Genomic DNA, 144179 nt, shown 5'->3' on the forward strand with positions numbered 1-144179 from the left:
CAAGTCAGAGCAGAGGTACCTAGTGATCTAGTCTGGCTGTAAAATCTATATATCAACCCCAAATATGGTGTGAAATTAATCCTCAGGAATGACTGTTCCCCACCCAGACCCAGCAAAGGGCTTTCCAAGGAAGGGGGCTGTTGAGGAAGGAAAGAAGAAAGATGTCCTTCTCTTTCTGGAGGAACTGGGCTCTGCGCTTTGGACAGAAAGGAGGGGAAGGAAATGGCCACATGATGGCAGCGGAACTTAAGAAATGAAACACAACAGGATTCTGTGCACATTGATTCTGCACAGTGAACGAACCTGACTCCCGTACCATGAAAAGCCAAAAAGGCGTTTCTTTCTATGAACGGGAGTAAAGAGTTCCAATCATTCCTGCCCATTTACTTTTGAATTATTTTACATTATAAAGAAAATTGTAATAAAAGGAGCCAGAACTTGAGCTGCCTGCTATTAAAAGCTGGTTCCCCAATTCAGTTCCAATTGCCCTGCTAGAAACACCCGCAGGTCCCTGCTCACCCCAGGAAGAGGAAAAAGAGAAACCCCCACTGGGCACTGCCCTTGGCTCCAGGCTGCTGTCCCAGGGTGTGGGTGGGGACTGATTGTTTGCTGCTGAGGAGGGAGCCAGTAGAGGCCTCTGGTGCTCTGCTCCTAGCATCTGCCCAGCCCAGGCTGTCCTCTGCTTCAGCTGCTGCTCCCGGCCTCCTCTAGAGTCAAACATGCAGGGCCCTCAGGGGAACAGAGGCTGGGACAGGGCAGCAGCCTGGGCTGGGCTGGGAAGAAGCTGGGAGTTCTCATTCCCTGAGAACTGGCTTGGCTCCCTTCTCAACAGCAAGCAAATCAATTCCATGCCCCCTCCCCAGAAAAACCAGACTGGAGCCAAGGGCAGCAGGGGACGATTCCCTCCAGTTCCCACCGAGGCAGGAGAGAACCCAGGGTGTTTCTAGGAGAGCTTATGCAACTGACATGGGGAAATCAGCCTTTAATAACAAGCAGTTCCAGTTTAAGCCAAGTGTTTTTAACAATTTCTACAACATTAAATAACCCTTCAATTGTAGTGTCACCATCCATAAAATTTCTTCAGCCTTATAGGTTCCCAAGTGCACAACTAAACGTCTTTTCAAATACAAGGGAGTGGAGATCAGTCAGTGTTCAGAGTCATTCCACAGAAAAGAACCATGTTATGGTATATACTGGCTTCATTATGTGACCTTCACCTTTCCCGCCTCTCTGCTAAAAGTTTTAGTATTTTGCACAGAAACTTTCTTCCCTCAGGAGAGACCTGGGAACCAGGGCTGCCAGCCAGACAAACATCAGTAAGAGGAGGCGTAACCTGTCAAAAAGTGATCTCCCTCCTTCAGTTCAGTGACACCCTAAAATGTTACTTATCCCGGCAAAGCCAGAGGATTGAAAGCAGCTGCATCAAACCTCTGTGTAAATCACAGAAATGAACACAAACACTCCCTTGTATCTGAAGAGATGTTTAGTTTTACCCTTGGTAAACTACAAGACTAAAGGGAAAGTCGATGGTGCCAAACATATAGAGTGAAACATGAAGCAATCGTCATAGTTATGCCCATAGTGACTGCAAAATCTTTCTATATTCTTCTTATTATCATCAGTGTATTATTTTCTCTGGCATCCAGAAATTGACTAGACCTTGACCAAGAAATTTGGATCCTGATAAAATAATCAACTACCCGTCATTAAGGTAATGGACTTGACACCCACTCAGGTGCCTCCACACAGCTTCAGGTACTAACAACAGTGGCTGCCTTACAGCTATAGCTTTTAATCAGGGCAATACATTGATACACATTCCTGTTAAATCATTTCTCAGCCAGAGTCCATTGCCCACATTCCTTAAGGCACTGGGCCACCATGTGGACGTTTCATTTCCCACCTCAGTTTCAAACAGAGACACAATTTCCTTTGCACTAATCCATGAACAGCAGAACCTCCCTGTGTCTCTTGTCTGAGCCAGGGCATTCTATTGCAGTGAACCCTTCTCTCCTGCAATGGCAATGGTCAGACAGAGGGGACGTAGCACCTGCATCCCTGCCAGGGAGATATTGGTTCGGCTCTTTCTTTCTGCTGCTGTTGTCAGTCCATGAAACATCAGGGATGGAATGCAAGGCTGAGCTCACACACCAACCCCCTTAAACGTTTCAGTGCCCCAGAGAAATCCTGCCCCCGGCTATTGGAATGATATGGTGGAGATTCAAATAGGAAAGGGACTGTCTGAATTGTCAGAGTGGGGAATGAACAACAATCTATAGCAATGTCGTTAGCCACAAACACACTCTCATCGTGCTCCAGCTGGAAGGAAAATGGACAGGAACTCTTGCTGTTCACCATGGACTCACTTACACTAATGCACAGCCATGAGTGTGCTGGGGAAGCTGGTCTGAGCAATTTGAAGTGACAATTCTGTGAGAACAGAATCATTGTGTAGTACAGCAGCTGTACATCAAGTTGATGTGGCTGAGTGGTTAAGGTGATGGGCTGGAAATCTATTGGGGTCTCTCCAAGCAGGTTTGAATCCTGCCAACTACGGAGGCATTAGTGTGTTGTCATTGCTGTTGTCTTAGTGCTGGAGCCAGATCTGGTCTCACTGTGAGGCTGTCTACACTTAAAATGCTGCTGTGACACTGCTCTAGCACTGCAGACTAGATAGTTGCTACAGTGACTGGAGGGGGTTTCCATCCCTATAATAGCTACATTGACAGAACAATCTTTCTTTTCATTTAGCACTATCTAACCATGGCTTAGGTCATCTTAATTATTACTGATTCTGGGGTTTTTCACACCCTGAAAGACGTACTTGTTAGAGGGTTTATCCCATCACTCTCCAGTCCCTGGTCCTTCTTGCATGACCAGAGAGCAGCAATGTACGAAATTCAAAGGTGCAAACAATTCAATGCTTATTGGAGTAACCTTCCAGCAAGCAATGATTCCAATTTCGTTCCTCAGTGTCCCCCTTCCGAGCTCTGACACCACAGAGCCTTGCCTGTGTCCCTGTTCCCCTTCCCTGTTCCTATTTCCCTCTTTAGCAAAACATAATTCTAAATCCCCTACCCCCATTCCCATTCCCCCCCTTACTTTCTGACTGACTGCTGACTATATAGTAAAACTTGAGTTCTGCTTAGCTATACCCTAACCAATCATTTTACTGAAATTTAACTAACCAATCCTAACATACTGTAACATGATTATCTAACCAATTATACCCCACCACCTTAATTGGTTTACACCCAACACATTAATTATACAGCAGACAGAAACAGTCACAGAGCCAGACAGAGATTATATAGACAAGCAATAGGAAACTGCGGACTACAGTGATAGAACAACAAAGAAATGAGGATTTCACACCACAGCTGTTGGTGAGTTTTTCCCAGACAGGATGCTATCATGGTGTAGGTTGTGGGTGCTGGTTGCTTAACTGTCTGGCCCCCAGGGCAGGATTTTGAGGTTCACCATTACTGTCTCAGAATGCCAGCACCCATCTTTTGTTCACTTAAAATGCGAGCAGGGAGATTCCAACACCGCAGAACTCGTGGAACTTCAGAAAACTTGTAACTTTAGGTCCGGGTGAGTGTGTATAAAAATCAGCTGTGCTGTAGAAGATCTCTAGGAGTTGAAAGAGATGTGCCATCTCGACTGCCCTAAAGAGTTCACCAACTATTAATGAAAACTAGGGTTTATAAGTCATATTCTTTGTAGTATCAAGATGATGGACTGGTCTAAAGTGCTAGTTATAAGATTCTTTTTTTTTCCAATCCTTGGGTGTATTGGTCTCTGCATAGAGATGTGATTTCACATCCCACTCCTGATATTACCATTAATTCTATCTGGAGAAAATGGCCTCACTTGTTCCAACTCTTTGGAACAATAGAACCCCATTTGCTTAGCTTTTCTATTCCAGTAGTTGTGAGAGAAGCTCCAAACCAGGGGGAAACAGGGCCTGTTCTCTCAACCCATTAATTTTTGGCTTCCTTCATTCCAAGCCATTTTCTCAGATACATCCGTATTTCCCATACTTTTACGAAACTTTAGGGTCATCATTTAATTGCCAAAAAGAGTTTTGCTTTCTGACCTAGAATTGAACAGCGGGGGGGACAATGCTACTCCCTTTTCTTGACTCATCCAGAAAACAGAAGTTCGTGGTGCCCTTTGTTTCCCTGTTCTTCAAACACCTGTCAGGGTGGCCTAGGGATACTCGGCCCTGACTCTCGGGGTCTCTCCCTGCCCTACCTTTCTATATGATTCTACTGTGTGGGTTTGTCCTGTGTCATTGTTCCACACTGAGCTGTTTTGCACAGTGTCACTTTGCACTCTGACACATTGTTTCGTGTTGTATGGTTTTTGCACTGCCTTGTGTTGAGTCGGTTTGAACTGAGCTCTTTTGCAGTGCGTCATTTTGCCCTATGGGGCGTTCATTTTCATGGTGCTGAATTGTCGGGCTTTGCACTCTAACGTATTGTTACTTTGTGCTGTGGAATGTCAGTTCATGCTGAATTGTTAGATGTTAGATTGGGGTGTTTCCACTTTTGGTGTTGTTTATATTGTATTGCGATGGCATCGAATTATAGAACTGTACGGCTGCAAGGGCCCTGGAGAGGTCATGAAATCCAGCCCTCACTGCTGAAACAGAGCCAAGCAGAGATGATGCATTGGGGGCATATGGGATCAAGTGCCCACAGCAGTCGGCCCAGGCAGGGAGCAGAAGGAGGGAACCAGAGCCAGAGCAGGTTGTCTATGAGACTAAGTATATGCAGAGTATCCTTGACAGAGGTTTGTTCAACCTGTTCTTAAAAGCCTCCTAGTACAGAAACTCCACAGACACCCTTGGGAGCCTATTCAAGAGCTTAACTACCCTCAGAGTTAGAAAGAGTCGGCTGCTGAGAGGATTGCGATGGGGTAAATGAAGGCAGAGGAGGATTGTTCCTCCTGGTTTTTTTTTTGTGTTGCTCTGTGATCCTGCTGGAGGAAGCATCATTAAAGTTTGTTTCAGTGGCTTGTGTTGGGCTGAGGTTGTGATCCTGAGTACAGGGGTTCTTCCACTCTCTGTTCTTAACCCCTCAGGGAGTGGACAATGGAGTGGTCTCAGAAAGTGGATAGAAAGTAGCCTAAGAAAGTGTAGCATAAGTGAGAAAAAAAGCAGCAGCATCAGCTCCTTGGTGGTCTAGTGGTTAGGAAAAGCAGCAAGGAATCCTGTGGCACCTTATAGACTAACAGACGTTTTGGAGCATGAGCTTTCGTGGGTGAATACCCACTTCCTCAGATGCATGTAATGGAAATATCCAGGGGCAGGTATATATATGTGTGCTAGCAAGCAAGCTAGAGATAACGAGGTCAGTTCAATCAGGGAGGATGAGGCCCTGTTCTAGCAGTTGAGGTGTGAAAACCAAGAGAGGAGAAACTGGTTCTGTAATTGGCAAGCCATTCACAGTCTTTGTTCAATCCTGAGCTGATGGTGTCAAATTTGCAGATGAACTGAAGCTCAGCAGTTTCTCTTTGAAGTCTGGTCCTGAAGTTTTTTTGCTGCAGGATGGCCACCTTAAGGTCTGCTATAGTGTGGCCAGGGAGGTTGAAGTGCTTTCCTACAGGTTTTTGTATATTGCCATTCCTAATGTCTGATTTGTGTCCATTTATCCTTTTCCGTAGAGACTGTCCAGTTTGGCCGATGTACATAGCAGAGGGGCATTGCTGGCATATGATGGCGTATATTACATTGGTGGATGTGCAGGTGAATGAACCAGTGATGGTGTGGCTGATCTGGTTAGGTCCTGTGATGGTGTCGCTGGTGTAGATATGTGGGCAGAGTTGGCATCGAGGTTTGTTGCATGGATTGGTTCCTGAGCAAGAGTTACTAAGGTGTGGTGTGCAGTTACTGGTGAGAATATGTTTCAGGTTGGCAGGTTGTCTGTGGGCAAGGATTGGCCTGCCACCCAAGGCCTGTGAAAGTGTGGGATCATTGTCCAGGATGGGTTGTAGATCCTTGATGATGCGTTGGAGGGGTTTTAGCTGGGGGCTGTATGTGATGGCCAGTGGAGTCCTGTTGGTTTCTCTCTTGGGTTTGTCTTGCAGTAGGAGGCTTCTGGGTACACGTCTGGCTCTGTTGATCTGTTTCCTTATTTCCTCATGTGGTTATTGTAGTTTTGAGAAAGCTTGGTGGAGATTTTGTAGGGCCTCATCCTCCCTGATTGAACTGACCTCGTTATCTCTAGCTTGCTTGCTAGCACACATATATATACCTGCCCCTGGATATTTCCATTACATGCATCTGAGAAAGTGGGTATTCACCCATGAAAGCTCATGCTCCAAAACGTCTGTTAGTCTATAAGGTGCCACAGGATTCTTTGCTGCTTTTACAGATCCAGACTAACACGGCTACCCTCTGATACTTGACACCATGCAAGGCACTGCATTTAGCCGTATGGAATGGAAATCCATCAACCTCATGAAGAAACTTGCACAAATACAGACAGATATCATCTTCCTTTCCAAATGCAAACGGATGGACATCATACCAAATGGACTAAAGGTAAAAAATCCGCTGCTATCTACATACTACACAGACCACAGTGAGAGATTATGTCATACTCTATCAAAAAAACTGAGGAACCACCTGATCAGCATCCTATACAGCAAACAGGAAAACATCAAAAAAGAGCTCTCCAACCTGGAGACTCTCATTAATAACCAAACTTCTATACAAACGGACTTCACTAGAATAAGACAGGAGATCTACATTACTCACTTCACCGCTCTTCAAAGGAAAAAGGACTGTAAGCTGTCTAAACTCCTACCTGCCACATGGGGCCACAACAGTGGTACCCCTAACCCACCCAGCAATATCGTCAATCTATCCAACTACACACTCAGCCCAGAAGAAAAGTCTGTCCTATCTCGGGGACTCTCTTTCTGCCCTGCCACCCCCACCAACATGATACAGTTCTGTGGCGATCTGGAAGCCTACTTTCGCCGTCTCCGACTCAAAGAATACTTCCAGGACAACACTGAACAGTGCACTGATACACGGGTGCCCTCCCACCAACAGCACAAGAAAAAGAACTCCACATGGACTCCTCCTGAGGGTCGAAATGACAACCTGGACCTATACATTGAATGCTTCCGCCGGCGTGCACAGGCAGAAATCGTGGAACAACAACATCGCTTGCCTCACAACCTAAGTCGTGCAGAACGCAATGCCATCCACAGCCTCAGAAACCACCCTGACATTATCATCAAAGAGGCTGATAAAGGAGGTGCCGTTGTCATCATGAACAGGTCTGACTATCAAAAGGAGGCAGCCAGACAACTCTCCAATACCAAATTCTACAGGCCACTTCCCTCAGATCCCACTGAGGAATACACTAAGAAACTACAGCATCTACTCAGGACGCTCCCTACACTAACACCAGAAGAAATCAACATACCCCTAGAGCCCCGACCAGGGTTATTCTATCTACTACCCAAGATCCACAAACCCGGAAATCCTGGATGCCCCATCATCTCGGGCATTGGCACTCTCACTGAAGGACTATCTGGATATATGGACTCTCTACTCAGACCCTATGCCACCAGCACTCCCAGCTATCTCCGCGACACCACTGATTTCCTGAGGAAACTACAATGCATTGGTGACCTCCCAGAAAACACCATCCTAGCCACCATGGATGTAGAGGCTCTCTACACAAACATCCCACACACAGATGGAATACAAGCTGTCAGGAACACTATCCCTGATGATGCCACAGCACAACTGGCTGCTGAGCTCTGTGCCTTTATACTTGCACACAACTATTTCACATTTGATGACAATATATATCTCCAGATCAGTGGCACTGCTATGGGCACCCGCATGGCCCCACAATATGCCAATATCTTCATGGCCGACCTGGAACAACGCTTCCTCAGCTCTCGTCCACTCACACCCCTTCTCTATCTACGCTACATTGATGACATCTTCATCATCTGGACCCATGGGAAGGAGACTCTGGAAAAATTCCACCATGATTTCAACAGCTTCCACCCCACCATCAACCTCAGCCTGGACCAATCTACACGGGAGGTCCACTTTCTTGACACCACGGTGCAAATCAGTGATGGTCACATTAACACCACTCTATATCGAAAACCTACCGACCGCTATGCCTACCTTCATGCCTCCAGCTTCCATCCCGGGCACATCACACGATCCATTGTCTACAGCCAAGCATTGAGGTACAACCGCATCTGCTCTAACCCCTCAGACAGAGACCAACACCTACAAAATCTCCACCAAGCATTCTCAAAACTACAATACCCGCACGAGGAAATAAGGAAACAGATCAACAGAGCCAGACGTGTACCCAGAAGCCTCCTACTGCAAGACAAACCCAAGAGAGAAACCAACAGGACTCCACTGGCCATCACATACAGCCCCCAGCTAAAACCCCTCCAACGCATCATCAAGGATCTACAACCCATCCTGGACAATGATCCCACACTTTCACAGGCCTTGGGTGGCAGGCCAATCCTTGCCCACAGACAACCTGCCAACCTGAAACATATTCTCACCAGTAACTGCACACCACACCATAGTAACTCTTGCTCAGGAACCAATCCATGCAACAAACCTCGATGCCAACTCTGCCCACATATCTACACCAGCGACACCATCACAGGACCTAACCAGATCAGCCACACCATCACTGGTTCATTCACCTGCACATCCACCAATGTAATATACGCCATCATATGCCAGCAATGCCCCTCTGCTATGTACATCGGCCAAACTGGACAGTCTCTACGGAAAAGGATAAATGGACACAAATCAGACATTAGGAATGGCAATATACAAAAACCTGTAGGAGAGCACTTCAGCCTCCCTGGCCACACTATAGCAGACCTTAAGGTGGCCATCCTGCAGCAAAAAAACTTCAGGACCAGACTTCAAAGAGAAACTGCTGAGCTTCAGTTCATCTGCAAATTTGACACCATCAGCTCAGGATTGAACAAAGACTGTGAATGGCTTGCCAATTACAGAACCAGTTTCTCCTCTCTTGGTTTTCACACCTCAACTGCTAGAACAGGGCCTCATCCTCCCTGATTGAACTGACCTCGTTATCTCTAGCTTGCTTGCTAGCACACATATATATACCTGCCCCTGGATATTTCCATTACATGCATCTGAGGAAGTGGGTATTCACCCACAAAAGCTCATGCTCCAAAACGTCTGTTAGTCTATAAGGTGCCACAGGATTCTTTGCTGCTTTTACAGATCCAGACTAACACGGCTACCCTCTGATAGTGGTTAGGAGTTAGCATTTTCACTACTAAGGCCTTGGTTTAATTCCCAGTCAGGGAAAAGTAACTTGAAACCAGAAAAGCTCCAGTTAATCTTTGCTTGCAATGTAAACAAGCCTGTGTTTTTTTCCTGATTCCCTCATCTTCCCAGTGTCTCCATGGCAGGGCTGGCTCCAGGCACTAGCGCAGCAAGCAGGTTCCTGGGGCGGCCAATGGAATGGGGAGGCTTCTGTGGCAATTGGGCCCTCTCAGTCCCTCTCGGAGGGAAGGATTTGTCGCCAAAAGCAGCAGAGGTAGAGCTGCCGCTGATTGCAGCTTTTTTAATTTTTTTTTCCGCTTGGGGTGGCAAAAATGCTGGATCTGGCCCTGCTCCATGGAAGACAATTTGTTAAATCCCAGATGAGTGGAGTTAAATCAGTTCTCAGCCTGAGTCCTTAGGTCTTAATCCTGAGGATATTGTCCCATCATGGGGCCATTTCCCTCCTCTCTTTCATACAGAAGCACAATTTTCCTTGCACAGACACAGGAACAGCAAGATCTTTCTCCGTCCCTTGTGCAAAGCAGGGGGCCAAATTCCATGGAAACAATGGATGAGTTGGGACCCTGGGCACATCCAGCCCTGGCTGTGAGATGTTCCCTCCCCTCTTTCTTTATGCCCCTGTTGTTATTTCATGGATTGTCTGGAATGGGGGAAAAGCTGAGTTCACTCCAGGTGGAGGGTAAAAAGGACCCTCAAAGTCTCAGGACCCAACCCCTGCTACCAGAATCACTGAGGTGCTGGGGATTTGAGTAGGAAAGGGACTGTATGAATTGTCAAGGTGGGGAATGAATAACAATCTACAACTACATCCACCTCATTAACCACTGACACAGGCTAATCCTACTGCAGCTAGAAGGGAAACAGTGGGAGTGATTCTTTGCTGTGCAGCCATGGAAACAGTGACAGAATTGCACCGCAGTGAATGTGCTGGGGAAAGCTGGACTTCACAGGCAGGTGGAAACACCTAGAATTCCCCACCCCACTTCTGCCACCAGGTTAAGGTGTTGAGCTGCTCACAGCATACCCCACAATGACCTTGCATCAGGGGATTGCAGCACCCCCCCCCACCCAATGCAGGGGAGAAGGCTGAGTATATCTCTGCACCCTGAGTCCAGGCACAAACTCTCTCTGCCCCACACATAGAATCTGGCCCTGCCCCACACATAGAATCTGGCCCTGCTGCAAAGTGACCCCTATGAACAAGTAACCTCCAGGAGAGCAGACCTGGCCCTCAGAGAGGGGAATGGGCTTCTTGTGAAGCTTATAGGTCACTGGATGCAGTGAGAACAGGAGGGTTCCGAGTGTAACCCATAGCAAGCACAGCCTATCTAGGGATGTAGCTCAGTGGTAGAGTATATGCTTTGCATATATGAGACCCTGCATTCAATCCCCAGCATCTCCACATTCATTTTTTCACCCTGCTCTTTGCTCATGCCCAGAGGGGATGTGGCCCACCAGTCTCCCTGCACCAGTTTCAGTCCTGCTCAGTGAGGGGCAAGTGCCAGTTGCATGGAAGGTCTGGGGGAGTTTCTGCTCCTAAGTCACCTTGGTACATTTAAGGTTCCCACCTGCGGTGCTGCTCGGGACAGTGGTAAATGAGAAGGGCGAATCCTCCAGCAGTGGAGGGAATGGTCCCATCTGCACAGACTGAGAGGCAAGGAAATAGAGGGGCAGTCAGTGCTCAGAGAGGAGAGAGGTCAGTGATGTACACTCACCAGGAGACTCTGTCTTTTTGAGTATCACAGGGGTAGCTGTGTTAGTCTGGATCTGTAAAAAGAGACAGAGTCCTGTGGCACCTTATAGACAAACAGACGTACAGGAGCATAAGCTTTCGTGGGTGAACTCCCACTTCAGATGAACTACAGATGACTATAGTAAGAATTCTGTGATTGGCTAGCCAACAACAAAAGCAATTTCTCCTCCCTTGGCGTTCACACCTCAACTGCTAGAAGAGGGCTACATCCTCCCTGATTGAATTAACCTCCTTATCTCTAGACTGATTCTTACCTGCACATTTATACCTGCCCTGCAACTTTCCGCCACATGCATCCGACGAAGCGGGTATTCACCCACAAAAGCTTATGCTTCGATATGTCTGTTAGTCTATAAGGTGCCACAGGACTTTCTGTCTTTTTGAGGGGAGTGCAGTTTGCTTGGGATGGTGCTGACGATGGATAGAAAAAAGGCTAGAGTCAATGACAGATGAGACCAGAGAAGGGGAAGGGGAATGGCAGCCCCACAGAAGGTCCTGGGTGCTCAGATGCCCCAGTTATTGCACCCTGGCCTGTCGTAGAGAGAGAAAAGACACTGAGGGACCCAGCCTCCTACAGTGATCCCATGGACAAGAACCTGGTTGGGAGTGGGGTGAAGGTTCCCTCTGGGCAAAGTGGAGCTGAAATCCCTCAGTGTCCTGTAATTTAAGCAGTGGAAGCTTCAAACCATACATGGGTCTGGGCTGAGGTGCATCAGCAGAAGGTTGGACTGGACATGGGAGGCAGGTTTGTATAAGTTTTGGTGGTGCCTAGAATGGGACTAAGTCCTGCCCCACACCCCACACCCCCCACACACACCTGCCTAAGGCTCTTGGGGGGAGTTTGGGTGAGGGAGGGAGAGGGGCTGGGCTCTGGGAGAGAGTTTGGGTCCAGTGTTTGGGCTGAGTCAGGGGATTGAGGTGAAGGAGAGTGCGTGGGGGGCAGGGTCCTGGAGAAAGTTTGGGTGTGGGTGTGGGGTCAGGGTTAGGGCAGCGGGTTGGGGGTGCAGGAGAGGATGAGGGGTGCAGCATTTACCTCAGGCATCTCCCAAAAGCAACCCACACCGCACCCCCCTCTGGCAGCAGCCTCTAAGCGGGAGGGCCGGGGATGTCTAAGCTCACCGCTGCCCACAGACTGCAACCCCACAGCTCTCATTGCCACAGTTGGCAGAGTTGGCACTCAGGGAGGGAGCAGGGCGTAGAGACCCCCCTACCCCAGGGACCGCAGGGATGTGCCAGGCGTTTCCGGGAGTGGTGTGCCACATGCAGCGAGGGCAGGCAGAAAAGTGCCTTGGTCCCCTTGTGCTGCTGGTGGTGGTGGCAGGGGTCCCCAGGCCCTTTTAAATTGCCCAGGGGTGGCAGGCGGGACCAGGGGGACACTCCCAAGGGAGTGACGTTGCTTTGCACAATGATAAATCTTGGAACAGGATAGAAATGAAATGGCAGCAGAACCCAAGGAATTAAAAGCCTCCAGATTCTTGTGTGTGCACTGACTCCGAACGGAAACTGTAATTTGACTCGCTTTGTGTCTGCGGCCGGTAAAATATCAAGGGAAATCATTCCAGTGATCGTGGCCCTGGGTTTGAGGAGGCTTTGGTCTTATTAAAATGTAACTAGCATGTTACACTTATGTTTTTAAAGGCAGCTTCCCCAAGCAATCCCAAGTTGTTCTTCCCACAGCTGGCTGATAGGGGGCAGCAGGGGATCTCCCCAATCTGGGGAATCTCTCTGGGTCGCACTGTTAGTTCTCTATCCTTTCTTCCCCTAACCATGCCCACCCCACCCCACTATCAATGTTTTGGAGCGACCCTTCCCTCCCTTTATGGGATACCTACTCTCTGTGACAGAGACTGAGTGGGGCTCCTCTCTGCATGGCCCCAGTGGAGAAGGAAAGAGACTGGGGTGGTGGAGAAGACAGGCAGAAGGAGTCAAATAGGGCTAAATCAGAAAGGAGAAGATTTTCTTCCAGTTAAAATGTACTGGAGTCTCATGGCTGAAAAGCTGCATCATGAGTTAGGTTTGATGCATCAGCCTTTCAATTACCAGGCAAAGGTGTGACCCACAGAGACTGATAAGTGCCTGCTTCGCAGCTTTGTCTAAGAAACATCTGCAGTGGTGCAACTGGTTAGCACAGAAGGGGATAGTATTGGGGTTATGCGTTCAAGCCTTATCTGGAGCACAGGTTTCTATTACTTGTGTAGTTTCCCCAACTTGCTTTGCTTAATTTGCATGGAAAGTACCATACTAGGAAACGAAGAGTAAGTTCCAAAATGTGGAAATAGATGCATAGCTTGGAAATAATCCCCCTGTGCTGCCATTAGTTCCAGTAGATTGTTCACTGGCAGCATGAATTGATTTCTTTGCTGCTGTGAAAGGAAAAGTCTCTGGTCAGCAGAGCTCTCTGCTTTTTCCAGCATATCTCTGGCTCTTTCCCTGCCCCAGTCACTGCCATAGGAGGGTCCTATATACACTGAGCCTAAAGCTTTTCCAAGCCTTCTTAGTGCTGTTAGCAGCATGTCAGTCTCATAATCTGAAGGTCCTGAGTTCAAGTGTCAGACAAAGCAATGGGTTGTTCTCTGCTTCAGATTTTCTACAGGAAATCAGAGTAAAGAAACTAGAGGAAAGTGGTTTCTAGACACCTCCCTCCCCATCTAACACACCTACAGATTTTTCTAAGGCATTAACTTTTCTTTCTTTATGGAGCTTGTATTTTCCATAGAGTAAAATAAAACAAAAACATGCAAGTCCAAGCCTAATACAGTATGAAACTCAATACAGATCAAATCTCACCCTGAGAGATCTTCCAATAAGCTTCTTTCACAGACTAGACTTATATCTTGTCTGGGCCCAATCTTTTCACCACGTATAGTCTTTGTTCCAGTTCAGGTGATAGCTAGAGGATTTCTCATGACTGCACCCACCTTTCTTCTGTTCCACCCCCTTATACAGCTTTAGTACAAGGCCGGAATCTTTTGTCTGTCTCCTGGGGAAGAGCCCCAGGTTTAAGATGGGGCTCACAGGACATGATCACATGTCCTGTGAGACCCCAAGCCTTCATTCTTCCTGGCCTGACTCACAGATGGTGCAGGACAGAACCATCTCCAGTCAATTGTTCTGGTTAATGGGAGCCATCAAGAGTCCAAACCACTATTAATGGCCCACGCTTTGCATCATTACAACAGGACCTCAGAGTTATAGTTCATATTTCTAGTTTCAGATCCAAGAATGATCAGTTCATACAAATAGGATGAACACACTGAGTAGATTATAAGCTTTGTAATAATACCTTACAAGAGACCTTTTGCATGGAGCATATTCCAGTTACATTATATTCACACTCATTAGCATATTTTCATAAAATCCTATGGAGTGCAATGTCACAGCAGGGAAAGGGTTTTACTGCGGCACCTGGAGCAGTTGAGTTTCATATTCAGGCTGTGGTATGAGTTGCTCCAGGTTTCTCGTAAGCACACAGGGACCTTAGCGGGTGCTCTCGATACAGGAATGGCCCCGACATGATAAAGTGATGAGGATTGCATTTTCCTTTTTTATTTTTGTATTTCAAATGACATTTCTGTTTGTGATTTCTTTTTGCTTTGTATAACTGTGTTTTCTCCTGGATTTGATATTTAACTAAAAAAAGAATAAGGCCTCAGGGCACCGGATGGAGGAGCAGGCTGGGGCTAGGACTGCTAAGAGAGGAAGAGTAGCAGGTTTTCTGTATTGTTTTGTCTTCATTTTCATGACTAGTTTGTCTTGTGCACTAAATTTGTTTCTTTCACATGTGAGCCTGGCTAGTTCAGTTGGTAATACATCAAACTTTTAATCTGAGGGTCTAGGGTTCAAGTCCCTGGTCAGCTGAAGAGGGAACCATTCCCCTCAACATGAAAGTAGGCATCTCTCCAGGATGTTATTTGACATCACCTTTCTTCCCCAGGACTTGGCCTTTTGTAGGAAGGGCCATGTACTGCCTGGGACTGAAGGGGCAACTTCCTCACATGCCCACTGGCCTCTCAGTCTGGATTAAGAAAGGCCTCTGGGAGCTGCAGCAAACTGCTGCATGACAACTTGGTGAGTAAATGCAGGGCTGCCTGCACAGGGTCGTCCACACCAGAACTCAGCAGAGATCTGGGCGTTCCTACTGGTCCCATGGTGTAAGGACCAGCACTCAGGACTTTGAATCCTGCAATCTGAGTTGAAGTCTTGGTGGGATCTGAGGACAATTCCTGTGCCACAAACCCTGCTGGGTCTTCCAAGACTATATCTTGCTTTCTGAAAGGCCATGAAAGCCTATCTTTTCCCCACTAGCTATTGTGACTTGAGCGCAAGAGGGGACGTTTGATCCAGAAGCCTGGCCGTGCCTGGAGTCCTGTAGATAGTGGTGCGAGCTGCATTTCCTCTGAGTCCTGAAGCTGAGCTGCAGCTTGGCCTAGGAGGCAGCCCTATTGGTTGAAATACTGGCCCAAAGTCACTTGGGCTGTGTTGGTGTCCCTAGGAATGCTGAAGGGCCTAAGGAAGGGAGGCTCAATACTTCCCCCTATCAGTTAGGGCGGAAGAGGAGGGCTGCAAGAGTGGGCAGGTTGATGGCTGGACCTTCTAGCATTTGGTTGGGAATGTGGTGGGAAATGCGAACTGGGAGAAATGGTTGCAGGCCTGTGAGGAATGGTTTGGCCGGTGGCATAAGTGGATTGTGTCATTACCTACAACGTTGTGCATGCTCAAGACCCATCTGTGGGGAATTTCCTCAGCCATGTGTTTCCCCCTGCTCCACGAGTGCTGTTGAGACCAAACACGATGGCCTTCCACCTCTTGTGGAGCAATAGGATGTCCCTATCTAGTCAGGAGAAGTGTGGCTTTTCTGCCGTATTAGAAGGGGGGGTGGGTCTGGTGGGCTTGTACGGCTCTACTTTTTTGTTTTTTCAATTTTCAGTGGTGGCTGAGCTGGAGGGCAGTTCAGGCCCGAGATAAATTTTGGGGCAACAGCAAAGAACCCAGCTGACTCTTCCGATATGGCCGTATTTTTTTTGACCCCACTGGATGCAGCACCGGGTATGGGATGTCTGATAGTGGCAGAAGTGGGAGGAGTAGACTCATAGACTCATAGACTTTAAGGTCAGAAGGGACCATTATGATAATCTAGTCTGACCTCCTGCACGATGCAGGCCACAGAATCTCACCCATCCATGTCTATAACAAACCCCTAACCTGTGTCTGAGTTATTGAAGTCCTCAAATTGTTGTTTGAAAACCTCAAGCTGCAGAGAATCCTCCAGCAAGTGACTCATGCCCTATGCTGCAGAGGAAGACGAAAAACCTCCAGGGCCTCTGCCAAACTGCCCTGGAGGAAAATTCCTTCCTGACCCCAAATATGGCAATCAGCTAAACCCTGAGTAAGTGGGCAAGACTCACCAGCCAGCACCCAGGAAAGAATTCTCTATAGTAACTCAGATCCCAACCCATCTAACATCCCATCACAGACCACTGGGCATACTTACCTGCTGATTAAGAGGTTAGGAAGCTCCCCCTCCCAAGTGTTCTTCTATTCCCACCTTACACCCTACAGGATTTTCAGTGGGTGGCTAGGTGGAAGGTGCTTGCAGGATGGCTTCATCCGCAACAGTGGCTGCCCTCACAGCAGCGGCAGCCACAGCAGTGAGCCCCCCCCCCCTTTGGTTCAATCTGAACAGGGGTCAATGTACCACTGGGTGTGATAGGCCAATTTTAGGGAGCTTCCTCTGAAGGTGAGCAACTGTCCCCAGAACTTACTGACAGGCGCTTTAAAGTATTTGCATATGTGCACGACCAGCATGTGCAGAGCAAAGGCTGCCCATGGGCACTGTGTCAGGCTCTGGCATCGCTTGAGACAATGGACCATCTTCAGCCACCAGGTAACCCAGGATCTAAGGCAGGAATTGGGTGAGGGAGCAAGTGAAGCTGAGCAGGGCAGACAAAAGTTCATCTTGCCTTCGTGGGCGCTCGCAATGATGCCCTTTTTGTGTGCCAGGGCTGACAAAAACATCCCAGACAGAGAAGCAGCAGGCCCAAAAAGTGCCATTAGGGTGCTGACTTAGCTCAGTTGGGAGAGTGTTAGACTGACAATCTAGAGGTCCCTGGTTCACTCCTATGCTTTGGCATGCTCTCTGTGTGCAGCAGTGGGCTTTTCTCTGGAAGCACAGCAGTGCCTTTACCCACCACAAATCCCTCATTTCAGGCTCCCAAGCAGGAAAAGACAGCATGGACTTGTGCACCAAGTTAGCCCACCTGACCTTTCTTTCTTCTCTTGCTCTTTGTCAGCAAGGAGAAGAAAAAGAAGCTCTCCTTCAAGCCAGAGTCAGAAGGGCGACGTCAGGATGACTTCCTGAGTGCCGGCTCCAGTCCTTTGCTCTACCAGCTGACCTATCGAAGGGCTGCCACCTCTCTCTCCAGGTTTGCCCATCGGTGTGTTCAGAATGGAGAGGGGTAACTAGTGGTGTTCCCCAGTGGTCAGTCCTAGGACCAATCCTATTCAATTTATTCATAAACGATCTGGAGAAAGGGGTAAACAGTGAGGTGGCAAAATTTGCAGATGATTCTAAACTGCTCAAGATAGTTAAGACCAAAGCAGACAGTGAAGAACTTCAGAGAAGTATCACAAAACTGTGACTGGGCAACAAAATGGCAAATGAAATTTAATGTGGATAAATGTAAAGTAATGCACATTGGAAAAAATACCCCCAACTATACATACAATATGATGGGGGCTAATTTAGCTACACCTAATCAGGAAAGAGATCTTGGAGTCATCATGGATAGTTCACTGAAGACGACCACGCAGAGGTTCGGGGGCGTCTTCCCACAGTTGTCACTCACTCCGGCCGCTCGGCCATTACACAGTCACACAAGCACTTTCAAGACGTAACACTTTGGGTTTCGCCTGATCCTTGGGAGACAGGCCAGTCCTTGCTTAAGACAGCCCCCCAACCTGAAGCAAATACTTACCAGCAACCACACAACTGTTGGGGGAAAAGACCACCACCTTGTCAATTGATCAGACAGCCTGAGGCTTCTTTTATTGATATATTATTGATAAATGTGTGCACACACGGAGAGACAGCGTATTCCCTAGCAAGGTATTTTTTGGGGGTTTTGCACAGGTAAAATAGGAGAATTACATTTACTTACTGTTGGTACAATAATTTTTTGGTTGTATAAGGCAGAAATTACTGGACGAATTTTTTTTTTTTTTGCCTGCTGGGAGAGGGGATATTGTTGAATTTTGGGAAGAGGTTTTTTTTGGATTTAGCTGAATTTTAACAGGTTGAGCAGAGCTAATGCCCCCTACTTGATTGGCATGTTCGGCCCATAGCGTGGGGGAAACCTTAGCCAGCAGTTGCTGTTGCAACGAGGCAGGGCTGGGGTCGGTTTCCCTGTCTGGGGCTAGATCTGTTTGTAAGAGAGCTAACACTTCGTTGTGGGCTGGATCGGGCACTTCCAGGAATACCCCATCAGGGGAGCAAAGACAGTACAATTTAATTTGCATAACAGATCTTACCTAAGAGATTAATGGGGGGACAAGGGCTAAGAAGAAAAGCATGGTTGGCAGAGAGGGGACCAATGGATATCGATAAAGGGGAGAAAAAGGGTGGGGAATATGGGTGTTCCCCATGCCTATTAGCGGTGACTACATCAGAAGAGAGGGGCACAGCGGGGAACTCCTGTGCTCTAAGAATAGATCTAGAGACTCCCGTATCAATCAAACAGGGAGTAGGAACACCATTAATTAACAAGAAACTGTTGGACCAGTTTGGTCCAACTGAATAAGCGGGGCAAGGACGACGTTATCAGTCTCCTGGCATCCCTAATAGTTAGGGGGTTGTGGAGCGGGAAGATTGAGCGGCAAAGGTTGTCCCACGGTTCCCCCATTCTCGGGTTGGGTCTAGGGGGGCACGTGGGGTAATCCTTAATGAGGCGTCCTTTTTCTTGCAATATCTGCAATAGACATTTCCCAATTGTGGGCAATTTGCTCTTCAGTGCCCCTTTTGTCCACATAGGAAGCAGGCTGTTTGATTGGGAATGGTTGAAGGGTTACTGCCAGTTAGGGGCTGGACCCAGCTACTGGTGGCGGTTGCTTCCGCCTGGGTCCTTTTGCACTAGTGTCCTGCATAGTTTGTATTTGCAGGGCCATAAGCTTAGATTTTGTTTTGTTTTTTTTTCCTTTTTAATTGTTGATAAAAATGCTGGGCCGCCGCCAAGATTTCTTCTAAATTTTTACCCTCCCAATCCACTACATTGATCCTTAACTGTTTTCCCACCTTAGGTAAGAGTCCTTGCACAAAGGCAGCCACCACTGCTTGCCTAGCCGTTTGCTCTGCATCTTTAATCCCTGAATACCTTTTAAACACTTTTTAATGCGCTTCATATAATCAGCTGGATTTTTTTTTATTTTGCTTACAGGCATTTATTTTTGCCCAATTTGTTTTTCTGGGGCAGATGGTAAGGACCGCCCTGACCAGGTGAAGAAAGTTCAGTTGCCCAGTCAGCCTTTCTATCCCCCACCTTTTCTGCCATTCAACTATTAATTTTTTTGCTCTAGACGCCAATTCATAAACTCCTCTTTTCATTTGGGCGTTTAAAACGGGTTCAGGGGTAGGTTTAAGGGTTATCTGCGGAGGAGTCGAGGATGTCGACCACCAGAACTAGAACTCGGGAATGTGTTCAGAACCAGTGCCAGTGGATCCCTGATCCCGACCCAGCTCCTGATGAGGATTCCCCTTCTGCGGGATTATACGGTGGTGGACAGGTGACTGGCCAATGTCGGCTCCTATGAACAGATCAATCAAGTTCATCAGAGGAGGGAGCAGAGACTGGCTTTCCTGGCTTTGGGGCCGGGGCTGTTGGGCAGGTCTAGATGGGCAGAGGGAACTAAAGAGGGGCTCAACGAACTGTGAGCACTGGCCAATTTCTCCCGTGCTTCTTTAAGTTGGTTTTTAATTTTTCTTGGGTATTCTTAAGACCTCTGACTTGGGATTCCTGACGGCACTTTTCCATTTCATCGTGCCACTCAAAATAAGCATCAAATTGTCCCTGACCCACTTTGTTGGCCAGAAGGGCACCCAGAGGTGCACGATCCTGTCAGATCAAAACTACCTTCCAAGGGGAATTGCAATTCAGGTCGTCTCTGGTATACCAATTTCATTTCTGCAAATATTACACGTTGACGGGCCACGGTGCACATACATATAAGCAGCAGGAGTACCTTTTGGCGGGCTAGGAATCCCTTTGGATTGGCCTGCCCCCATTTTCACCCCTCGGCAAGACATACAACGAGAGGAACAGAGGGGGTCTACCACACTCGCACTCCCGCTGTAGTGCCCACTCACCAAGGCCTGCCAGCCGGGGGAAGCTTCTCAGTCCTTTCAAGCTCAATTGTGGGGCTGCTTTTGAGGCACTCCCGGTCACGAGCTTCGCTTCGCGAGAGGCTCGGGATGTCTTCCCACAGTTGTCACTCACTCCGGCTGCTCGGCCTTTACATAGTCACACAAGCACTTTCAAGACGTAACACTTTGGGTTTCAGCCCGATCCTTATGGATGGGCCTTCCCGGGGAGTCGGCTCTTGGGACGGGATGGGAGACTCTAGAGTAACACTTGGACTTGCAGTCTGGATCACGGGGTGAACCGGGACAGGACTCTTCGAACAAGGGTGTCAGAACCTGTCTGATAATCAAAAGTTCAGAGCCAGCTTGTGATTTACCCCAAACCAGAGCCCACGGGCCCAGTCCATCGCCAAACCCCCATAGAGATCTCTCAAAAGGTCTCTTACCTGCTGGGCCCGGGGTTGGGACGGGCTGCCTGCGGTCCTCTCGTCCAGGAAAGCCCCCTTGTGGCATCCGAGTCAGGGCACCAGTTGTTGGGGAAAAGATCACCACCTTGTCAATTGATCAGACAGCCTGAGGCTCCTTTTATTGATATATTATTGATACATGTGTGCACACATGGAGAGACAGCGTATTCCCTAGCAAGGATTAAGCCGCTCTCTCGAACTGATTTTCGCCAGTGCTTATAAAGGTTAAAAGTGCAAATTATCATATTTTGCTTACACATAAATCACAATCTTATTTGGCTATCATAGGGCATACATTGCAGAAGCACAATTAATATTATCCTTATATGGTATAATATATGTAAAATTGCAAGCCTTTATCTTTTTACTTCCTCATGGATGTTTACATGATTGTCAGAAGACCCTGACATCAGTTACCCTACTTGTGGTCAAGCTGACCAGCCTTGCAAGGCCCTTTGGGATTCAGTGTCTGGTGTTCAGTTCCCAATTCCGGCCAGCTGTTTCTATGCTGATACTTGGATTATTTATACTAACAGCAGGCTTATTAATATATTACTTTAGGGCAGTGATGAGCTGGTTATTAGGGGACTTTCTTTGAGTTTTCCCCTTGTGCTAGCAGCACGATCATGGTTTGTGTATAACGAAACTGCCTTCTGGGAGTGCAGTTCTGCAGTGGTTAATATAGCAACTTATTCCTTATGTGTTAGTAGTCTTAAGGCCTAGGGCCTATACTTATGATTTATTATAAGCGATGTATTTTAGATTTATTATAAGGGGGGGGGGGTTAATTTTCCCTATCACAACAAAAACACTAACCCAGGAACCTATCCTTGCAACAAAGCCCGTTGACAACTCTGTCCACATATCTATTCAGGGTACGCCATTATAGGACCAAATCACATCAGCCACACTATCAGAGGCTCATTCACCTGCATATCTACCAATGTGATATATGCTATTATGTGCCAGCAATGCTCCTCTGCCATGTACATTGGCCAAACCAGACAGTCTCTATGTAAAATAATAAATGGACACAAATCACATGTCAAGAATTATAACACTCAAAAACCAGTCGGAGAACACTTCAATCTCCCTGGTCACTCGATGATACACCTAAAAGTCGCAATATTACAACAAATAACCTTCAAAAACAGACTCCAACGAGAGACTACTGAATTGGAATTAATTTGCAAACTGGACACCATTAAACTAGGCTAGAGTAAAGACTGGGAGTGGATGGATCATTACACAAAGTAAAACTATTTCCCCATGTTTATTTGTCCCCCTATTGCTACTCACACCTTCTTGTTAACTGTTGGAAATGGGCCATCCTGATTATCACTACAAAAGGTTTTTTCTCCTGCTGATAATAGCTCACCTTAACTACTCACTCTCGTTATAGTGTGTATGGCAACAGCCATTTTTTCATGTTCTCTCTCTCTCTCTCTCTATATATATATCTTCCTGCTGTATTTTCCACTGCATGCATCCAATGAAGTGGGTTTTAGACCACGAAAGCTTATGCTCAAATTAATTTGTTAGTCTCTAAGGTGCCACAAATACTCCTCTTTCTTTTTGCAGATAAATTAATGGAGGTTAAGTCCATGAATGGTTATTAGCCAGGATGGGTAAGGAGTGGGATCCCTAGCCTCTGTTTGTCAGAGGGAGGAGATGGATGGCAGGAGAGAGATCACTTGATCATTACCTGTTAGGTTCAATCCCTCTGGGGCACCTGGCATTGGCCACTGTTGGCAGATATGATGTGGGGTTCGATGGACCTTTGGTCTGACCCAGTATGGCCATTCATATGTTCTTATGAAGGGAGGGGCAAAGCATTACAACAGAGTTTCTGTAGTGTAGTGGTTATCACATTTGTCTAACACCCAAAAGGTCCCTGGTTTGAAACCAGGCAGAAACATGAGGGCTTCATTTTCCCAGCTCCTGCTTTTGTAGGAGCAGTAGAGATTTCTATGCTCGAAAGGTCTGTTATACTTTCCCTGTTCCCACTTTTGTCTCCTCTCCCTCTCTGAATGTCTGTGAAGTGGCTTTCCCCACCCCCCCAGCTCCCTCCTGGAATGCTTGTGGGATGAATGTTCTGATTGAAGAGCAGACGAGCTCCCAGGTAGACAAGGTGTCTGAGACTCTAATTAGGCAGCACTCACACATCCAGAGCATGGACACTGCCCAAGGTGGAGTGTGACCAACCAGATGCAGCCAAGTCATCTCTAGTCGCAGGCCATGAGGTGTAGGCCCTGAAAAGGGGAAGGGACCATGTGCTCAGGAGAGCACTCACAAGCTTGTACCTCCAGTGAATGCCCTTTGCCCAGACCGCCTGGCCAGTGGTTCTCTACATTGTATTTCATTGTGCCTCAGGAAGACTTACCTTCATCACACCATCCATAGCTGCGCTGTGAGACACTTACCTTGCAGAATCCTGACATCTCCAGTGCTGTGCCTGTCCTTGAAGCGCGAGTATGCGAGTGCGAGTGTGACCCCTCCTCCCCCCCTTATTTTGAGCTTAGCTATCAATATAATAAATGTGCTGCTATCTGCCAGACTCTGGTGGGTCATTAGTCCTCCCTACACTTACTAGCTGGCCCAATTTTGGGTAACACCTGCGATAACCCTAACCCCTGCATGGCAGAGGGTGGGGAAATGAGCTGAGGAAAAAGCCTTGGCATCAACAGGGGAAAGCTAGATGATCTTGGAGAGTCACCTTTTGAAGCCTTGTGGCTTGCCTTCCTCTGCCCTTGGAGATTGGCCTACGGAGGCCGGCTCTTCCTGCTGGCCTCCTTTGTATGACTTGCCAAAGGAGGAAGTGAGGCAGGAATGGGGCAAAAGAGGAAAGTCGAGCTGAGGAAGGCAGGGCAGAAGCTAAGTGCCTTAGTGCAGCTAAGTGGGGTTAGTACAGTGCCACCATTTGTTCTGCAAAGCCTGTGGAGGTGCGGTTGGCTACTGGGAGGTAGAATTCTGTGCCTGCCTCTTGGCTTCCCAAGGATGGCTACTTGCATCCCAGAAGAAGAAGGATGGTTCTGGGTGAAAGGAAGGCAAGCAACGCTATGGGAGGAAATTTGAGTGCGGGGTGCTGGCTCTGCGCTGGGGGAGGGGGTTGGGATTCAGGAGGGGTGGCGCTTACCCCGGGCAGTGCAGCTCCCAAAGTGACCAGTACACACAACCCTGTGTCAGCAGCTCCTAGGTGAGCCATGCCAGGGGGTCTCCGTGTGCTGCTGCCTGCAGGCGCTGCCCCCAGAGCTCCCATTGGCTGCAGTTCCTGGCCAATGGAAGCTGCGGAGTTGGTACTCGGGGCAGGGGTAGTGAATGGAGACACTCCCCGCGCCCCAGTGGATGCTGGGACATGCCCGCCATTTCTGGGAGTGGCACGGAGGGATGGAGGCAGTATGGGCAGGGAGCCACCTTAGTGCTGCTGGCACATCTCTGCACACCCATTGGGGAGGGGAGCAGAGGGCCTCCATGTGCTGCCTGGGTTAGGGGCAGTGCACAGAGCTGCCTCCCCTCCCGGGTCTATTGCAGAAGAGGAGGGGGGTCTTTTGGCCTGTCAGGTGCAGCAGGTTGGACTAGATGATCACATTGCTCCCTTCTGACCTTAAAGGCTCCAAGTCTAAAAGGGAGAGGGAAGTAAAGGAAGTTTTTAAAAAAAAATAAACCAAACATTGTAATACCAGGATAACTCCAATAGCATATTGTATAGTCCCACCCCTTTCTTCCTCCATTGTGTTTTGAATGCCTTGCAGGACATTGATTCTCTCATTCCATTGATAAACTGATACAACGTGACTGAAATTAAACCAGTTCCCAGGGAGAAAACATCACATCATTATATTGGCTGGGAATTGAACCCAGGTCAACTGCTTGGAAGGCAGCTATGCTCACCACTATACCACCAATGCATCTCATGAAAGTGCTCCTTATGCTTGCCCAATGAGGCTAGAACAGCATTGAGGAGATTTTCAGCCTGTTAAAATGTACTGGATTCTCATCACTGAAAAAAAACGCCTCCATCTTCACTTGAGTTTGAACCATCAGCCTTTCAATTAGCCACCAAAGCTGTTAATCACAGGGTATGTCTACACTAGGGGTATCACAGCATTCCTTCTCAGATCTGAACCTTAGATTCAGAAAATGAGATACTAGCACCTGAATCCTCTAAGCTTAATTACCAGCTTAGATTTGATAGCGCTGCCACCACCCAAAAATATGGTGTTTTGGGGTACTCTGATCTCCCCAGTCTTCTCTGGGGACCCCAAGAACCCAGATCCCTTGGGTTCTTAAAACAAGGAGAAATAAACCATTCCCCCACCTTTCCCCCTCCCAGAACTTCCCTCCCTGGGCTATCCTGATCCAACCTCTTAAACCACCATACAGAGACACATCTCCCTTCCTTTCCACAAAGAGGCAAACAGATTCAAGGAAAACAAAGAGAGATTCTATCTCTTCCCCCCCCATCCTGGTGAGTTATCCCAATCCCCTGGAATAACACAAGGGAAACAAGGGGGAAAAAATCAATCAGGTTCTCTAAAAAAGGAAATCTTTTAATAAAAGAAAGGAAAAAGTAAAGAATTATCTCTGTAACTTCAAGATGTAAGTTTTACAGGGTCCTATAGCTTACAGACATCAGAAAGAGACTTTCCCCCCAGAACCAATACAAATCAAAATATTCCCAGCAACTACACATATAAAAGTTAACCAGTCAGATCCACAATTGCAAATAGAGTAAAACAATCACAAAGCCTAAACCGCCTGTTTTTACTTACTATTTGAAAAGAAACTTAGAGAGCCTGTAGTAATGTCTGGTCTCTCTCAGACCCTCCGAGAGAAGAACACACAACGGACAAAGAACACACACAAAAACTTCCCTCCACCCAAATTTAAAAGTATCTTGTCTTCTGATTGGTCTTCTGGTCAGGTGTCCAGTTCCCTGCTTGTAACCCTTTACAGGTACAAGAGACATTAACCCTTAACAATCTGTTTATGACAACGGGATTATTCCGATTTTACAGAAACCAGTTTTTGGAAACAGATTGTATAAAGTCGAGTGCACGCGGCCCCACTAAGCACATTAATTCGGCGGTGTGCATCCATGTACCAAGGCTAGCATCAATTTCCGGAGCGTTGCACTGTGGGTAGCTATCCTGTAGCTATCCCATAGTTCCTGCAGTCTCCCCTGCCCATTGGAATTCTGGGTTGAGATCCCAGTGCCTGATGAGGTAAAAACAGTGTCATGAGTGATTCTGGGTAAATGTCGTCAGTCACTCCTCCCTCGGTGAAAGCAACGGCAGACAATCATTTCGCTCCCTTTTCCCTGGATTGCCCGAGCAGACGCCATAGCATGGCAACCATGGAGCCCGTTCAGCCTTTTTTCACTGTCATCATATGTCTACTGGATGGTGCTGATAGACGTGGTACTGCATTGCTACACAGCAACATCCTCTTGCCTTTTGCAAGTTAGCAAAGATGGTTACCAGCCATACCGTCCCGTATGCTGCTTTGCAAGTTGACAATGACAGTTACCAGTTATACTGTACTGTCTGCTGCTGTCATTGGTGCTCCTGGCCGGCCTTGGTGAGGTCGGCCGGGGATGCATGGACACAAATGGGAATGACTCCCTGGGTCATTCCCTTCTTTAAGTTTTGTCTAAAGGGAGAATCAGTCCTGTCTAGACTATCAGGCAAGTCTACTAAAGAACCAAAAAGGCCAAAGGCCACTCCCAGTCAGAGCCCCAGACATCCCACAGAAATGATGAGCTGCATGCCATTCTAGTGGGTGCCCCTGCAACAACCCCACCCATTGCTTCCCTCCTCCTCCAACCCTCCTAGGCTACCATGGCAGTGTGCCCCCATTTGTGTGATGAAGTAATAAAGAATGCAGGAATTTGAAACAACACTGACTTTATTGCCTTTGCAAGCAGAGCTCAAAGTGGGGAGGGGAGGGCTGCCTACAGCTGCTATGATATTCCAGGCAAGTTTGAATCTCCATTAGACAAAGCTTAAAGAAGAGAATGACCTGGGCGTCATTCTCATTTTTGCCCAGGCACCCCCGGCTGACCTCACCGAGGCCGGCCAGGAACACTCACGGGAGGACGATGAAGGATACCAGTTCTACTGTACCTTCTGACGTAGGGAAAGGAAGGGAAGGGGATGCTGCTGTGTAGCGCTGCAGCACCACGTCTGCCAGCAGCATTCAATAGACATACAGTGACATTGAAAAAAGGCAAGAAACAATTTTTTTTCGTTTGCTTTCACGGGGGAAGGGGGGGAACAACATATACCCTGAACCACCTGCAACAATGTTTTTGACCCTTCAGGCTTTGGGAACTCAGCCAAGAATTCAAATGGTTTTTGGAGAGTGTGGGAACTGTGGGATAGCTACAGTCGTCAGTCGCCCCCCCTCTGTGAGAGTCCATTTCATTCTTTGGCTTTCTGGTATGCTTGTCTCAGCTCCTTAAGTTTCATCAGTGTTGAGTCCCTGCTGCGGCCTCTGTCTGCCATAACCTTGAAGATTTTTTCAAATGTTCTGGCATTTCATCTTTTGAAATGGAGTTCTGATAGAACAGATTCATCTCCCCATAGAGAGATCAGCTTCAGTATCTCCCATACGGTCCATGCTGGAGCTCTTTTTTGATTCTGGGACTGCATGGCCACCTGTGCTGATTGGCACTCCATGCTGGGCAAACAGGAAATTAAATTCAAAAGTTTGCAGGGCTTTTCCTGTCTATCTGGCCAGTGCATCCAAGTTCAGATTGCTGTCCAGAGCAGTCACAATGGTGCACTGTGGGATAGCACCCGGAGGCCAATACCATCGAATTGCGGCCACACTAACCCTACTCCAACATGGCAATATCGATTTCAGCGCTATTCCCCTCGTGGGGGAGGATTACAGATATTGGTAGTAAGAGCCCTTTATATCGATATAAAGCGTTTCGTTTTGTGGATGGGTGCAGGGTTAATGCAATTTAATGCTGCTAAATTCGATATGAACTCATAGTGTTGACCAGGACACACAGAGCACCAGGTTTCCCCTATTGTTTCCTGCTCTTGTTTTCTTCACTAGTTTCTCTTCTGCACCAACTTGCTGTTTGCCTTTATGAGCCTGGCTAGCTCTGTTGGCAGAGCATCAGACTTTTAATCTGAGGGTCCAGGGTTACAGTCCCTGGCCAGGTGATAAACTACTCATAAGGATCTTACACTGTCTTTCTGGAGTCCTCTTTCATGTTCCTTTTTCTCTTCAGGAGTTTCCCTTTCCTCAGAAAGGCCTTTTTGTGTGTGGCTTTGAAGGGGCAACTTCCTGACAGCCCCTCTGTCCTTGCAACCTGGAGGAATAAAGGCCTCTAGGCATATAGCATGGTCCTTCCCTGCCCACACACACACACACACACACACACAAACACACAGAATATCCCTAAGGAACTAGAATCACCTGCTGCCTTCCCCTTTCCTGCTGGATTCCCAAACGAGGATGCTCTACAGCCCAAACCCATGTCCCCTCTTTTCCCAGTGCCCCTCAATCCCAACCCTCTGTCCCTCCTATGCACACTGCTCCTCACTCCCAACCAGAGCCTACTCCTCTTCACTCTTCTCCTCTGTCCCAGTCCACAGCCCCCTCCTATTCCCAGTGTCCCTCAATTCCAACCCACCGCTCTCTCCTCCTTACACTGCTCCTCAATCCCAACCCACAGGCCCCTCCTCCTCACACTGCTCCTCAATCCCAACCCACGGCTTCCTCCTTCCCTCCAGCAGCAGGTGCCTCAGACTCCCTCAGGAAAATTTTCTTGCAAGGTTTCATGTATGAGTCTGCATGTGGATTTTACAGTATGTTGGAAATATGTTGAATTGCTTGCTGAAATGATCACTTTTGGCTGGTGTTGGATTCCCAGTCTCCTTTTATTGGGGCAGGAGCAATAAAGCGTTATTATCCTTGTTGTGTGAATTGAGGGCAGCCCAACTGTGCTTGGCAGACCCCAATTGAGGGACTCACTCTCAATTCAATAGCACTCGCTAGGCAGGGGACAGGGGTTCCAAAGCCAAGTGGGCTGGGCCCTGGGTCCTAATACTAAAATTTAGGGGTTAGTTCAATGTTAGGACAGAGTGGCAGTGAAGGGATGAGTGAGTCCCTAGGCAACATAGTGAGTATAGTGCCTTCTTATTTTCCCCCTTTTCCACCCAGGATGGCAGGTGAACTCTACAGAGGCACCTCTGGGCTTGCACTGACTAAGGACAACAGCTGTGAGTGGAGTGAAGAGCAGGGATGACTCATGTTAAAGGACTTTTCGTTGCTGGACTTACGAACTGTAGAGAGAAGGACACTGCCCAGCTTATTTGGGGGTGGGTCTTTTCCTTGTAGTTTAGGTTTATGAGTTGGGGCTGCTGACATGACTTCTGCTAACCATGGGCTTACATTGCAATGTAGACATATTCTGAGAGGGCATCTATACTGTGATAAAAGCCCTGTGGCCCGGCTGGCCTGGATCATCTGACTTGGACTCCTGGGGTTCAGGTTGTGAGGCTAAAAACTGCAGTGCAGACATTTGGGCTCAGACTGGAGCTCAGGCTCAGAGACCCTCACCCCTCATGGGGTCTTGGAGGCTGAGCTCAAGCCCAAGTGTCTATACAGTAATTTTATAACCCTGCAGCACAAGCCCCACAAGCCTGAATCAACTGACCCAGGGTTTGAGAATAGTGACTTGAGTATGTTTATGACAACGTAGACATAATGCTATGCTATGTCCAGACTGCAATGAATCACCAAAGACTGCCCCATGCCAGCTCAGGCTCCCAAGGCTTTGGCTGTGGGGTGGTAAATCTGCAGTGTAGATGTTTCAGCTCAGACTCAATACTGGGCTCTGGGCCCCCTCAAGGTTGGGAGGGAGTTTAGCAAGCAAAAAAGGTAAAACCGCAATGAAGTATTAACAGTGATTTCCCTGAACCCCACCCCCACAGTTTTGTGAGCTAGTTACATACCAATTCACTGACTCTTTCGAAATCTGAATTTAAACTGAAACATTAATACACACTTTAAATATGTGTGTCTGAAAAAGTATAATAGATTTGAAAAGTATGAATATAGACTAGCTTCCTTGCTTCCTTATATAGCTGTTTTTTATGATGCCAGTGCATTCATTTCGGTGGTGTTGGCCAACCTATTAATTTCAAATGATGATTTGTAAGCAAAGTCTAAATGAGCTCTCCCTGACAGCTAGTGATGAGCTGGGGCTGCAGGGAAAGGCTTCAGGGCTAGATTATATTTTCATTCACACCTAATCTACCTAGGTATCCAGCAAACAGAGCTGTGTTGTCCAAGTGATAGATTTTGGATGGGGTTGGGTTACAAACTACTTGAATGTGGGGGGAATAGGGGATGAAATGTTGTTCTTATTGTTTGAGTAAAGGGCAGTAGAACTGTAGCCTGTGATGATTTGAAGACATCAAGAGAGAGGGTGGGGACCTGTCCCTCTCCACTATTTAAAGACAGAGCTGATTAGGCTCCATAGATAGTCTTTTGTTCTGTTAACTGACCACTGCAGCTGAAATCACTGACAATCAGGTCTAAGTGCTTAGTCCTGTTGTGGGGACAGTGTTCCTGTGTGTACAGTGTTTTTGTGTAAGAGACAACCCAGACTGCACTATCAGCGAGCGAGGTTCCCGCACTGAGAGCTCAGCTGAAATCACTGAGAGCTGGTGGAACCTCAAAAGACCAACTTGCAGAGGTCACAGTGGCAGGTGGCAGCCAAAGGTGACTGTGCAGGGCCATTGGCAACAGAGTGGTGGAGTGAACGGTGGTACAACAAACAGATGTGGCCAGAGCGAACAGTGAGCAGCTGGAGGAACAAGCAAAGTGCCTTCTTGTCCCCCACCTGGCAGGTGTACTCACGTGCACTCTGAACTCTGAGCTCTGAGTCTCCACTGACCAAGGACAACACCGGTGAGTGGAGTGCGGTGGAGGGAAAAGTGAGGGGCATGTTAAATAAACATTTGTTTGTTGGACTATATTTTAGTCACTTTGCTCCTGAATGCTAGATTTGTGACTGGGAATGGAAACTTATATAAATATGTTTCCTAGTAGGCCAAGATTTTTAAAATGCATTATTTGCCCAGGTTGTTATCTCACATTGTTGCTATCTTGGGAGGTCATTATATTGGGGAGTTTCTGTACTAAACATTTTTATTATTATCATTAATTTTTACATAAGAATGGTCATACTGGATCAGACCAATGATCCATATAGCCCAGTACCCTGTCTTATAACAATGGCCAATGCCAGGTGCTTCAGAGGGAATGAACAGAACAAGTAATCATCAAGTGACCATCCCCTGTTGCCCATTCCCAGCTTCTGGCAAACAGGCTAGGGACACTCAGAGCATGGTATTGCATCCCTCCCCATCCTGGCTAATAGCCACAGATGGACCTGTTCTCCAGGAATTTATCTAGTTCTTTTTATAATCCTGTTATAGTTTTGGTCATCACAGCATCCCCTGGCAAAGAGTTCCCTGGGTTGACCTTATATTGTGTGAAGAAGTACTTCCTTTTGTTTTTTTTAAAACCTGCTGCCTATTAATTTTATTGGGTGACTGCTAGTTCTTCTGTTATGTGAAAGATTAAATAAAATTTCCTTATTCACTTTCTTCGCACCAGTCAGGATTTTGTAGACCTCTGCCATATCCCCATTAGTCACCTCTTTTCTAAGCTGAAAATTCCCAGTCATTTTATCTCTCCTCCTGTTTCATACGCCTGATCATTTTAGTTGCCCATATCTGTACCTTTTCCAATTCCAATATATATATTTTTAGGACGAGTGACCAGATCTGCACACAGTATGCAAGGTGTGGGCGTACCATGGATTTATATCGAGGCAATGTGATATTTTCTGTCTTATTATCTATCCCTTTCTTAATGATTCCCAACATTGTTTGCTTTTGTGACTGCTGCTGCACATTGAGTGGATGTTTCAGAGAACTATCCACAATGACTCCAAGATCCCTTTCATGAGTGTTAACAGCTAATTCAGATACCATCATTTTGTATGTGTAGTTGAAATTGCTTTCCCATGTGCATTACTTTGCATTTATCAACATTGAATTTAATTTGCCATTTGTTGCCCAGTCACCCAGTTTTGTGAGATCCTTTTGTAGCTCTTCGCAGTCTGCCTGGGACTTAACTATCTTGAATAGTTCTGCATTATCTGCAAATTTTGCCACCTCACTGTTTACCCATTTTTCCAGATGAATATGTTGAACAGTACTGGTCCTCGAACTGACCCCTCAAGGATACCACTATTTATCTCTCTCCATTCTGAAAACTGATAATTTATTCCTATCCTTTGTTTCCCATCTTTTAACCAGTTACTGATCCATGAGAGGACTGCCCTCTTATCCCATGATGGCTTACTTTTCAAAAGTCAGTTTAAATTAAATACATTTTTTTAATTATTTTTTTTTAGAAATCTAGATCTGTTATGTGTTTTGGTGTAAATTGCATTATCCTTATGTTAAATTTGCATAATCCTAACAAAACATTTACTTTATTCATATCTCTTTTATTTATCTCATTGGACCTGACACCCTTCCTGTAAATTCAAACACCCCCCCTAATTTCAATTCCTGGGGAAACCACTGAGTATTACCCTGGATTCAATGGCATTTCTCGGTTGGTCTGTCTGCTTTGGGGCAGGGACAATAACACGTCCTGCTGCATTCGTTATTTCAAAGGGCAGTTTAGGATTTTCATTCTCATACATGGTGCACAAAGCAGGACTTAACACTCAGTGTAACCTAAATGAGCCGCCCATAGATTCTGGCAGCCACAAAGAGCTCTTGGTGTGAGAGCCCAGACCTGCCCCTGTCCCTGCCCCAGGGGCGGGGGGTCATCCACGACCTACCAGCTGCTAACTTCTAAACTTTCAGTAACTCTATTATCAGTGCCTGGAGTGTAATTTAAACCATAAGAAAAACCACACTGGGCTAGACCAAAGGACCATCTAGCTCTGAATCTTGTCTTCTGACAGCAGCCAAGAGCAGGTGCCCCAAAAGCCACTCAACAAGACACCACTGAGAGTTATTATCCCTGCCCCAAAAGCAGACAGACCAATGGAGAACTGACATGAGTCCAGGGTAAGACTTCCCTGCGGTTTTACCATTTCCACTTGCTAAACTCCCTCCCAATCTTCTTGGCTCCTAGAGCAGGGTACTGAGCCTGAGCCGTGACACGTACACTGCACCTTTACAGCCCAAGCCACATTGCCCTGATTACTCCAACACAGGCCTGCCCTGGCTGTTTCATTGCACTGGAGATGTACCCTAACATTATGTCTACACTGTGATTAACACACCCAGGGCACCTATCTCAAAGCCCGGGTCAGCTGACTCAGGCTTATGGGGCTGGGACTGCAAGACTATAAAATGACAGTGCAGACATATGGACTTGAGCCCAACCCCTGAGACCCCACGAGGAGCGATGGTTTCTGAACCCAGGCTTCAGTGTGAACACAAATATCTGCACCCCAGTTTTTAGCCTCTCAGCCTTAGCATAATGAGCCCAAGTCAGATGACCCAGGCCAGCCATCCTGCCATCTTTATCCCAGGAGAGGTGGACTCTAAGGGTCCGTTCCCATTGCAATGGAAGCCCAGGAGTGGCAAGCTGTGCTCAAAGCAGCACCCTGCAAGCCCCATATTCACCACTCTCATATAGTGATGATACGTTTTGAACAAAGTCTGCCTGGTGAGGGATCATTTTAAAAATCTTGAACTGTTCATCTATTGAACATTAATGTCTTCTTGCATTCTATGGGCTCACATTGGTTTCAGAAGTTATGAAGTTTGCTCTGTGTACATTACAGACATATGTTATGAGGTTGGGAAATGCCCCCCACCAGCCTTTCAGGTGTGACAATGGAGGAGCCAGACTCGCTGCTGGCCCATAGAAGGTATGCACACTCCCAAGGACTATTCCAGGAACCGTGTACAATGCAGACTTCTCCGAGATAGCACAGAGACAATGGACAGTGCTTGACTCATGTCATAGCAAAGGTACTTCCTAGCAAGTTGGAAGAAACTATGAAAGGGAAGTAGAGACATTATGAATTGGCCTCTCTCCCCCACAACTCAACAGCTGGAAACACATCTGGAGGACAAAGACTGAAATGAGATAAATCAGAAGAGAATAACAATAATACATACAAATCAAAGTCCTCAAACAAACTAGTATTGGTTTTTCAGCAGAAAATTTTCAGTTTGGGGATTTTCTTTTCCCAGTCAGACCTTGCCAAGGGAAGCAGTGAGAAAATGTTTGAGTTGCCTTCCTCAGGACAGCTTGCCCTAGACATTCTAGCTGTGGGTCACTGTCGTGGCCTTGCTGAGAAATGGGGTATTTTTATAATTTGAGGAGGTCCCAGGGTGTTTGGGGGAGATTATGAGGATGTTACCTTTTGAGATAAAAACTAAGAAATACAGAACTAGAGAATTATTTTTTTAGAAATCTGAGATTTAGACATTTTATTTAAAGCCAGGGAGGGGGAGGAGAGAGGGTTGTCTGAGTTTCTGAGAAGGTTTTTGTTTGCAAGAAGCATTATTGTTTGATCTGTCATTGTACCAAAGGGGAGATGGTTGTCTATAAAGGAGGGGTGAAGACAAAAAGCATATGAGGAGGATGGGATTTGAACCCATGTGTGCAGAGCACACTAGATTAGCAGTCCATCACCTTAACCTCTTGGCTACCACATCTGACCTGTTGAAAAGAGACAGGAGGAGAAATCTAAGGCCGGCAGTGATAGGGACAATATGGAGCTTTTAAACACTAAGCAGAAGCAGGGGTTAAATGAGCTCCCCCTTCACAGCTAGTGAGCAGCTGGGGGAAAGACTTCAGGAACAGACCGCGTTTGCATAGACACACCTACTCTGCCTAGCTATGCAGCATGATGGGGCCGCTTCCCCAAAATGGCCAGTTGTGGCAGGTTACAAATCACTTTAGCACTGAGTGATATGAAATGTTACTATCCTTCCTGCATGAGTGAAGGGCAGCAGAACATACCTAGTCCCTCCTGATGGAGGGGTAGGTGGGTGAGGAATAGCTTTTATTGGACTGTATAGAAGTGATTGAGGACATCATCCTAAACCAGTGGTCACCAAACATTTCACACTGTGACCTCTTATCCATGTCTGTGGCCCCTCAGAAGCCACAGTCGAAAACCACGGCTGGGAGTGGGGCTGTTGCTTGCTGTGGAGAGGGGTGCAGACAACGTTGAAGGGGGTCAAGGCTCAGCTGCAAGCCAAAGGCCCAGGCTGAGGGTGGGGTTGAGGAAAAGCTGGGACAGAATGGGGCTCAGTGCTGCTCCCTCCATGGGGGCTGGCTTGGGCCCTGAGGTGCCCCCATGACTGTTCCTCTCTATCCCCCTAGGAGTCACACTCCAAATTTTGGGGAGCACTGAAGCCTACTCGCTAATCAGGGGTTAGTGATGCCAAAGCCCAGGGAAAGGGAGAACAAGTGCAGGGACCCCAGCACCGGAACCATGCCCCCCCTTCTGCCTGTGGATCTTCCCCCTTCTGCCCTTCCACTCATGGCCCCATCCACTAGGTCACCTCTGTTCCAGCCCTTCCCCCACTGGTCCCACCCCATCACTCCTTTACCCCTGCACCACTGTGGCCTCAAGACCAGAGAAGCTCTGTGCCCCTCTGCAGTTCCTGGACCATAGCAGGGAGTGGGAGCTCCTCTAGCCCTGGGGCTGACATGGGGGAGACTTTTCCAGGGGGGCCCAATTTGGCCAGGGCCCCTAGTCATGGGCCCCACTGCCCCCTTGGCGACGCAAGGTTTGGGGAGGCTGAGCTCCACCCCCCGAGCCTCCATTACGAGCCACCCAGGCTACTACTGCTCAGTGTGTGGCCCGTCTCCCTGTGTTCTCTGCTGTTCATGCTGGGGAGCCTGGCTGGCCTTAGGGATGGGGCTCCCCATCAGCCGTCCAGGGCTCCAGGTGGTCAAAGGGCACCATGTGCCAGTGCGAAGGTGCTCACTGCTCTCCCATGCCCCAATGTTCCTCCGTGGCCCCATAGAGGGTTGTGGGGAGTGAGAAGCAACACTATGTGCTCCATGCGTCCTGGTCACTTTCCCCACCTGGGCTGTGCTGTGAGGGGAGCATCAGAAGCTGCTGCTCTCTGCCCTCCCCTTATGCAGCCTGGCTGAGGAAAGTGACCTGGATGCAGGGAGCTCGGATGATGTCGCTTCTCACCCCCACAGCCCCTAGGGGTGCCCGGAGGAGCAGCGTTCCAGGGAGGAGCGGGCAGCAATGCCAGCTGCTCCATGCACACAGGTCAGTGTCCTCACATGGGTGCAGAAGGGGGTGCAGGGATTAGGGGTGAAGAGGGTGCAGGAGAGGGGCAAAGGCTGGTGGCACAGGAGGGGAGTGTGGGAGTTAAGGGCAAAGGGGACACAGCGTAGGGCTTAGGGCACAGGAGGGGGCAGGAGTTGGGGTGAAAGAGGCACAAGGGTTGGGAGTGCAGGAGCTAGCGGTAAAGGGGGAGGGGGATGGTCCAGGGGTGATGGGGAAGTGCCTAAGTACACATTTTGCCCAGGGCACCAGTTCCCCTAACGCTGGTCCTTGATAACATTTCTTGCTGGGAGGGAGAGTGTAGAAAAGGAAGGAGTCCTAGCAGCTCTTATGGGAGCGCAGGTGAAGAATGACTCCCCTTTCTCTAGATTCTCCCCGTGAGGCTCTGGGGTGAACAGAGCCACATAGCTTCTGCCGCTTTCTCCAGACTGTCTGTGCTGGGCTCCCGTGGAAGTTACGGAAGGCAACAATTACCTGACATTTCTCAGCCATTGTGGACAGAACCGTACACCTTCCTCTGCAAACTTTACAGGTTGAAATCAAGTCTCTGAAGTCCATCCACAGCTGGGATGGGTCATTCAGTCCTTTGTACAGAGCTTCAGTTTGTAGCAAGTCCCTCCAGGGGTATGAAGCAGGACTGGAGACAAGATGGAGATGAAGCATCAGCCTTTTATAGTCTCTTGCCACGTGATCTTTGCTTTCTTTGTCCCAAGGACACTCTATCCAGCACCTGGCATAGAAAAACCTTCGAGTTCTGTCCATAGGCAGGTCCCTGCATACCTTGCTAAGTCACAAGGGATATCTGCCTTCTCTCAATGGGTCAGTTGTACAGCTCATGTTCCTTAATGAGCCGTCAAGCAAGTTAGGCAGAACTGACACCAACTTGTCTGGCTGGGGTGTTCCCCAGAAGCATAGCACAAGTTTGAAAAATGGGCAGCATAGAGCCAATATTCATAACGTCAACTACAAAAATGATACACATATAGAGATAGCATCATTGTAATCAGCCAATCAGAATCTCTCCATAGACCCCTTACACGACAACCTTCCTACAATATTGACTGCAAACACAGAACAGTGGTCGCAACGGTGATCTATAGAGTTACAGATTATGTCAATAACATCACAGGAGGAGACATGACATCAGTGAGACTGATATTGGAATACTGCCTCCAGTTTTGGTGTCCTCATTTGAAAAACATGTAGTGAAATTGGAGCTGGGGCAGCAAAGAGCCACCAAATGTTCTGAGGGGTGGATAAAAATGCCTTCTAGTGAGCTACTGAAAGAGCTCAACCTGTTTAGCTTATCAAAAGAAGATTGAAAGGTGACTTCATTGAAGTGCCTTAATGGAGAGAAAATATTGGCTATTAAAGGGCTCTTGAATCTAGCAGAGAAAAGTATAACAAGACACAATGGCTGGAAGGTGAAAAGAGACAAATTCATATTACAAATAAGGCACAAAATTTCAACAGCGAGGATGATTCACCACAGGAACAAGCTACCAAGGAAAGTGGTGGATTCGCCATCTCCTGATGTCATTCAATGAAGACTAGATGCCTTTCTGGAATGTGTTTGCCCCAAAAGTAGCTATTGTGTCATACAGGAGGCCTGTGATATGCAGGGGTTCAGATTAGATGCTCTAATGGTCTCTTCAGGACATAAAGTCGACTAATTTCTGAAAAACTGAGTGTAGCATTGGGAGCAGCATCTGATGTTTTACTGTCTAGCTGGCTTGCTGCCTAGAATGAACACTCCTTGAGTGGGGTGATCCACAGGAGTAGCTCAAACCTCCAAAGTGCCTGGCCAGGGGCAGGACATTAGCACAGCAAGGGAGGGATGTGGCAGTGACATCACAAAGGCCTTTTGCAGGACCTCAGACTATTGGTCAAAGGTGGTGGGGAGGTGGTGACCTCACAGAGAGATGCTGACATCAGCCAGGCAGGACAGGAGTGAGGGGCCAGGGAAACCTCAGAGACCCCTGTGGCTTTGCTTCAGCAAGTCTCTTTCTCAAGGTCTCTCTTTGAGGACTGAGAAAATATTCGGGTTCACGTATGTGAGTGCCGGAAGGAACTTCTGTCGAGTTTTCTCCTTCCCTTTTCCTGATTTTACTAGAAAACAGCCATCCCTGTTTAGAAGGTAAGAGCCTCCTCGAGGGAAGGGGTGTCCTGGGCGTGTCACAGTTCGGATGCCAGTGGCCCCCCCACACTGTAAGGAAGCTCCCGCCACCCTGCTCTGTGTTCGCAGTGCGGGAGAGAGCAGCATTCCACGGCAGTGATTTGCTCCTGGCTGCCAGAGCAGAGCAGCAGGCTCAGCTGTCAGAACTTCCCAGAGCAATGAAAGGGGAGGGGCCCATGGCTCTGTAGCAGGAATGCAGGGCAGGCGAGTTCATGGCGGCCATTGTGGGATACTGGAGGAGGCCAGTTATGGTGATATAATGAACAGCAGCGTCTACTCTGTCACTTTAAGTTTGCTGCAAAAAGCTCTAGACCTCTCATCGAAGTTGTTTTATTTTGTCAGCAAAACAGGGCAGTTTTGTCGCCAGACATGCCATTGCAGTGTGTACACCAGCCACAAGCTGCTGACCGAGGTAGACTTGTGTGTTTTTTACAAACCTGAGCAATATAATTCTGCTGAAACAACTTTGTAGTGCAGACCTGGCCAAAGATTCACTCACACACAACTTGTAAGGACAACATCACCTGCTCCTCTGCTTTGCAGAATCCAAACACAAACAAAGCTTGTCAGGCCCTGGTGACGATGGCAGGGAGTCAGGTGTGGGCAGATTGTGGGTTTTAATCACCCACAGGAGCCATGGCTTAGCTGGCTAAAGCATCTGTTTCGTAAACAGGAGATCCTGGGTTCAACTCCCAGTGGTGCCTTGTTGACTGGTTGTTGGGGCACCTGTTTTTGGCTACTGTCAGAAGACAGGATTCAGAGCTAGATGGGCTTTGGTCTAGCCCAGTGTGGTTTTTCTTATGGTTTAAATAACACTCACAGGCACTGATAATAGAGTTACTGAAAGTTTGGGAATTAGGAGCGGGTAGGTCAGTGGTCCAGTCCCCACACAGATGACACTCTCCCTCTGGGACAGGGGCAGGTCTGAGCTCTCACCCAAATGCTCATTGTGGCTGCCAGAATCTGTGAGCAGCTTGTTTAGTTTACGCCAAAGGTTGAGTCCTGCTTTGTGCATCGTGTGTGAGAATGAAAATCCTAAATTGCCTTTTGAAATAACGAATGCAGCAGGACGTGTTATTGTCCCTGCCCTAAAGCAGACAGACCAATGGAGAAATGCCGTCGAGTCCAAGGTAATACTCCACTGCCATTTTACATTTTTTGCTTGTTAAACTCCTTCGATCTGCCCGGCCCAGGCTGTCCTCTGCCTCAGCTGCTGCTCCCAGCCTGCTTTAGAGTCAAACATGCAGGGGCCCCAGGGGAACAGGCTGGGACAGGGCAGCAGCCTGGGTTGGGCTGGGAAGATGCTGGGAGTTCTGGTTCCCTGAGAACTGGCCCGGCTCCCTTCTCAACAGCGAACAAATCAATTCCATGTCCCCTCCCCAGAAAAATCAGCCTAGAGCCAAGGGCAGCAGGGGACGATTCCCTCCAGTTCCCACCGAGGCAGGAGAGAACCCAGGGTGTTTCTGGCAGAGCTTATGGAACTGACGTGGGGAAACCAGCCTTTAATAACAGGCAGTTCCAGTTTAAGCTAAGTGTTTTTAACAATTTCTACAACATTAAAAAACCCTTCAATCGTAGTGTCACCATCCATAAAATTGCTTCAGCCTTATAGGTTCCTAAGTGCACAACTAAACATCTCTTCAAATCCAAGGGAGTGGAGATCAGTCAATGTTCAGAGTCATCCCACATAAAAGAACCATGTTGTGGTACATACTGGCCCCACCATGTGGCCATCGCCTTTCCCTCCTCTCTGTTAAAAGTTTTGGTGTTTTGCACAGAAACTTTCTTCCCTCAAGAGAGACCTGGGAACCAGGGCTGCCAGCCAGACAAACACCTTTAAGAGGAGGCATAACCTGTCAAAAAATGATCTCCCTCCTTCAGTTCAGTGACACCCTGAAATGTTACTTATCCCGGCAAAGCCGGAGGATTGAAAGCAGCTACATCAAACCCCTGTGTAGCTAACAGGACTGAACACAAACACTCCCTTGTATCTGAAGAGATGTTTAGTTTTACCCTTGGTAAACTACAAGACTAAAGGGAAAGGCGATGGTGGTGGTCAAATAGTAAAGAGTGAAACACAAAACAATCAGCATAGTTATGCCCATAGTGACTGCAAAAATCTTTCTATATTCTTCTTATTATCATCAGTGTACTATATTACTCTTGGCATCTAGACATTGACTAGATCTTGACCAAGAAATTTGGATCTTGATAAAGTATCGACTACCTCTGATTAAGGCAATGGACTTGACACCCGCTGCCAAAATCTTAACAACCGGTTCCCTATAAAAAGTTCTGATTTAAGGGGGGGGGAGTGGAGGAGGGGCTGGGGGAGGGGAGACATACCCGTGGGGCTGGGAGCCCCTGCAGGGCTTGGGGCAATTTACCCCACTTGCCCCCCGGCAACCCTAGATCTTGCAGCCCCCTCCTCCCTTACCTTGCCAGCAGCTCAAAGCAGCAGGACAACTCAGGAGCTCAGCTGAGCTGCCCAGCTGACTGGCCATGCTGCAGCTCTGCTGGGGGTGGGTGTCTGGGGGGAGACCATCCTCGTGGGGCCAGAGTGGCCCAGTGGCAAATTGCCCCACTTAGCCCACCCCCCCCTCAACAGCCCCAGAGCTTGCAGTCCCCTTACCTTGTCGGCAGCCCAGAGGTAAGCTGAGCTGCCCAGACCTGCGTGGCCATGCTGGGCAGCTCTTGGGGTGGGGGAAGCAGTTGGAGGGTCCCGGAAGAGACCATCCGCGTGGTGCCAGGGCCGCTGCATGGCCTGGTCATTGCCCACTGTGCCCCCTCCCTCCCCTCCCCTCTGCCCAGCCTGGAGCTTGCAGCGGGACCCCCACACACCTTGCCTGGGCCTCTCAAAAAGCGGCGCAGGACGACTCTCGAGCTCAGCTGAACTGCCGCAGCTGGTGCCGGCAGCTGGCCACGCTGGCAGCTGGAGGGAAGCAGAGGAGAGCCCAGGAAGCCTCAGCCTCCACAGCTGGGAATCCTGGGAGCAACAGGATGGTCTGGCTCACGGACTGGAGTTCTTTGTCCACCTCCATGGCCCTTTAACAACCAGTTCTCCACAGAGGTCTAATTTTAGTAACCGGTTTTTGGGAACCTGTGGGAACCGGCTCCAGCTCACCACTGCACTCGAGTGTCTCCATGCAGGTTCAAGTACTAACAACAGTGGCTGCCTTACAGCCATAGATTTTAATCAGGGCAATACATGATACAAATTCCTGTTAAATCATTTCTCAGCCAGAGTCCATCGCTCACATTCTTAGGGCATGGGGCCACCATGTGGGCGTTTCATTCCCGCCTCACTTCACAGAGACACAATTTCCTTTGCACAGATCCATGAACAGCAAAACCTCCCCCTGTCTCTTGTCTGAGCCAGGGCATTTGATGCCAGTGAACCCTTCTCTCCTGCAATGGCAATGGTCAGACAGAGGGGACGTGGCACCTGCATTCATTCCTGCCAGGGAGATATTGGCTCGGCTCTTTCTTTCTGCTGCTGCTGTTAGTCCATGAAACATCAAGGGTGGAATGCAAGGCTGAGCTCACACACCAACCCCTGAAACATTTCAGTGCCCCAGAGAAATCCTGCCCCCGGCTATTGGAATGATAAGTGGAGATTGAATAGGGAAAAGGGACTGTCTGAATTATCAGTGTGGGGGAATGAACAACAGTCTATAGCAATGTCATTAGCCACAAACACACTTCTAATCATGCTCCAGTTGGAAGGGAAATGGGCAGGAACTCTTGCTGTTCACCATGGACACATTTACACTAATGCACAGCTGTGAGTGTGCTGGGGAAGCTGGTCTGAGCAATTTGAAGTGACAAGTCTGTGAGAACAGAAACATTGTGTAGGGAAACATCCGTACCTCAAGTGGTTAAGATGATGGATTAGAATCCATTGGGGTTTCCTCATGCAGGTTCAAATCCTGCTAGCTATGGAAACATTAGTATATGTCATTGCTGTTGTCTTAGTGCCTGAGCCTCCATGGAGCCAGATCTGGGCTCTGAGGCTTTCTACACTTAAAATGCTGCTGTAGCACTGTGGAGTAGACCAGTTGCTACAGTGAGGGGAGGGGTTTTCCATCCTGTAATAGCTACTTGACAGAACAATCTGTTCCTTTCATTTAGCACTATCTAACCATGGCTTAGGTCAGCTTAATTATACTGGCTCTGGGGTTTTTTATACCCTGAAAAACGTACTAGTTAAAGGGTTAATTCCATCACCCTCCCATTACCTGGCCCTTCTTGCATGACCACAGAGCAGCAATACCTGAAGTTCAAAGGTGCAAATAATTCAATGTTTATTGGGGTACACGTCCAGCAAGCAATGATTCCAATTTCCTTCCTTTGTATCCCCCTTCCCAGCTCTGACACCACAGAGGCTTGTCTGTGTCCTTGTTCCTATTCCCCTCTTAGCAAAACATAATTCCAGTTCCCCTACTCTCATCCCATTCCCCCCTTTACTTTCTGATTGACTGCAATCTATATAGTAAAACTGGAGTTCTGCTTAGCTATACCTTAGCTAATCATTTTACTGAAATGTAACTAACCAACCTCCTACATACTGTAACATGATTATCTAACCAATTATAACCCATCCAGCCTTAATTGGTTTACACCCAACAAATTAATTATACAGCAGATAGAAACAACACAGACCAGACAGAGAATTATACAGACAGCAATAGGAAAGTGGGGCCTACAGTGACAGAACAACAAAGAAATGAGGATTCACACCTTAGCTATTGAGCAGTGAGTTGTTGCCAGATGGGATGCTATCATGGCTAGAGGTTGTGAGTGCTGGTTGCTTAACTATCTGGCCCCCAGGGCAGGATCTTGAGAGTTCACCATTACTGTCTCAGAATGCTAGCACCCATATTTTGTTCACTTAAAATGAGAGCAGGGAGATTATAACACCGCAGAACTCATGGAGCTCCAGTAAACTTGTAACTTTAGGTCCAGGTGAGTGTGTCTAAAATCAGCTGTGCTGTGGAAGGTCTCTAGAAGTTGAAAGAGATGTGCCATCTCGACCTTCCTAAAGCAATCATCAAATATTAATGAAACTAGGGTTGATAAGTCATGTTATTTTTAGCATTAGGCGGGTGGATTGGTCTAAAGTGCTAGTTTAAAGACTCTTTTTTCCTATCTCTTGGGTGTTCTAGTCTCTGTATAGAGACATGGTTTCAAATCCCACTCCTGACATTAAGATTTAATTCTATCAGGAGAAATGGGCCTCACTTCAATCTCCTTTGGAACAATAGAACCCTATTTTACTTAGCTTTTCTATTCCAGTAGTTGTGAGAGAAGCTCCAAACCAGGGGGAAAACAGTGCCTGTTCTCTCGACTGATCAGTTTTGTCTTTCTTCATTCTAAGCCATTTTCTCAGATACATCCATATTTCCCACACTATTGGTTTAGCGTTCTTTGCTTTTATGAAACTTTGCAGTCATCATTTAATTGCCACACAACTGTACTTCTGAAGTGAAGTGAAGTGAAACAATATTTTTGTATCAGAGGGGTAGCTGTGTTAGTCTGGATCTGTAAAAGCAGCAAAGAATCCTGTGGCACCTTATAGAATAACAGACGTTTGGAGCATGAGCTTTCGTGGGTGAATACCCACTTTGTCAGATGCACCAAATATTTTGGATATTCTTGCAGAAGAGTTTTGCTTTCTGACCTGGAAATGAACAGGGCCTACCTGAGGAGCACAATGCTACTCCCTTTTCTTGGCTCATCCAAAAAACATATGTTCGTGATGACCTTTGTTTCCCTGTTCTTCAAAGGGAAATCAGCTGGTGTAGCAGCTACTGAGAAAGCCTTAGAAAAGGGGTGCTGGTTTCTGTAGTGTAGTGGTTATCACATTGAAAGGTTCCTGGTTCAGAAACAGTGCTGCTTTTCTCCCTTGGTCTCTTATTGCTCCAAGTCCTTTCCCAAATACATCCATAGCTTTTATGGTTTCTTCCTCATTATTTTTTTTCCTTTCATGGAGCTTTAAATTCAAAAGGAGAGGTTTAGCCGGCATTTTCAGGGAAGGAACAGACCATCATCTGGGAGACCGCCAGCTCCATAACAAATCTGAACACAGAAGAATCCCAAACCCATATCCTGCATATTTAGCCCCAGCCAGCAGTTTTTCCCTTGCCATTTTTTTCTTTTTTTCTTTTTTTTTTTTTGAGCTAACTTTGAGTCCAAGGCGCACACACTCTCTCTGCCCCACACATCAAAATCTGGCCCTGCTGCAAGTGACCCCCTAAGAACCAGCAACCTGCACGAGAGAATAACTGGGGGGAAAGGGTTTCCAATGAAGCTTATAAGCCACTGGATGCATTGGAAAGAGGCAGCTCTGAGTGTGACAATCAGCAAGAAGGTCTGTTTGGGGGTGTGGCTCGGGTACAGTGCCTGGTTTGCATGTATCAGGCCCTGGGTTCACTCCCCACATTTGCCTTTCACCCCTGCTGCTTTGCTCATGCCCAGCCAGTCTCCCTGCCACAAGTTTCAGTCCTGAGCAGTGAGGGCAAAGTGCCAATTGCATGAAAGCTCTTGGGGGTTTCTGCTCTAAAACACCATGGTGACTCTAAGATTCCCATCCACTGAGCTGCTTGATGAGGAAGGACTGGAGAGAAGGGTCCCATCAGCACAGAGAGAGGTTACAAGGACATGGAGGAGCGGTCAGTGATGAGAGGGAAAGAGGTCAGTGATTTACACAAGACAGGGGACACTGGTCTTGGTGAGGGCATCTTGTTTACAATAATGCTGATGATGAATAGAAAAAAAGGCTGGAGTCAATGAAACATGAGAGCATAGAAGAAGGGCAGCTCCACAGAGGGCCCTGGTGCTCATACACCGTAGTTCATAAGAACACATGTAAGAATGGCCACACTGGGTCAGATCAAAGGTCCATCTAGCCTAGTATCCTCTCTCTTACAGTGGCCGATCCTAGGTGCCCCAAGGTCCCACAGGTTGACTGTGTGTTATGTGAAGAAATATTTCCTTTTGTTGGTTTAAACCTGCTGCCTCTTCATTTCAGTTTGGTGAGCTCTAGTTCTTGTGTCTAGAGGAGTAAATAACACTTCCTTATTTACTTTCCTCCAACCCAATCATTGTTTTTCAGACCTCTATCATCTCTTTTCCAAGCTGAAAAGTCTCAGCTTGTTAATCACTCTCATATGAAAAGCTGCTCCATACCCCTAATCATTCTGTTGCCCTTTTCTGAACCTTTTCCAATTACAATATATCTTTTATCAGGTGGAGTGACCACATCTGCATGCAGTATTCAAGATGTGGATGTGCCATGGATTTCTGTAGAGGCGCCCTGGCTTGTGCTAGATAGTGAGAATAGACAAACAGGGACCCAGCCCCCTACAGTGACCATGGACAAGAACCTGGTTGTTAGTGGGGTGAAGGTTTACTCTGGACAAGGGGAGCTGAAATCCCTCAGTGTCCTGGAACTTAAGCAATGAAAGCTTCAAACCCTTCATAGCTGTGCATTGAGGTGTATCAGCAGAAGGTTGGGCTGGAGCAGGGCTCGGCAACCTATGGCACGCATGCCAAAGAGGCACGAGAGCCAATTTTTGATGGTATGCTGGGGGCCTGCCAGGACTCAGTGGTGCCATTAAACAATCCTGCTGGTGCAGCAAACCCGCTGGCCCTTCCCCCGGAGCCCTGCCAGCTTGCACGCAGCACTTTGAGGGGCGGGGTGGAGCTGCGCGCGCTGCGGCAGAGCTCCGTATGAGCGGGAAGCCTCATGGTAAGGGATCCGGGGCTCGGGGGGAGGTTAGCGTAAGTGGGGGGCAATCAGGGACAGGGAGCAGGGTGGGTTGGATGGGGGTGGGATCCCGGTGGGGGTGGTTGGGGCGGGGTCTCTGGAGGGGGCAGTCAGGGAATGGGGGGGATGGATGGGCATGGGAAGTCCCAGGGTCTGTTAGGGGGTGGGGGGTGGATAGGAGACGAGCAGTCAGGGAACAGGGAGCAAGGAAGAGGCCTGGGGGCACAGTTAGGGGTCTCTGGGGGAGGGTCAGGGAACAAGGAGCAGGGGGGTTGGATGAGTCAGGAGTTCTGGGGGGCGCTGTCAGGAGGTAGGGGTGTGGAGAGTGGCTGTGGCAGGCAGAGAGTGGGGGGTGTATGGGTCCAGAGTTCTGGGGTCCTATCGGGGGCGTGGAGTGGTTAGATAGGCATGGGAGTCCAGGAGGGCCTGTCTGGGTGCAGGGATGCGGATAAGGGTTGGGGCAGTTAGGGGACAGGTAGGGGGTAGGGTCCTAGGGGGGCAGTCAGGGGACATGGAGCAGGGAGGCTTAGATAGGGAGTGAGGTCCCAGGAGCGGGTAGTTGGGACAAGGAGTGGGGGAGATGGGGGTTCGAGGGGCAGTCACCCAGCCCTCTGCCTGGAGCCCTGACCCCCCACACACCTCCCAGGCCCCTGCCCTGAGCCTTGCACCCTCACACCGCACCCAGGCCCCTGCCCTGAGCCCTGTACCACCCAGCCCTCTGATGACTCCTTCATCCCTCCACCCCCTCATAACCCCAGCCCTGACTCTGGCACCCCCACATACCCAACCCCCCTACTCTGACACCTGCACCCCCTCACATGCCCGAGGCTCTGACTCTTGCACCCACCACATCCCCAGCTTCCCCACATCCTATGCACCCCGCACATCCCCACCCCCACCCTGAGCATCAAACGGAGCTCCTGCACCCTCCGCACACATTCCCACCTGCACCCACTCATGCCAAATGGCAGCTCCCCAGGTAAGTGCCCCCACCCCAAAGCTCCTGCCCCAACCCTGAGCCCCCTCCCTCATTCTAGCTCCTGGCCAGACCTTTCACCACCAACATTGTGCTAGGTCCACTCCCACCCTCAGCTCAGTGCAGAGAGAGGAAGAGAATGGGCCAGAACCAGGAAGAATGTAGGTACCCACTGTATGTGGGCAGGGCTGGGACCCCAGACCGGCAGCAGGCTGAGCGGGTCCGGCAGCCAGGATCCCGGCTGCCAGGAGCCAGCGGATGGAACCCCTGAGCGGCAGTGGGCTGAGTCTGGGGTGCTGGCTGCCAGCCCCGCACAGCCCGCTGCCGGTCTGGGGTTCTGGCTGACAGACCCTTCCCAGCTGGGGTCCTGGCCGCAGGCCCCACTCAGCCCACTGCCAGCCTAGATGAACAGAACCCCAGACCAGCAGCAGGCTGAGCGGGCCGGCGGCGTAAGATCAACATTTTAATTTAATTTTAAATGAAGCTTCTTAAACATTTTGAAAACCTTGTTTATTTTACAATACACTAGTTTAGTTATATAATATAGACTTGTAGAGAGAGACCTTCCAAAAAACATTAAAATGTATTACTGGCACGCGAAACCTTACATTAGAGTGAATAAATGAAGACTTGGCACACCACTTCTGAAAGGTTGCCAACCCCTGGGCTGGAAGAACCTGGAGAGTACAATTCTATTTAATCTAATCTAAATTTCTATTTCTTTGGTTTTTGTAGGTTAATTAATGCAGCCTCTGCTCCACTCTCTCCCAAGGGTGTAATGTTGCTGTGCACAATGAGAAATCTTGGGAAAAGATTGAAATGAAATGGAAGCAGCATATGGTGGCAGAACCTAAGGAATTAAAAGCCCATTGGTTCTTATGTGTGTGCACTGACTCTGAACCAGAAGTGTAAGTTTTCTTGCTTTGTGGCTGCAGCCAGTATAATATTTAAATGTCTATCAGGGATGGTCTAGACAGTATTTGGTCCTGCCATGAGGGCAGGGGACTGGACTCGATGACCTCTCGAAGTTCCTTCCAGTCCTAGAGTCTATGAATCTATGAAACTCTGGCTTTTCCTAAATGCTGTAGACTGTGAGTTCCTGGGAACAGGCAGGGAGAGAAGGAGCAAGAGGAGAAAGACAGAGACATTGGAGAAGAATAATGGGGGGAGAAGAAAGAGACAGAGAACACAGAGAGACAATAAATGACTGAAGATGTCCCAACTCGATCTTGCTCATCACAGGTGTTCAGAAAGCTGAGGAGTTGTACGTTTCAAATATCAAGGGGATCTCCACATACCTGATCTCTCTCCCCCAGCTCCCATTTTAGTATTAATTTTATTTTGAAGTGTTTGGCTTATCCCCTGATCTTCTCTTTCCCTAACTGTATTGCAATTTGGGTGGATTTTTTTTGTTGTTGTTTTGCTTCCCTTTGTTCATATCAATATAATTGTAACAGCAAAGGAATCTGTAGGAGCAAAACTGACTCAAAACTTTATTTCCTCATCATGCAGGAACATGATACAAACATCGCACACAGGCTGGAATCATAACACGGAAGGCCAGGGGATGGGAGATACAGGTTTCCAAGTGTTCTGACTTCTCAGATGACACATTCCAGGCCCTTGTATTCCTCCCTCCTGTGTGACCTGCTGGGCTTTGACACATTTATTGTTTCATTCTATTGATAATGTGATTGTAACACAATGTGACTGAAATTAAACCACTTCCAGACAAGGAACCAACCAAAGAGAAAAGCCATTATTGCATTGGCTGGGAATTGAAGCCAGGTCAACTGTTTGGAAGGCAGCTATGCTCACCACTATAGCACCACCCCAGCTGGCAGGAGCAGCTTTCCTGCAGGCTAAGTGTGCTGGCAAAGGGGGGTTTTCATGACCATGGAGCAGCTAGTAAGCAGGGTGGATGAGCTGGAAGCTGCCTGACAGCTGGGAGCAGAGTTAGGGGACAAATGTGAAAACAGATCTCATTGGGAGCTGGTCCCACACCCAACCTGCCTCTAGGAGAGTGGAACTGAAGCTTAACTTCAATCATAGAAAAATCTTCCCTCAGAAGGAACGGGACAGCTTGTTTTAAAGAAAAGGTTTGTGGTTTTTGCTCACTACATACAGAGGGGCAGGATAGTGTTGCATCCAGACACGACTCTGGTAGGATAAGGAAGAAATTCAAGCTGCCAGTGAGCTGAAGGAGGGAGATGATATTTTAAGTGATGGACATCTCATCTTAAAGGCCTTTGTCTGCCTCCTTCTAGTGACTATTTGGCACAGGAATGCAGCCCCCACTCCAGGGTGTCTCCTGTGGAAATAATGTTTCTGTGCAAAACACAAAAGCTTTTAACAGAAAGGAGGGAAAGGAAATGGCCATGCAATGGGACAGGAATGTAAGGAATGAAACAGCAGATACTTCTCCCACGTGCACTGACTTTGAACCTTGTTGTTTGCCTTGTTGTTATATCCTGTTATTCCCTAGACATGTGAGGTGGGGCAGGGAGGTGGGGGTTCACATATCATCTTTCAAAGGACCAAGGAAGGGAGTGTTATTTACTCCTTCTCATAACACAAGAACTAGGAGGAGTCACCAAATGAAATGAATAGGCTACAGGTTTGAAATGAAGTATTTCTTCAAACAACGCACAATTAACCTGGGGAAATCTTTACCAGAAGATGTTGTGAAAGCCAGGACTAGAACAGAGTTCAAAAAAGAGCTAGAGAATTGCACAGAGGATAGGTTCATCAATGGCTATTAGCCATGTGAAAGCTGGCTGACCCCCCTTAATAGATTACAAGCGGCCAGTAGGTGGAGGGGGAGTAAGTACTGCTCATGGACACAGTAGCTGCATTTTTGCACTCTCTCTTTTCCTCTGCCTCAAGGCAGGAAGATCCTGCTCCTAACCAGTTAGTTCTACTTAGATAAGGGAAACATGAGACTTTACACTTACCAATCAAGTATTAACATGCAAGGGTCTTTGTCTGAATGTGTATAAAAGGTTTGTGAAATTTGTGTAAGACAGTCTTTTGTACCAAGGTATAGGATCTCCTTTTTCTGCAGAATAAAGCATTTTTCCTTATCTCTTGTCAGGCTGTTAATTGGCTCTCAGCTAGGCAGACCCGATATTTTAGTAACAGTTTCTGGCGACCCAGATAGGACTCTCCTAGCTCGGACATTGGACTCCAGACGGCTGCGGTGAACTAGGAGCGGTGCCACTGGGGTGCTTAACCCCTCTTCTTCACTTCTCCGCAGCCCCTAGGGTTCGTGATCCGATAAGGTGAGCCCTAATAGGATAAGGAAATACTATCTGGTTCTGGTTAGAGATGGACCTCTTATCTGGTTATCTGGTTCTGTTCTGTTTAACCGGTTACTGTTGTTTTTCTGCTCTGTATACATTTGGGCGTTAGGAGTGTGGGCGGAACTGAACCTCTCATTCGTAATTCCTTGGAGTGGAAGCCATGCGTGCGAGGAAGCTCTGAGGTTGTACTGAGATCCTTCTGTCCCATCCCCTGTAGCGGTCAGTGTAATAGAAGTAGAAAAACCTGGATTAGACTGTAATTCCCTCTGTTCTCTGTATAATTCTCTTTTCTGTTTGAGTGTCAGCAGACAGATTGGTGGGTCTCTGGGTAAACCCTCTAAAGCAGTTTGGATTATATGTTAAGTAAATGGCCTTTATCTGGTGTTCAGAAAGGAACGTCAAGGAGAAATTGAATAGTTAAACGCCAATGGACTATGCGCTTTTGTCCAGGTGGCAAGCCTCACGAGGGAGGACTTGGATAGTCTTGTGAGTAAGAATGTTTAAGAGAAGAGACCAGGAAGGGTGGGGGTTAGTTGAGAAGCCCATCCTCCTAGCTAAACTGGTAGTGGAACAAGTTGGTGCCCATGGAAGGGGCAGTTCAGCGAGAAAAGCAGGATCGGGCCCAGGTGGGCAGGCAACAGACAGAGAGATTGGAAAACAGGTAGGAAATTCTGAGGGTATAGTGGAAGGAAGGAGTAAGTAAGTGTAAGCATGAGGATTTCAATACCCAGGACAATATCTTGAAATGGTGATTGAGTTGATAAAAGTGGCTTTTGGGAGACAAGCAAGTGATTTAAGGAAGAGTGAGACGTTAACTCTGTAGTTGCTGGAGGGAACAGCAGTTGAACTTAAAATGCTAAAGAGGAAAGTTCTTGGTGTCTTTGAAAAGTTTGTAAATAAATTCAGGCAAATAAATTATTAGATTGCAATCATTTGGCTATGAACAATTTAGCTGAATTAGCTAAAGAAATATATACAGTGCTATGTAATTGAAATTTTATTAGGCTCTAAGGGGCACTATAAGTAGTGATGTTTTCTTTCAGTGTTTGAAAGCAGGAGTTATAAGTAAAAAGCAATCAAAATTCTGGTAAAGTTAATTGTGTCCTTTTTAAGGTAAGAATTTTTAAGCTGTGGATAGCTTTGGATCCAAAAGCAAGCCAGAAAGCATCTGTAATAATGCAAATTATCTAACTGATAAGGTAGAAGCCGCTGAAACCTGGGCTGCCCATGAAACTAATACAAGAAAATATGGGGTAATTCCTCTGTTTTGCCTGAAATCAACAAGGGTATTTGTATATTTAAGTAATGATTTACTGGCCCAGAAGGGGTAGACCTCCGTTTTTTGTCTTTCAGATAATCAGAGAAAACTGATGCCAGCTGAACAGCATTCAACATATCATGCATTTACTGGCACAATAGAAATTATGTTTTGTGTTCTATGTTCTGTCTTGTGGTGTTTGTCTCCTGGCCAGAATTGTTGTGTTTAGTGTTTTCATGGGATGGTCTGGTTTGGAATCAGGCAGAGGGGTTGGATTGGAATGCAGATACTTGTTTTATTCAACTTGGAATACAAAGTGTTTGGATAAATTAGGAAAATGTGATATATTAAAGTCTAACACATTTGCTTAAGTAAAAAAACAGAAACTTCATTGGCCAAATCTTTTAATTAAAAATTGTTATTAAAATTTGTATACCAACAGTTTTTGGGAGCAAGGACATGAAAGGTTAACCCACTCCCCATATTGTACATGGGATCCTTCTGGCTACCTCAGATTTCTAGCCAGAGGGCTGGGCATGGTGGGAAGCTATTGGACTAAAGGTTGTAGTGAATGAACTCCTCAAAGTGGGTGTGCTTGTCCTGGCTTGTTGCTGCAAACCTCTGTAATAAAGTTATAGTCTGGGCTTGCCAGGCCCGAAGGGGGGATTGTGAAAGCTGGCTGACCCCCCTTAATAGATTACAAGCGCGCAGTAGGTGGGGGGGGGGCAGTAAGTACTGCTCATGGACACAGTAGTGCAAAAAATGCAAGCTCTCTCTTTTCCTCTGCCTCAAGGCAGGAAGAGCCTGCTCCTAACCAGTTAGTTCTACTTAGATAAGGGAAACATGAGACTTTACACTTACCAATCAAGTATTAACACGCAAGGGTCTTTGTCTGAATGTGTATAAAAGGTTTGTGAAATTTGTGTAAGACAGAGTCTTTTGTACCAAGGTACAGGCTCTCCTTTTTCTGCAGAATAAAGCATTTTTCCTTATCCCTGTCAGGCTGTTAATTGGCTCTCAGCTAGGCAGACCCGATATTTCGGTAACAGCCAGGATGGGCAGGGATGGTGTCCCTAGCCATTGTTTCCAGAAGCTGGGAATGAGCAACAGGAGAACTATAGAGCAATGACAAAGCCAGGTAGTCATGGGTGAGTAGTTAAGGGGATGCACTAAAAATCCAGTAGAGTCATCCCCCTCCTCTCCATCCCCAAGCAGCTGTGAATCTTGACGACTCTGATGCTGAAATTCCACTGCCTCAGCATCCTCAACCCCCACTGGAAGCCAGTGTAGAGTCTTTAGATCTCTGTTCATATTTCATACTCCAGCTGATGCACCATTACTGCCCAACAACTCACTGTCTGCCCCAAGAGAACCAGCTGGTGGGCTGCACCCACAGGCAGACAGCTTATACCGCTCCCCTCAGAGCAGCAGCCGCAGCTGTTGGCAGCTAATCCCCACCTAAGGCTTTGGGGAAGGAGATGGGGATCACGTGTTATTTCTTCCGTACATCGAGTCTCACTGTTTGAACACATCTCTCTACAACACTGATTTAAATTTAGAGCCCCTCCTCCACTTTCTGCTTTGTAAGAGCCTCATTTCTGTCCACAAAACATAAGAACCGTACTGAGTCAGACCAACGGTCCAGCCTGCCAAGTGTCCTCTCTCTCAAGAGTGGTCAAAGCCAGATGCTTTAGAGGGAATTAACAGAACACGTAATCGTGAAGTGATCCATCCCGTCGCTCATTCCTAGCGTCTTTACAGATGTGAACACAAAGACACTTGCAGCTACTTAGAATCATAGATTAGGGTTGAAAGAAACCTCAAGAGGTATGTAGTCCAACCGCCTACTCAAAGTAGGACCAATCCCCAACTAAATCATCCCAGCCAGGGCTCTGTCAAGCTGGGCCTTACAAACCTCTAAGGATGGAGATTGTACCACTTCCCTAGGGAACCCATTCAGTGCTTCACCACCCTCCTAGTGAAAAAGTTTTTCCTAATATCCAACCTAGATCTCCCCCACTGCAACTTGAGACCATTGCTCCTTGTTCTGTCATCTGCCACCACTGAACAGCTGAGCTCCATTCTCTTTGGAAGCCCCCTTCAGGTAGTTGAAGGCTGCTATCAAATCCCTCCTCTCTTCTCTTCTGCAGTCTAAATAACTCCAGTTCCCTCACCCTCTCTTCATAAATTATATGTCTAGGTCTCCTAATAATTTTTGTTGCCCTCCGCTGAACACTCTCCAATTTGTCTACATCCTTTCTGTAGCAGGGGGCCCAAAACTGGATGCAGTACTCCAGATGTGGCCACATCAGTGCCAAATAGACGGGAATAATCACTTCCCTCGATCTGCTTGCAACATTCCTACTAATGCTGCCCAATATGCTGTTAACCTTCCTGGCAACAAGGGCACATTATTGATTCATATCCAGCTTCTCGTCCACTGTAATCCCCAAGTCCTTTTCTGCAGAAATGCCACTTAGCCAGTCTGTCCCCAGCTTGTAGCGGTGCATGGGACTCTTCCATCCTAAGTGTAGGAATCTGCACTTGTCCTTGTTGAACCTCATCAGATTTCTTTTGGCCCAATCCTCCAATTTGTCTAGGTCACTCTGAGGCCAAACTCTACCCTCCAGTGCTTGGATTCTTTATGTGCTTTCACAGAGCAAAGAGCACATGTTCCATGACTTCATAGGGCAGAGTTTTATGCTATAGGGAGCATTCCCTGTGTGGATCAACATAGATGCACATTGTGACCCTTCTCAGGGTGCTGAGGGCCATGAGTCTCCTTGTGGCCACCTGCCACGAGGAAGAGGGACTTTTGTATTTGGCAGCTGGATGTTAGTGACCAAACTCACCAGCCTGTCAGACAGTCAAGCACCCTCCTCTGAGCTACAGCAACCTTGACAGTTGACAACAAAGGCACCTTAACCCAAGTTCCTTCAATGTGCCCCCTCTGGGGTCCAGCTCCAATCACCAGATACTCGGGGTATGTCTATACTATCTGCCGAATTGGCGGGCAGCAATCGATCAGCGGGGGGTCGATATATTGCGTCTAGTGTAGGTGCAATAAATCGATCCTCAAGTACTCTTCTGTCGACCACTGTACTCCAGCTCGGTGAGGCGCAGGCAGAGTCTACTGGGGAGCTGCAGCAGTCGACTCACCGCAATGAAGACATCACGGTTAAGTCGATCTAACTACATCAACTTCAGCTACGTTATTCATGTAGCTGAAGTTGCTTAACTCAGGGTATGGCTACACTTGACATTTCAAAGCGCTGCCGCGGCTGCCGTGTGCATGTAAACCACATCCCTTACGGGTGTAGCTTGTAGCGCTGCGGCACTGATTACACTGAGGCTTTACAGCGCTGTATCTTGCAGCGCTCGGGGGGTGTTTTTTCACACCCCTAAGCGTGAAAGTTGCAGCGCTGTAAAGCGCCAGTGTAGCCATGGCCTTAGACTGATTCCCTCCCCAAGACTCAGAAAAATCCCAGATCCTCTCTGCCCGAAGCAATGGTACATCCTAGGTTACCAGTTTTACTGTAGCCCACTGCTACTGGATCACACATAGCACTTGAGCACAGTTATTGAACAAAGGGAAATTTCTTTAACAAGGGACAGATATTTAAACAAACAAATGTGAATGATGGAAATCAACTGTTACCAACAAAACAAAATCACAAAATGCAACCTACACTTTTTAATAGTTACCTTTCCTACCTAAGGAGGTTGAAGTCTGAGGTGACAGTCTATTGCAGTGATTGCTAGCCCCTAAGAGCCAGGACCCTGCCTTTCTTGAAGCACCACTGGTCATTAGTGATTTCCTTGGTGAATGGACCCAGAGTGTTTTGCTCTACCCTGTTATAAAATGAATCAGTCTTTTGTGTCTATTCACAGAAAGGACCATTTCCTCATTGTCATATTGTCGTTTACACTTCCACAGGGTTTCGATGTCTATAATTTGTCTGATAGTTTTCCATTGGCTTTTCTGGGCTGGTGCAAAGGTTAACAATGCAGCAACACATCGCATAACTGGCTAGCAATGGACAGGTGACAATTCCCTCTCCTTGAATGGGCCATTCTCAACAAGAACTTTGACTGGAGTGACTCACTTTCATGACAATACCATATGGGCATAATTTTCCATATACTTACATGACTCCTTCAATAGGACTCACACACACTTATTGCAGTGATCAGGAGTAACAATAATACACAAGCTTTCAGTAGAGATCTCACTGCCATGCTTCCTGGATAATCATCATACAAATCAGAGCATTAGGTGTGAGTTTGTCAGGTCTGAGGCAGGAGTTTCTTGTGAATTACTTTGACCTTTCTGTCAATTGGCACCAAAGAGCATTTATCACACATGCACTGAGCTATACAGTCACACTCTGATAGAACAGAAAGGCCAATACAAAACAGACAAAGGAACAATAAAATACTAAAATGACAATAGTTGGAACTCAACATTTCTCTCAGTCTTTGGACTGATGGGTACTAAGAGCTTTTCCCTAAGTTGAACCAGGTGATCGGACAGCTGGCTCAGCCCTCCATACTAGCAGCTCTCTCACATACAGGGAGATGGGTCAAAACTGGAATTGATGTCATGACTCACTTCTCAGGGGGAATCAGTCTGTCTAAGGCTATGTCTACCCTTCAAACACTGGAAATATTCTTCTGACAACATAACCCTGTCTACACTGGGGCTTAGGTCACATTAACTACTTCTCTCAGAGAAGTGGATTTTCACACCCCTGAGAGATGTGGCCATGTCAACATAGCTTTTCAGTGTAAACCAGCCTCTAGGTGGCTTTTAGATATGAAAGGCAATGGACTTCAGCCTTTTCCTTGCTACTGATGGTTGCCAACTGCAGCTTTCCTACCTGCTGGACACATCCTATGACAGATGTCAGGCCTTTCCTTTGCAAATTAGAGAAGTGGGGAAGTCAGTGACGCTTACAGTGTAAGTGGGTAAAAACTGATACAACTTGGCTCCTTGAGTAGTTTTCCTTTTAAAAGAAATTGACTTTGAAGCTAAGCAAAATATGCTCTATCTGAAATACAAAAAAATAAAATCTATACAGACCCAATATTCTCTTATACACTCTTTCTAACACCTATTCTCTCACCTCAATCTTTGGAGAGAGATTTTCTACCAGAACTACTTACACTGCAGGGGGTAAATTAAATCAAATTAACATTTGAAGATTAACCATCATTTCCTGAACTAAAAAAAAAACAAAAACAAAACAAGACAGCTTTCCAAAATAATTCAGATTATCAAACAATAATTAGTCTCTTACTCTTTAACCAACATCACCACCTCTCATTTCATTTTCACTAGTAATACTAATATATTCAAAGATCACAAATTCTGGTCACATATGTTAGGGCTTGTCTACATCACAAAGTTGCAGCGCTGGCGAGGGGGTTACAGCACTGCAACTTAGGAGGTGTACACATCTGCAGGGCATCACCAGCGCTGCTACTCCCTGTTTGCAGCGCTGGCCGTACTCCCGTTTTGTCTCGGGTGTAGAGGATCCAGCGCTGGTGATCCAGCGCTGGTAATCAAGTGTAGACACTTACCAGCGCTTTTCTTGACCTCCGTGGAATAAGCAGGTATCCCAGCATACCTGAGGAAGCGTCTGGTAATCAAGCAGGTCTCCTTCCCCGGTTTGCAGGGGGGTTCGGGGAACGCGAGAGCAAACCGCGGCGAAGCTGGTCTCCTTCCCCGGTTTGCTCTCGCGTTCCCCGAACCCCCCTTGAAGCCGCCCAACAGCGCTGCAGTATGGCCACATCTAACACCACTTGCAGCGCTGGTTGCTGTAAGTGTGGCCACTCTGCAGCGCTGGCCCTATACAGCTGTACTAATACAGCTGTAACAACCAGTGCTGCAAAATTGTAGATGTAGACATACCCTCAGTTTTCTTTTAATGCCCACTGCCAACAACTGAACCTTGGCTCAAGTTGTGCTTTGTCCCAACACTTCTGTGAGTTCATATACCTCTGGTTCTTCTGCCATGCGTGTTGGTGGAAGGGGTCTCCTATGTGGGAATGTTAGCATCATGAAGAAAAATACCTCGTCACACTTTAAATCTTTCAAAGTAGTAGAAAGTAAGGGAGAAGTGATACAAATGCAGAAAACACAAGAGAAAACTGGTCTACACTAAAGACATTTATCGGTATAATTATTGCTCAGGGGTGTGAAAAATCAACACAGCTGAGCAACGTAGTTACACATCTCTAATCCCCTGTGTAGATAGCGCTACATCAGCAGGAGGCCTTGGCCTGCCAACAAAGCCATCTGAGACAATAGTGATCTAAACAATTGAACTACACCATGGTCATATGCACTTCCTCCAGTTAGTTGGGGGTCTGCTGTTGTTCACCATCTCCAAGTGGAGATTTTAAATCACTGCTGTGTCTTTGTTAGCATGGCCAGTAAATTGGAGAGTTCTCTCCTATTGACAGAACTGCACTTGAACTTTCCCCATATCGTCATGGAATGATAGGGAAAAAGCAAAGCTGAAGTGAGAAATGATGACTTTAGCAAATGGTCATTTGTCTTAAATTCTCCAATAAATCTGAGCTGAATTAACATCTAATTGTGTGACCGCACAGCCATCAAGAAAGATAGAAACCCAGATCACAGAAAGGTAGAATACATGACAATGCAAGTGTAAATTGAAATTCTAGAGCAGGTTACATCTAATTATTTAGAATCAGGACAAGAGATTCTCCCATCACATTCTCCTCTGATCCATTCAAACAGATTTCATTGAGCACTGTCTCAATAGTTATGTTATTTACAACATGTTTAGTATCCTAGCATTCCCATAATGGGAGAAAAAGCAGCCACCTTGCCAGAATTGGCTTGACCAATAGATGGAACCTGAGATTTAAACTCAAAATGATCATATTGCATTTAGGATCCATTTGAATTCCTCTTCTCGGTCTTTGATACTTTCATCTCCAGTCATAGCAACTCTGCTATAGGATTAAATAAATCAAAGCATCATCCCCAAGCACAGACAACTGAGAACACTTCATCACATGACACTTTGAGAAGTGGAGGGGTAGAATGTGATGACGATACCTTTTGTCTGAGCCAGGCAGAGATTAACCGTTCTGCCATGATGGGGAAGGAGGAAATCTCTGAGTCACCCCATCTCCTTCCAAGTATCAGAGGGGTAGCTGTGTTAATCTGGATCTGTGAAACGTGACAAAGAGTCCTATGGCACCTTGTAGACTAACAGACATATTGGAGCATAAGCGTTCATGAGTGAATCCCCACTTCATCAGAGGCATGTAGTGGAAATTTCCAGAGGCGGGTATAAATATGTAAGCAAGAATCAGGCTAGAGAACAAGGTTAGTTAAATCAGGGAGGATGGGGCCTTCTTTGAGCAGTTGAGGTGTGAACACCAAGGGAGGAGAAACTGCTTCTGTAGTTGGCTAGCCATTCACAGTCTATTTAATCCTGAGCTTATGGTGTCAAATTTGCAAATGAACTGAAGCTCAGCAGTTTCTCTTTGAAGTCTGGCCCTGAGGTATTTTTGCTGCAGGATGGCTGTTTTTAAGTTTGCTATTGTGTGTCCAGGGACACTGAAGTTTTCTTCTACAGGTTTTTGTATATTGCTTATGCTCCAATATGTATTTTAGTCTATAAGGTGCCACAGGACTCTGTCACTTTTTACATCTCCTTCCAGTATCACAGAGGCTGAAACGACACTTTTTTCCTGCCCCTGCTCCTCTTCATTTAAATGTAATATGAAAAGTTCCCATTATAACTGCTCTTCAGCACAGCATGAGAACAATTGACAATGATACAATCTGTATCACTGGTGACTCTAACAATAACTTTGCAATAGGGGAATGGTATAAATGTGATGCTCCCTGGTTCCTGATAGGAAGGGCACACTCGAATTACTCATGGGAGAATGGAGTTGATAGAAAGGACAAAGGAGTCCACCTCAAAGAGGTCAAACTGCAAAATACAAAAATGGGTCACTCACTCATCTGGACAAGCTGGGGGATATTGGTGCTTCAAACAGCTTTTAAAAGTTACTATGTGGGAATCAGGAAAAGTATTAAAGTATTGATAGCCCTAGAGGGTTTTATGGTGTTGATCCCCCTTGCAGATTCTCTGATGGCTCACATGGGCTCAGTGGCAAGACAAGGTTTTCCCACACTCACTGCTTCCATTGGGTCTCACACCTGTGTGCATTCTCTGATGGCTAATAAGCTGCCGGCGGCGAATGAAGTTTTTCCCATAAATCACTGCATGTATAGGGCCTCTTCCTTGAGTGGATTCTAAGATGGGTAAGAAGGTTTGAGCTTTGATTGAAGGTTTTCCCACACTCACGGCATACATAGGGCCTCTCTCCTGTGTGGATTCTCTGATGGTTAATAAGCTGCTGCTGGTGAAGGAATTTTTTCCCACAATCACTGCATTTATAGGGCCTCTCCCCTGTGTGGATTCTGAGATGGGTAAGAAGGTGTGAGCTATGAGTGAAGCTTTTCCCACACTCACAACATTCATAGGGCCTCTCCCCTGTGTGGATTCTCTGATGTTTAGAAAGGTCTGACCTATAAGTGAAGGTTTTCCCACACTCACTGCATTCAAAGGGCCTCTCCCCTGTGTGCATTCTCTGATGAACAGAAACGGCTGAGCTGGTAATAAAGCTTTTCCCACACTCACGGCATTCATAGGGCCTCTCCCCTGTGTGGATTCTCTGATGATTAGAAAGGTCTGAGCTGGTAACAAAGCTTTTCCCACACTCACAGCATTCATAGGGCCTCTCCCCTGTGTGGATTTTCTGATGTTTAGAAAGGGCTGAGCTGCTAGTGAAGCTTTTCGCACACTCACGGCATTCATAGGGCCTCTCCCCTGTGTGGATTCTCTGATGAACAGAAAGGGCTGAGCTGCAAGTGAAGGTTTTTCCACACTCAGTGCATGTATTTTTCCTCTTTCCCATGCGGATTTCCTGCTGTGTTGTGGTTTCCTTGACGCTCTTCTGAGTTCCCCGACAGGAAATAAATTTACCCATTTTCTCCCCTGGCTGGTTTCCTTGCTCTCTTTCTGGTCTGTGCTGAATCTCACAGGATTTTCCCTGCTCATGACGTCTGGACACATTCCTTTTCGATCTTTGCAATAATTCTCTGTGTTTAGCCATTTGGTCAACATTTTCCTGCTGAGAATTCTGCTCCTCTTTCTCACATACCATTGCATCACCTGCTGTAACGAGAGACAGAAACCTCAGACAGGGATAGAGAGGGGAAGGCCAAACCAAAACAAGTGCTTGAGAGAGGTCAAATAAAAACAGGAACTGAACTCCTCCAAACTCTTCCCCTAAACAGGAGAGAGGAGGAGATCAATTCGGCCCTCACATCCCATCCAAATTCACAGGGGGAAGGGAGGAAGTCACTGCCTGGTGTCTGTTAGGGTCTACAGGAAGCCATGAGCTATACTTACCTTGAGGATACAACCCCTGCTAGGGACAATAATGAACTGAGAAACCTTCCAAGGGCATTGTAGGGCATCCCAAATGTTTCCTTCAGGCACTTACAGATTCTGATTTTGTTTAATCTTTCCTCACCTGTGCCGGGAACTCTCAGGATCTCTCTTTCCTCTGAACCCTGGAGGTCCGGGACCCATGGCACTTCCCCGTGTTCCAGCTGGGAGATTACATGAGGTTTGGAAACTGGAAACCCTGCTCAGATGAAAGAAAACAAAGGAGTTCAGTTGATTTCATATGACTGTGTCATAAGAAACACTATTAATTTAACTTCAGTGCTTAGTGTGACCCAGTGTGCCTGGGGCAGTCCACACTGAAAATGCCAAGATCAGGGCAGGCTGAAAAAGGGAGAGCAGATGCTCCCACAACTGAGGGTTAACACGGAAGTTAAATTCACCGATCAGTCACCAACTGTGCTTCTGATCTCCCATACTGGTTATTGAGAAACTGAAAATAAGACATCACACGGCCCCCTTTACTGCATTCCAGTTCTCTGACTCCCAATCAGCACCTAGGTCCGGCACAGTGACAGCTATTTAAAAACTCTGCTTACATAAAGAAAGTGTTCTTCTGACCCCAGAGTCAGCCACATTACCAGCTCTGTATAGGTTTGGATCTTACCCAGAATACTATGATGCCAGCCAATCCTTAGCATCTAAACTAAAGGTTTATAAGCAAGAAAGCATCTAAACTAAAGGTTTATTATAAAAGAAGGAAAGAAAAAGGAAGTTGTTAAAATGGGAAAACAGATATATAGATTTCTGAATGCATCTGGTTCTAAGAAGTATTGGTGAGTTTCTGGCTTGAAAGGCTCTCTGGTACACATCCACATCATTCAGTCCTTTGGTCCAGGGTTCGGTTTGTAGAGAAGTTGCTCGAGAGATAGGAAGAGGGATTGAAGAAAAAATGCAGATGATGCAGCTGCCCTTTATATTCCTTTTGCCAAGTGGCTTCTACTTTCTGTGTCCCAAACACAAGCTTCACAGCACATGGCATGGAAAAGCCTTGGAGGTCTCAGTACATAGGCATACACCTGCATGTCTCACTGACTCAATAGGTGTATCCCCTTGATCCTTTCAATGGGTTCATTGTACAGCTGATGACCCCGGACGGGACATTGAACAAGCTGGGCAGCGCTGATGCCAATATGTCTGAAGGTGTCACTCAGAAACACTACACAAGTCTGGAATATAGATATACCCTACATATCTATAACTCACAATACAAAGATAGAAACAAGATTATCAAACTTGGAAAATCATAACATTTTCATTGACACCTTACATGGCATATCTAGCACGATTCATTGCAATTTCATCATATTGGTATTTATAATAAAATAATATCAAGTGTCTCTCAATTCCATAGCATGTCACTTAACAAACCAGTGAATTCCCAGGACGGGTTCCCCAGGTGTTTGAAGATGCCGAACACCTTGCTTGTGAGGGACTGAAATACCCACAGATATGTTGCGAACACACAGATAGACACTGTGCAAGTCTGTGCCCCTATGTTCACTCTTCTAGAAAATTAGGATCAATTTTGTTCATAGTATGTGTCAGGGCTGAATCTCCACTCTGTCACTCTGAGTGCAGAAAATGGGGGCCCGCCAGGATTCTGAAAATTAATTTGTGCAACTCTAGGCTTGTATTAAACCCCCAAAGTTACAGCTTTTCTCTGACCTTGGCTTGGTAAATGCTGCCACCACCCAAATGCAAAAAACCCCCAAACCCTTGGACCCAGGAAGGAGCACTTGAGAATTCTTCCCTCTGGGGTACTCTCAAGCCCTTTCACCTCCCCTTTGGGAAAGAGCTGAGAAAGAAAACAAAGGAAATTAGCTGTGGCTACTAGATAATCAAACAACATGCACAAACCTCTTAGGACACCAAAAATCCAACCCTGTTCTTAAAAGAGGTAAATTTTATTAAAATTGAAAAGGAAAACAATACATCTGGAACTTGGGCTTTTGCTAGATCTTAAATGAAACAATTTTTGTAAGCACCCAAAATAGCTTTCTTGAGGGTTCAGCTTAAAGCTTAGACGCAAACAAAAGCATCTGGGATAGCACAGAGGAGCTCCAAAAGCCAAAATAAAAAATATAAACCTGATTGTGTCTGTCAAAACATTCTCTGTCCAAATCATTTCTTCTAGGTATGGAAGATGAATTTTCAAACCTGCTTCAAGCCATACACAGCATTGCTACTCCGTGTCACCTTCTCCGGAGAACAACAGACAAAGGGAAAGTTACTGTCCCATTTAAAAAAGTTCCAGCCTTTCCATTGGCTCTTTTGGTCAGGTGCCCACTCCTTTTCTTTTACCTGTGAGCTTGTTAACCCTTTACAGGTAAAGCAAGCAGAGAAATCACACCAACAAGGATTTTACAGCAATCTGGCTGGCTAGGTGTTTATAAAAGGGAGATCCCTCCCCTCCCCTTCATTTATCACTGTATGGCTTGTGAGGTAACATTTTAAGGAGGATATTCAGTAGATTATGTCTTTTCAAATGTGTAGCAACATTGTATGTAAAGTTATGAGATTTTATGGTATATCACTGAAAAAGTTGCAACCATAACCCTAAGTTCCTCAGAGACAGCAAGGCAAACAGCTGGTCAAATAGCCATTCTCCAGGAGGGGGAAGGTGTGAAGAAGACATTCACATTCCATCACAGGGACCACTTGAAGCTCATATCTACAACAGTCTGTCACCATGACTCAACTGAGAACTGAATTTCTTTCTAGTACAAAGGACTGAATTATAAAAAGAGGTGAGGAAAATGTATGAGACTCTCTCTCCCCTTTCCCTCTGCTCATGATAACTCTTCAAAAAGATCTGAAAGGGCCTGGGGGAATCCTATTCAACTTATTCATAAATGATCTGGAGAAAGGGATAAACAGTGAGGTGGCAAAGTTTGCAGATGATACTAAACTGCTCAAGATAGTTAAGACCAAGGCAGACTGTTTCAACTAATTTGCCTGGCACAGATGTTAGACTTACCGGTCTGTAATTGCCAGGATCACCTCTAGAGCCCTTTTGAAATATTGGCGTTACATTAGCAATCTTCCAGTCATTGGGTACAGAAGCCGATTTAAAGGACAGGTTACAACCATAGCTAATAGTCCCCAATTTCACATTTGAGTTCCTTCAGAACTCTTGGGTAAATACCATCTGGTTCCGGTGACTTCTTACACTTAAGTTTATCAATTAGTTAAAAAACCTCCTCTAGTGACACTTCAATCTGTGGCAATTCCTCAGATATGTCACCCACAAAAGATTTGGGAATCTCCCTAACATCCTCAGCCATGAAGACTGAAGCAAAGAATGCATTTAGTTTCTCCGCAATGATTTTATCGTCTTTAAGGGCTCCTTTTGTATCTCAAATGTCCAGGGGCCTCACTGGTTGTTTAGCAAGCTTCCTGCTTTTGATGTACTTAAAAAACATTTTGTTATTACCTTCTGAGTTTTTGGCCAGCTGTTCCTCAAACTCCTTTTTGGCTTTTCTTATTACATTTCGACACTTCATTTGGCAGTACTTATCCTCCCTTCTATATACACCTCACTAGGATTTGACTTCCAGTTTTTAAAAGATGCCTTTTATCTCTCACTGCTTCTTTTATCTGGTTAAGCTAAGCCACAGTGGCTCTTTTTAGTTCTTTTGCTGTGTTTTTTAATTTGGGGTATACATTTAAGTTGGGCCTCTAATATTGTGTCTTTGAAAAGCATCCATGCAGCCTGCAGGGATTTCACTCTAGTTACTGTACCTTTTAATTTCTGTTTAACTAACCCCCTCATTTTTGCATAGTTCTCCTTTCTGAAATTAAATGCTACAGTGTTGAGCTGTTCTTCCCACCATAGGAATGTTAAATTTTGTTATATTATGATCACTATTTCCAAGCGCTGTTATAGTTACCTCTTGGACAAGATCCTGCGCTCCACTCAGAACTAAATGGAGAGTTGCTTCTCCCCTTGCGGGTTCTTGTACCAGCTGCTCCAAGAAACAGTCATTTAAAGTATTGAGAAATGTTGTCTCTGCATTTTGTCCTGAGGTGACATGGACCCAGTCAACATGGAGGTAACTGAAATCTCCCACTATTATGGAGTTCTTTATTTTGATAACCTCCCTAATCTCCCTTCGCATTTCATCCTCACTATCAGTCTTTGACAGGTGGTCGATAATAGATCCCTATTGTTATATTCTTATTAGAGCATGGAATTACTATCCATAGAGATTCCATGGAACATGTGGTTTCATTTAAGATTTTTACTTCATTTGAGTCTACATTTTCTTTAGCATACAGTGTCACTCCCCCTCCCCACCCCCCGAGTATGACCTGCTCTGTCCTTCCGATATATTTTGTAGCCTGGAATGATTGTGTCCCATTGATTGTTATCACTCCACCAGGTTTCTGTGATGCCTATTATTTCAATATCCTTTTAACATGAGGCACTCTAATTCACCCATCTTATTAGTTAGACTTCTAGCATTTGTGTACAAGCACTTTAAAAACTTCTCACTGTTTATTTGTCTGCCCTTTTCTGATCTGTTAGATTCACACACAAGAATGCTTCTCATCTGATCTGGCCCCTACTTTATCCTCTTCCAGTCTCTCTTCCTGACTAAAATTAGAAAAATCTCTATCATTACACTCTCCTCTAAGAGAAGTCTCTGTCTGATCCATGTGCTTTTCTGCAGCCATTGGCTTTCCCCCATCTCTTAGTTTAAAAACTCCTCTGCAATCTTTTTTATGTTAAGCGCCAGCAGTCTGGTTCCACTTTGGTTTAGGTGGAGCCCATCCTTTCTGTATAGGCTCCCCCATCCCCAAAGTTTCCCCAGTTCCTAATAAATCTAAACTCCATCTCTCTACACCATCATCTCATCCACGCATTGAGACTCTGAAGCTCTGCCTGCCTAGCTGGACCTGCGTGTGGAACTGGGAGCATTTCTGAGAATGCCACCATAGAGGTCCTGGATTTCAGTCTCTTTCCTAGCAGACTAAATTTGGCCTCCAGGATGTCTCACCTACCCTTCCCTGTGTCATTGGTATCTACATGTACCCTGACCATTGGCTCCTTCCCAGCACTACATAGAAATCTATCTAGATGCCTTGAGAAATCCACAACCTACGCACCAGGTAGGCAAGTCACCATACAGTTCTCCCGGTCATCACAAACCCAGATATCCTTGTTTCTAATGATCGAATCTCCCGTTACTAACAGCTGCCTTTTCTTAATGACTGGAGTTCCCTCCTCCGCTGAGGTAACCTCAGTGAAAGAGGTTACCCCAACACTATCTGGAAGGAGGGTCCCAACTATGAGAAGCTTTCCCTCTGCTCCTGTTGACTGCTCTCATTTCCTGGGCCTTTCATCCTCCTCAACAGTGCGGGGGGCTGTCTGACCGGAGTTGGGACAATTTTATAGTGTCCCGGAAAGCCTCATCAACATACTTCTCTGCCTCCCTTAGCTCCCCCAGTTCCAACACCCTGGCCTCCAAAGCCTCCACATGGTCTCTGAGGGCCAGGAGCTCCTTGCACCAAATGCACACATACATACATAAAATAAGAACAGCCGTACTGGGTCAGATCCAAAGGTCCATCTAGCCCAGTATCCTCTCTACCGACAGTAGCCAATGCCTGATGCCTCAGAGGGAGTGAACCTAACAGGCAATGATCAAGTGATCTCTCTCCTGCCATCCAGCTCCATCCTCTGACAAACAGAGGCTAGGGACACCATTCCTTACCCATCCTGGCTAATAGCCATTGATGGACTTAACCACCATGAATTTATCCAGTGTTCTTTTAAACGCTGTTATAGTCCTAGCCTTCATAGCCTCCTCAGGTAAGGAGTTCCACAAGTTGACTGTGCGCCGTGTGAAGAACAACTTCCTTTTATTTTCTTTAAACCTGCTGCCTATTAATTTCATCTGGTGACCCCTAGGAAGCTTCTGTTGATTACGCTGCACTTAACCCTCAGTTTTACTTGAGCAAACAGGAGATATTTGACACTGTGCGATACGGTTCCTGTGCTCTGTTCCCAAAGTGTTCTGCAGCAGGGGAGGGTCTCTGGTAGTGTGTGTCACCGGCATATTGGGGTGATGCTGAAACTGGGTAGAGTAGAAGTGGCATTGTGGGGCTGGCATAAACCTTAACTCTCCATTTCCCCTTCCAAGAACCGAGGGGGACAGTAACACTTACCCAGTGAGGTCACATTCTCATAGTTCTCCTGCATGACATCCCAGTAGAGGGCTCTCTGAGTGGGATCCAGCAGAGCCCACTCTTCCCTGGTGAAATATACAGCCACCTCCTCGAAGGTTACTGGTCCCTGAAAGAGCAAGAGTCCAACACTCAATACCTGTTGCCCCATTCACAGCCCCACTATTTGTGGGGAGAGGAGCCCATCAAAGGGAGGCTCTAGGTGGATTGCAGTCAACAAAGTCCCACCCCCACCCTGCTCAGAGCATCCAGGAAACATCAGTGAAGGGACAAAGAGAGAGTCCCTTATCTCTCCCAGCAGATCCATCACATACCTACTAGCCACAGATTGATAGAGGAGAGGGAGGCCCTAGCAGGGACCAGGGAGAGATCCCTGGTAGGAAACCCAACAGCCTCCTCATTGTGAGGAGCTGGATATGAAGGGAGGGGAATCTCCCCTAACCCTCACTGCTGGGTATCCCCTTCATATCTCACAGCAGCCACTGGTTAGTCGGGTCAGGCTCCAGCACTATGAGTCTGGTCAGTTTTCCCAGCCCCATGTAGTTGGGTTATTTTCTGCTCCACAAACTTGAGCATTTCCACCTCCAAACCTTATAGGTCTGTTCCTTGAATCTAGGCCACTTATTAAACAACTCCCAGCAGGTTTGTCACCCCCTGCCCTCCCTTTCTCCACCCTGTGCATTTCCTGCCCCACGCCAACCTCCAAACCAGACTGTGCAAACCTTCCCATCTCGGGTGTATTTGCTGTCCCTCTCCCTCCTGTAGGAGCCCATCAACCCCCACTCAAAAAAATAATCCCTACCTGGGCTGGCTCCACTGCAGCCATTTCTCTTCCCTGTGTCATGGGAGGATGGGATGAGCTGGAGAAAAACATGGACATCATTCTGCAGCCCTGGCAGGGCGAGAAGGGCAGTTGTGGAGGTTTCAGAACAGGCTTTAGTTTATTTCACATCACAATTTCCCCAGGCCCTTTCCTTCCAGACAGATATCCTAGACTCTGCCGTGCTGGGAACATGCTTGATCTCTTTATTAGAGTGTAAACCTGGCCCCTCCTGCCAGGCTAAGCCCACAGACACATTTTTAACCTCCCTTCTCCCTCCCCTCACCCCCTAACAAAGTCTCTGAACACAAGGCTAGAAAAGAGCAGAACCAAAGGAGTCACTGTCGGGGATTCCCTCGGACACTGACCCCACGGCAGTCACACCCCAGCAGGGGGAATAAGGAGTCAGGAACCGGCTTTTCCTCTGTCTGAGCCTTTTCTTGTTCACTGGAAAGTGGTTCTGCCCAGGGATGCTGCCATACCTGTGTCTGGGTGGACTTGAGAGCTGGAAATCTCTCCCTCAACTCATTTCTCCCACTGCCCCTTTCAGTCTCTCCTTCCCTTGTCCTCTCTCCCTGCTCCTCTGGCTGGGACAGTCCTATTCCTGGAGGCTTTGCTCTCCCATGGCTGGATTTTCTCTTGGCAATTGCTAATGGGAGGAGAAATGATGAGGGGCTGTTTGTGCAGAGTCACTTTCTTGCCAGTCCCCAGCACTTTCCCTGATGTCTTTTAGTTACCTGGAGACTCTGGCTCAGAATTTGCATTAATGGGGCCCAGGGCTACCCCAAGGGGCTAGTATTAGCTGGAGAAAGTCATCCCCTGGGCCGGGCAGAGAAAAAGCTTTAATTAAAGTCACATCCCAGCACAGAACCCCGTTGGGGGAGCAACAGCTGCTAAGCTTGGTCTCCCAGATCACAATGGAGGCTGCAGCATCTGACCCAGGAAGCTGAACCCCAATATCCTGAGCAGAGAGGGACAGAGCATTTGAGCAGCTTCCCTCCTTTAGCTCTCTGGGGAGAGCAGCTAATGAGAGACCCTCCTCACAGGGAGAATTGCTAATCTCGTTTGCCCCACTGTGCATCTGGAGTCACTCCTTGTCTTTCCATGCACTGACTCTGGATTAACAATGGTCTCAATGAAACCAGATTTCAGAAAGAATGAGTCCAGAATGCTGTGGAAGAGACCATTGTGTGGCATTTCTAGCCCCTTTCCCACCTGCCTCACCCATCAGATCTAGTATAAAGACTCGGGGCACAAATTTTCCCAATGGAACTGGAAGGTCCTGGAGTTTTCAAGATGTTTGATAAGTGGATAGAAAGTTATCATGGTGACTGGGCATGGCTGGGGAATACTGGGCAGTGCTTGGAGCCAGAAATCTGGCACAAGCTGATCAGGGAGAAGGAGCATGGTTAGTAGCAGCCCTCAGAGTCTCCATCCAGGGGCCCCTAGACACCTCCAGGACCCAGAGCCCAGAACCCACAGTCAGGGCCTCATCAGATATTCCCTGGGGCCCAACCCCTAAAATCCCTGAACAGGGACTCCAGATACCCCTCAACACCCCACTGGCCAGAGGACCCCCACCAGACATCACTGGCAGGCTGGGAATCCTAAAGGGTCCCCCCCCAGCAAGAGTCTCCAAAAGCCAGGGACCACCCGCCCAGGGGACCCCTCACTGGGAATTCAGTCCCTCACTGCCTGCCCAGGATTCCCTGCTGCCTGCCTAGGACCCTCACCTGTCCTCCAGCAGGATCTGCCATGCCATTTGCCTGGGACTCCCTGATGCTTTACAATGGGACCCCTCCCTCTGCTTGCCTGGCATGCTGACCTAGCGCCTGGGACTCCCCCACCCAGTTCTGTGCATTGGGCATGACTGAGCCCCTGGCACAGCACCAGGCTCCCTCTAACCTCCTGCCCCACCTCCCCAAGAGATGCCCACCCTCACTGTTCTGCACCAACAAGTCCCTAGCGATACCCACTTCCACGACCCAAAGCCTCAGGGCTGGGCACATCAGACTCCCCCCCCCCCAAACCTCCAGAACCCCCCAATTTGATTAGGATACTCCCTGCCCAGTCACCCAAAGGCCTCCCCCTCCCACAATGCCCCTTCAGCTGCAATCTCCCCACAGACACCCCATCCCCTACCCCAGCAACAGTGTTACCTCACTGTGTCTGCTAAGTGAATAGAAAGTTATCACTGCCCCCTGCTGGGCAGTCACACAAGCAGAGGGATCCCTGGGGGAGTGCTTCTTTAACAGGAGAATGGAAGACCTGGAGAGCAAGAAAGGTCCAGGCCCTGTCACTAGCTACATCTTAGCACTGTGGGAAGCAACCCCTCACAGAGACCATTTGTCATGGGCTTTGGGATACTTCTGGACCCATGCTGCACTCACAGTGACCTCTTCACCCAGTGCCAGCTGGAGAAAAGAAAAGGGTCTAGCCAACTCTCGTGTTACCAGCTGGGAACCACTGATCCCCCAAACAGGGGGAGGCCTCTGGATTTGATGAGTATTAAATAAATATGTTTAGAGAGGAAAGTGAAACATCAGAGGGATTTTATATCAGTTGTTGAGACGAGGTAAAATCTGAGTGTTTCACGTCAATATTTGATAACTGAATAGCGAGAAAATGGGCAACATTTGCCAACATTTTATATCCATGTTCAGGAATCTGAGAAAAGGTGTACATTTGAGATTTTCTTAGTATTTTATAATTAGAGAGACAGGGAAAAATCTCAGGCCACAGTCAATTAGAAATAGACAATTAGAGAAAAAGTGGGGCTTAGGATATTTTTTTATCAATTTTTGAGGTTTGCAGAGAATGCATGTCAGAAACTATGCAATCGATAACATGAGAGAGGGAGGAGGGATAGCTCAGTGGTATGAACATTGGCCTGCTAAACCCAGGGCTGTGAGTTCAGTCCTTAAGGAGGACACTTAGAGATCTTCAGTAAAAAATCTGTTGGAGGATTTAGTTGGGGATTGGCCCTGCTTTGAGCAGGGGGTTGGACTAGATACCTATGAACACCACCAAGATCTGAGGGGATTTTATGTTGCTGTTAAATAACTAGAGGGAAAAGGGGGACTGTTGGACTGGATTTTATATTACTATCCAATACATATACAGAAAGTGATGGTTCCCCTCAACCCCACCATTCACATGGGCAGCAGGGAGCCCTTTGAGGAGCTGCTTTAAGAGGGCAAAGGAGGGGTGGGGGAGCTGGAAGATCCCTGGATGAGGGAAGGGGTCAGCAGTGGGGGATGGGCAGGTGAATGGAAAAGTGGCTGGGGACATCTGTGTTGGTAGTTAGGGGGCAGTAACTGGGATTGGGAAACCAGAGTCCGGGAAGTCCCACAGGGGACACGTGCCCCTCCCTTCCCCGCCCTGGCAGAGAACGGGCATCTCATCTCATCCCATCCCCACGCCAGGGGCAGCCACGTTCTGGGGAATGACCCAGCGCAACAATTTTCCACCTACACAAGGACAAATCGCTGTAGATAAAATGGGAGGGAAAATCCTCCATCTTGGAGAGATTTTATGTGGACTTTTCAGAATCATGGAGAGACCAGAGGGAAACAGAGGAATCGAGCGAGCGGATGATGGGGGAGGGGGAATCTCCCCAGATTTTATAATCCGTGTGAGAGGCTGAGAAAGAAAAGGGGCAGAACTAGAGAGAATTTGTATCGAGGGCGAGAGGCGCAAACAGGGACAGGATCCAATTAACTCCCCTCCCCCGGGAATTTCCTGGCTGCCCAGAGACAGTTCAACCCCCCCGCATCCCACTGACCTTCGCCCCCCCGCAACTCCGGCTTCTCCCCTCCGCGCCCGACACCCCCCCACAGGGACCCCCCGGGGCCCCAAGCTCTGCCCCCACATCCCAGCGGGGCCCGGGCGGATCCTGCTGCAGCTCCTGGGGCCGAAGCAGCTCCGAGGCTTCTCCCAGGTTCCCCGGGGCCGAGAGTCACTTTCCGCCCCCCCCAACGGGGTCTCTCACTCACCGGCTCACACTGAGGCGGCAACAGCAGCTTTACTCTCCCTCCCCCACCGGGGCTCGCATGGAGCATGCGCAGTTTCAGTTGCTGAACCCCTGCCTTAGCGGGGCTGGAGAACGGACGCGCCCCCGGCACAGGCTGGGAGATGTAGTTCCGGACTCTTCCGGGAGCGGAAGTGACGTCAGTGAGGGAGGTGGAGCCGGAGCGGGCATGCGTGTGGGGTGCTGAGGTTCTGTCTGCCCGTGCAGAAATGTTGGAGCCTCTCCCGGAGCCAGAGAAGGGTTTGTGCCGTTGGAGCTCTGGGCATGCGCAGATCGCGGCGGGAGAGACCTTCTTTAACCCCCTCTCCCCCTCGTGCCCGGTCCGGCTTCGCCCCCGCCCCCGCCTCCAGGTACCGGAGCGAGCCCGGGGGGCGGGGCTGGGTGGTGACTCTGCCCCAGTGTCCGGGGGCGGGGACCGGCCCCACTGGGGTCCCTGCGTGGGGCCGGGCGGGGGATGAAACCCGGCGGGGGGGATCCTTGGGGGGACCTGGGAAAGGGGCGGGTGGAAAGTGTCGGTGCAGCCCATACATGGCCGGGGGGAGGGGAAGAGCCGGTGACCCCCGAGGAGCGGGGAGAGAAAGGGGGGGCTGAGATCCCCTCGGATTTACCGCTGCCCCCCCCGTGGAGTCCCCTCCCGTCCTGCCCCCTTTCTCTCTAGGGAGCAACGAGCAACGCCCAGGGTGACCCCCCCTTCCCCCAAATCCCTGAGAAGTTCCCTGTTCCCCTCCCGCGATTTTGCCCCATTTTCTCTCCATTTCACCAGTGTCCAGCTCTCACCGTGGCTGGTGGGGACTCGGGGGGGTATCTGGGGTCCCTGGCCAGCAACACTGGGGACTGGGTGCCAGGGAAGATCTGGCGGGACCCTGACTGGGGTTGTGGGAGTGGCAGGGGCCCCTGGCTGTGGGCTCTGGGCTCCGGGTACTGGGGGGTGTCTGGGAGCCCCTGGCTGTGGGCTCTGGGCTCCGGGTACTTGGGGGTGTCAAGGGGCTGCTACTAACCGTGATTCTGCTCCCTGATCAGCTTGTGCCAGAATCCTGGGTCAAGCACTGCCAGGCAGCCCCCAGCCAGGCCCACTCACCGTGATAACTTTCTGTCCACTTACCAAACACTGTGAGGTGAAATCACAAATTTTTCTTTTCTCCCCTCTTGAAAACTGTGGGAATTTCTGGTCCCGTAGGGAATATTCATGCCCCACAGGGAATATTCATGCCCCACCCCCTGCAAGTCCTTGTCCTAGATCTGGGTGGGGTGAGGGGGGTGGGAAGGGGGTCAGCACTGCCACACGATGGTCTCTTCTGCAGCATTCTGGACTCATTCTTTCTGAAATCTGCTTTCATTGAGAACATTGTTAATCAGAGTCAGTGCATGGAAAGACAATGAGTGACTCCAGATGGACAGGGGGGCAAATGAGATCAGCAGTTCTCCCTGTGAGGAGGGGCTCTCATTAGCTGCTCTCTCCAGAGAGCTAAAGGAGGGAAGCTGCTCAAATGTTCTGTCCCCCTCTGCTCAGGATATTGGGGTTCAGCTTCCTGGGTCAGATGCTGCAGCCTCCATTGTGATCTGGGAGACCAGGCTTAGTAGCTGCTGCTCCCCTAGCGGGGTTCTTTGTTGGGATGTGACCTCAATTAAAGGTGCTTCTCTGCCCAGCACAGGTGATGACTTTTTCCAGTTTGTACTGGCCCCTTGGGGCCGCCCTGGGCCCTGTTAATACAAATTCTACCACCGACTCCAGGTAATGAAAGACCTCAGGGAAAGTGCTGGGGACTAGCAAGAAAGTGACTCTATACAAACAGCCTCTCCTCCCATTAGCAATTGCCAAGAGAAAATTCAGCCATGAGAGAGCAAAGCCTCCAGGAATGGGACTTTCCCAGCCAGAGGGGCAGGGAGAGAGGACAGGGGAAAGAGAGACTGAAAGGGGCAGTGGGAGAAATGAGTTGAGGGAGAGATTTCCAGCTCTCAAGTCCACCCAGACACAGGTATGGCAGCATCCCTGGGCAGAACCACTTTCCAGTGAACAAGAAAAGGCTCAGACAGAGGAAAAGCCGGTTCCTGACTCCATATTCTCCCTGCTTGGGTGTGGCTGCCTGGGGTCAGTGTCTGAGGGAATCCCCCACAGTCACTCCTTTGGTTCTGCTCTTTTCTAGCCTTGTGTTCAGAGACTTTGTTATGGGGTGAGGGGAGGGAGAAGGGAGGTTAAAAATGTGTCTGTGGGCTTAGCCTGGCAGGAGGGGCCAGGTTTACACTCTAATAAAGAGATCAAGCATGTTCCCAGCATGGCAGAGTCTAGGATGTCTGTCTGGAGGGAAAGGACCTGGGGGAATTCGTGATGTGAAATTAACTAAAGCCTGTTCTGAAACCTCCACAACTGCCCTTCTCACCCTGCCAGGGCTGCAGAATGACGTCCATGTTTTTCTCCAGCTCATCCCATCCTCCCATGACACAGGGAAGAGAAATGGCTCCAGAGGAGCCTGTTCAGGTAGGGATTATCGAAGGGTTGCTGGTGGGTTTCTGCAGGAGGGAGAAACAGCAAATACATTGGAGATAGGAAGTTTTGCACAGTCTGGTGTGGAGGTTGGAGCGGGGCAGGAAATGCACAGGGTGGAGAAAGGGAGGAAGACAGAGTGTGGCAAACCTGCTGGGAATTGTTTATTAAGGAGCCTAGATTCTAGGAACAGACTCATAAGGTTTGGAGGTGGAAATGCCCTAATTTGTTAAACAGAAAATAGCCCACCTAGACGGAGCAGGAAAACTGACCAGACAGCCAGTGCTGGAGCCTGACCTGACTAACCAGCGTTTGCTGTGAGATATGAAGGGGGCACCCACGAATCAGGCTTAGGGGAGATTCCCCTCCCTTCATATGCAGCTCCTCACAATGGGAAGGGTGCTGGGCTTCCTGCCAGGGAGCTCTCCTTTGACCTGGCTAGGGGCTCCATTTCCTCTGTCAGTCTGTGGCTAGTAGGTGTGTGATGGATCTGCTGGGAGAGACAAGGGGCTCTCGCTTCGTCCCCTCACCCTGGTGCAGGGATAGGCAACCTATGGCACGTGTGCTGAAAGTGGCACGTGAGCTGATTTTCAGTGGCATTCACACTGCCTGGGTTCTGGCCACCAGTCTGGGAGGTTCTACATTTTAATTTAATTTTAAATGAAGCTGCTTAAACACTTTTAAAACCTATTTACTTTACATACAAGTTTAGTTATATATTATAGACTTATAGAAAGAGACCTTCTGAAAATGTTAAAATGTATTACCGGCACGCAAAACCTTAAATCAGAGTGAATAAATGAAGACTCGGCACACCACTTCTGAAAGGTTGCTGACCCCTGCCCTGGTGTTTCCTGGATGCTCTGAGCAGGGTAGGGGTTGGACTCTGTTGACTGCAATCCGCCCAGAGCTTCTCTTTGATGGGCTCCTCTACCCCACAAATAGTGAGGCTGTGAGTGGGGCAAAAGGTACTGAGTGTTGGACTCTTGCTCTTTCAGAGGCCAGTGACCTTTGAGGAGGTGGCTGTGTATTTCACCAGGGAAGAGTGGATTCTGTGGGACCCTGCCCAGAGAGCGCTCTGCAGAGACGTTATGCAGGAGAACTATGAGAATGTGACCTCACTGGGTAAGGATTCCAATCCTCTCCCTTCTTGGTAGGGGAAATTAAGAGCGAAGGTTCATGCCAGTCCTACAATGCTACCTCTACTCTGTCCTATTTCAGCATCACCCCAATATGCCAGTGACACAGAGGACCCTCCCCTCCCACCCGCTGCAGAACACTTTGGGAACAGAGCACAGGAGCAGTATTGCACAGTGTCAAATAGCTCGTGTTTGCTCAAGTAAAACTGAGGGTTTGGTCCAACATAATGAACAGAAGGTTCCTACCCCTGCCCTTCTCTTCAAGCACTGAGCCTACTCCCCCCAAACCAGAATGTGTGTGGGGTGTGAGAGGCAGGCTGCTGGAGTCAGAGCTGTGGTCCAGGGTTACTTATCACACAGACACTCAGGCTTTGGCTACACTTCCAGGTGTGCAGCGCTGGGAGTTACAGCTGTCTTCGTACAGCTGTGCAGGGAAAGCGCTGCAGTGTGGCCACACTGACAGCTACCAGCGCTGCAGTGTGGCCACATTTGCAGCATTTGCTACACTGTTGGGAGTGGAGCATTGTGGGCAGCTATCCCACAGAGCACCTCGTCCCATTTTGGCGCCGTGTGTTGTGGGAAGGGGATGGAAGGGTGCGGGTCATTCCGCTTCCTGTCCCAACGCCCCATGGTGCATCGCTTCACATCCCAGCAGTCACTGTTTTTCCATCCACGTTTGGCGCCATCGTGAGTCTCCCAACGGTTTCTGTGCAGCGTGATTTCTGTGGGAGATGGAGCCCGAGCTGCTGAGGACTTTGCTGATGAGTGTCGCCGGCACATCACGTTTGGCAGTTGAGCTATTCCTTCAGCTCCAAAGTGACAGTGAGGAGTCCGACAATGATATCGAGTTGCCTGACGCATATGACACTAAATTGCTTGTGGCAGTAACAGAAATGCTCAGCACTGTGGAATGCCGCTTTTGGACTTGGGGAAACAAGCACTGAGCGGTGGGATCACATCATCATGGAAGTCTGGGATGACAAACAGTGGCTGCAGAACTTTCGGATGAGAAAAGCCACTTTCATGGGACTGTGTGCTGAGCTCGCCCCCACCCTGCGGCGCAAGGACACGTGATTGAGAGCTGCCCTGTCAGTGGAGAAGCGGGTGGCTATTGCAATCTGGAAGCTGGCAACTCCAGACAGCTACCGATCGGTCGCGAGCCAGTTTGGAGTGGGATAGTCGACCATTGGAATCATGTTCTTGCAAGTTTGCAGGGCCATTAATCGCACCCTGCTAAGAAGAACCATTACTCTGGGGGACGTGCAGGACATTGTGGATGTCTTTGCACAAGTGGGGTTCCCTAACTGTGGAAGGGTGATAGATGGGACACATATTCCTATTCTAGCACCACCCCAGCTAGCATCCGAGTACATTAATCGGAAGGGGTATTTCTGTATGGTTCTCCAGGCGCTTGTGGATCGCCGTGGGCGTTTCATTGACATTTATACAGGCTGGCCTGGAAAGGTGCATGATGCACGCATCTTTCGGAACAGTGGCCTGTTCAGGAAGCTGCAGGCCTTGACTATTTTCCTAGACCAGAAGATCACAGTAGGTGATGTTGAAATGCCCATTGTGATCCTTGGAGACCTCGCTTACCCATTAATGCCTTGGCTCTTGAAACCGTATACAGGGAACTTGACAGGAGCAAGGACTGGTACAACTACAGGCTGAGCCGGTGCCGAATGACTGTGGACTGTGCTTTTGGCCGTTTAAAAAGGCACTGGAGATCTCTTAATGGGAAGCTAGACTTGGGGGAAAGCAGCATCCCCACGGTTATATCCGCGCGCTGTAACCTCCATAATATTTGTGAAGGGAAGGGTGAAACATTCAGTTAGGAATGGACCTCTGAGGTTCAATGCCTAGAGGCTGAATTTGCACAGCCAGAGAGCAGGGCTATTAGAGAGGCACAGCACAGGGCTACAAAGATTAAGGATGCCTTGAGGGAGGAATTTGAGGCTGAAAGCCAACAGTAATGTTTGGTGCCTTGCACGGGAGTGAAGTGCAGTGGTTACAACGTTAGCAGGAATCTGTTTTTCCTAAAATGATTTGCAGTGCCTGTTTCTTTCCTGGACCACAGTATCTTTCACTTTCTGCAATAATAAAGACTGTTTTCAAAGCCAAGAATTCATTTATTGAAAAGAAAATAACTTTATTGACAGACACACAACATTTTGGGAACTTAAAAGGGCGGGGAGGTGGGGTGGTGAACTGTACAGTCATAGGTTTGAATATGTCCTGTCTGGAGTGCTATGCAATGACTGCTGCACTTCAGGATGAAAATACTGCATGGTGATGGGGATTGAGTGCAGAGGGTAAGGGTCGTAGTTCTCAGGGCTGGTAGGTGAACGTACAGATGTTGGGAGCAGTTGGTGGTAAGAACCAGGATGCTGAGGAAGGGGGTTTGGAGCTGACATTGGGGCACGAGGGAAAGAGCTTTGGGACGGGGGGGAGGGGGCACAGTAGTGCTCTGCCTGCATGGCTACGAGTGACTGAATACAGTCTGTTTGGCGCGCCAGGATGCTTATCAGCTGCTTCGTGCTTTTCTTCTTAGCCAATGCCTTTCTCCTGCTTTCTCTTTCCCTTCAGTGCTGCATTTTTTCTCTCCAGTCCTGCAGTTTTTTACTTTCTCTGGCAGACTGATTCATAACTGCTTTCACCATATCTTCTTTGCTTTTTCATGGCTTTTATCTCAGGTTTTGTAGCCTCTCAGCAGTCCCAGATACGGCCAGTCGAGTAATCAAGGACACTGTTATTAGAAAGACAAAAATTGAAACATTTAATAGAGGCAGCATTGTATATAATCACAGTGAAGGAGTTTACAGTCTCACTTTAGCATACTTTCCAAATATCAAACAGAACACACAGCAATGAAGAAATGGTGAGTAAGGGCGAATGGGTGCAGGAGTTAATTAATCCTGGAAGATCTCTCGCTGCTGCGGGTCACTTGGGAAGGGGGACTGAGTGGTTCAGGGCTGTACTGGGGTTTCTGTGCATTGGGGGAAAACAAATAGCTGCAGGGGGACCTACACTGAACACTATCCCAACACTTTCCACAGGAATTTATCCTGGAAGATATCTCGCTGCTGTGGGTCACCTGGGAAGCAAGAGAGGGTCTTCTACAGCAATGCGGATTCCACCCTGGCCCCTATGCAGCTTGCCTGTGTGCAGCAATGGTCCCCCCCCACACCCCTCGCGGAACAGTGGCGCGGACATGTTAGTCTGACGGGGACAAGGACCACAATGGCTCTCCCTATAAACTTGTGCAAGCGCATTGCCCATGCTCTGGCAGAAACTTTTGAAGAGATTACTGAGGCCATTACCGCGACGTGATAGACCGCATCAATGGACTATTCCGCATCTAGGCAGGCATGCATGCAGCCTTAACCCCCCCTCCTCTCCCAAACCATTTCCATCCTGAAAATAAAAGATGCTTACCGAGGACCCGCTCCTCTGCTTGTCCTTCACCAATAAGTTCCAGCTGCTGCAACTGGCTAGCTTCCTCCTGGCTTGAGAAGAGCCCCTGGCTGCATGCCTCCTGGGACTCTGGGGTGTCTCCCCCCACCACAGTATCCTCACTCTCGGTTTCCTCCTCTCCCCTCGCCCCCTCTTCTCCCCGCTCTGAACTGTCCATCGTGGTCATTGGATTGGCAGTGGGGTCACCCCCAAGTATCGCGTCCAGCTCCTTGTAAAAATGGCAGGTCGTGGGGGAAGCACCTGAGCGGCGGTTTCCCTCGTGGGCTTTGCAATAGGCGCTCCGCAGCTCCTTTACTTTAACCCTGCACTGCACTGCATCCTGGTCATGGCCCCTTTCCAGCATGGCCCTTGAGATCTGCCCATAGGTATCGTAATTCCTACGGCTGGAGCACAGCTGGGACTGCACAGCTTCCTCCCCCCAAACACTGATGAGGTCCATCAACTCACCATTGCTCCATGCTGCGGCTCGTTTGGCATGTGGAGGCATGGTCACCTGGAAAGATTCAGTGATTGATTGCACTCCACACCTGGCTGAGCAAACAGGAAGGGGATTTTTAAAATTCCCGGGGCATTTAAAGGGCCGGTCACCCGAGGCCAGGGCAGTAGAGTGTGAACTGATGACCAGAGTGGCTGAACAGGCATTCTGGGATACCTCCTAAGGCCATGGCTACACTAGAGAGTTGCAGCGCTGGTGATGGGGTTACAGCGCTGCAACTCACTCTGTGTCCACACTTGCAAAGCACAGCCAGTGCTGCAACTCCCTGGTTGCAGCGCTGGCTGTACACCTGGTCTGCCTCGGGTGTAGCGATTCCTGCGCTGGTGATGCAGTGCTGATCATCAAGTGTGGACACCAACAGCGCTTTTATTGGCCTCCAGGGTATTAGGAGGTATCCCAGCATATCTTTTCAGCCACTCTGCTCTTTGTTTCACACTCCACTGCCCTGGGCTCAGGTGACCTGCCCTTTAAATGCCCCGGGAATTTTAAAAATCCCCTTCCTGTTTGCTCAGCCAGGTGTGGAGTGCAATCAATCAATCAGTGACCATGCCTCCATGCCCCAAACGAGCCCCAGCATGGAACACTTCCGAGCTGCAGGACCTCATCAGTGTTTGGGGTGAGGAAGCTGTGCAATCACAGCTGTGCTCCAGCCGTAGAAATTATGATACCTATGGGCAGATATCAAAGTCCTTGCTGAGAAGGGGCCATGAATGGGATGTGTTGCAGTGCAGGGTAAAAGTAAAGGAGCTGCGCAGTGCCTATTGCAAAGCCCGTGAGGGAAATCGCCGCTCAGGAGCTGCCCCCACAACCTGCCGTTTTTACAAGGAGCTGGATGCCATACTTGGGTGTGACCCCACTGCCAATCCGAGCAGCACGATGGAGAGTTCAGAGCAGGGAGAAGTGGGGGAGGGTGTAGAGGAAGCCGAGAGTGAGGCTACTGGGGTGGAGGGAGACACCCCGGAGTCCCAGGAGGCATGCAGCCAGGAGCTCTTCTCAAGCCAGGAGGAGGCTAGCCAGTTGCAGCAGCTGGAACTTGTTGGTGAAGAAGAAGCAGAGGAGCGTGTTCCCGGTAAGCAGATTTTATTTTTAGGATGGAAATGTTTTGGGAGAGGAGGGTGGCGGTTATGGCTGCGTGCATGCATGCCTAAATGTGGAATAGCCCATTGATTTGGTCTATCATGTCTCTGTAATCGGCCTCAGTAATCTCTTGAAAAGTTGCAGCCAGAGCGTGGGCAATGTGCTTGCGCAAGTTTATAGGGAGAGCCACCGTGGTCCTTGTCCCGGTCAGGCTAACTCGTCCGTGCCACTGTGCCGCGAGGGGTGGGGGGACCATTGCCGCACACAGGCAAGCTGCATAGGGACCAGGGTGGAATCCACATTGCTGTAGAAGACCCTCCCTCTCTTGCCAGGTAACACGCAGCAGTGATATATCTGGCAGTAGAAAATCCTGTTGAGAATGTAGGGATAGTGTTCAGTGCAGGTCCCTGCTCTCTGCTTTCCCCAGTGCAGGTCCCAAAGTACCTGCTCTCTTCTTTTGCCCAGTTCAGGTCCCTGCTCTCTGCTTTCCCCAGTGCAGGTCCCCAGGTCCCTGCTCTCTGCTTTCCCCAGTTCAGGTCCCAAAGTACCTGCTCTCTGCTTTCCCCAGTGCAGGTCCCCGCTCTCTGCTTTCCCCAGTGCACAGAAACCCCAGTGAGCCCTCAGGCAGTTCCCCTTCCCAGGTGAAGTAGTGGCAGAAACACTCACTCCATTGCTTGCCATGCCTTCGCTGCCGTGGCCTCTCTGTGCTATGTTAGGTATGTGGGAATGATGCTACAAAAAGTCTGCAAACTCCTCCACTGTGATAATAAACAATGTAGCCTCTGTATTAAATGTTTCTATTTATGTTTTTTTAAGTGACCTTAAATAATCCAGCACTATCACCGCCTGCCCGATGGTTACAGAACTTGAGGAAAAATCCTAGAAAATCAAAAGATTTGATCAAAGCAGTTATGAATCAGTACGCCAGAGAGAGTAAGAGGATGCAGGAATGGAGAGAGAAAATGCATGAGTGGAGGCAAACACAAAGCAGGAGAAAGGAATTGGCTACCAAGAAAAGCACGAAGCAGCTGATAAGCCTCCTGGCTCGCCAAACTGACTGTATGCAGTCTCTCGTAGCCATGCAGGCAGATCAGTACCGTGGTAACCCCCACCTCTCCCAAAGCTCTCTCTCTTGTTCCCCGGTATTTGCACAAAACACCTTTCTCCAGCAGCCTGTTTCTTACCACCCCTAGCTGCCCCCAACACCTGTACGATCACCTACCAGCCCTGATAACTACAACCCTTACCCTATGCACTCAACCCCCATCACCATGCAGCATATTAATCCTGAAGTGCAGCAGGCATTGAACAGCAATCCAAGCAGGACATATTCAAACCTCTGAATGTACAGTCCACCAACCTACCCCCCTGTCCTTTTATGTACTGTATTTTGAATAAATGATTTCTTGACTTATAAAACATTTTTTATTATTGAAGAAAGTGATAAATACTGTACCCCAAGGAAAAAACGGGCACAGCAAAGGCACCAAACATTACTGTTGGCTTTCAGCCTCAAATTGCTCCCTTAAGGCATCTCTAATCCTTGAAGCCCTTTGCTGGGCCTCTCTAGTAGCCCTGCTCTCTGGCTGTGCAAATTCAGCCTCTGGGCATCGAACCTCGGAAGCCCATTCCTCACTGAATCTTTCACCCTTCCCTTCACAAATATTATGGAGGGTACAGCACGCGGATATAACAGCGGAGATGCTGCTTTCCCCCAAATCTAGCTTCCCGTAGAGACACCCCAGCGTGCCTTTAAATGGCTAAAAGCACACTCCACAGTCATTCTTCACCGGCTCAGCCTGTAGTTGAACTGGTCCTTGCTCCTGTCAAGCTTCCCTGTATACGGTTTCATGAGCCATGGCATTAAGGGGTAAGTGGGGTCTCCAAGGATCACAGTGGGTATTTTGATGTCCCCTACTGTGATCTTCTGGTCTGGGAAAAAAGTCCCGGCCATCAGCTTCCTGAACAGGGCACTGTTCCGAAAGATGCGTGCATCATGCACCTTTCCAGGCCATCCTGAGTAAATGTCAGTGAAACGCCCATGGTGATCCACAAGCGCTTGGAGAACCACAGAGAAATACCCCTTGCGATTAATATACTCTGATGCCAGGTGGGGTGGTGCCAGAATAGGAATATGCGTCCCATTTATTGTCCCTCCACAGTTAGGGAAACCCATTTGTGCAAAGCCATCTACAATGTCCTGCACGTTTCCCAGAGTCACTGTACTTCTTAGCAGGGTGCGATTAATGGCCGTGCAAACTTGCATCAACACTATTCCAGCGGTCGACTTTCCCACTCCAAACTGGTTCGCCACCGACCAGTAGCTGTCTGGAGTTGCCAGCTTCCAGATTGCAATAGCCACCCGCTTCTCCACTGGCAGGGCAGCTCTCAATCTCATGTCCCTGCGCCGCAGGGTAGGGGCAAGCTCAGCACACAGTCCCATGAAAGTGGCTTTTCTCATCCAAAAGTTCTGCAGCCACTGCTCGTCATCCCAGGCTTGCAGGGCGATGTGATCCCACCACTCAGTGCTTGTTTCCAGAGCCCAAAGGCGGCGTTCCATGATGCTGAGCACGTCCGTTACTGCCACAAGCAATTTAGTGTCTTGCGCGTCAGGTGAATCAATATCGTCGTCTGACTCCTCACTGTCACTTTGGAGCTGAAGGAATAGCTCCGCTGCCATGCGTGATGTGCTGGCAACATTCATCAGCAAGATCCTCAGCAGCTTGGGCTCTGTTTGTAACAGAAATCGCGCTGCAGACTCACAATGCCGCCAAACTGCTTGGAATGTGTAGCAAAGCACCACGGGGTGTTGGAACAGGAAGCGGAAAGACCCCACCCTTTCGTCCCCTTCCCACAAGCCACAGTGCCAAAATGGGGCGAGGTGCTCTGTGGAATAGCTGCCCACAATGCACCACTCCCAACAGCGCTGCAAATGCTACAAATGTGGCCACACTGCAGCGCTGGTAGCTGTCAATGTGGCCACACTGCAGCGCTGGCCCTACACAGCTGTACGAACACAGCTGTAACTCCCAGCGCTGCACAAATGTAAGTGTAGCCATACCCTAATACCCTGGAGGCCAATTAAAGTGCTTTTGGTGGCCACACTTGCGGAGCAGCGCTGCATCACCAGCGCTGCAATCCTTATACCTGAGGCAGAGCAGGAGTACAACCAGCGCTGCAGCCAGGGAGATGCAGCACTGTATGTGCCTTGCAAGTGTGGATGGTGAGTAAGTTGCAGCCCTGGTGGTGGGTTTACAGCGCTGCAACTCTCCAGTGTAGCCAAGCCCTCAGGGTATGGCTACACTTGCAGCAGTACAGCGCTGGGAGTTAAACCTGCCTTCGTACAGCTGAGTAGGGAAAGCGCTGCAGTCTGTCCACACAGACAGCTGACAGCGCACTGGTGTGGCCACATTTGCAGCATCTGCAGCGGCATTGGGAGCGGTGCATTATGGGCAGCTCTCCCAGCATTCAAGTGGCTGCAACGTGCTTTTCAAAAGGGGGGTGGGGTAGGATGGAGTATGACAGGGAGCGTGGAGGGAGAGAGTGGGTTTTTGAAGTGCTGACTGTCAGCACCCTGCCTTCCAAGTTCCGACCCCCCACCTCCACCCCTCACTCACTGAAAGCAAACAGCAGCTGTTTGTTTTTTTCTCACAGACCAGATAAGCAGCCGCTTGCCAAAATGGACCCTACCCCCTCCCCTCCGCGTGCCCGCCACCTCTCTCTTCAAGCAAACATTAGCTATAGGTGTTCCAAAGGGAGCCTCCCTGCCTCCCTCTGCTCATTCACAGCAAACAGTAGCCGTGTTTGGTGTTTTGATAAGCAGTTCCCGGAGCCTGGAGTTCATAACAAAACAAAGAGAGGCATCACAACAAAACAAGGAGAGGAACCTTCACCGAAAAGGATTATGGGGAGTTTCCAGAGGTCAGTCACTGCATAATAAGGTTACTCCCTGTTTACACTGGAGCACCGGCGTCTCAGCCACTCCGCAGCAGCTGTTATTCCTCTCAGGGAGGTGGAGTACCTGCAGCGCTGTAGCCACGGAGATACAGCGCTGTACGTGCCTTGCCAGTGGACGGGAAATGAGTTACAGCGCTGTGGGCAGCTTTATTGCACTGTAACTCAAGTGTAGCCAAGGCCTGAGTGCCCATTCACAAGAAACTGACCAAATGCTTCACTGAGGCTACTTAGGATCAAACACATAGATATACAAGTATATGGCCAATATTCATAACTTCAAATACAAAATTGATACACACATACAGGGAGCATAATCATAATCAGCAAACTACAACCTTTCCATAGATACTGCACTGGACCTCCTCTGTTCAAGACCTGGTGCAGCCATAGGCCCCTGGTTGCAGCAGTGATCTATACGGTCACAGTTCATGTCTATAACGTCACAGTGGGCACTTCCGAGGGGGCTGGTCTGGAAGTGGGAGGGGGCAGGAAAGCTACAAGGTGGAGAAGGGGAGGGGGACAGAGTGTGATAAATCTGCCAAGATTTGTTTACTGTGGTGCCTAGATCCCAGCACCAGCCCCCTACGGTTTGCGGGTGGGAATTCCCTAATTAGTCAAGCAGGAAACACCCCCCTGGTCTGGGCTAGGGAAACTTACCAGACTTCAGTACTGGAGCCTGAACCTTCTAGCCAGAGGCAGCTGTGAGATATAAAGGGGCATCCACCATTGAGTCCCAGGGAAGACACCTCATCCCCTCCCATCCGGCTGCTGGCAGTAAGGAGGGTTTTGCCATTCACACCAGGGAGCTGTCCCTGGACCCTGCTGGGGGCTCCATCTCCTATCTCAGTCTCTGGCTAGTAGGTAAGTGAGGAATGTGAAGATGCGGGCCCCCTCTCTCTGCTGGGAGGAGTGAGGGTGCTCTTTGTCTCCCCTCCCCTTGATGCTTCCTGGCTGCTGTCATGTGATGTGATGTAGGTGGAACTATGCTGCCTGCCTGCCTGCCTCCCACAGCTTCCAAGTGATTGGCCCCTCCCCTGTGAACAGTGAGGTTGTCAGTAGGCAGCAGGTACTGAGTGAGGGGCTCTTGCTCTTTCTGGGGCCAATGGCCTTCGAGGAGGTGGCTGTGTATTTCACCGAAGAAGAGTTGGCTCTGCTGGACCCCGCTCAGAGAGCCCTCTACAGATATATCATCCAGGAGAACTATGAGAACATGACCTCGCTGAGTAAGGATTCCTGTCCCCTCGGTTATTAGAAGGGGAAAGAAGAGTTGAGGTTCACAATACCCCACAATGCGACCTCTACTCTGCCCTTTTCAGCAACACTCCAACAGGCCAATGACACATATACTAGCACTTTGCCCCACCCTGCTACAGAACACTTTGGGGACAGAGCACAGGAGCAAGATAACACAAAGTCCAGCATCTTCTCTTTGCTAAGGCAAAACTTGGTTAGGTCCAGTGCAGGGAACAGAAGCTACCTACACTTGGCCTGTACTCAACCACTGAGTCTACTGCTCACTATCCATCTCAGACTTTCCTAATGTCACCACCCCTTTACCCTTGCACTTAGGATTCCTTCACTTACTCTCATTGAGCATTGGAGACCATTAGCACATATGCCACCAGAATGCTGACAACCCTCATGGTAAGAACTCAGCCTTGTGCACCTTCATTGACACAACCGACAACACTTAGCACTGACATGAGGAATACCTGTTCCTTCGAGATTCACACGCACCTCTCTTCTTATCACAGTCTCAGCTCGGCCAAGCTCTTCCAACTGTTCCCTCCACTGTTCATGTAAAGCTACAGCTGACACAACACGCATAATGGCATGTTCTTTGTCTTCCTTCTGTTGGTCATTGATCAGTACATTTTAAGGCCAGGAGATATTATTCGGTCATCTAGTCTGACCTTCCATATAGTACGAGCCATACACTTTCATCCAGTTACCATTGAAGTGAGCGGAATAGCTTGTGTTTTGATGAAAATATCTTCCAGAAAGGCATCCAGTGTTGCGTTGCAGACTTCAAGAGATGGAAGTGCCAAATTTTCCCTGGTTGGTTGGTAAACCGTTGCTCCACCCTTACTGACCTATTCCCAGTGACATTTGCTAGCCCCAAGGTTAGGGAGTAGGGGCAGAGCTAAGCTTTCTTTTGCAGGTGTGGTGTGTAGTTCTTCACTTCCTGGTTTTCAGATGTTTAACTTTCACCACTCGCCACTTACTGGAAGGGCATGAGGCAGCACTAGTCAATCTTAACTGTGCTTTAATATGGTTTATGGAATCATAGGACTGGAAGGGACCTAGAGAGGTCACCTAGTCCAGTCCCCTACACTCATGGCAGGACTAAGTGTTATCTAGACCAGAGGTGGCCAACCTGTGGCACCGGAGCCACATGCAGCTCTTCAGAAGTTAATATGCGGCTCCTTGTATAGGCATCAACTCGGGGGCTGGAACTACAGGTGCCAACTTTCCAGTGTGCCAAGGGGTGTTCACTGCTCAAACCCTGGCTCTGCTACAGGCCCTGCATCCACTCCGCTCCTTCCTGCCCCCTCCCCTGAGCCTGCCATGCCCTTTCTCCTCCCCTTCCCCCTCCTGCATGCCACAAAACAGCTGATTGGGAGGTGTGGGGAGGGAGGGGGAGGCACTGATCCATTGGTGGGAGGTGCTGGGAGCTTGGGGGAGGAAGCTTATGGGGGTTCTGCTGATGTATTGCTGTGGCTCTTTGGCAATGTACATTGGTAAATTCTGGCTTCTTCTCAGTCTGGTTTAACTGCAATAAATAGTCAACCCTACTTCCTATCCATTCTGACTAACTCCTGGCAGTAGCTCCCTCCCTGCACTTCCTTCTGCCTGAGTATTTGGGTGGGAACTGGCTGAAGAATTCATCTCTTCCTCTCTCTCCTTTGGGGAAGAGTTTGGGGAACTTCAGTCCCTAATTTTTTTTTCATCTCCAGCTGTTCTTCCAGTTTGTTCTCCCCTTTTCCATTCCTGTTTGTGATGGTTTTTCTTTCTGTGTCCCAGCAGGTGCTGGGCTGGTGAGTGAGACCATGGAGCAGAATTCTCAACAGAAAGATGATGAGGAAGTGGAACCACGTGGCACATTATTGCAAAGATGCAAAGAGAGTGTGTCCAGGAGTTGAGATCAGGGAAAAGCCTGTGAGAGTCAGCACATTCCAGAGAGGTGGCAGGGAAACCAGGCAATGCAGAAGGTTAGTTATTCTGTTTATTATCAGACAACAACTTCTCAAGGAAACCATGGCCCAGCAGAGAATACCCAGGGGTGAGAGAAATAACACTTGTGTTAAGTGTGGGATCTGGTCTACACTACGAGTTTATATCAAATTTAGCAGTGTTAAATTGTATTAATCCTGCACCCGTCCACACAACAAAGCCCTTTGTATCGATATAAAGGACTCTTAATACCGATATCTGTACTCCTCCCCGACGAGGAGAGTAGCGCTGAAATCGGTATTGCCGTTTCAGATTAGGGTTAGTGTGGCCGCAATTTGACGGTATTGGCCTCCGGGCGCTATCCCACAGTGCACCATTGTGACCACTGTGGACAGCAATCTGAACTCGGATGCACTGGCCAGGTAGACAGGAAAAGCCCTGCGAATTTTTGAATTTAATTTCCTGTTTGCTCAGCGTGGAGAGCCGATCAGCACAGGTGCAGTCCCAGAATCAAAAAAGAGCTCCAGCATGGACCATACGGGAGATACGGAAGCTGATCTCTGTGTGGGGAGATGAATCTGTTTTATCAGAACTCTGTTCCAAAAGACAAAATTTTGAAAAAATCTCCAAGGCTATGATAGACAGAGGCCACGATAGGAACTCAACACGGTGCTGCGTGAAACTTAAGGAGCTGAGACACGCGTAACTGAAAGCCAAAGAATCAAATGGATGCTCATGGGGGGAGAGAGGAGGGACTGAGGACTCCAGCTATCCCACAGTTCCTGCACTCTCCGAAAACCATTTGCATTGTTGGCTGAGCTCCCAAAGCCTGAAGGGTCAAAAACATTGTCACGGGTGGTTCAGGGTATATTTAGTCAGCCTTCCTCTTTCCGTAAAAGAAAAGGGAGACAAATCGTTTCTTGCCTTTTTTCAATGTCATCGGATGCCGCTGGCAGATGCGGTGCTGCAGCACTACACAGCAGCATCCCCTTCCCTTCCCCGATGGCAGACAGTGCAGTATGACTGGTATCCATCATCATCATCCCGTGAGTGCTCCTGGCTGGCCTCTGTGAGGTCGGCCGGGGGTGCCTGGTCAAAAATGGGAATGACTCCCAGGTCATTCCCTTCTTTAAGCTTTGTCTAATGGAGATTCAGTCCTGCCTGGAATATCATAGCAGCTGGAGGCTGCCTTTCCCCCCACTTTTATCTCTGCTTTTATATCAGGATAGTGAACTCAAGCTAGCTACCTCCATGGAAAATCCTAGTGCAGTCAAGATCCAGGTAAATTTAACTTCCATGTACCTAGTTGAAGTTACTCCTGGTTCCCCCTCCCTGGAGCTGATGGACATTCCTGTTGGAGGGACACACACCTCCATGACCTAGCACAAAGGAGTTGATGGAAAAGAGTGGGGGGCTCATCCCAAGGAAAGATGAGCTGCAAAATTGAAAAGCAAACAACTCAGGTGAGGTAGTTGATAGACCACAGTGACAAATGGTGCCTTAAAGTTCAGTATGTGGGAATTAGGGAAAGGAAAACAAAATCCAGACAAGGTTTTTATGGACTTTAACTCCTTTGCAGCTTCTGTGGTGACAAATAAGGGCTGAGCTCTGACAGAACTGTTTCCCACACCTGGAGCATTAATAGGGTTTCGCCCCCGCGTGGATCCTCTGTTGTCTAAGAAGGGTGGACCTCACATTGAAGTTTTCCCACACTGGCAGCTGTCGTAGGGTTTCTCCCCTGTGTGGCTCCTCTGATGTTGAATGAGGTGTGAGCGCTCAGTGAAGGTTTTCCCACACTTACAGCATCCATAGGGTTTCTCTCCTGTGTGGATCCTCTGATGATTACTAAGGGTTGAGAGCCGAGCAAAGGTTTTTTCATATTCACAGCATTCATTGGGGCGCGCCCCCATGTGTATTCTCTCATGTCTAATAAGGTTTGAGTGCCTACTGAACTACAGCTAGGGGTGACCATGGGTCTGAGCTGGAGCGGCAGCAACAGCAAGGGGACAATGTGGGGGACTTGTCACTTGGGAAAAATGAAACTGCAAAATCTCGCTCTGTGCTGCAGCAAAAGCCTCTCATTTATCCCCTAAACCCACTGCATGTAAATCTCCACGCTTACCCTGGCACTCAGAAACCCACTCACTCCTGTGCACATTTTTAATTTTTCTTGGCTTTGTACAAACATTTTCCCCATCAAAATGATCAAGGACATTTAAAATGAGAAAAACAAAACCAAAGAAACCCCCACCAGTCTCCCCACCGCACATGGCTTGGGTTTGAATTTTTTTTTTTTTTAAATTTTAAGGCAATAAAACTCCGACTTCTACTGGCCAAATAAAAAATGTCATTCTTCCATGCTGCACCTAAGGCCTTGTCTACAGAGGTGCAAAGCCAAGTTCGGCCATGGAACTCCTCAGTTTCAGCGACATGATAAAACCACTTTGATGAGAGTCGTAAGGGTTTTTATGCAAAAGTTTTGGCACCAAAGTGCTAGTGTAGACACTGTGTTTTATTTTAGTGCTGTGATTGGCTTCTGGGAGGTGTCTCTCAATGCCTGTCCTGATCCCTCTAGTCAGCAGTTTCAACTCCGCTGCCCTGCTTCCAGGTAAACACCTTCTGCCCCTCCCCATTTAAAGGCCCAGAAATTTATGAAATTCCCCTTCCTGTTTGCTCAGCATGGAGTATTCACATCCCATCTTCCCAGCTGACCACTGGGGCGCCACGCAGCAAACACTATGCTGCTTGGAGCACTGCAGAACTGTTTGATCTGATCAGTGTCCAGCAGTGTCAGTTCCTCTGACTCCCCCTTGAACCCAGCCACTGGCTCGCAGAACCACCCCAAATCCTCCAGCGGCCACCCTGGCAAGACCTGCCATAGCAGGCTGGGCAGTGGCTATCCAGCTCCCCCCAGCTTCCTCCACCAGGGACCCACAGCACCCGAGGTTGCAGGAGGCACCCCTGGCCTTGGGGCGGACATGCCCGGAATTGCTAGGACTCCCTATGTCCAGCCGCTGATGCACAGAGCCACCCCAAATCCTCTAGCAGCCCCCCAGGTAAGGCCTGGCCTGGCCGGCCTGGATAGCAAGTGTGCAGCCTCCTCCATGGGGAACTCACGGCCCCTAAAACTGTAGGACTGAGGTTGAGCTGGTGGCTGAATGGGGACTTAGAAAAATTTCTAGACCGACCATCAGGAACCGGCCACTCATGCCTAGCCGAGCCTGACAGGTGCCGTGTCCAGTGTGAGTGGTCATGAATTATTACAATCCTTACAAGATTCCCATGGAAGGTGGGTGTATAGCTTGAATAACAAGTCAAGAGAAAGGAAAGTCTGCACATGAGGGACAGAACTTCATGGAACAGTGGTTTTATTTATTCCCTCCCGTGCTAACAAAGGTATTAATAACATCTAGGGAATACAATGGAGCCCTTTGACTAAAAAGCCTGGCAGTTCTTCCTTGGTGGTATTCTGGCATGCCCAGGCTGAAAGGACTTTTTCATTGAGCTTCAGCCATTTCCCTCTTGCTCCTAGAGAGAAACCATAGTATTTGACTTCATTGGCCCCAGTCAGTTCTTTAATCTGATTTGTCAACGTTTTAAAATGCCTCCCTTTCTCTGCTGCAGCATCGTTGAAGACTTTTTCCTTATAGTCAAATCAAACTGTGACATCTACCACCAAGACTGTTCCATCTTTAACAAATATGAGGTCTGGTTTCCTTAGTTCATTCTCAGCAGAGTGTAAGTGGGGTTCTTCATAAATCACCCATTTCACTTCATGGGCTTCCGCTTCAATGTATCACAGTTTATTCTTCATATGCGGGCCCCCAGGACTGCAGGACATTGTGAGCTAAAATGTGAGCTAATGATTCGTAAGAGGCAGAGCAGTGCCTGCAATTCAGTTTGATTATTCTTGCCACGTCCTAGGTATTCTTTGATAGAATGCATTTTTTATCTGAGTTTGAGGGCTGTCAGAAACTGATGTTCTGAGAACCCACAATGAAATTTCAACCAATCATTACTGATTGAATCATCATAAAAGTGTTCAGCTCCACTGCCTTGGCATGGTAGATTTTTCCAGTGGGATAATTCTGCATCTCTCCAGTTTCATAGGATTTTTTGTGTGTGTGTGTGTGTGTTTGTTTGTTTGTTTGTTTGTTTGTTTGTTTGTTTGTTTGTTTAGGCGCCAGTTTCTCCCACACATTGAGAAGTTCCAAGACACGATGTGGTAGTCTGTAGTAAACACAGACTAGGTGTGTCATCATAGTTATCTCTTTCTCATTCCTCACTGGCAGCCACCCAGAGATTTTGAAATTCTTCTTCTATATTGCTTGCCAATGCAATGCACTGAATTCTTTTATCTTCTGAATACGCAATTCTGTGCAGTTGCCTTGCCTGAACAGATGGGATGAAGTGAGTCCATCATCTCTTGATCTGGCATAAATGAAGCCATTACAGGTGTCTGTTGGTAGATGGAGCTACTGATTCACAGCATTCCTAATGTTGTCATCCAGGGAAGACAGTAAGGTCTTTTTAGAATTGGTGTGCTCAGCTAGATAAATGATCCTCGGTACTGTAAATGTGTTTAGCATAATCAGTTTTTGCTAAGGTTTTAGTGGGACTTTGTTCATTCTTTCAAGTCAAGTGTCAAGCTTTTCTGATAATGCCAGTTTGGAAAACCCAATCCGTGGGTCAACCTTCAGTACCAGGTATTTCTCAGACCATGATCATATTCAGCCCGTCCTTGTTGACTTTCCAGGCTTCACAGTTATTGACAGTAAATGAGTCATCAGTTGGGCTCAGGAAGAATCCCTAGTATTTCTTAGCTTGCACTTTGAGACCAGACCAGACAGCCTGCAGAAGGCTTCTAGTATTTCGATGTTTGCATTCATAGCTTCCCAAGTGTCCTTTAGCATGACTTAGATCATCTGCAAAGGCAAGTGTTGTAATCTTTTGTGTCCCATATGAGAATCCCAGACCAGCCTTCTCTCATGCTGAGATTAGAGGATCTAGCATGAAATTGAATAGCAGTGGTGACATAGGGTCTCCTTGTTGTACGCTAGTTTTTATTTCAATGGCAGGGCTGAGTTCCTTCCCTGCTTCCATGCGGGTATGGATGTTCTTATAGGAGTCACAAATTATGTCAACAATGTGGTGATCCAGGCCCCTGTCCTGTATGATATGGTCATTGGATACTGAGACACGTGTTGGCTATGTCTATGAACACTACTCCTAGTGGCTTTTTGTTCTTTCTGGCTTGCTTTTTTATGGTATGGAGAATGTTGAGGTTCTCCGAGCAGCCTGGTGCAGCGATAAATCGTCTTTGATGTGCGTTTAATGGGCATGCTTTTGTCAATTTGTTCATTAGTATTCTTGAGAAAAGCTGTAGCGCTCTAGACCCATCTGATGATAAGAGGCCTCCAATTTCCCAGATCTTTCAGCACCTCGGAGTCTCTTGTTTTCAGGATCAATAGGGAATGGCATTATTTTATACCATCAAGTATTAAACTTGTAATCAGCTATGTGTTGAATAGTCCAGGCAGTGTGTGGCCTTCAAGGTCTACTCGGAGTAAGTCCCTCAAAATGACCTTGTCAGGTCCTGGAGCTGAGTTCCTGTTCATCCCTCTTGTGTTCTTAATGATTTCTTTAGATGAAATTAAGATGTTGAAAGCAGAGTTGTCAGCAGTAGCATGAGATTTGAACTGGCCTAGTCCTTCAAAGGGTGTTTGGTTCTCCCATTTGTCGTTATATACCTGGAGGACTTCTGCAAGCAGGATCAAGGATTCATAGACTCTAGGACTGGAAGAGACCTCGAGAGGTCATCGAGTCCAGTCCCCTGCCCTCATGGCAGGACCAAATACTGTCTAGACCATCCCTGATAGAAATTTATCCAACCTACTCTTAAATAGCTCCAGAGATGGAGATTCCACAACCTCCCTAGGCAATTTATTCCAGTGTTTAACTACCCTGACAGTTAGGAACTTTTTCCTAATGTCCAACTTAAATCTCCCTTGCTGCAGTTTAAGCCCATTGCTTCTTGTTCTATCATTGGAGGCTAAGGTGAACAAGTTTTCTCCCTCCTCCTAATGACACCCTTTTAGATACCTGAAAACTGCTATCATGTCCCCTCTCAGTCTTCTCTTTTCCAAACTAAATAAACCCAATTCTTTCAGCCTTCCTTCATAGGTCATGTTCTCAAGACCTTTAATCATTCTTGTTGCTCTTCTCTGGACCCTCTCCAGTTTCTCCACATCTTTCTTGAAATGCGGTGCCCAGAACTGGACACAATACTCCAGTTGAGGCCTAACCAGCGCAGAGTAGAGCAGAAGAACGACTTCTCGTGTCTTGTTTACAACACACCTGTTAATGCATCCCAGAATCACGTTTGCTTTTTTTGCAACAGTATCACACTGTTGACTCATATTTAGTTTGTGGTCCACTATGACCCCTAGATCTCTTTCTGCCATACTCCTTCCTAGACAGTCTCTTCCCATTCTATATGTGTGAAACTGATTGTTCCTTCCTAAGGGGAGCACTTTGCATTTGTCTTTATTGAACTTCATCCCGTTTACCACAGACCATTTCTCCAATTTGTCCAGATCAGTTTGGATTTTGCCCTGTCCTCCAAAGCAGTTGCAATCCCTCCCAGTTTGCTATCGTCTTCAAACTTAATTAGCATACTTTCTATGCCAACATCTAAGGCGTTGATGAAGATATTGAACAAAGCCGGTCCCAAAACAGACCCCTGCAGAACCCCACTTGTTATACCTTTCCAGCAGGATTGGGAGCCATTAATAACTACTCTCTGAGTACGGTTATCCAGCCAGTTATGCACCCACCTTATAGTAGCCCCATATAAATTATATTTGCCTAGTTTATCGATAAGGATATCATGCGAGACCGTATCAAATGCCTTTCTAAAGTCTAGGTATACCACATCCACCGCTTCTCCCTTATCCACAAGGCTCGTTATCTTATCAAAGAAAGCTATCAGATTGGTTTGACATGATTTGTTCTTTACAAATCCATGCTGGCTAATCCCTATCACCTTACCACCTTCCAAGTGTTTGCAGATGATTTCTTTAATTACTTGCTTCATTATCTTCCCTGGCACAGAAGTTAAACTAACTGGTCTGTAGTTTCCTTGGTTGTTTTTATTTCCCTTTTTATAGATGGGCACTATATTTGCCCCTTTCCAGTCTTCTGGAATCTCTCCCGTCTCACATGACTTTCCAAAGATAATAGCTAGAGGCTCAGATACCCCCTCTATTAACTCCTTGAGTATTCTAGGATGTATTTCATCTGACTTTTCTAAGTGATTTTTAACTTGCTCTTTTTTTATTTTACCTTCTAAACCTACCCCCTTCCCATAAGCATTCACTATATTAGACATTCCTTCAGACTTCTCAGTGAAGACCGAAACAAAGAAGTCATTAAGCATCTCTGCCATTTCCAAGTTTCCTGTTACTGTTTCTCCCTCCTCACTGAGCAGTGGGCCTACCCTGTCCTTGGTCTTCCTCTTCTAATGATAGATGATAGAGGCGAGCTTGCATCTGTCATTTTCAAAGAGATATCTTTGGTATCTTTTGTAGGTTCTATTTTGTGCTGCTCTTTTTTTTTCATCTAAGCCTTTTTCTTTCCTCTCTTTTTGTTTGTGGCCATTTTATTCCATCTGTTCTTTGACTCAGGAGCTTTTGTTAGGAAGGAAGAGAGGATGTCAGTGGAGGTGGATTCAACAAGGTACCTGAAATTGGAGTTTCCAGCCACCCATGCATTTATAACTTCCATATCAAACGTTATCTGACCTTGGAGTTTCTGGTCTGTGCCTTGGTTTATTAGGCTTTCATTTATTTTACGCATGTAGGTGTCCTTTAGCCCAGTAATGATATTGGGCTTGTCAGATATAAAACATGTTTTTCCCCCAGGTCTTGGGTCAGCTGTCCTCAGTTTGTTTTTTTTATGGAGACCCAGTAATTGCCATTTTTCACTTATTTAGCAGTTTTGGTTTTAATATGCTCCGCAATCACAATATTTATGCATCTTTTGCCCCAAAATGTTGTTAAAGTCAATGAGGAGTTGCTCTTCGTCAGCTGTCCAACAACTCTTGTGTTTTCTGTGCTATGAGTTCTGTTTAGGTTGACCGGCTTGGATACGCTCTTCCTTTCATATTGCCGGATGAGTTATTCTTTTATGTTGGGAGACACCAATGTTGGTGTCAAATCGCTTGGCACATACTTCACAAGCCCAGTCACCTCCTGCTCTTCTGCTGGTCTCCCTTTACATTTAGCAGTGTGACATATAAGACTGTGTACCGTTTGGGTCACTTTTTTTTTTATACAAGGAGTATAGGAATTCCACATCTTTCCCACCATGATTACACTTAAGGTGGATGCTTGGAGCACTCGATTTGCCAACATGATCTCCACAGAAAGGAGATGCTGGATTATCATTAGGCAGCTGTATTAGAATCTTTCCCTGTACTCCATTTACACCTGTTCCTTCTGTCACCTCAATAGTGGAGATGTTGTGGTTGATTTGATCATTGAGGTTATCTTTAATTCTGTTTGTCCCTGCTTTGGAGCCTTCAGCACCAACTTCCTCTTCATAAGTGGTGTTCGTAGAGAGGCCAAAGTCTGACAGTCTGTTAGGTTTTAAAGTCTCCTTGAATGTTGTGTTTATGATTTCTGTAGTGAGAATTGGGCAGATCCTCTGTGTCTTTCCTTTTTTCCATGCCATAGTTTGGCACTTAGTAGCATTGTCCTTGGTATTATCTTGCAAGGTACCTGATGTGGGATGTACCTCATTTATGGCCTTGATTCTCTGTATGGCACATCACTGGGGTAGCCACTTCCCTGGGCACACAGTTGGAGTAGTGGCAAGCTATATTGTGGAATTGAGAGGATTTACCACACTTTTTACAGACCACTCTAATGGCCTTACTTTTGTGTACCACATTAATGTGCTTAGCCTACTTTCCAAATGTAGTTAAAATCTGTGGAAAATGGGAAAACTCAAACAATCAATGGGATATTCTAAATAAAAACTCTGTCTTTCCATGAACTACTATTTGGTTATGCATTTAAATACTTAAAACTAGTCTTAAAATTGTCCACATCTAAATTATTAAAAGCGTCATTGGTAAAAACCTTAGGTAAAAATGATAAATAATTTTCAACCTGGTCCTCACCTATTGATTCAGTTTCGACTCCCATTATGTCTTCGACAGGGAGGTCACCTGTCTCAAGCTTTTGATATATCCACTCGCTAAAAAATATTTTGTCCATAGATCCAGTGACCTGAATCACTCCCCTAATATATTTTACACTGCCAGCCGGGCATCAAAGCTGGCAGCGTGGTGGGGGGGTTGTTTACCTGGTCCAGGGCCAATCCAGTACGTAAATTAATTTATTTTCTCCATAACTAAAAGCTATAACCCTTCACAGGGGGATGCTATCCCTTACCCGGGGAGACTAACCCTTACCAGTGGGATTCAACCTGTACCTGGAGTAGGCTACCCTTGCCAGGGGGAAAACACCCTTACGAGGGAAGCAGATTTGCTTGGGGCTGCCCACCCCAATCCGTCACCCCAATGAGGGTGAGGATTTGCCCTCTGCAATCCGCCTGGCTATTCAAGATGGTTAACAACTCTCACCATGAGGAAGTGGCAGTAGGACTTACCATCCAGAGGCTTTGTGCACTGAGGGGTCCCAGCCAGCATAATGCTAAGCGCTAACGGGAGTGTGGAAGAGGGCTCGGATCTTGGCAGAGATTGCCCCATCGGCCCCTTCTCCACTTCACCGGATACTCAATCCACCACCACACTCAGGTATTCATAAGTGTCCGGGCTCGACATCTGGGTGGGTCCTGAAATGCATAGATAGTCATTGAGAGAGTCATAGTCATAGTTACTCCCATCATTTACCTTCACTGATGAGGCATTTGGCTGTTTACGTACAGGCAAGACTACCTCTCCTTTCCTGGTTGCAATAAGCGGCCAGTCCGCATCCACATCCAGTAGTTAAAAAAATAAACTGATAATTTAAAATATAATTTAATCCATTTATTAAGTATTTATTCTATGCGTTTAAAACCATTGTATAAAAGGACCAATAGGAAATTAGCAATGAATATAAAGGTACTAAAACCTATAATCCAAAGTTTAAAACATGGAAACAGAATAGCTAAAATTTAGTTTTAGTAAGATACATGGAATGGGAACTGCAGGATCTTTACTGGTCACTGAATATAGCCATCATGTCGACTGTGGAATATAAAACAAGTCTACGGATGCTCTCTTTACAATTTTTACTTCTATCAGTTCCCAAGATTTGTAGCAAATCATTGTTTCCTTCGCTCCACTTGCCATGCGCTTCAAGTATGAAGCCAAAGAAGTGGATATTTTTACCTCCTCTTAAATTTTTGATCTCTTCCTCTAACTCGAGGTAATAAGTCACCTTGTCTCTGTGAGCTAGCTCCAAACTTCCAACATTGTTCTCCCACCGCACTGTGACATCGACCATATCCCCTCTTGTAAATATAATGTCCGGTTTTCTCAACTCTCCCTTACTGTTTCTTAAATGGGGTTCTACTATTGTCTTCCACCCTAGTTTGACTACCTTATCTATAACTGCAGATACTACTCTATTATGTCTTTTGATCCTTGCATTCTTAGTTTTATAGCATTGACCAGAAATTGACACCTGTGTTACGGTTTGACAGGTGTACCACCCCAGTCAAACTCCCCACCTGACGCTGTCCCCGGAGCAGGTCATGCCCGGCACGTGCCAGGCGCTTGGTGCCAGAATCGGGGCTCGCCCCTCCGCCTCAGTGGGTAAGTGAAAAAATGATAAGAGTAGTGGTATTTCACCGGCGGCCCGGAGGCTTCCCACTTATTCTACACCTCTCATGTCTCTTCACAGCGCCAGACTAGAGTCAAGCTCAACAGGGTCTTCTTTCCCCGCTGATTCTGCCAAGCCCGTTCCCTTGGCTGTGGTTTCGCTAGATAGTAGGTAGGGACAGTGGGAATCTCGTTCATCCATTCATGCGCGTCACTAATTAGATGACGAGGCATTTGGCTATTCATGTACATGCGTGACTTCCTGCCCTTTCCTGGTTACTCTTAGCAGCCAGTCCGCATCCATGTCCGATAATAAAAAATTAAAATTAAGTATATATCAATTAATAATTTAAAAATACAAATTAAAATTAATCCATTTAATAAGTATTTATTATATATATTAAAACCATCTTCTAAAAGGACAGATAGTAAATAGCAATAGAATTTAAAACATGGAAACAAAAATAGCTAAAATTTAGTTTTAGCAAGATACATGGAATGGAAACTCCGGGATCTTTACCAGTCACTGAACATAGCCATCATGTCAACTGTAGAATATAAAACGAGTCTACATGTATTTTCTTTAAAATTTTTCCCTCTATCAATACCTAAAATCTGTAACAAATCAGCATTTTCCTCATTCCACTTGCCACGCGCCCCAACTACAAACCCAAAGAAGTGGATATTTTTACCTCCCATCAACTCTCTGATCTCATCCTCTAATTCAAGGTAATAGGTCACCTTTTCTTCATGAGCTTGCTTCAAACTCCCTGCATTGTCCTCCCATCGCACTGTGACATTGACCACCACTACCGTATCTTCCTTTATGAATATAATATCCGGTTTTCTCAATTTGCCTTTGCTATTTCTCAAATGGGGTTCAGCCATTGCCTTCCAACCTAATGTAGTTACCTTATCTATTACTGCCAAAACCACTCTATTATGTCGTTTTATTCTTATCTCCTTTGTTTTATAACATTGGCCAGAAATGTGTGGAATAGTCTCTTGAACCTTACCACACCATCTACAAAGAGCGTTTACTCCACCCCTACCTCTCGCTAACATTTCCCTCGTAGGATAGATATTCGCTCTAAGTTGCAGTGCCGCTATATATACCACAGACTTAATTTTATCTGAATTTTTAAAAATCAAATTACTAATTCTATCATTCTTAAAATATTTAATCCCTATTCCTTGACATCTCATCTCAGACCATCTTAAAAACTCCTCTTCTCTCCATTTCCTAGGGTGAGAAGTTACTGCACTAAATACCAATATTTTATCGATAAGATTTTCTCGCGCATACAAATAGGATAAATCTACCCAATTATCTCTAGAAACAATATGACACCTCCATTTGCGAATTAACATATTAGGAATTTGTATACTAAATTTAGTAAGAGTTAACCCTCCATCTCTCCCTCTAGAATAAAGTAATCCGTCAGTAGTACATTGCGGTAAATGTAGAATCTCCTTCACTATCTTCCTAACTAAAATATCCAAATCATCTAAAAGGTTAAAAGAAGGCTCCATTAAAAGCAAATTATAAAATAGTTTCGGTAGAATATATGTCTGCAGGATAAAGAATTTTTGAGCTGGTTTCAAAGGAGCTTCAGTTAACCTCTCACTCCAATCCTTCAGCTTCTCTTTCAGCGAAGGTCCACCTACACCTATCCAAGGATCTATTCTAGCACCTAAGTACTTCTCAAAATCCCCTGGTTGGACATATTCTATCTCCTCAGTCCCTATTTTCCACTTTTCCTTAGGATTCACTACATAAGTCTTATATTTGGTTAAAATGTGAAAACCTTTTGTTTTTATCACATTTACCCGAAGATTGATACTGTTACAAAAACCCTCTAAAATACCCAACTTTCTCCTCATCCCTTCATAAGAACTGCTTAAAATAGCCACATCATCCGCAAAGGCCAATGACATGACTTTATTGCCTTGGACATAAAAACCACTCCCTTCTAATTCCAATTTAGTTAAAAGCGGGTCCATGGCAATATTAAATAAAACAGAGGACAAAGGGTTACCCTGTTTAACCCCTTTTCTAATTAAAATAGACTCAGAATAAATATCACCCACCCACACCCTTGTTGTGCAATTATCATATAGGTCTCTAATAATTTCAGTAAAATTTTGATCTACTCCAAATCTTTTAAGACCACCTACTATATGTCCATGTCCCACCAAGTCGAACGCTTTAGCCAGATCTACAAACACTATAACTATCTCATTTCCATTGCATTTGGCTCCTTTCATTAAATTATCCAAAATCACGATATTCTCCTCACATCCAGAGGCAGCTATAAAATCTTTCTGTCTACTACATATTTTAACTGCCTCCGACAATCTTTTAGCTAAAATCTTGGTGTAAGATCTTATCCATATAGATCGAATTGTTAGCGGTCTCGAGGAGATCAACTTCTTTAACTCCTCCTCATCCTCTGTCTTCGGAATTAAAATCGTCCTATTTTCCTTAAAATCATTAGGGACCTGTCCATCTAAAAACTATATATTAAAAATTTTCGTGAGAATTAGGGAGTCTAAATTAAAAATGTCCCATAAATCGCTCACTTTTGTTTTATCTGGGCCAGGGGCGCTATCTCTTTTAATTTCCCTCAAAACATTCCTAACTTCATCCACAGAGATAAGACTCAGTAATATATCATTATCTGCCTTCTCTGTGGATGAAGGACACCCTACTATACTCCCATGTCCAATCTCTCCCAAAATATCTACATAATACCTTTTTATTTCATCCATGGGGATCCCACACTTCACTTTATCCGGTTCACTCATTATAACACGAGCCAACCTTCTTCTATCTTTGTCAAATAGTTGCTGATAAAACTTATATTTTGCTTTTTTCGTAGCATACTTCCTAAGCGCATTAGACTGCTTCTTCCTTTCCCTCTTTCCTATCTTTCCTCTTCCCTTATCCCTAACCTCTATCTGTTTTTCATTACCAATATCTTTTCTTTCTACTAATGAAAAACATTTTTTCTTACCTAGCCCAACCCAGGGCTTTAGTTGAACCTTCCTTCAATAACCCTTCAATTTCTGTTAAACTATTTATTATTTCCTTTCCATCCCTACTCTGTTTCCCTCGCTTACAAATTTGACCTACTTGATCCAATTCTAAATGTCCTTTTAGTGGTAAAATCTTTTCTTTTGGAGGAGCTTCTAATATACTATCTATAATTTCTCCTACCTCAATTCCTCCATTCATATCTTTATCACTAACCTTTTCTTTGCTAATCCACGTCTTTTGTCTGATATTTGTTTATTAGTTTTAGTCTTCAGCTCAACCTCTACACATTTATTAATATTCCTTTTTCCTGCATACTTCCTCTCTAATTCTATAAGTTGCTCATTTTCCTCATCAGTCCATATCCGCATACGAGACAATCCTTCTTTAACCTTCCTCTTAACAACCATAGCATCCTTCCTCCGTTCATTCCTAATAATTGGGTGTCTATGTCTGCAGTGTTGACTGAGACCCGACTGAGTATGGAACGCAAGCCCACAAACAGAACAGGTATGACTCTTTATCGGGGTATCCACTTCCCTGGGCACACACTTGGGATAGTGGCAAGCTATATTATGAAATTGAGAAGATTTCCCACATTTACTACATAATACCCGCGTGGCCTTACTTCGATGTACCACATTGATATGTTTGGCCCATTTACCAAATGATGCTAAAATCTGGGGACAAATAGGACAATTAAATTTATCAATGGGATATTCTAAATAGAAAGCCCCATTTTTCCAAGAGCTACTCTCTGATGCATTAATTTTATCATCCATACTATTTTCAATATCCCTACTAAAATCCCTCTTCAACTTAAACAAATTAAAATCCTTTTGTAAATCACAATTAAAATCTCCAGGTTCCCTAACATATGGATCATCAGATGTGCTCAAATACTTAAAATCTGGATCAATATTGTCCATAAATAAATTATTAAAAGCACTCCCAGTAAAAACCATTGGTAAAATAGATAAAATCTCCTCACCTTGGTCCTTACCAAAATTCTTCTCTTCCAACTGGAAGGACTTGGTTCTCAATCGCATTCTCATGAGACTTCATTTCAATCCTTCCAGTTTTATCCATTAGTCCAGCGACTCTAATCACTCCCCTACCATATTTTACACTGTTGGCCGGGGCATCAAAGCCGGCAGCGGGGGCGTTTTTAACCAGTCCAGCGCCAATCCGGTATGTAAATATAAATTTCTTTTTTCCATGTCTAATAGATATACCCTTCTCAGTGGGAAACTAACCCGTACCTGGGGGAGGCTACCCTTACCAGGGGGGCAAAACATGAAGGGGTTGCCCAACCCCATCCCACACCCCAAAAGGGATGTGGGTCCGTCCTCTGCAATCCGCCTGGCTATCCAAGCCAGTTACCGACTCTCACCATGAGGAGGTAGCGGTTGGACTTGCAATCTAGAGGCTTTCCTCAAATGAGGAGTCCCAATCAGCATAACCTCGAGCTCTAAGAGGCATGGAGAAAAGGCTCAGATCTTGGTAGGGATTGCCCCTATTGGCTAGGCTCATGCCCATCTCCACCTCACTGATAACCCATCCTCTCACTACCCTCAGGCAATGTAACCGTCCGAGCTCGAGAACTGAGAGGGTCCAGAGACGCATGGACAGCCATTAAGAGAGTCAAATATAGTCTCCCACACATTACCACACCACCTACCAAAAGCATTTACTCCCCCTCTTTCTCTTGCTAGTGTCTCCCCAGTAGGGTAAATGTTTGCTCTAAGTTGTAATGCTGCGATATATGCAGAAGACTTAATTTTACTAGAATTTTTAAATATCGAATTACTAATTATGTCATTTTTAAAATACTTTATCCCTACTCCCTGGCACCTCATCTCTGACCATCTCAACAATTCCTCCTCTCTCCATTTCCTGAGATGAGGTATTGCTGCATTAAACAACAATATCTTATCAATAAGATTTTCTTCCACATATAGATAAGAGAAATCTGTCCAATTATCTCTTGAGACAATATGTCTCCTCTATTTTCGAACTAACATATTTGGAATTTGCATGCAAAACTTGTGAGTGCAAGACCTCTGTCCCTCCCTCTTGAATAAAATAGTCCATCAGTGGTACACAGAGGTAAATATAAAATTTGTTTAACTATTTTTCTAACTAAAATATCCAAATCATTTACAAGATTAAAAGGGGGTTCTATTAAAAGCAAATTATAAAATAGCCTTGGTAAAATGAATGTTTGTAAAATCAATAGTTTCTGAGCCGATTTCAAAGGGGCCTTAATCAAACTCTTGCTCTAATCTTTCAGTTTCTCCTTAAGTAATAGTCCTCCTACCCCTATCCAGGGATCTATTCTTGCACCTAAATATTTTTCAAAATCCCCTGGTTGGATGAATTCAATTTCCTCAGTCCCTATCTTCCAAATATCTTTAGGATTTACTACATAAGTTTTATACTTAGTTAAAATATGAAAACCTTTTGTTTTCTTCACATTCATATGAAGATTAATAGTATTACAAAAACCCTCTAAAATACCCAGATTTTTTATCATCCCTTGATATGAGCTACTTAAATTTGCCACGTCATCAGCAAAAGCCAATGACATGACATTATTACCCTGAACATAAAAACTACTCCCTTCTAGTTCTAATCTAGTTAAAAGGGGATCTATAGTGATATTAAATAAAATAGGAGACAAGGGTTCACCCTGTTTGACCCCACTCCTAATTAAAATAGACTCGGTATATTTGTCACCCACCCACACCCTCGTGGTACAATTGTCATATAAGTCCCTTATAATTCCAATAAAATGTTCATCTGTATCAAATCTTCTAAGGCCAACTATTCTATGTCCATTCCCCACAAAGTCAAATGCTTTAGCTAAATCTACAAATACTATTGCTATTTCATCCCCATTACATTTGGCTTCTTTTATCAAATGATCTAAAATGACAATATTCTCCTCTCAGACACGGGCAGATATAAACCGTTTTTGCCTACTACCTATTTTAACTGCTACCATTAATTTTTTTGCTAAAATCTCAGTAGAGATTCTTATCCATACGGACCCAATCGTTAAAGGTCTCCAGGAGGTTAACTTCCTCAGTTCTTCCTCATCTCGCATCTTTGGAATTAAAATCGTTCGGTTTCCCTTAAAATCATCAGGGACCTGTCCATTTAAAAACCATATATTAAAAATGTTTGTGAGAATTAAGGAGTCTAGATTAAAAATATCCCATAGATTGCTCACTTTTATTCTGTCTTGGCCAGGGGCACTATCTTTTCCAATTTCCCTTAACGCTTCCCTAATTTCATCCACAGAGATAAGACTCATTAATACATCATTATCCGCATTCTCTGTGGATGAAGGCCACCCTACTGTATTTCCATGTCCAGTTCTTCCCAATATATCTATCTAATACTCCTCCAGTTCATTCATGGGGATATCACACTTAGCTTTATCTGGCTCTCCCATTATAATACGAGCTAATCTTCTATCCTTATCAAATAATGGTTGGTAAAACTTATATTTTGCTTTCTTAGTAGCATATTTCCTAATTGTATTGGCTATTTCCTTCTCTCACCTTTTCTTATCTTCCCTCTCCCCTTATTCCTCGACTCTACTTGTTTCTCATTTCTAATATCCTTTCCCTCTACTAATGACTAACACAGTTTTTCTAACATAGCCCATCCTAGAGCTTTAGTTAGAATTTCCTTTAGTAACCCTTCAATTTCACCTAGGCTATTTACTATTTTCCTTCCTTCCCTACTTTGTTTTCCCTGCTTATAAATTTTGACCACTTGATCCAAATCTGGATGTCCTTTTAAAGGTAAAATCCTTTCTCTCGGGGGAGGGACTTCTAATATATTTTCTTTAATTTGTTCTACCTCTATTGCTTCATCCTTATCTTCCACTATCACCAATTTTTTTTGCTAATTCTCATATTTTGTCTGATATTTATTAGTTTTAGTTCTCAACTCACTCTCTATGCATTTATTTATATTCCTTTTCCCTATATATGTCTCTCTAATTGTATGAGTTCCTCAACCTCATCAGCAGTCCATATTCGAGATTAAGATGATCCCTCTCTACTCTTATTCTTAGCAGCCATATCGTATTTTCTTTGTTCATTCCTAACGGCGGGGTGTCTATGTCTACAGTGTTGGATTTAGTGTGGATTTAGTGTGGAATGCAGGCCCACAGACAGAAAAGGTATGGCTCTTCACTAGGGTATCCACCTCCCTGGGCGTGCACTTGGGTAGTGGCAGGCTATATTCTGATACTGAGAAGATTTTCCTCTTTTTTTACATAATACTCATATGGCCTTACTTTTATGAACCACATTAATGTGTTTAGCCCATTTACCAAATGCTGGTAAAATCTGGGGGCAAATTGTACAATTAAAATTATCTACAGTAAAAAACTCATCTTTCCATGAGCTGCTTTTTGATATATTTAAATTATTACCAGTACTGTCTCTAAAATCCCTATTAAAATCCCTATTCAAAGTAAAAGAAATTTTTGAAACAAGACTATTTAATGAATTAATATTAAAATGTCCAGGTTCTTTAAAATACAGATCGTCGAATGTACTCAAATACTCAAAATCTGGATTAAAATTGTCCATAGATAAATTATTAAAAGTGTCCTTTGTATAAACCCTAGGTAAGATAGATAAAATCTCCTCACCTTGATCCTTGCCTATCATCTCCTCTTCCTCCACTCCCTTTTCCACTGGGAGGACTCGATTCTCATTCTCATTCTCATTCCGAGACTTCATCTCAGTCCACACAGTCTTATTCATAGGTCCAGCGACCCTAATCACACCCCTAATATATTTGACACTGTCAGGCAGGGCATCGAAGCCGACAGCTGGGGCGTTGTTAACCGGGTCCGGTGCCACTCTAGTATAAAAATATCAATTACTTTTTTCCATGATTAAAAGATATAAGGTTCTCAGGGGGAACCTAACCTTACCTGGGGGAATCTAATCCTTACCAGGGGGAGTCAACCCGTATCTGGGGAGGCTACCCTTACCAGGGGAGCAACTGTGTGAGATCTTATGGGGCTGACCAACCCTATCTCACACTCCAAAGGGATGTGGGCTCATCCTCTGCAATACGCCCGGCTAGCCAAGCCGGTTACCAACTCTCAGCACAAGGTGAGTCATAGTTACTCCTGCCGTATACCCGCGCTTCATTGAATTTCTTCACTTTGACATTCAGAGCACTGGGCAGAAATCACATTGCGTCAACACCCACCGCAGGGCTTCGCGATGCTTTATTTTAGTTAAACAGCCGGATTCCCTGGTCCTCACCAGTTCTAATTCAGCTGCTAGGCGCCGCCCCACGTGGAACGCTGGCCCCCTCCATCCCCAGGGAGCGGGAGAGGCAAGCGATGCCCTCTGCAGCTGGGGTGATCCACACGAAGGGCCCGGCTCACATTCAGAGTGTCTTGCACCCAGTCCTCATTGACTCTGAAAAGGGATTTATTTCAAATCCCTTTACTTCTGTGGCTGGTACAATGTAAGGACCATGTGATTTCAATAGTTGTGAGACTGGGGTTGTGGATGTTGTAACCATATCTCAGATTGAATAACGATTTTATATCTGATTACAGGCAGCTTCCCCAAAGCAAAGCCAATTGGTTCTTCCCTAAAATTGGTAATCCTGGGCAGCAGTTCTCCTCTGTTTTCCATGCCAGAAAAGTTCTCTGTGGTATGATACAGGAGTAAGTGACAGGTAGAAACCCCCACATCATTCATGGTGCAGGGAGCCAGGTTTGCTGTTCAAATTCTGTATTTCACCAATGTCCAGGTCTGGGAATGTCCAACAAAGGCAATTCTAATGGAGGATGGATGCAAGGGTGGGAATTAAGAGAATTTTGAGGATCTTTGAGGAAAAGAGACTTTACTGTCAAGGTTTGTCTCTGTTCCTATTTCACCTTGTGGTATTGTGTGAAGGAATAACTGTTTATTTTTCTGTTAATTAACCTGTAAGCATCAGTCAATCAATTGTAAACGTTAGTGTCACTTGAATTTCCCATCTGCTAGCCAGAATGAACTGAAGTTTATGACTTTCTGGGAAATGCAGAGATATTAAATTGGGGGATTTCAATGGCTGCATTTGTGGGTGGATATTTTACATTCAGATCTCAGTGCATGGAGTAAAATACTAAGACAATGTCTGTACTACAGGAGTCTGTCAACCAAACTTACACGGTTATTACATCTCCTGGGTGACTGCACACTTGGCTCCTTGTATCGGCAAAGCACATCCTCGGTCATATGCCATGAGATCCAGCTAGGTCGGGGTTGTCCTGGGCTCTGTGGGGGGAGGGTTCATCTGAGAGAAGGGACAGACTAGGGGATTTTGTCTCTGATATTTAAAGGCTTTGTTAGCGAGAAGCTGTAAGTTACATGCTGGGGGTGACAGTGGGGTTTGAGCTGGGGCAGCAGCAGCAAGGGAGCAATGTGTGTATGAGGTGGGGGAGATTCACTTGGTAAAAATGAAAATGCCAACCCCCTCTCTCTGCTTGAGCAAAAGCCTCTCATTTATCTCCAAAACTCCGCTCCATGAAAATGTCCACCTGTACTGAGAGACCCCCTCACTCCCATGGAGATTTGTAATGGTTTCGACTCTTCCTTGGCCTTGTCCAAACAGTTTTCCTAGACAAATTATCAAGGACATTTCAAATGAGAAAAACAAAAGCTAAATGAAAACCAGAGAAACCCCCACCAAACCCTGTTTGGGTCTGATTTTTTCAACTGAAATTTGGAGACAATAAACCTCATCCCTCTGTTGGCCAGAAACCAAAGCTAGACCTCCCCTGTAGCTGTGACTTCTGCTACTGAACCACCAATGCTCTAACTCAGAGGTTCTCAAATTCCATGTGTTTTTTGGAAATATGCTTAAAAATGTGAATGTGATATAACTGGAATATGCTTTATGCAAAAGGTCTCTTATAAGATATCATTACTGTGAACATGTGGGACCTGGGCTCGACCCTCTCCGAGGGGCAGAGGGGAGTCACACCGGCTCGCTACACGTTCTCTGGCCAGGCTGGCCCCCTGGCTCCGATCCTGGGGCGACAAACACAAAGTCACAAGGCCCGGGTCTCCGGGTTCAGGGCAGAGCAACAATACAGAGTCAAAGGGGGCTCAGGCCCTTTGCTTCAGGGCTGAGCAACAATACAGAGTCAAAGGGGTTCAGGCCTTCTGCTTCAGGGCTGAGCAAAGCACTGGATTTCGGAGGCTCAGTAGAAAGGCCTCCTCAGGCCCGTGAGAGGGGGAGTCTGCCACCCCTGGGAGGGTGGCAGGGGGAACGCAGGCCCTCCCACTCCACTGCGTCCCAGCCCGGGGCCCTAGCAGCGGCCGAGACTCGCTGCTGTCAGTGGGAATCTTGCCTGCAACACACTGACATAGGCTCGGATATGGTTGCAGCCTGACCAGAGTTGGCTGCCCCTGGGCTACTTCCGACCTCCCCTGCCGGGTCTACCTGGTCCGTGGGGTCGCCCCACGGGAAGTCCAGCAGCATGGGCTCTTCACGGCCAGGGCTGGGTGGCAGGTCAGGTAGTTCGTCCAGGAAGTCAGGTCCGGCTTGCTCCGGCAGTTCCTCCAGATGACAGCAGGGCTGGGGAAGCTCCAGCAGCTCCCCCGGATCATGGACACGGGGAAGCTCCGGCAGCTGCTCCAGTTAGCGGGCGCGGGGAAGCTCTGGCCAGTTGTGGTGGGTGTCCTGGGTCCTAGAGGGTTCCCAGTCTCGAGCTCCCTGCGGTGGCTGGGGCCCGACTGAGCTCTGACGGCCGGCTTTTGTACTTCCGAGTCGTCACCTGATCCTCTGAGGGGCGGGCTCACTGCACCTTAGCCCCGCCCACTCGGGCTGCTGGCTGGGCGCTCCCGCCCCTGGGCCAGAGGGGAGCCACACCGACTCGCTGCAATTACAAAGCTTATTATCTACTGAGTGTGTTCATCCTATTTGTATGCATGTATCATTCTCGTATCTGAAGCTGGAAATATGAAGTATAACTCTGAGACCTATTGTAATTATGCAAAATGTGGGCCATTAATGGTCCTTTGGAAGCTTGATGGCTCCTATTTACTAGGACAATTGGTTGTAGATGACTCTGTTTACTTGCAAACCTTCCTGGGTGGGTGGAGGCCAGCACAGGAAGAATGGAGGCTGGGGTCTCACAGGACATGTGAACATGTCACCTGATACTGATTATCACTACAAAAGTGTTTTTTCTCCTGCTGATAATAGCCCACTGTCATAACTTAGTCCCAGATTTGGACCTTAGCGTCCAAAATATGGGGGTTAGCATGAAAACCTCCAAGCTTAGTTACCAGCTTGGACCTGGTACGGCTGCCACCACCCAAAAAATTAGAGTGTTTTGGGGCACTCTGGTCCCCACAAAAACCTTCCCTGGGGACCCCAAGACCCAAATCCCTTGAGTCTCACAACAAAAGGAAATAATCCTTTTTCCCTTCCCCCCTTCAGGTGCTCCTGGAGAGATACACAGAAGCAACCTCCGTGAATCCAAGCAGAGGGAGTCCACCCTCTGTAATTCCAGTCCTGGAAACAAAAGCACTTTCCTCTTCACCCAGAGGGAATGCAAAATCAGGCTAGCAAATCCAACACACACATATCTCCCCCTGATTTCTTCCTCCCACCAATTCCCTGGTGAGTACAGACTCAATTTCCCTGAAGTTCCCCACTAAAGAAAAACTCCAACAGGTCTTAAAAGAAAGCTTTATATAAAAAAGAAAGAAAAATACATAAAAAATGGTCTCTCTGTATTAAGGTGACAAATACAGGGTCAATTGCTTAAAAGAATATTGAATAAACAGCCTTATTCAAAAAGAATACAAATCAAAGCACTCCAGCCACTACAGACATGTAAATACAAAAACAACAAAACCATGTTTGGTACTCACAACTTGGAAACAGAAGATTAGAAAACAGAAATCACTTCTCAAAGCTGAGAGAAAAGCAGGCAGACAGACAAAGACTCAGACACAACCTTCCCTCCACCCAGAGTTGAAAAAAATCCGGTTTCCTGATTGGTCCTCTGGTCAGGTGCTTCAGGTGAAAGAGACATTAACCCTTAGCTATCTGTTTATGACACCCACCATAATTGATTAGTCTTGTTTTAGTTAGAATGGAAACATCCATTTTTTCATGTCCCCTGTGTATATATCTCTTCCTACTGTATTTTCCACTGCATGCATCCGATGAAGTGGGTTTTAGCCCATGAAAGCTCATGCTCAAATAAATTTTATTAGTCTCTAAGGTGCCACAAGTACTCATTCTTTTTGCTGATACAGACTAACACTGCGACCCCTCTGAAACCTGTCATTATGCTATCTGGGTACCTATGATGCTCAGCTGTCAGACTGCCCTCTGCACACACAGCTTCTCTCCAGCTGCTTCCCCTCTTTGCGTGTTCTCTCCTCCTCTGTCGCTGGTGCTCTCTCTTTCTCTCCCCCACCTTGGCTTTCCAAGCCCCTGTTGCCTTAGAATTTGACATTCCTGCACATACCCCAGGACTTTACCTAACTGTAGTCAGTTACTTTGTTTGTTCAGCTGCTACCATCTGATAACCAAACATCACATAACTAGGAATAATCTTAAGTAGAGGTGATTATGCTGACCCACTCGGAGTCGCCATAGGTTATGTTCTTGTTAGCGTACACTATAAAAGATGATATAAAGGTACATACATTGGAGCTTTCTGACCGAGGGAGCTTTTCTCAGGGCAAGGAGCTGATATCTGAACAGCACAGAGGAAAATGCAATTCATTTTATGCTGGAACACTCCCTTTTATACCAAGACACTTGGCAGAAAAGTTTGGGGAAGGCAAAACTACAGATAGAGACACCAGGAGGGGAATGGGAGGGGGTTTTTGCCTTGAATTTGGGAGGCCCTAGGTCCTCAGGAAGTGTATAACAAGGATAAAGCATGTTCGGCTAATAGGATGGTGAAATGGTGCTTTGGCGCAATGGTTAAAACGTATAGAAGTGTGAATTCTGGAATCCCCTGTAATTGATTTGATCGGAGCCTGTGTGGTTCAAACCAATGGAGAGAAGCATGTGGAGATGAGGTAAAGAGTAAGTTGACTCATAGTCAGTGTGGGGACGTATAGTAAAGATAATGATTCTGTATAAAAGAAGAAGGTTACTGTGGAACCCACCGTAGCAGCCATCTTGACAATGGACTCCCCTGTGGAAAGGTTCTCCAACCATTTAAGATCTGGAGGAACTGGTACGTCTTGGCACACATGGTGGTATGTTCAGAGGCATATTAAAATTTAATGGGGCCCTGGGCAAAAAGAACATTTGGGCCCCCACACCCTGCGGGCCCAGAGGCACCAGGACTGGGAAGACGGGGGGGCTGTGCTCCCCACTTTTAAAACGGGGAGGCCCATGGCTGCCCACGTTTTATACAAGCTTAGTAGCCTGAGGAAGGCATGGAGCGGCGGCAGCTGCCTCTTCCCTGAACATGTTAAGAGAAATACAGGAGAACATACATTATGTTAAAAGGCCTTGTTATACTAATGTTTCATTGCTAGTGCCTGTAAACAGTATTGAAACTTTTCACAGGGGAAAAGACATTCCAGACCTGATGTGCAGTAGGAAAGGGGAAACTGAGGCACACTACCATATTGCTTTCATGACTAAATGCCAGAAATCTGGGATTATAAACAACATTAATATCTACATTGGTTTAAGGTTAATTGGGTTCCAAACATTTGCCAGAGCGTGTATGGATAAAGTAGCTATGTTCTTTAGTTCTTGGCAAGATCACATGAAACATACAGGAACCATGCTGCAAAAGCTAACCAAGTTATACCTTAAGTTTGTAAAGAGATTCGATCATGTTATTGAACATGACTTTAATAAATCGTTTCTGTTATACACTGGTATGGCTTCTAACCCAACACTGGCTGTAGTGAGACAGACCCAAGAATGGGGAGCTCTTAGGATGCAGTCAGTGATGTTTGTGTCATCCCTTCCTGCATCAATTTTGCATTGGGGGTGTGACGTTATTGGTATAAACTGGAACCATATAGAACATGGTTTGCAACCAAGGTCCTGTAGAGGCACCAAATCTTGTGTAAAGGGGGTCATACAAGGTGTCTAGGACCAGGTTCTGGGTTACTGGTTATGATTATGCTGTTTGTATGTCTGTATCATTTTGTAGTTGAAATTATAAGTATTGGTTGTACACTATATTCAAATTGGTGCTGTAGTCCTGGGTGACACCCCAGACAAGTTGGTGTTAGTTCTGCTTAGCCTGCTTGATGGCCCATTAAGGACCATCAGCTACACAATTGACCCATTGAGAGGAGGCTGATATGCCTTGTAACTCAGCAAAGTATGCAGGACTTGCCCTTGTGACTCCAGACTCCATTTTGCTGTTATTTTCCACAGTAAGAACAAAGAAGGCCTTGGCTACACTACAGAGTTGCAGCGCTGGTGAGGGGGTTACAGCGCTGCAACTTAGGATGTGGCCCCACTTGCAAAGCACGGCCAGCGCTGCAACTCCCTGGTTGCAGCGCTGGCTGTACACCCAGTTGAGCCTCGGATGTAGGGGATCCAGCGCTGGTGATCCAGCGCTGGTCAGCAAGTGTGGACACCCACCAGCGCTTTTATTGACCTCCGGGGTATAAGGAGGTATCCCAGAATTCCTGTCCACAACAAACCGGAAGAAAGGGAGAGCTCGGAGTTCAGCCAAACTGCTTATTTAAAAAACAAACACAGCTCCTGTTTGCTGAGCGAGCTGAGGCAGGCAGGGGAATTACTTTGGAATGTTCACAGCTGTTTGCTTGAAGAGAGAAACAGCACGCTCACACGGCAGAGGGGGAGGGGGAAGTCCGTGTTCAGCAGTTGCTGATCTGGTCTGACGGGTATTTAGCTGTGCATAATTTGCAATTAGTGAATGAGAGAGGAGTGGGGGAAGGGAGTTAGAACTTTTAAAATGATTGAAGGTAGGCACAAGACCTTAGAACTTGCAAGGCAGGGAGCTGAGAACAGTGTCAACTCCAAAAATCCATTCTGTCTGTCTCCTCCACGCTCCCTGTCACATTCCACCCCACTCCCCTCTTTTGAAAAGCACGTTGCAGCCACTTGAATGCTGGGATAGCTGCCCACAATGCACCACTCCCAACAGCGCTGCAAGTGCTGCAAATGTGGCCACACTGCAGCGCTGGTAGCTGTCAGTGTGGCCACACTGCAGCGCTGGCCCTACACAGCTGTACGAACACAGCTGTAACTACCAGCGCTGCAAAACTGTAAGTGTAGCCATATCCGAAGTGTTCTTACACCTGGAAAAGACTATATAAGGCTGATGCCTCATCGCCGTCTTGTCTTCAATCCTGCTTCCTACCTCCAGAGGGACTTTGCTACAAACTGAAGCTCTACACAAGGGACTGATGACCCATCCCAGAGGGGGATGTACTCCAGAGACTTGATTTGAACCTGCAGTTTACTCCATCACTGCTACAAACCTGAACTAAGAACTTTGCCATTACTGTATGTAATTGATTCCATTTAATCAATTCTAGCTCTCATTTCTACCTTTTTCCCTTTATGAATAAACCTTTAGATTTTAGATTCTAAAGGGTTGGCAACAGTGTGATTTGTGGGTAAGATATGATATGTATATTGACCTGGGTCTGGGGCTTGGTCCTTTGGGATCGAGAGAACCTTTTTTTTTTACTGGGGTGTTGGTTGTCATAACCATTCATCCTGAGGATGAGTGCCACTGGTGATGATATGGGGAGACTGGAGTGTCTAAGGAAATTGCTTGTGTGACTTGTGGTTAGCCAGTGGGGTAAAACCGAAGTCATTTTTGTCTGGCTGGTTTGGTTTGCCTTAGAGGTGGAAAAACCCCAGCCTTGGGTTGTGACTGCTCTGTTTGAGCAATTGGTCCTGAATTGGCACTCTCAGTTGGGTCCCGCCAGAACCGTATCGTCACACCCTGTAACATATTCCATCTTAAATTTACAAAGATAATTTTTACTGTTTTTTTCTTTCTTTAATTAAAAGCTTTTCTTGTTAAAGAACCTGTTGGTTTGTTTGTTTGTTTTTTATTCTGGTGTGAGATCCCAGGGGACTGGGGCTGGATTCACCAGGGAATTGGTGGGGAGAAAGAGGTTAATTTCTCTTTGTGTTAGGATTACTTTCTCTTGCAGGGAGAGTCTAGGAGAGGGAGAGAGTAGGAGGAGGGAAGGTGAATTTTCCTCTCTGTTTTAAGATTCAAGGAGTTTGAATCACACAGTGATCTTCCAGGGTAACCCAGGGAGGGGAAGTCTGGGAGACGCAACGGTGATGGAAAGGGTTTACTTTCCTTGTGTTAACATCCAGACGGACTGGGTCTTGGGGGTCCCCAGGCAAGGTTTTCAGGGGACCAGAGTGTACTAGGCATTGGAATTCCTGGTTGGTGGCAGCGCCACAAGTACCAAGCTGGTAATTGAGCTTAGAGGAATTCATGCTGGTACCACATCTTTTGGACGCTAAGATTCAGAGTGTGGGATTATACCATGACAAATCTGAACTTGGATGCACTGGCCGGGTAGACAGGAAAAGCCCTGTGAACTTTTGAATTTCTTTTCCTGTTTTCCTAGGGTGGAGCTGTGATCAGCACGGGTGGCGATGCAGTCCCAAATCCAAAAAGAGCTCCAGCATGGATTGTACGGGAGATACTGGATCTGATCGCTATATGGGGAGACAAATCTGTTCTATCTGAGCTCCGTTACAGAAGATGAAATGACAAAGCATTTGAAAAAATCTCGAGGCTGTGATAGACAGAGTCCACAGCACAGTGCTGTGTGACAAGAGTAACAAAAAGCCAAAGAATCAAATGGACGCTCATGGAGGAAGGGAGGGGGTACTGAGTACTCCAGCTATCCCAGTCCCCAGCAGTCTTCGTAAAGTATTTGCATTCTTGGCTGAGCTCCCAGTGCCTGAGGGGTCAAAAACATTTTCCCCGGTGTTTCAGGGTATATGTCATCAATTTACACCCTTCACCCCACCCCACCCCACCCCACCCCCTGAAAGAAAAGGGAAAAAAACGTTTCTTGCCTTTTTTTTCAATGTCACCCTATGTCTACTGCATGCTGCTGGCAGACGGGGTGCTGCAGCTCTGAACACCAGCATTCCCTTTCTGATGGCAGATGATTTGATATAATTGCTATCTATTGTCATCATTAGCCTGTGAGTGCTCCTGGCTGGCCTCAGTAAAGTCGGGTGGGAGTGCCTGGGTAAAAATGGGAATGGCTCCTGTTCATTCCCAGCTGATGGTACAGAATGGCTGGTAACAGTCTTCATCATAGCAACTGAAGGCTGAGCTCTATTGCTGCCCTCCCACCTTTCACGTCTAAAGAAAAGATTCTGTACTGCCTAGACTATAATAGCAGCAGGATGCTGGGCTCCTCTCCCCTACCACCTTTAATGTCCTGCCTGGACTATTCATAGCAGATGGAGGCTTCCTTCCCCCTCATTTTTATCTCACTAAAAAGTCAGTGTTTCTTATTCCTGCATTCTTTATTACTTCATCACACAAATGGGGGGACACTGCCACAGTAGCCCAGGAAGGTTCGGGGACAAGGAAAGCAACAGGTGGGGTTGTTGCAGGGGCACCCCCTAGAATGGCATGCAGCTCATCATTTCTGTGGGATCTGATAAAGAAAGCCGACCCCAGGCCCAAAGGCCGGGTCTTAATCAAGTTAATAATCAATATCAAGGCCTTAGGCCTCAATCACACTAACATATAGCAAAGTAAAAACATTGATTTTATACTAACCCCCCTGAGGCTCATTTTCTGATTTCACCATATTATACACTACTATTATGTTACTTAATGCCGCTAAATCACAGAATGCTGCTATAAGGGGTTAAACTGACATAAAGTCCCTTAAAAACCCCATCTATCACTGCCAAAATAAACCAACAACTGCTAGGTTACTGTAGTTTATCAAGCAGCTTGTGCACACAGAAAAATAACCTCTAATAAACTTGGCCGAATATGCATTTTGGGCCCAAGTTCCTCAAATTTGCTTAAGAACATAGCTGCTGACACTGCAAGTAGGCGAAAACCAGGTGTCAAAGTCCTGACATTAACAAAAACCCGTATAAAGGGGAAGTTGCAAAAAGCAGGCTTGCAAATTAGCTCATAACCGGTATAGTAATGGTAAAAGGTTTTGCAGATGGTTAAAAAATGTCATTGTATTAACCAAATATGGTATCCTCGGATGTATAAGCTCATATGGTAATTTGCGGTTTTAAGCTATATAAACCCAGGTATTATTGCTGTAAGGTAGAGCGACTTCCCTCTTGCTAGAGGTCCTGTCGTCTCTCCCTGCATATATGCTTGTAATTTTTGATTAATCAATAAAGGAGCCTCAGGCTGTCTGATCAACCCAACTGAGTGGTGGTCAATTTCCACGACAATTTGGTGCATTGGCCGGGAACCCACAAGAGGGCTTCTCCTGGATCGGAGGACCGCAGGCAGTCTCCTTCCAACCCCCGGGCCCAATTAAAAGGTAAGAGACCTTTTGAAATCTCTATGGGGTTTGGCAGAGGACTGGTCTGTAGGCTCCGGTTTGGGTAAGTCACAAGCTGGGTTCGAACTTTTAGCCATCAGACAGACCAGATGCCCTTTCTCTAAGGTTTCTAAGATTCCAAGGTTTCAGCCTTTCCAGAGGCTCCCGTGGTTTCAAAAGGTACCGCCAACAACCCACGGACCACGCTCCTTTTGGTCCGGAGAGTCCTGATCCAGGCGTGGATCAGGGGTCCCCTTCCTACCAGGTCTGATGGGGATCCGGGTTTAATGTTCCAGCGTTCCGTGGTTTCGCCTTGACAACTGTGTCAAGAAAGTGCCTACGACTGTATGTGTGAGGGCCGCGCGGCCAGAGTGAATGCAGCTGTGGGAAGACGCCCCAAGCCTCCTGCGAAGCAAAAGCTCGTGACCGGGAGTGTCTCGAAAGCAAGCCCCACAGCTGAGCTTCTGTGTGTGAAAAGATTGTGAAGCTTCCCAGCTGGCAGGCCTTGGTAAGTGGCTAGCCTATTGGGTGCTTGTGTGTTTCCCCGTCCCCTTTCCCTTCCCTTCCACGACCTATGACCCTGTGACCGCTCCTCGAGCACTGTCCTTACAGGACCGCAGAGTCCCTATTTTGCCCACTGGAGCCATAAGCTCCCTTCCCTTCTCGGAGAGGAGGGAAGCCCCCAGGAAAACCGTACCGCTAAGTCCGTAGCTTCAGAAGCATCGTTGGCTTAAGGCTGGTGCTCTGGGCTGACGACAGGCATGCGGGGACCGCGGGCTTTCTGGAAGGAAACCCGTCCCATCCTCTACCTCTTTCCTTGTAGGTACCTGCTGTTTCAAGGCAGGTCAGTAGGAAAGCCTACTCCACCCAGTTCCCCTGCCCAGGGCAGGTAAAGACACCACCGGTGTTAGAACCGTGGTAATCCTGATTAACGCTCCCCTGGTGTGAAAGGCTTGTGTGAAACAGAGGGCTGAAGTGAAAATGGGGTCTACCCAATCTAAAGGGATCCCAATCCCACCAAAAGGCACTCCTGCTGCTTATATGTATGTGCACCGTGGCCCGTCGACATGTAAATATTTGCAAAAGTGGAATTGGTATACTAGAGATGACGCAAAACTGCAATTTCCTGTGGAGGGCAGTTTTGATCTTGATAGGATTGTGCACCTTAGGGGTGCTCTTGTTGCCAACTCTGTAAGACAGGCACAGTTTGATGCTTATTTTGAATGGCATGATGAAATGGGTAAAAGGCGTCAGGAATCCCAAGTTAGGGGGTTAAAAGATACCCAAGAGAAACTAAAAACCCAACTTAAAGAGGCACAGGAAAAATTAAATAGTGCTCAAAATTTGCCCAGTCCCCCTCCCTTAAACATAGTTCCCCTCTGTCCGTTTCAAACGCGCCCAAAACCGACTGCTCCAAAAAGAATCTACCCTTCACCCCCCTCCGATGAGCTAATTGATCTGTTCTTGGAATGTAGACAGTGGCCTGATAATCCTAATAGGCCGCCCGCTTATAGCCCAGATGCTCAGGCAGGGGGTGGGGCCAGACCGGGAGATAGAAGTGAGACAGAGGACAATCAAAGTAACCATCCAGACACCACATCTCCCTCATCTCCCTCAGGTTCTGATAAACAAACACCTCCCAAGGCCCCTTCAAGTGGGTCTACACCCCGGTCTGATATGTCTGACGACTTAAGAGAAGCTCTAGCTGCAGTGACAGTGGGAGAAAAATGTATAGACGATTGGCAACAGGCATCAGGTAGAGAAAATATAGACTGGGAATGCAGAGAAATTAACTGGGACAAAATATCTCCAAATTCGCCGCTACGGCGGCTGTCAAGTACTATAGCCGAAATGAAACAATTTGTGACATCACCAAAATATGACTCCCTTTTAAATCTCCGCTACTCCCCGGTCTCTGACGACCCTGATGCAGTGGCTTTTCATACCCGCCGTAAGGAGTTTCTGCGGAAGGCTGAAAAAGTCCCCGACCCACCTAAATCTGTTGCCATTTTTCCCCTCCGTCAGTTGCCAGGAGGCCAGGGAGGGTTAATGACAGTGCATGCTCCCTGGTCACCAGGTGATCTTTATAACCTTATTGAAAAGTTTCCAAAAATCAGGGAAGATCCCGTTAAATTCCAAGAGCAATTGGAAATGATAATCAAGTGCTATAACCCCTCACATGCTGATATGCACCAGCTATTATCAGCTATAGTGCCCAAAGAGACCCTTACTCGCCTCTATGCGAGGGCAAATTGGCCGGATGACCCCAGCCAGATGTCTGAGGCCGATTTGGTCCAAAGAAGAAATAACCTAATTGTTGAAGTTCTCAATGTATGCCCAAGGAAAACGGATTGGGCCAAAATAAATGCCTGTAAACAAAGTAAGGGAGAAAATCCGGCCGATTATATGGAACGTATAAAGCAAGTGTTTGAAAGACATTCAGGGATCAATAATGCAGAACAAACGGCCACACAAGCTGTAGTGGCAGCCTTTGTGCAAGGACTCTTGCCAAAGGTAGGGGAGCAGTTAAGGGTTAATTTAGTGGATTGGGAAGGCAAAAATTTAGAAGAAATTCTGGCAGCTGCACAGCATTTCCACCGCCAGTTAGAAAGAAAGAAAGATGAAACAGAATCTAAACTTATGGCTTTACAAATCCAAAGCATGCAAAACTCTGTTGGAAAGGGGCCCGGGAAAAGGTCAAAACAGGCTGTAACTAAAACTCAACCTTTTGCTGGAAGTAACCCCCTGACTAATCTCAGTTCCACAGCCTGCTTTTCGTGTGGGCAAGTAGGACATTGGAGAGCCAATTGTCCCCAATTAGGGGAAAACCAGTGTCGGTATTGTAAAAAGGAGGGACACCTTATTAAGGATTGCCCCACACGACCCCCTAGACAGTTTCCAAAACAGGAAGGATTGCCTTTTCCTGCTCCGCCAGCCCCAGCTCTTAACTACTAGGAAAGCCAGGAGACTAATAACATCGTCGTCGCCCCCCTTGTTCATGTGGACCAAACTGGTACAACCGTTTCTTGTCTAATAAATGGTGTCCCTACCCCTTGCTTGGTTGATACAGGAGCTTCTAGATCTACCTTAAAAGCACAAGATTTTCCTACTGTACCTCTTTCCTCTGAAGTCGTAACTGCTGTGGGGGTAGGGAATACTCCTATTCCCCACCCTGTGTCATCTCCTCTATCTATATCTATCGGTCCTCTTTCTGCAGACCATGCCTTCCTCCTCAGTCCATGCTCCCCTGTAAACCTTTTAGGAAAAGATCTATTGTGCAAACTCCGTTGCACTATCTTTTGCTCTCCCAGACGGGGTCTTTTTAGAAGTCCCAGATCCGGCTCATAATGAGGTTTTAGGTCTCCTCCAAATTGATCCAGCCCCAGATCGGGAACCCAATCCCAGTCCTTCCTTGTTGCAACAGGAACTACTGGCAAGGGTACCCCCTTCACTGTGGGCTGAGCATGCTAACCAAGTAGGACGCATTTGTTCTGCTCAACCTGTTAGAATTCGACTTAATCCAAGCAAACCTCTTCCTGGAGTCCGGCAATATCCCCTCTCTCAGCAAGCTGAGGAGGGAATTCGTCCAGTTCTTTCTGCTCTACTTAAACAGGGGGTCATAGTTCCAACAATAAGTGAATGTAATACTCCCATTCTGCCCGTCCGAAAACCCGGAAAAAACACCTGGCGATTCGTACAGGATCTACGTGCTATTAATGCTGCTGTCCTCCCAACTTTTCCGGTGGTTCCAAATCCTGCTACTATTCTCTCTTGTATACCTCCCACTGCTCAGTACTTTTCTGTGATAGATTTGTGCTCTGCTTTCTTTTCTATTCCTATTCATATGGATAGTCAGTTTCTTTTTGCGTTTACTTATCAGGGAGCTCAGTATACTTGGACCAGATTACCCCAAGGTTATACTGAGTCCCCTACTATCTTTTCTCAAATCTTAAAGAAAGATCTAGATGATATCTCATTTCCAAATGGGTCTGTCTTAATACAATATGTAGATGATTTGTTGCTTGCTTCTGACTCATTGGAAGCTTCAAAAGCGGATACGTTGGTTTTGCTCCAAGCCTTAGCTCAAAAAGGTCATAAGGCTTCAAAAGAAAAATTACAACTCTGTCTCCCTGTAGTGCATTATCTGGGCCATGATATCTCTGCAGGAAAACGCGCTTTGTCTTCTTCGCGGGTACAGGCAATTCAAAAGATCCCCAGGCCAATTACAAAAAAACAGCTTAGAGGATTTTTGGGAATGGCAGGCTACTGTAGACAATGGATTCTGGGTTATGCGTCTCTTGTGCGGCCCTTACAAGATTTAACTCTTAATAAGATCTCTGACCCTATTCCCTGGCCCACGGAAGCAGAGGAAGCGTTTCAACAAATAAAAATTGCTTTAACCAAAGCCCCTGCTCTCGGTTTACCCGATTATAAGAAACCCTTTACTCTCTTCTGTCATGAAAGAGAGGGCTCAGCCCAGGGTGTTCTCACTCAGACTCACGGAAGAAAAACAGGACCCATAGCTTACTTTCAGTTCTCCTTAGATCCGGTAGCAGCTGGGTTACCCCCCTGCCTCTGGTCTGTTGCAGCAGCTGCAATATTAGTTGAAGCCTCCGCCTCCCTAGTTCTCGGCAGTTCGTTAACTGTTGCAGTTCCTCATGCTGTCACCGCTCTCTTAACTAAAAGCAAAACACAGCACCTTTCAAATTCTAGACTTACTAAGTATGAAATGCTTCTGTTAAATGCTGCAAATGTTACTTTAGCTAGATGCCCGGTACTAAATCCTGCTTCTCTTCTCCCCACGGTAACCGATGGGGAACCCCATGATTGTCTATCTGTAACTGCTGAATTATCTGCTCCCAGATTTGATCTACAGGATATTCCCCTGCAAAATCCAGAGTTGATTTATTATGTAGATGGTTCCTGTTTAAGAAATGCGGAAGGACAGCTGGTAGCAGGCTATGCTGTATGCGATCAACACAGTACTATAGAAGCATTCTCTCTCCCTTCAGTAAAATCAGCTCAGGTTGCTGAACTGTTTGCTCTTACTCGAGCCTGTTGCTTGGCAACCGAAGTGTCTGTTACTATTTATACTGATTCTAGATATGCTTTTGGAGTAGTACATGATTATGGGCAATTGTGGAAATATAGGGGATTTCTTACTTCTACCGGAGCACCTATTAGCCACGGCCCATATGTCAATGCTCTTTTGTCTGCTTTACAGTTACCATCTGCTATTGCTGTAGTCAAATGTGCAGCCCATAAAAAACCCCATGACGACGTTACTCGAGGAAATGCACTGGCGGACTCCTCCGCCAGGCAAGCGGCCCTTTCCGGGTCTCCGGCTCCTACTGAAATATTTACTCTTTGCATGTCCCAGCCCGTCTCTTTAGTTGACTCTTTACAGGACTTAGCACTTATACAAGAGTCAGCATCAGAAAATGAGAAAAACTGCTGGAGACAGTCTGGATGTTCCAAACATCCAGAGGATGCCTTGTGGTATGCCCCAGACGGTCGCCTGGTAGCACCCTTGGCTCTGCTCCCACACCTTGCCCGGCTAGCACACGGGCTAGCCCATGTAGGCAAGGAGGGGATGATTGCTTCTGTAGCTAAATATTGGCATGCTCCAAAGTTTGCAAGCATTGCCCAGCAATACTGCCAAACATGCCCTATCTGTCTGGCATACAACAGTGGGCGACCGGTTCGAACCACCCAGGCAGCACACCCACCGCCCTGGGGACCGTTTGTAAACATCCAAATAGACTTTATAAGTATGCCTAAGTGTTGTTCATATGAGTATGTACTTGTGTGTGTGTGCATGTATTCTGGATGGGTGGAAGCTTACCCATGCGCTAAGGCAGACTCAACCACTGTAGCAAAGAAGTTGCTCAAGGAATTTATTCCTCGCTTTGGTATTCCCGTCTCTATTAACAGTGACAGAGGAACCCATTTTACAGGTCAAATCACTCAACAAATCTGTAAGGCCCTCCATGTGGACCAACGTCTACATTGTGCTTATCACCCTCAAAGTGCGGGCGCAGTGGAACGCAAAAATGGGGATCTAAAAAACAAGCTAGCAAAGCTGTGTGCGGAGACAGGCCTCAAGTGGCCGGATGCACTCCCTCTGGCATTGATGCAGATGAGGAACACTCCCATGCGTAAACATGGGTTGTCTCCCCATGAAATTCTCATGGCTAGACCAATGAGAATGCCAGTGTCTCCGCCCCTATCCCCAAACTCCCAGCATTTGCAACTCAGTGATGAAAATGTACTAGAATATTGCAAAACGCTAATTAGGACATGTTAGATTATTCATTCACAGGTCCAAAGTGCCCTACCAGATCCAGCTGAGACCGCATGCCATCCCTTGGAGCCTGGCGACTGGGTTTGCTGTAAGGTGTTCCAACGAAAGTCTGCCTTGGAGCCCAGGTGGAAAGGTCCATTCCAGGTCTTACTGACTACCCACACTGCAGTAAAGTGCCAAGGACTCCCAAATTGGGTACACGCATCTCACTGCAAGAAGGTAACGCCTCCTTTGGATCCCATCAGTACCCCGGCTGTTCTACAACCTCGGCTGACAACGCCAGCAGGTAAACCTGAGCAAGAACCCAAGTATCACCTTCGAAGTCGGCAGGTTGTATAAGGCCTCATGACCAATCCACAGACCAAGATCAAACAAACTGCTCAAGTGCGAAAATGGCTGTTGCCCTCTATCTGGTTTATCACCATTTTAATGTTCTTTATGTTCCATCTAAACATTTATGACTCTTACCTACTCTCAGTTGCTACCCGAAAGACTACTTCATTACGTCTCCTGTCAACAGGAAAACCAAAAGCCAAAACAACCACTCCACCCTACCCAATGTGCGGAATTGCAGTTAAAGAAAAGGAAAAAAATCACTCCCCGTTCCACTCCGTGTGACGAACAAAACCTTGCTGCCGAACAAAGGAAGAAAGTAAGGAGGTCTCGGGAAGCCTCCACTGCTAAACCCAAAACTCTTACTATAGAGGACGTTAAAAATTGGCCATGGTATAAAAGACGTTACCTGATGTGGTATCAGGGAGGCTCTTGTGGCCGACAGGCATGGGCATGCGGGATACACTGGTATTTGGGATTTCTCCCCGGTACAGCTGATTGCAACCCACCACAGGTCCCCTGGCCATGTTACGTCATTCCAGAATTACTAGACCACACTTCCACTGTTCCCCCCACGGTCCCTCCCCTAAGTAATCCTCCCGTAGTAACCCCATCTATTAATATTTCAAACAGTCGCACCCGCCTTGAGCCCCATGCAGATCCATACTTACCCAAAACCTCAACTATCAGGCAGTGGCCTAGGCCCTCTTCCACTAATTTGTTTTCCTACTGTCTAACTAAGTTAATTTTCTCCTTGCAGGGTCAAGTGTACCAACGGTATGTTAAATGGAATGCGTTTGGTATGGTATACCTTAGTTACCGTAATATAACCTCATATTTAACATACACAGGAGAATCTGACCAAGCCGAAATTTACATAGACACGTGGGACACTGATCATGACATAGACCTCGTGTTAGTCCCAGGTACATGTTGGCCTCTCACTGAATGAGGGCCCCGAATGCTTTGTAGCCACGCATGCCACCAGGACTAATGTTACTGTTAACAGAATATGCTTAGCCACTGTAGGATTTGTTTGTGCCCAGGACATTCCCATTACTGCAAATCTTCTTGTACACTACTTCAATATACTCCTTCACATTCCAATTACACCACATTGGACCAAAGAGGGCATTCAGGTTCAAAACCAACAATTATGGTATGAGCCTAACGAAAAACCTCACTTATCCGGATTTAAGTGGACAATTCTAAATGCTACTTTGGGAACCGTCCATTTCTCCCTACCCCTCCCTCATTTTCAAATTACCAGCACTTATTCTAGTTGCTCTAAGGGTGCGGCTACCCGCCTCATGGAACAGCAAGCTCGACTTACAAAAAGGCAGGAAAAGAAAAAATATTGTTGACACTCTACTGCATGGTGCCAACACTGCAGCGTCAGCCTGGACTCTATATAAAACGCAGGAACATGACAGTCATCTGGGGCAACTAGATCAAGCTCAGGGGTTTATTTCCGGGGCTCAAATTACTGAGGAAAAGGCCGGTATAGGCGCCCTCCACACTATTTCGGCACTAAGCATTGTTACCCAGGATCTGCTTACACGAATGGTTCACCAAGTTGCTACGTCAGGAAAGGCATTGCAGTGGGACCAAGCATGTTCAGAAGTACAGGACTATCTCAATACTATCCTTTTCTCCTTACGCAAAGACCTTGAACAGCAGCGCTGGCCCACTGCCCTTACTAATACATCTGGTATACCTCCCGATTTGTGGCCATGGAGGCTTACGTGGAAGTTCTCTAAATGGAGATGTTGGCGCTCACAGTGTTCCTTCCGGGCTTATGGACCCGTGAAAGGATTTTGGGCCCCTACTTACCGTATCCTTCCAGGCCCTTGGGGTGGTTGTTTGTGGGACTGGGTAATCCATCGAGATGTTTGGGAAATTAAACCCCCTGGTGGTCCTAACCGCTTCTTAATTGGTGCCCCAGCTATAGCCCCTGACCTTTGGATAGGTCTAGGTGATCTCTGGACCTATTGGCCTTTACAGCCCCCACAGCTGCAATGTTTTAGAAAATTACACCCAGGGGAGGTAGTAACTGTTCATCATCGAGTATGTTGGGAAGGTCTTGGTACTTTACAAGACCTAGCCTCCCATGACCTATTAACTGCTAACAGCAGTTGCGTTCATGTTAATTCCTCAATCATACACGATGTGGCTTTTAACCTCCACACCAGCTCAGGTACTCACAACATTTACTGGCCCGCAGAAAAGGATTATCAGGTTTATTTGGAATTTCAGGTTCCTTTTGATTGGACCTCTGTTGTCCCTGACCGATTCCACTCATTGTTATCCCTCCTACCAGACATTCAATCTATTTCACATTTGCAAACCCAAATTCATTACTTGGAAACTGTTTACCAAGAAGCTTTGAACGCTCTTCAAACGGTTCATTTAGTCTCTACCCTTTGTGTTAAAGGTGATGTTCTGTGTCAGTTCACAAAAAGTTTTCAGTCACCCCAAAAACACCCTTGGTACATATGGCTTCTTTTCACCATTGGTGCAATTACCTTTGTATGTATTTGTTGTTGGTGTTGCTGTAATTGCTTGTCACATTGTGCTTGCCTTAGTGCAACTTCCCGTTCCTATCCCCCACCACAATTGGTCTCTATTAACCCTGTTAGAACTACACCATATTACACACCCACCAATGCCAGTGATGATATTTGTGTTACTTTCGACATTGAAACCCCTTCCAGCGCTCCCCAGGAAGGTAATCCAGGCCAGGAAACAGTAAATCAGCAATTAATTGAACACATTGCGCAGGAACTTATGAATATTTCAAATTTTGATGAAGTGTTTGCTGCTGAGGGCAACCCGGTAGCAGCAAACAAAGGAGGGAATTGATAAAGAAAGCCGACCCCAGGCCCAAAGGCCGGGTCTTAATCAAGTTAATAATCAATATCAAGGCCTTAGGCCTCAATCACACTAACATATAGCAAAGTAAAAACATTGATTTTATACTAACCCCCCTGAGGCTCATTTTCTGATTTCACCATATTATACACTACTATTATGTTACTTAATGCCGCTAAATCACAGAATGCTGCTATAAGGGGTTAAACTGACATAAAGTCCCTTAAAAACCCCATCTATCACTGCCAAAATAAACCAACAACTGCTAGGTTACTGTAGTTTATCAAGCAGCTTGTGCACACAGAAAAATAACCTCTAATAAACTTGGCCGAATATGCATTTTGGGCCCAAGTTCCTCAAATTTGCTTAAGAACATAGCTGCTGACACTGCAAGTAGGCGAAAACCAGGTGTCAAAGTCCTGACATTAACAAAAACCCGTATAAAGGGGAAGTTGCAAAAAGCAGGCTTGCAAATTAGCTCATAACCGGTATAGTAATGGTAAAAGGTTTTGCAGATGGTTAAAAAATGTCATTGTATTAACCAAATATGGTATCCTCGGATGTATAGGCTCATATGGTAATTTGCGGTTTTAAGCTATATAAACCCAGGTATTATTGCTGTAAGGTAGAGCGACTTCCCTCTTGCTAGAGGTCCTGTCGTCTCTCCCTGCATATATGCTTGTAATTTTTGATTAATCAATAAAGGAGCCTCAGGCTGTCTGATCAATTTCCACGACAGATCTCTGGGGCTCTGACCCAGAGCGGCTGTGCTCTCTGGTTCTCTAGTACACTTGCCCCATATTCTAGGCAGGACTGACTCTATTTTTAGACAAAACATAAAGAAGGGAATGACCTGGGGAGTCATTCCCATTTTTGTCCATGCGCCCCCAGCTGACCTCAGCGAGGCCAGCCAGGAGCACCCATGACAGCAGCAGACGATACAAAACAACTGATAATCATCATCACATTGCCTATTTACAATGGCAGATGGTGCAATAGGAATGGTAACCGTCTCTGCTACCTTGCAAAGGCAAAGGAATGCTGCTGTGTAGCGCTGCAGTACTGCATCTGTCAGCAGCATCCAGTACACATACGGTGACAGTGACAAGGCAAAACAGGCTCCATAGTTGCCATGCTATGGCGTCTGCCAGGGCAATCCAGGGAAAAAGGGCGCAAAATAATTGTCTGCCATTGCTTTCACAGAAGGAGGGCTGAGTGACGACATTTACCCAGAATCACCCGCGACACTGTTTTTGCACCATCATGCATTGGGATCTCAACTCAGAATTCCAATGGGCTGGGGAGACTGCGGGAACTATGGGATAGCTACGGGATAGCTACCACAGTGCAACGCTCCAGAAATCGACGCTAACCTTGGTACATGGACACACACCGCCGAATTAATGTGCTTAGTGTGGCTGCGTGCGCTCGACTTTATACAATCTGTTTTACAAAACCGGCTTATGTAAAATCGGAATAATCCCATAGTGTAGACATATCCTCAGAGAAGGCAATGGGTTTCGCTCTCTACTTCAGATTTTCTACAGGAAATCAGAGAAAAGAAGCTATAGGAAAGTGGTTTCTAGACACCCTCTCACCCATCTAACACACACACACACACACACACACACACACACACACACACACACACACACACACAGACTTTTCTAAGGCATTAAATTTTCCTTCTCTATGGAGCTTATATTCTTCATAGAGCAAAATAAAACAAAACATGCAAATCCAAGCCTAATACAGTATGAAACTGAATACAGATCAAATCTCACCCTGAGAGATCTTCCAATAAGCTTCTTTCACAGACTAGACTTATTTCTTGTCTGGGCCCAATCTTTTCACCTGATACAGTCCTTGTTCCAGCTCAGGTAATAGCTAGAGGATTTCTCATGACTGCACCCACCTTTCTTCTGTTCCACCCCCTTATATAACTTTGGTACAAGGCAGGAATCTTTTGTCTCTCTCCTGGGGAAGAGCCCCAGGTTTAAGATGGATTCCTGTACCAGGTGGCATGGTCACATGTCCTGTGAGACCCCAAGCCTTCATTCTTCCTGGCCTGACTCACAGATGATGCACACAGAGCCATCTCCAGTCAATTGTCCTGGTTAATGAGAGCCATCAAGAGTCCAAACCACTATTAATGGCCCACACTTTGCATCATTACAACAGGACCTCAGACTTATAGTTCATATTTCTAGTTTCAGATACAGGAATGATCAGTTCATACAAATAGGATGAACACACACAGTAGATTATAAGCTTTGTAATGATACGTTACAAGAGACCTTTTGCATGGAACATATTCCAGTTACATTATATTCACACTCATTAGCATATTTTCATAAAATCGTATGGAGTGCAATGTCACAGCAGGGAAAGGGTTTTATTGCAGCACCTGGGAGCTGTTGAGTTTCATATTCAGGCTGTGGTATGAGTTGCTCCAGGTTTCTTGTAAGCACACAGGGACCTTAGCGAGTGCTTTCGATACAGGAATGGCCCAGACACGATAAAGTGATGGCAATTGCATTTTCCTTTTTTATTTTTGTATTTCCAATGACATTTCTGTTTGTGATTTTTTTTTTGCTTTGTATAACTGTGTTTTCTCCTGGATTTGATATTTAACTAGAAAAAGAATAAGGCCTCAGGGCACCGGATGGAGGAGCAGGCTTGAGCTAGGACTGCTAAGAGAGCGAGAGTAGCAGATTTTCTGTATTGTTTCCTGCCTTCATTTTCATGACTAGTTTCTCTTGTGCACTAAATTTGTTTTTTTCACATGTGAACCTGGCTAGCTCAGTTGGTAGAGCATCAGGCTTTTAATGTGGGGTTCAAGTTCCTTGTCAGGTGAAGAAGGAACCATTCCCCTCAAAATTAAAGAAGGCATCTCTCCTGGATGTTATTTGACATCACCTTTTTCCCCAAGGACTTGGTCTTTCCTAGGAAGGGCCATGTACTGCCTGGGACTGAAGGGGCAACTTCCTCACATGCCCACTGGCCTCAGTCTGGATTAAGAAAGGCCTCTGAGAGCTGCAGCAAACTGCTGCCTGCCAACTTGGTGAGTAAATGCAGGGCGGCCCACACAGGGTCATCGACACCAGAACTCAACAGAGGTCTGGGGGTTCCCTATTGGTCCCATGGTGTAAGGGCCAGCACTCGGGACTTTGAATCCTGCAATCTGAGTTGAAGTCTCGATGGGATCTTAGGACAATTCCTGTGCCACAAATCATGCTGGGTCTTCCAAGGCTCTATCTTTCTTTCTCAAAGGCCATAAAAGCCTGTCTTTTGAACACTAGCAATTGTGACTTGAGTACAAGAGGGGACGTTTGATCCAGAAGCCTGGCCGTGCCTGAAGTCCTGTAGGTAGGGATGCGAGCTGCATTTCCTCTGAGTCCTGAAGCTGAGCTGCATCCTGGCCTAGAAGGCAGCCCTATTGGCTGACCTCCTGGTCCAAAGTCACTTGGGCAGTGTTGGTGTTCCCCAGGAATGCTGAAGGGCTTAAGGGAGGGAGGATCAATACTCCCCCCTATCAGTCAGGGCAGAAGAGGAGGGCTGCAAGAGTGGGCAGGTTGATGGCTGGGCCTTCTAGCGTTTGGTTGGGGACATGGTGGGGAACGCGAATTGGGAGAAATGGTTGCTGGCCTGTGAGGAATGGTTTGGCTGGTGGCGTAAGTGGACCTTGTCATTACCTAAAAGGTTGTGATGCTCAAGACTCATCTGTGGGGAATTTTCTCAGCCATGTGTTTCCCCTGCTCCACGAGTGCTGCTGAGACTGAACACGATGGCCTTCCACCTCTTGTGGGGCAATAGGATGTCCCTACCTAGTCAGGAGAAGTGCGGCTTTTCTGCCATATTAGAAGGGGGCTTGGGCCTGGTGGGCTTTGAAGCCTTGTACAGCTCTACTTTTTTGTGTTTCAATTTTCAGTGGTGGCTGAGCAGGAGGGCAGGTCAGGCCCGAGGGAATGGTGGGGCAACCGCAAAGAACCCAACTGACTCTTCCAATATGGTCGTATTTTTTTTGACCCCACCGGATGCAGCACCGGATATGGGATGGCTGATGGTGGCAGAATGGGGAGGAGTAGACTTATAGACTTTAAGATCAGAAGGGACCATTATGATCATCTAGTCTGACCTCCTGCACAATGCAGGCCACAGAATCTCACCCATCCACTTCTACAACAAACCTCTAACCTATGTCTGCGTTACTGAGGTCCTCAAATTGTGGTTTGAAGACCTCAAGTTGCAGAGAATCCTCCAGCAAGTGACCCATGCCCCACGCTGCAGAGGAAGGCGAAAAACATCCATGGCCTCTGCCAATCTGCCCTGGAGGAAAATTCCTTCCCGACCCCAAATATGGCTATCAGTTAAACCCTGAGCATGTGGGAAAGACTCACCAGCCAGCATCCAAGAAAGAATTCTCTATAGTAACTCAGATCCCAACCCATCTAACATCCCATCACAGATCACTGGGCATACTTACCTGCTGATTAAGAGGTTAGGAAGTCCCCCCGCCAAGTGTTCTTCTATTCCCACCTTACACCCTACAGGATTTTCAGTGGGTGGCTAGGTGGAAGGTGCTTGCAGGATGGCTTCATCTGCAACAGTGGCTGCCCTCACAACAGCGGCAGCCACAGCAGCGAGCCCCCCCTCCTGTGGCTCAGTCTGAACAGAGGTCAATGTACCACTGGGTGTGATAAGCCAATTTTAGGGAGCTTCCTCTGAAGGTGAGCAACTGTCCCTAGAAGTTACTGACAGACACTTTAAAGTAGTTGCAAATGTGCACGGCCGGCATGTGCAGAGCAAAGGCTGCCCAGGGGCACTGTGTCAGGCTCTTGCACTGCATGAGACAATGGACCACTTCAGCCACCAGGTAACCTAGGATCTAAGGCAGGAATGGGGTGAGGAAGCAAGTCAAGCTGAGCAAGGCAGGCAAAAATTCATCTTGCCTTCATGGGCGCTCGCAATGATATCCTTTTTGTGTGCCAGGGCTGACAAAAACATCCCAGACAGAGAAGCAGCAGGCGCAAAAAGTGCCATTAGGATGCTGACTTAGTTCATCTGAGAGAGTGTTAGACTGACAATCTAGAGGTCCATGCTTTGGCATGCTTTTTGTGTGCAGCAGTGGGCTTTTTTCTGGAAGCACAGCAGTCCCTCATTTACCCACCACGAGTCCCTCATTTCAGACTTCCAAGCAAGAAAAGACAGCATGGACTTGTGCACCAAATTGGCCCACCTGACCTTTCTTTCTTCTCTTGCTCTTTGTCAGCAAGGGGAAGAAAAAGAAGCTCTCCTTCAAGCCAGAGTCAGAAGGGCGACGTCAGGATGACTTGCTGAGTGCCAGCTCCAGTCCTTTGCTCTACCAGCTGACCTATCGAAGGGCTGCCACCTCTCTCTCCAGGTTCACCCATCGGTGTGTTCAGAATGGAGAGGGGTAACTAGTGGTGTTCCCCAATGGTCAGTCCTAGGACCAATCCTATTCAACTTATTCATAAATGATCTGGAGAAAGGGGCAAACAGTGAGGTGGCAAAGTTTGCAGATGACACTAAACTGCTCAAGATAGTTAAGACCAAAGCAGACAGTGAAGAACTTCAGAGAGGTCTCACAAAACTGTGATTGGGCAACAAAATGGCAAATGAAATTTAGTGTGAATAAATGTAAAGTAATGCACAATGGAAAAAATACCCCCACCTATACATCCAATATGATGGGGATTAATTTAGCTACAACTAATCAGGAAAGAGATCTTGGAGTCATCATGGATAGTTCTCTGAAGACGACCAAGCAGTGTGCAGCAGCAGTCAAAAAAGCAAACAGGATGTTAGGAATCATTAAAAAAAGGAGACTAAGAGAATATCTTACTGCCTTTATATAAATCCATGGTACACCCACATCTTGAATACTGCATACAGATATGGTCTCCTCATTTCAAAAAAGATATACTGGCATTCGAAAAGGTTCAGAGAAGGGCAACTAAAATGATTAAGGTTTGGAATGGATCGCATATGAAGAGAGATTAAAGAGACTAGAACTTTTCAGCTTGGAAAAGAGAAGACTAAGAGGGGATATGATAAAAGTATATAAAATCATGAGTGGTGTGGAGAAAGTGAATAAGGAAAAGTTATTTACTTGATCCCATAATATAAGACCTAGGGGCCACCAAATGAAATTAATAGGCAGCAGGTTTAAAACAAATAGAAGGAAATTCTTCTTCACACAGACACAGTCAACATGTGGAACTCCTTGCCTGAGGGGGTTGTGAAGGTTAGGACTATAACAGGGTTTAAAAGAGAACTAGATAAATTAATAGGTTTCAGAATGGAAGCCATGTTAGTCTATATCAGCAAAAAGAAGGAGGAGTACTTGTGGTACCTTAGAGACTAACAAATTTATTTGAGAAACAACTCTGACATCATAATAAAAAGGGCTGACAAAGGAGGTGCTGTCATCATAATGACTACATAGAAATATGAATGAGAGACTGCTAGGCATCTCTCTAACACCATATTCTACAAGCCATTACTCTCTGATCCCACTGAGAGTTACTAAAAGAAACGACACCATATACTCAAGAAACTCCCTGAAAAAGCACAAGAACAAATCTGCACAGACGCACCTCTAGAACTCCAACCAGGGGTATTCTGTCATCAACCCAAGATCCATAAACCTGAAAATCCTGGATGCCCCATTATCTCAGGCATTGGCACTCTGACAGCAGGATTGTTTGGCTATGTAGGCTCCCTCCTCGGGCCCTACGCTATCACCATTCCTAGCAATCTTTGAGACACCACTGATTTTCTGAGGAAACTACAGTCCATTGGTGATCTTCCAGAAAACACCATCTTGGCCACTATAGAGATAGAAGCCCTCTACACCAACAAAGATGGATTACAAGCCGTCAGGAACAGTATCCCCAATAATGTCACGGCAAACTTGGTGGCTGAATTTTGTGACTTTGTCCTCACTCACAACTATTTCACATTTGGGGATAAAGTATACCTTCAAGTCAGCGGCGCTGCTATGGGTACTGGCATGGCCCCACAGTATGCCAACATTTTTATGGCGGACTTAGAACAACGCTTCCTCAGCTCTCATCCCCTAACGCCCCTACTCTACTTGCACTACAGTGATGACATCTTCATCATCTGGACCCATGGAAAAGAAGATCTTGAGGAATTCCACCAGGATTTCAACAATTTCCATCCCACCATCAATCTCAGCCCGGACCAGTCCACACAAGAGATTCACTTCCCGGACACTACAGTGCTAATAAGCGATGGTCACATAAACACCACCCTATGCTGGAAACCTACTGACCACTATACTTACCTACATGCCTCCAGCTTCCATCCAGACCACACCACACGATCCATTGTCTACAACCAAGCTCTAAGATACAACCGCATTTGCTCCAATCCCTCAGACAGAGACAAACACATACAAGATCTCTATCAAGTCTTCTTACAACTACAATACCCACCTGCTGAAGTGAAGAAACAGATTGACAGAGCTAGAAGAGTTCCCAGAAGTCATTACTACAGGACAGGCCCAACAAAGAAAGTAAGAGAACACCACTAGCCATCACCTTCAGCCCCCAACTAAAACCTCCCAAGCGTATCATCAAGGATCTACAACCTATCCTGAAGGACGATCCCTCACTCTCACAGATCTTGGGAGACAGGCCAGTCCTTGCTTAAAGACGGCCCCCCAACCTGAAGCGAATACTTACCAGCCACCACACAACAAAAACACTAAACCAGGAACCTATCCTTGCAACAAAGCCTGTTGCCAACTCTGTCCACATATCTATTCAGGGGACACCATCATAGGACCTAATCACATCAGCCACACTATCAGAGGCTCATTCACCTGCATATCTACCAATGTGATATATGCTATTATGTGCCAGCAATGCCCCTCTGCCATGTACATTGACCAAAGCAGACAGTCTCTACATAAAATAATAAATGGACACAAATCACATGTCAAGAATTATAACATTCAAAAACCAGTCAGAGAACACTTCAATCTTCCTGGTCACTTGATTACAGACCTAAAAGTCGCAATATTACAACAAAAAACCTTCCACAACAGACTCCCACGAGAGACTGCTGAATAGGAATTAATTTGCAAAGTGGACACCATTAATTTAGGCTTGAATAAAGCCTGGGAGTGGATGGGTCATTACACAAAATCAAACTATTTCCCCACATTTATTTGTACCCCTGCTGTTACTCACACCTTCTTGTCAACTGTTGGAAATGGGCCATCCTGATTATCACTACAAAAGGTTTTTTCTCCTGCTGTTAATAGCTCACCTTAACTACTCACTCTCGTTATAGTGTATATGGCAACATCCATTTTTTCATGTTCTCTGTGTATATATATACATCTTCCTGCTGTATTTTCCACTGCATGCATCCAATGAGGTGGGTTTTAGCCCACAAAAGCTTATGATCAGATACATTTGTTTGTCTCTAACGTGCCACAAGTACTCCTCTTTCTTTTTGCAGATTAATTAATGGAGGTTAGGTCCATGAATGGCTATTAGCCAGGATGGGTAAGGAATGGTGTCCCTAGCCTCTGTTTGTCAGAGGGTGGAGATGGATGGCAGGAGAGAGATCACTTGATCATTGCCTGTTAGGTTCAGTCCCTCTGGAGCACCTGGTTTGGCCACTGTTGGCAGATATGATGCGGGGTTGGATGGACCTTTGGTCTGACCCAGTATGGCCATACTTATGTTCTTATGAAGGGAGGGGCAGAGTCCTGGGACAGAGTTTCTGTAGTGTAGTAGTTATTATGTTTGCCTAACAGGCAAAAGGTCCTTGGTTTGAAACCTGCTGGCTTAACTTTCCCAGCTCCTACTGGCCTGCCCCTGCTGTTCTAGGAGCAGCAGTGATTTGTATGCTGAAAAGGTCTGTTATACTTCCCCTGCTCCCACTTTTGTCTCCTCTCCATCTCTGAATGCCTATGAAGTGGCTTTTCCCCTCTCTCTCCCTTCTGGAATGCTCATGGGATGAATGTTCTGGTTGAAGAGCAGAAGAGCTCCCAGGTAGACAAGGTGTCTGGGACTCTAATTAGGCAGCACTCACTCACCCAGAGCATGGACACTGCCCAAGGTGGAGTGTGACTAGCCAGATGCAGCCAAGTCATCTCTAGTTGCAGTCCAGGAGGTGCAGGCCCTTAAAAGGGGCCGTGTGCTCAGGAGAGCACTCACAAGCTTGTACCTCCAGTGAATGCCCTTTGCCCGGACAGCCTGGCCGGTGGTTCTCTGTGTTGTGTTTCACTGTGCCTCAGGAAGACTTACCTTCATCACACCATCCATAGCTGCACTGTGGGACACTTACCTTTCAGAATCCCGACATCAACAGTGCCATGCCAGTCCTGGGAGTGTGAGTATGCGAGTGCGGGTATGACCCCTCCCTCTCCTCCCCACTGCTTATTTTGAGCTTAGCTGTTAGTATAATAAATGTGCTGCTTTCTGCCAAACTCTGGTGGGTCATTAGTCCTCCCTACACTTACTAGCTGGCCCGATTTTATGTAACACCTGCAATAACCCCAACCCCTGCATGGCAGAGGGTGGTGAAATGAGTTGAGAAAAAGCCTTGGCATCAGCAGGGGAAAGCTAGAGGATCTTGGCCAGTCACGTTTTGAAGCCTTGTGGCTTGCCTCCTCTGCCCTTGGAGGTTGGCCTACGGAGGCCGGCTCTTCCTGCTGGCCTCCTTTGTGTGACTTGCCAAAGGAGGAAGTGAGGCAGGAATGGGGCAAAAGAGGAAATTCGAACTGAGGAAGGCAGGGCAGAAGCTAAGCGCCTCAGTGCGGCTAAGTGGGGTTAGTAGAGCGCCACCATTCGTTCCGCAAAGCCTGGGGAGGTGCAGTTGGCTACTGGGAGGTAGAATCCTGTGCCTGCCTCTTGGCTTCCCAGGGATGGCTACTTGCAGCCCAGGAGAAGGACAGTTCTGGGTGACAGGAAGACAAGCAAAACTATGGGAGGAAATTTGGGTGCGGGGTGCTGGCTTTGCGCTGGGGAAAGGGGTTGGGGTGCAGGAGGGGTGGCAATAACCCTGGGCAATGCAGCTCCCAAAGTGACCGGTACACACAACCCTGCGTCAGCAACTCCTAGGTGGGCCATGCCAGGGGGTCTCCGTGCGCCACTGCCTGCATGCGCTGCCCCCAGAGCTCCCATTGGCTGCAGTTCCTGGCCAGTGGGGGCTGTGGAGTTGGTACTCGGGGCAGGGGCAGTGAATGGAGACACTCCCCCCCCTCAGGGGATGCTGGGACATGCCAACCACTTCTGGGAGCGGCACGGAGGGATGGAGGCAGAGTGGGCAGGGAACCGCCTTAGTGATGCTGGCACATCTCTGCACACCCATTGGGGAAGGGGAGCAGAGGTCGTCCATGTGCTGCCTGGGGTAGGGGCAGTGCACAGAGCTGCCTCCCCTCCCGGGTCTATTACAGGAGTGGGTGGGTGGGGTCTTTGGCCTGCAAGGTGCAGCAGTTCAGACTAGATGATTACATTGGTCTCTTCTGACCTTAAAGGCTCTGAATCTAAAAGGGAGAAGGAAGTAAAGAAATTTTTTAAATGAATAAATCAAGCATTGTAACACCAGGATAACTCCAACAGCTCATTGTATAGTCCCTCTCCCTTTTTTCCTTTGTTGTGTATTGAATGACCTGCATTCCCATTGCTAAACTGATACAATGTAACTGAAATTAAACCAATTTCTAGGGGAGAAGATATCACATCACTGCATTGGCTGGGAATTAAACCCAGGTTAACTTCTTGGAAAGCAGCTATGCGCACCACTATACCACCAATGCCTGTGGTGAAAGTACTATTTATGCTTGCCTGATGAGGCTAAACCAGCATTGAGGAGCATTTCTCCCTTTTAAAATGTACTGGATTCTCATCACTAAGAAAAAACCACCTCCATCTTCACTTGGGTTTGAACCATCAGCCTTTCAATTAGCCACCAAAGGTGTTAATCACAGGGTATGTCCACACTACGGGATTATTCTGATTTTACAGAAACTGTTTTTGGAAACAGATTGTATAAAGTCAAGTGCACGCGGCCACACTAAGCACATTAATTTGGTGGTGTGCGTCCATGTACCAAGGCTAGCGTCGATTTCCAGAGCGTTGCACTGTGGGTAGCTATCCTATAGTTCCCGCAGTCTCCCTCGCCCATTGGAATTCTGGGTTGAGATCCCAGTGTCTGATGGGGCAAAAACAGTGTCGTGGGTGATTCTGGGTAAATGTTGTCACTCACTCCTCCCTCCGTGAAAGCAACAGCAGACAATCTTTTTGCGCCCTTTTCCCTGGATTGCCCGGACAGATGACATAGCACGGTAACCATGGAGCCCGTTCAGCCTTTTTTCACCATCACCGTAAGTCTACTGGATGGTGCTGACAGACGTGGTACTGCAGCATTACACAACAGCATCCCCTTGCCTTTTACAAGTTAGCTAAGATGGTTACCACCAGCCATACCGTCCGGTCTGCTGCTTTGCAAGTTGAAAATGACGGTTACTAGTTATACTGTACCATCTGCTGCTATCATGGGTGCTTATGGCCAGCCTCGGTCAAGTTGGCCGGGGGTGCATGGACAAGAATGAGAATGACTCCCCAGGTCATTCCCTTCTTTCAGTTTTATCTAAAGGAAGAGTCAGTCCTGTCTAGACTATCAGGCAAGCCTGCTAAAGAACCAGAGAGGCAAACAGCTGCTCTGGGTCAGAGCCCCAGACATCCCGCAGAAATGATGAGCTGCATGCTATTCTAGGGGGTGCCCCTGCAACAACATCACCCATTGCTTCCCTTCTCTCCCACCCCTCCTGGGCTACCGTGGCAGTTATCCCCCCATTTGTGTGATGAAGTAATAAAGAATGCAGGAATTTGAAACAACACTGACTTTATTGCCTCTGCAAGTAGAGCTCAAGGGGTGGAGGGGAGGGCAGCCTCCAGCTAATATGATATTCCAGGCAGGACTGAATCTCCATTAGACAAAACTTAAAGAAAAGAATGACCTGGGAGTCATTCCCATTTTTGCCCAGGCAAATTTAATGCTGCTAAATTCAATATAAACTCATAGTGTTGACCAGGCCAGAAAGAGCAGCAGGTTTTCCCTAGTTTCCCACTCTTGTTTTCTTGACTAGTTTCTCCTCTGCACCAACTTGCTCTTTTTTTTTTTTTGTGAGCCTGTCTAGCTCAGTTGGTAGAGCATTTGCCTTTTAATCTGAGAGTCCAGGTTTCAAATCCCTGGTCAGGTGATAAGCTACTCACAAAGATCTTAAACTGTCTTTCTGGAGTCTTCTTTGTTGTTCTGTCCTTGCAGCCTGGAGAATCCTCTGGGCATATAGCATGTTCCTTCCCTACACACACACACACACACACACTCTCTCTCTCTCTCTATCCCTAAGGAATTAAAATCACCTGCTGCCTTCCTCTTTCCTGCTGGATCCCCAAATGAGGATGCTCTTCAGCCTAAACCCATGTCCCCTCTTTTCCCAGTGCTCCTCAATTCCAACCCTCAGTTCCTCCTATGCTCACTGCTCCTCACTCCCAACCAAAGCCTACTCCTCTTCACCTTTCTCCTCTGTCCCAACTCACAGCCCCCTCAATCCCAACCCACAGGCCCCTCCTCCTCACACTGCTCCTCAATCCCAGCCAACAGCTCTCTCCTTTCCTCCAGCAGCAGGTGCCTCAGACCCCCTCACGGAGATTTTCTTGCAAGGTTTCGTGTATGAGTCTGCATGTGGATTTTACAGTATATTGGAAATATGTTGGGTTGCTTGCCGAAATGATCACTTTTGGCTGCTGTTGGATTCCCAGTCTCCTTGTTATTGAGGCAGGAGAAATAAAGGGTTGCTATCCTTGTGGTGTGAATCGAGGGCAGCACAACTGTGCTCGGTAGGCCCCAACTGAGGGACTCACCCTCAATTCAATAGCACTTGCTAGGCGAGGGACATAAGTTCGAAAGCCAAGTGAACTGGGGCTTGGGTCCTAATACTAAAATTTAGGGGTTAGATCAATGTTGGACAGGGTGGCTGTGCAGGGATGAGTGAGTTTCTAGACAACACAGTGAGTACAGTGCCTTCTTATTTTCCCCCCTTTCCACCCAGGATGGCAAGTGAACTGTACAGAGGCACCTCTGAGCTTGCACTGACTAAGGACAACAGCTGTGAGTGGGATGCAGAGAGAGGATGGCTCATGTTAAAGGTCTTTTGGTTGCTGGACTTACGAACCGTAGAGAGAAGGACACTGCCCAGCTTATTTGTGGGTGGATCTTTTCCTCATGGTTTATGTTTATGCGTTGGGGCTGCTGACATGACTTCTGCTAACCCTGGGCTTAGATTGCAATATAGACATACCTTGAGAATGCATCTATACTGTGATAAAATCCCTGTGGCTTGGCTGGCCTGGATGATCTGATTTGGACTCCTGGGGCTCAGGCTGGAGCCAAGGCTCAGAGACCCTCACCCCTCGTGAGGTCTCGGAGGCTGGGCTCAAGCCCAAGTGTCTACACTGTAATTTTATAACCCTGCAGCACAAGCCCCACAAGCCTGAATCAGGGTTTGAGAATAGTGACTTGGATGTGTTTATGAATGTGTAGACATAATGGTATGCTGTGTCCACACTGCAATGAAACACCCAGGGCTGCCCCATGCCAGCTCAGGCAACCAGGGCTTGGGCCGTGGGGTGGTAAATTTGCAACGTAGACATCTCGGCTCAAGCTCAATACTGGGTTCTGGACCCCACAAGGCTGAGAGGGAGTTTAGCAAGTGAAAAAGGTAAAATGGCAGTGGAGTATTACCATGGACTCAATGACATTTCTCCATTGGTCTGTCTGCTTTGAGGCAGGGACAATAACAAGTCCTGCTGCATTCGTTATTTCAAAGGGTGGTTTAGGATTTTCATCCTCACACATGGTGCATGAAGCAGGGGGGTCAACCCTCGGTGCAAACTAAATGAGCTGCCCACAGATTCTGGCAGTCACAATGAGCCATTTGGTGCTAGAGCCCAGATCTGCCCCTGTCCCAGAGGGAGGGGATCATCTGTGACAGGCTGGAATACTGACCTATCAGCTCTTAACTTCCAAACTTCCAGTAACTCTGTTATCAGTGCCTGTGAGTGTAATTTAAACTATAAAAACAGCTATACTGGGCTGGCCCACTTAACTCTGTGTTTTGTTCTTTGATAGTAGCCAATACCAGGTACTCCAAGAGTTACTCAACAAGGCAACACTGGGAGTTGAACCTAGAATCTCCTGTTTACAAGGCATGGTGCCTGCCTATAGTTAAGGGACAGTATCTGCCCATACCTGACTCCCTGCCAGCCCCACTGGGGCTTGACAAGCTTTGAATATGTTTGGATTCTGCAAAGCAGAGAAGCAGGTGAACTTTTCCTTGCAAGCTGTGTGTGTGTGTGTGTGTGTGAATATTTGGCCAGATCTGCACTACAAAGTTATTTCAGTATCATTATATTGCTCAGGTGTGTGAAAAACACACAACGCTCCCTCGGTTGGCAGCTTGTGGCTGGTGTACACACTGCAATGCCACGTCTGGCGACAAAACTGCCCTGTTTTGGTGACAAAATAAAACCACCTCGAAGAGAGGTCTAGAGCTTTTTGCAGCAAACTTCAAGCGACAAATTGTTAGTGTAAATGCTGCTGGTCGTTATATCATCATAACTGGCCTCCACCAGTATCCCACAATGCCTGCCGTGAACTTGCCTGCCCTGCATTCCTGCTACAGAGGCTGGTCCCCTCCCCGTTCATAGCTCCAGAAAGTTCTGACAGCTGAGCCGCTATCTACACTGGGATTAGGTTGATAGAACTGCATTGCCAGCGGGGACAGCTCCAGGCACCAGCATTCCAAGCCAGTGCTTGGGGTGGAAATCTGCAAGGGGTGGCAGTCCCCCTTGTTTTGCCCCCAAGCAGCGCACTGAATTGTCGCTACGGATGGTGGGGGCATTCCGTGTGCCCTTAATGCGGCAGGCGTGTTTCCACGGCGGCTTCAGCTAAACATAGAAGCTGCCGCCAAATAGCCACTACCGCGGAAACGCGCCTGCCACCCTAAAGGCACAAGGACTGCCTCCCCGCCCCCCCCGCCTGCGGCGGCAATTCGGTGCGCTGCTTGAGGCGGCGAAAACCGTAGAGCCGTCCCTGATTGACAGCCTAAGTAATGTAATTACACCAACCTAATTTTGTAGTGTAGACTTGTCCAAAGAATCACACACACACCTTGGGAGTAAAACTTCACCTGCTCCTCTGCTTTACAGAATCCAAACACGAGCAACACTTGTCAGAGCCCAGTGGGGATTGGCAGAGAGTCAGGGTTTGGGTGTTAAGAGCTGATAGGTCAGTGGTCCAGTCCCCTCAATGCGGTTTTACCATTTCCACTTGCTAAACTCCCTCCCAACCTCTATAAATTTACAGTGCAGACATATGGGCTTGAGCCCAACCTCTGAGGCCCATGAGGGGCGAGGGTTTCTGAACCCAGGCTTCAGTGTGAACACAAATATCTACACCACAGTTTTTAGCCTCTCAGCTTTACGTCGAGGAGTCCAAGTCAGATGAGCCAGGCCAGCCATACTGCTATCTTTATCCCAGCAGAGATGGACTCTAAGAGTACGTCTCCATTTCAATGTAAGCCCAGGAGTGGCACGCTGTGCTCAAAGCAGCACCTGGAAGCCCCATATTCACCACTCTCATATAATGATGATATGGTTTGTACAAAGTCTGCCTTGTCAGCAGGGGCGGCTTTAGGCACCAGCAAAGCACGCACCTGCTTGGGGCAGCTGATTTGCAGGAGCGGCATGGGAGCTGAGAACCAACAGGGGGCTCTAGGAGCTGTAGTTCCTTGACCTGTGACCCATCTAAGCCCCCCTTCTCCCTTCTGGTCTGAGTGGCGCGGTAAGGGGGCTGGGGGTTTGGAGAAGCAGTATGGGGTTCCCGGGGGACAGTCAAGGGACAGGGAGCAGGGGGGGTTGGATGGGTCAGAGGTTGGGGGGGGCAGTCAGCAGACAGGCAGCGGTTGGATACGCATGGGAGTCCCAGGGGTTTGTCAGGGGACAAGTAGAGGGAGGGGTCCTGGGGGGAAGTTGGGCTTGTCTCAGGAGGGGGCAGTTGGGGAAAAGGAGAAGGGAGGCTTAGAAAGGGGGTGGGGTTCCAAGGGGCAGTTAGGGGCAGGGGTCTCGGGAGGGGGCAATCAGGGGACAAGTACCAGTGGTGCTTAGATAGGAGGTGGGGTCCTGGGGGGCAGTTAGGGGCAAGGGTCCCAGGAGGGGGTGATCAGGCTACAGGGAGCAGGGGGGTAGTTGGATGGGTTGGGGTTTCTGTGGGGGGCAGTCAGAGGGAGTGGATGGTGGCAGGGTGGGGCTTCCCTCCCCCTGGAGTGTCCTGTTTTTTGAACGTTAAAATATGGTCTTCCTACCATTCAGAGTGCAACTCTCCACTCACAGCATGCTGCCACATGAGGTCCCCCTCCTTCTTTTCCAGTTGGTAGTGTCCAAGGCACTGCTGGGAAATGTAGTTCTTTCCCTGCTCCAGGGCTTGCTCTATAGACAGGGAGCTAACCAAGAAACTACAGCTCCCAGAGCCCCCTATTGGTTCTCAGCTCCCATGCCGCCCTTGCAAATTGGCTGCCCCAAGCAGGTGCTTGCTTTGCTGGTGCCTAGAGCCGCCCTATGGGGGATGACGCTCTGACTCTCCAGCGGCAGGGCAGCCTGAACTGCAGTCCAGCCTGTGCAACTCAGGCTGCCATGAGTGCCATCTTGCTACTGAAGCCAGAACTGCAGTGTCAGTTCCAGCTCAGCCTGAAAGCCTCAGCTGACAGGGACCACCTTGGTTCAGGGTTGGCTCCTGGCTTTTTGTGCGCCCTCCCCTCCAAAAAAAAGTGGGGTAGGGGCTGGAGTGCTGCCCCCAAGCACATGCTTGGAGCACTGATGCCTGATCCCAGCACTGGAAATGGAACCCAGGAGTCCTGGCTCCCAGCCTCCCTTCCTCTAACCACTAGACCCCACTCCCCCCCTTTTTGGGAGCCAGAATTCCTGGGTTCTAGCCCCATCTTTGGGAGCAGAGTGGGGTCTAGTGGTTAGAGCAGTAGGAGCCAAGACTCCTGGGTTCTGCTCTCAGTACTGCTGTGTGACCCTGGACCTCTGTTTCTCCTCCCACTTTTTGGGTATGG

General features: G+C 47.2%; 2 protein-coding genes, 2 long non-coding RNA genes and 3 other non-coding genes across 19 annotated transcripts; 4 read left to right on the top strand and 3 right to left on the bottom strand.

The window, feature by feature from the left end:
* Nucleotides 1–22751: 22751 nt before the first annotated feature.
* TRNAV-AAC lies at nucleotides 22752–22824 on the top strand. The gene has a single exon. It is a non-coding gene; the product is annotated as a tRNA-Val (tRNA).
* A 1918-nt stretch (nucleotides 22825–24742) lies between these two features.
* TRNAG-UCC lies at nucleotides 24743–24814 on the bottom strand. Its single transcript has one exon. It is a non-coding gene; the product is annotated as a tRNA-Gly (tRNA).
* A 14226-nt stretch (nucleotides 24815–39040) lies between these two features.
* On the top strand, nucleotides 39041–39114 carry TRNAT-CGU. Its single transcript has one exon. It is a non-coding gene; the product is annotated as a tRNA-Thr (tRNA).
* Nucleotides 39115–45045: 5931 nt separating this feature from the next.
* Nucleotides 45046–58923, top strand: LOC115658024. The gene is made up of 3 exons (XR_004002126.1): nucleotides 45046–45059; nucleotides 57831–57836; nucleotides 58372–58923. It is a non-coding gene; the product is annotated as an uncharacterized LOC115658024 (long non-coding RNA).
* Nucleotides 58924–59332: 409 nt separating this feature from the next.
* On the bottom strand, nucleotides 59333–67445 carry LOC115658018 (gastrula zinc finger protein XlCGF8.2DB-like). Its single transcript, XM_030576469.1, is given in 4 exon segments — nucleotides 59333–59981; nucleotides 59983–60947; nucleotides 61309–61422; nucleotides 67416–67445. Coding segments are annotated over 2 exon segments (1062 nt in total). The 5' UTR covers nucleotides 60937–60947; nucleotides 61309–61422; nucleotides 67416–67445; the 3' UTR covers nucleotides 59333–59873.
* Nucleotides 67446–72442: 4997 nt separating this feature from the next.
* Nucleotides 72443–115604, top strand: LOC115658020 (zinc finger protein 558-like). 13 transcript variants are annotated; one of them, XM_030576476.1, is made up of 6 exons: nucleotides 72447–72633; nucleotides 74670–74759; nucleotides 75764–75890; nucleotides 87933–88120; nucleotides 98799–98910; nucleotides 115567–115585. In XM_030576476.1, exons 1-4 carry the CDS (start codon nucleotides 72493–72495, stop codon nucleotides 88049–88051), a joined length of 477 nt encoding a protein of 158 aa, XP_030432336.1. In that variant the 5' UTR covers nucleotides 72447–72492; the 3' UTR covers nucleotides 88052–88120; nucleotides 98799–98910; nucleotides 115567–115585. The 13 variants fall into 13 exon arrangements, 12 of the variants coding, with proteins under 12 accessions (XP_030432342.1, XP_030432331.1, XP_030432336.1 ...); XM_030576475.1 differs by lacking the exon at nucleotides 115567–115585 and adding an exon at nucleotides 114333–114370; XM_030576472.1 differs by lacking the exon at nucleotides 115567–115585 and adding an exon at nucleotides 110438–110479.
* On the bottom strand, nucleotides 99055–107202 carry LOC115658022. The gene is made up of 3 exons (XR_004002123.1): nucleotides 107098–107202; nucleotides 102346–102351; nucleotides 99055–99154 (listed from the first exon to the last, which is right to left on the bottom strand). It is a non-coding gene; the product is annotated as an uncharacterized LOC115658022 (long non-coding RNA).
* Nucleotides 115605–144179: the final 28575 nt, after the last annotated feature.

The sequence above is a fragment of the Gopherus evgoodei genome, chromosome 9 (genome assembly GCF_007399415.2).
Source record: "Gopherus evgoodei ecotype Sinaloan lineage chromosome 9, rGopEvg1_v1.p, whole genome shotgun sequence".
Classification (NCBI taxonomy): Eukaryota; Metazoa; Chordata; order Testudines; family Testudinidae; genus Gopherus; species Gopherus evgoodei.

Excerpts from the sequence above, each read along its gene's own strand:
- LOC115658020 (XM_030576471.1), top strand. The coding sequence starts at position 72,493 with ATGTTGGAGCCTCTCCCGGAGCCAGAGAAGGGTTTGTGCCGTTGGAGC. Across the intron at positions 72,634-74,669 it reads GCCCCCGCCCCCGCCTCCAG|GGCTGCAGAATGACGTCCAT; the intron begins GTACCGGAGCGA and ends TCACCCTGCCAG. Across the intron at positions 75,891-75,986 it reads TGAGAATGTGACCTCACTGG|CATCACCCCAATATGCCAGT; the intron begins GTAAGGATTCCA and ends GTCCTATTTCAG.